Source organism: Populus nigra, chromosome 9 (genome assembly GCF_951802175.1).
Source record: "Populus nigra chromosome 9, ddPopNigr1.1, whole genome shotgun sequence".
NCBI lineage: Eukaryota > Viridiplantae > Streptophyta > Magnoliopsida > Malpighiales > Salicaceae > Populus > Populus nigra.
Window position 1 is genome coordinate 1,228,349 of NC_084860.1, and position 142,966 is coordinate 1,371,314.

Here is a 142,966-nt window from a genome sequence, read left to right on the forward strand (position 1 = left end):
TGCTATCAAGTACATCATTTTTTTTCTAAAGATCTTCATATTGATGCAAGTACCTTTTCTTCTCTTTTTTTTTCCCATACTACTGCCAGCAGCAAATCAATATTATTTTTTTAAAAAAAATATTAAAAATATCTGGTTGCTGTGTCATACCTGCATTTGGAATGACTCAAGTATCTAGGTTTAATAATCATATCAGACTTATATATTTTTTTTATATAAAAAAATATAAAAATTTACTTATAATTATTCTAAAAATATATTTATTTTATATTTTTATCTTTTTTTTAATTAAATATATTTTTATTCTAAAGACAACTTTTTTGTATTTTATGAGACTAAAAACATTATTTGCTTGTACTTGAAAATTTTAAAAAAAACTGAATACTTTTAAATTGCACCCTAGAAGATCATGTTATACAAAAATGAAGCCATAAAAAGGAAAGTTGATTTCTATAGAAGAATAAATAAAAAGGAAACGGCGGATAAAGAAGCAGGTCAAGATCCATAAAGGGAAGACATGTACATGAGATTTTCCAGTAACGTGTAAAGAGGAAATTGAAAAGCCAAACAAACAAAGCAACAATACATGGAGCTTTTAGACAAGAAATCATAAAAATAGTATATAATAATAATAATAATAATAATAATAATTAAAAAAAAGGCAAAGAAAATTTTCTGTTTGAAAGGAAAAGTTTCAAATCCTTTTTGGGATCCTTTCTTTTTGTTTGATAGACGAAAAAAAAAGTGCTTAAAATCCCTTTGGCTTGTATGAAAAAGATTCGCTTCCTATCTTTAAAGAACATACTTTTAAAATCATCCACAATACATACATGAATTGACTTCCACAGTAACCCTAACCATCTAATCCAAAAAGAAGAAAAGAAAAGTAAAAACCCTTTCTATGGACTCAAATTCATTACTATTGAAAAGAAAGAAACCAGCAGTTGGATACAAGTGGGACCAATATCATCTAAATAGAATTGCATTTCCTGTCAATTTCAGTTGATAAAGTACATCGAGTCATGGATGAAGATGAACATAACATTTGCATAAAATCAATCCTGCCACGATAAATGTTCTTGGAACATATGTTCATGTCAGCTTATCTTTTGCCACAATTGCAAGGACTTGATCTTAAATGTGCATGTATTTCTTCAATGACAACCGTGATCGTGAAGATGGGGGCCAAAAGATTCACTACTATTTTGGCGAAGCCAAAAAATTATTCACTTTTATGAAAGGAACCAGAAGGTTCAAACGTACAAGTTCAATTGATGGATGTAGAACTGAGTTTCCCAACCAAAAAAAAAAAGAAAAGAAGAGATCTCATGGCTGTCCCAAGAACTTTGCAGCTCTCTGAAGAGCATAAATTTGCACCTATCAATACACCTAAGCATCAGCTCCCAATTCCAATAGTAAAGTGTGGCTGATGGCATCTGATCCTGGGCCCATGAATTGGATGGGACCTGAGATTGAATCAATAGAGTCAAAACACAATGGATTAAAACACAATGGGTAATCTTGGAGTGCATGTTTTACAAAGAACTTGGTGTAATAGAACTGCTATCATATAAGCAAGCTAATTAAAGGCTACTGCTTGATAAATTTTTGACTTACCAGGACTGATGTACCGATTCTTAAGTGCCCACTCATCCCTCAGGGATGCAAATTTTTTGAAAGGTGCACCTGAAATTTCATCGAGATTGTCAAATTTGCTGAACATGCTTCTAGGTTATATCCAAATTAGTGATCAGTGCAAGCAACACATGCTATTACTTATTATACTTCTTCAGAACAAAGCAGAAGCTCTTTATAATGAATGAAACAGGGGCTACAGTTACTATCATTAGTGAGATGGAATTACACATTAAATAAAAAAGAGCAAAAGAGGATGCTTAAGAAAGAATTTATACCTTCAAGCTCTACCATTGCCTTCTTGATCACAGGCTTGAATTTACCTGGAAAAGAATAAAATACACTTGAATTTCAAAAACCTTTTTGTCGTGAGAGACAGGGAACTCAGGAAATGTCCCTAAACTGGTCCACAAAAAGTTCTCAGAACTTTTTGAAGCTTAAATTAGATCCATAATACAACATCCTGATGCAGCATGCTCTAACCCACAATATATTTTGTATCTTCAAACCAGGAAGTGAATGTATCTTGTCATCAATAAGGCTGTGCAAAACATGCTAAAGAAAGAGAGCATACCATGTCTCCTTTCCACATCCATCAAAGAAGTCAAAGCCGTCCCTCCAACTGTCCATTCTGCAACAGGAGCACCCAAATTCCCAACCTGGAGACATAACATTATCAAATTACGATACTAGATCAGTAGTGCCAAAACTTTGATGTTACAAGAAGTCAAGAATAGCACAACCTTTTAGTAGTCTTGTACCACTCAGAAAAAGGCAAATACAGCTAGAAGGATAGAATCACTCACTGATGATATCAACCCAGTTTTTCCGCTGTGAAGGAGAGCTCCTGCACCATAGCCCAAAGCATAGCAGTATGTAGAATCAAAGTTTGTAGGCAAACCACATCTTCCTTCATACCTGAGCAGTACAAACCATGTATCAGAAAACCTCAAATCATGCACTAATCTTTCCATTACACTCCAGGATAGGAACAATGTCAAATGTCTTTTCAAACAGATCATGTACTATTCAACAGAGGAAATAGTGACTCATAATAGACTGATTTTTAGTAAATAGTTATAATTACCCGAAGAAGTGGGACTGTCCTTTGAAATGGCCTTTGTATGAACCTTCTTGCTTCCTCTTCTCCAACTCAGTCTCAACCATTTGAATAAGCATTTTCTCAGTCTCAATTTTGGCAACCTGAAGGTAAAAGCAGAGTTATGAATAATGATGCCAGCTTAATTACAATGGTTGAAATCAGACATAAAATGGTATACATAATAAATACCTGGACATTTCCATGTGGATCTCTTTCAAGCATCAATTGTTCTTGAATTGCTGGTGGTAAAAATTCGAAAAGCTGCAGAGATTGATTTGTGAGTTTCTTTTTCCATTGCCCACCTTCATCTACGACATCATGGGCCAAAACCTCATTCAGTTCTGCTATAAGCTGCTGAACCTGAAAAGAAACATCCAATAAACATGATAAATTGAATGGGGATAGCTGTAGAATCAAAATGAACATTGCATTCAAATAAAGAGAAAAATTGACATTGCCACTATAGTGAGAAAAAGGTAAACATCCAATAAACATGATTAATTGAACGGGGATTGCAGTAGAATCAAAACGAACATTGCGTTCAAATAAAGGAAAAAATTGGCATTGCCACTAAAGTTACAGAAAGGTAACTTACCTCAGGAATGAAATCAATTAAACCTTCAGGAATAAGAATCACACCATAATTATATCCAAGACCAGAACGTTTACAGATTACATTTACTATGTAATCTGTAACATTTTTCAGCGTCAGTTTCTTAGCAGCAACCTGCAACAAGATGAAAGAGGGTAAGAGAACATATATGGGAAGCTTTTCTACAATGAACATAACTGAACAGTAGAAATTACAAAAATGATATGGCCCAAGAGCTTTCCTACACACAATGTCAACTTTCCCAGATCAGCTTGAGCATTAATTACAAAAGAGTTAAGCCAGGGAATTACTTTGGAAGAGTCAACTAACAAAAAATGGGGATCATAATTAGATGCAACAAAGGAGGAAAACAAGGTACTTCAAACTTGACAAAGTCCAAAGCAGTCACCAACAATGGAACCAAGTTTTTTTTCCACAGAGATGCACAACACATGATATACTGATAAATTACCAGTTAACAAACTCAACTGGTCAAATATTCAAAACTAAAGAAGCATATTACAAGAAGCACCTCTTCTCCAATGATGGTGATGTTTGGATGAGTTTGCAAGGCACACTCCAATGTAATGTGAGAAGCTGCACGTCCCATAAGCCGGACAACTGCAGGAAACACAGATTATGAGCAAGCATTGCTTGGATAATCAGTAATGTGTATAACATGCTTGAGCACATTTGAGCAAGTATAGAAAAAGCAAATTCCTGATAGCCCATTGCAATTAAGACAGGATCAGTTCTCAGTTGTGTAGTTGCAAAGAAAATAAAGATGTCTGGATAACAATTATAATGGAACTACAGGGAAAATAGAGAAGTTAGTGGCAGTTCATGTTCTAGTGCTTGTTGAGGGAAAATGATAGCATGATTTAAATAGCCATCTGCACAATTCAATATCTGAGGACACTCATCAAATGCAATTAGCTAATATTAGTATTTATCTTCACTATGGATTCATTAAACAGATAATAGGAATTTATTTGAAAAAGAAAATCAATGTACAAACTTACAGTGATAATATTTTCCAGTTGATCGAGCATCAACCATGACATTTCCAATCATTTCTGCATATATCTGCATGAACCACATATATTATTAACATTCTATTGTGTGAAGCTGGTAACAAAAAGGATATCAAACTATTAATGGAATTAGGATTAGTTGCAACCTCATCCCATTATAACAATATTGATAACACAGGCAAGATAAGGTGACAATACATGCTATAGAATCGTAAATGTCCAAAAATTGTTAAACAGAAATGCAAATTGCGTACAATGTTAAGAAAGAATCAATAAAATCTCATGTTTACGTAATGTATTAGGAAACATATGCTGTCAAAGATATGTATTCCTATTGTAACTCTTATTCCAGAATTAGCTTAGCACAATATAGGAAAATAATCTTGTATATAATGTAGCTGTGACAGACTCAATTGATAAGCAACAGGGTTGGCAATCTTTTTTTTTTCTCTGAAATTCACATGGTATCAGAGCTCGGTTTACCCTAGCTCTCCTTCTCTTTTTCTTTCTCTGCCTCTGCCTCAAACTTCTGCTTCAATTTTTTGCCGATTGTTCACTACCATGGAACGTGAGCAATTTTCTAAAGAAGGCAGGAATAATGCCTTTGATCCTTTTTTTCTCTACCATTCCGATCATCCGGGATTGGTGCTTGTTTCCAAACCTCTCAATGGTGATAACTACTCTACTTGGTGCAGATCTATGACAATCTCTTTAAATGCTAAAAATAAATTGGGATTTATAGATGGGACAGTACAAATACCATCAGCCACCAACCAACCGGACGATCATGCTTTATGGAAAAGATGCAATGACATGATTTTATCATGGATTCTCAACTCAATTACACCAGAACGTGTCGACAGTGTTATATATTCGACTACAGCACAAGAAGTTTGGGAGGATCTTCGAGATCGTTTTTCTCAAAGTAACGCTCCTCGTATTTTTCAGATTGAGAGAGACATAGCTTGTGTTTCTCAAGCTCAGATGACAGTTGCGACATACTATACAAAGCTGAAAGGATTGTGGGATGAATTGGGATCTTATAACGGAACTGTTTGCTCTTGTGGAGCAGATCATAAGCGACGACAATTGATGCAATTTCTCATGGGATTAAATGAATTTTACAAGGCAATTCGGGGGCAGATTCTACTGTTGAATCCTTTACCTGATGTTCGTCAGGCTTATGCTTCCATTGTTCAAGAAGAAAAGCAACGTAGCTTAGGTGATACACATGATGCAACAGAAACCGCAACCATGGTGGTTCAACGAAATGCACCCACAGCTCTGGCTTTTCGATCAGGTCAAGGGGTTTCCTCCCGCTCCAATTCTTTTAATCGTAAGCCACTACACTGCACATACTGTGACAATGATCATATGCGAGATACATGTTGGAAATTACATGGATATCCACCAGGTCACCCAAAGCACAAAGCCAGTAGATTCAACAAGTCTGGAAGTCGTCAACATTACAACAAACCTGCACAACCTTCAGCTAATTACATCAAGGAACGTCCCACGATGGAAGAGAAGCATTTAGTGATGAATGGACTCTCTGATTTACAGTTCCAGCAAATATTGTCTATCATGAACAATACCGGAAATGCTCAAACCACTGTTCCTCAAGCCAATGCTGCGGCCACCACTCCAGGTTTGTTACAAACACCAGTTATTATGCCAAGTCGATTGATTCTCGACAGTGGTGCCACTGACCATATCACTTCTTCTCCGAATCTGCTTGTCGATAATCGGCAGAACACTATTTTGCCACCAGTTATTATGCCGAGTGGAGAATAGGCTCCAATTACGTCTATTGGGACTTTACATTTGAATTCTGTTATTTCTCTAAAAAATGTGCTTGGTGTGCTATCTTTTAAGGTGGATTTGATGTCTATAAGTCGAATTACAAGAGGACTTAATTGTTCAGTAACCTTTTTTCCCTATTAGTGTGTTTTACAGGACTTGGCGACGAAGACGACGATTGGTTTGGGTAAACAACGAGGCAGACTTTATTACTTGGTTGCATTAGCATCAACACCACCAACACCACCAGCACCAAAATACCAACCCTCTGCATCTGCTGCCATTGCTACCCAATCATCTCGTTCTCATGTCATCTCCTCCACTGATTTGTGGCATCGCCGATTAGGGCATTTATCTTCCTCTAGATTACATTTTATGGCAAAAACTTTACTCAATTTTCCTTTTAAATTTCAAGATGCTTGTGATATTTGTGCAGTTTCAAAACAATGTCGTCTTCCTTTTTCTGCTAGTTCAATTTCCTCTATTCGACCATTTGAATTAATTCATTGCGATATTTGGGGGCCTTATAAAATTCCTTCTTTTTCTGGTGCTAAATATTTTTTGACAATTGTGGATGATTACTCTCGATTTACATGGGTATTTTTTATGCATCACAAATATGAAACACAAAATTTACTCATCAATTTCTTTTCCTTCGTCAAAACTCAATTTAATGCATCCATCGCAAATATTCGCGTCGATAATGGGGGGGAATTTTTTTCTATGCAGAATTTTTTCCGCCAACATGGCACAACTTATCAACACTCTTGCGTTTATACGCCCCAACAAAATGGGGTCGTCGAGCGTAAACATCGTCATATCCTTGAGTCTGCACGTGCTCTTCGTTTTCAAGCTCACCTCCCCTTGCATTTTTGGGCAGAATGCGTTCTTACTGCTGTCCATTTAATCAATCGTTTGCCCACACCACTTCTTTCCCATAAAACCCCTTTTGAAAAACTTTACAACAAGGTTCCAAATTACTCCCATCTCAAAGTTTTCGGTTGCCTTGCATATGCTATTGAAGTGCGCGCTACACATAAATTTGCTCCTCGAGCTGCACGTTGTGTTTTTCTCGAGTACCCAGTCGGCCAAAAATCTTATAAACTTTACAACCTTACCACCTATAAATTTCTCACCAGCCGTGACATTGTCTTTCATGAACACATTTTTCCCTATCAATTACCCTCTACCGTTCCTGCACCTCTCATACCATCAACTGAATCCACAACTGCCACACCAGTCATTCCCCTTTCCATCTCCGATCTTCCTTCAGCAGACTTCCCAGTCTCCTCTTCAGCGTCTTCCACTCCAGTCCCTTCGTCATCTCCCTCCAATGTGCCCCTGTCACCACCTATCCTTCCTGTGCAGCCTCTGCGTCGTTCCCAGCGGCATCATAGCCCTCCCCGTGCTCTGCGTGATTATGTTTGCAACCAAGTAACGTCTCCCAAACCAACGCTGCCTTCATCGTCCAGTCCCACCACAGGTACAAGGTATCCTCTTTGTAATTTTCTTTCTTATCACCGCTACTCACCGCAGCACAGGTCCTTTGTTGCCACCATTAGTCAGGACATTGAGCCTCGCTCATACACTGAAGCTGCCTCCCTTCCACAATGGCATAATGCCATGCAATCCGAGCTCACGGCATTGGAAGATAACCAGACTTGGTCCCTCACATCTCTCCCTCCTAGCAAGACTGCCATTGGATGTCGCTGGATATACAAAACCAAACGCCATTCAGATGGCACCATTGAGCGTCATAAAGCTCGGTTAGTGGCCAAGGGTTACACACAGCTGGAAGGTATTGATTTCCATGACACATTCTCTCCTACTGCCAAAATGATTACCGTCCGCTGTTTATTGGCTTTAGCAGCAGCACATAATTGGTCCCTCCATCAGCTAGATGTACACAATGCCTTCCTTCATGGTGATCTTTATGAAGAAATTTATATGTGTCTACCTCCTGGTCTTCAGCGACAGGGGGAGAACTTGGTATGTCGCCTCAACAAGTCGTTGTATGGATTAAAGCAAGCGTCTCGCCAATGGTTTGCTAAATTCTCTGCAGCTATTCAAGTTGCCGGATATGTTCAGTCTAAAGCAGATTATTCATTGTTCACATGTTGCAATGGTAAATCTTTTACCGCATTATTGATATATGTTGACGACATTCTCATCACAGGTAATGACCTTAAGGCTATATCCACTCTCAAGAACTTTTTGCATGGTCGTTTTCGCATTAAGGATTTGGGTGATTTGAAGTATTTTCTGGGCATTGAGGTCTCTCGATCAAAAAAGGTATTTCTATCTCACAATGGAAATACGCTTTGGAAATTCTGAAGGATAGTGGGGTTTTGAGTGCTAAACCCGTGAATTTTCCTATGGAACAAAACACAAAACTCTCTGATGCAGGTGACTTGCTTAAAGATCCATCTCAGTATAGAAGACTTGTGGGGCGCCTAATCTACTTGACTATTACACGACCGGATATCATGTATTCTGTACATGTGGTAAGTCGGTTTATGCATGCCCCACGCAAACCGCACATGGAGGCTGCCTTGCGTGTGTTGCGTTACCTAAAAGGTGCTCCAGGTCAGGGTTTGTTTTTCTCTTCTCAAAATGGTATGTCTCTGCGAGCTTTTTGTGATTCAGATTGGGCTGGTTGCCCAATGACTCGAAGATCAACTACAGGTTATTGTGTTTTTTTGGGTTCTTCGCTTGTTTCTTGGCCGACGAAAAGACAGAAAACAGTGTCACTCTCCTCAGCAGAAGCCGAATACAGAGCTATGACAGGTACATGCTGTGAGTTATCTTGGTTACGATCATTGTTGAAAGATCTACAGATATTGCACCCAAAACCAGCATTACTGCACTGCGATAACAAAGCAGCTTTACACATAGCAGCTAATCCAGTTTTCCATGAAAGAACCAGACATATAGAAATGGATTGTCACTTCATTCGGGAAAAAATACAGGATGGTTCGATCACGACTGAATTTGTTTCTTCAGCAGAACAACTTGCGGATGTCTTCACTAAACCATTGGGAAAAGAGAGCTTCTCCACCATGATTCGCAAGTTGGGAGTTCTTGACATCCACTCTCCAACTTGAGGGGGAGTGTTAAGAAAAAATCAATAAAATCTCATGTTTACGTAATGTATTAGGAAACATATGCTGTCAAAGATATGTATTCCTATTGTAACTCTTATTCTAGAATTAGCTTAGCACAATATAGAAAAATAATCTTGTATATAATGTAGCTGTGACAGACTCAATTGATAAGCAACAGAGTTGGCAATCCTTTTTTTTTCTCTGAAATTCACACGTACAAGCAATAATATGGCAACCAATTCAATAGGGTCCAGCATAATACTGTCAGTAGTATTGCCTGTCACAGTTAAATGTGCGGAAAAGATGTCAATGAAATGGGACAACTCAAGCATGGTGGGCAAGGCAGGTGTCAATGGAAAGTGCAAAGACACAGGCACATATTTGTGTGTAAATATGTATTGCACAAAAATGTGTGCATACTGTATGGTTACATACAATTTAAGACCATGAGTAGCAAAATTGAGATTCTACAAAATCCAGAATTAAAGGGTCAAGCTTTGGGAAATTTGCATTAGTTTAATGAAAGTTGTGATATATTAACATTTTTAAGAGAGTTAATTAAATGAAATAAATAAGGTTAAAAGTAACAAGTGTTGCTCAATCATATTCGTAATCTGTAAGGTTTTATATACAGAGATAAGATGCCATGCTTCGAACAAGGAATTTCCATCCAATCACATACAATTTTCAAGCAAATTTTAATGAAAGACTACAATCAAGTAATTCCAACAACTAGATTCGTAATGCACAACATAAGGAAAACGTGATATCGCAGCATTTTGATTCAAATAGGAAAGAATATTTATACTCACCTTGCAAGCAGTATCAAATCCAAAACTGGTAGGAACCTCCTTGCATTTCAAATCACCATCAAAAGAAGTAACAACCAAATCAGAAATCACGTTCCGCTTAAGAAACATATGCACATTCAATAACTAAAGAAAACAATGTTTAAGACAACTTTCACATAGTACACACCCTTCAAATTGCATTGATCATTTAATCTACCAAACATTACAACCTATTTAATAATTCAACATCTAAACCAACTACTCCTCTTCATAAAACAATTATCCATGCACACACCCAAAGAAATTCGACCACAAAAATCAACAACCTTACTTACTAACTCAAAACAATCCCACGTTCAAATAAAAACATAAAAAACCACAACTTTACCTGGTTTCTGTAAGGATAGATATAATCAGCATTCAATTCAACATATTTGCACTTCATGATCCCAGCCGGACCTCCCCTAAATCCATACAACACACTTCCTTTCGCCTGATCCTCCAAATAATCTACACCGCCACCACAACCAACCAATCACAAACCACAAACCATACACAACAATATCAACTCATAAAAACAACAATCAGAACCATCTAGGTGGTGGCTCAGTGGTAAGAGCTTGGGACCAAGAGATTTGCTCTCTCTGTGGTCTCAGGTTCGAGTCCTGTGGTTGCTCATATGATGGCCACTAGAGGCTTACATGATCGTTAACTTCAGGGCCCGTGGGATTAGTCGAGGTACGTGCAAGCTGGCCTGTACACCCAAGTTAAACTAAAAAAAAAACAATCAGACCCATTAACATGGCTTACCGTAGATTCCATAAATAACATTATAGCCACCAGGTATAGTATATATATTAGATAGATGACCCTTGCTATATCGTGGATGGCCTATTTTTTAAAAAAAGCTAAAAAAAAACCTTCATGCTAAACTTAGAATTTAAAAAATTTTAGAAAATTTGGTTATTCAGTCAACCGAGTTTAATAACTTTAGCTAATCTAATAATGCTTTTAAAAAAATGACAATAAATAAACTAAATTAATAAAAAATTAACATACATGATATAAAAAAAGTGATAATAGAAAAAGATTCGAATCAACTCCGGTTAACCTATTGAATCTGTAACTCTGGACATAAAATTGAGATAATCTCAAAGAAAGAAAAGTGAAAAAAATAATAGAGATTAATTCATAACCAACCAAATGTTAGAAAATGAAATTTAAAAAAAATACTCTAAAAAAATAAAAGTTTACTAAAGCTAACTTTCTAAATTCATGACCCCGGTTATGAGACTGACAACACATTATAGAAGACAAATCTATAATTAATTTGGAATCTGATGCAACAAGGATTCAACCCGTTGATCAAAACACGTTTCCCAATAATTAATTTGGGGGCTAAATTTGATAATTTAGGCTATTTGGTTTTGGACTGTATTTTTAGGTTTGGTTTAAGTATATATATATATAAAAACAATAACTAGGTTTATCAACATTTAAATTAATCTAAAAACTAAAATGCGTTGGTGAATATTGTGCAGCTGAAACTATTCACCCCTCATAAAAAACTGTGAATTTAGATTTTTTAAAATTCATTTTGGTCCTTAAAAATTTATTTTGGGAGATTTCATCTTGATTGAAGGCCAATTAATTTAGATTTCTTAGAAAATATTGGAATTGAAAGAATAGAAACCAAAATTAAAAACACACCAAACATGAGTAGTGTGCCAGAAGTTTCACGAAAGATATACTTTGGTTATCTAACTTTAAAAATAACATAAATTATATGATTTCGGTGCCTCAATTTTTTTTAAATTCAATTTTGATATAAAAAGTTTATTTTTATTATTTCTTAGTTCTTGGTTGAGAAAGGAGAGAGAAAAGTCATTATATTCCAGCAATAGTGAGAGAAAAATATCATTGACATAGATTTAGACCACTAAAATAATCGATGTTTGTGTCAAATGGTTTCATTTGATGAAAGAAGTTTATATTAGGTTTTTTTACCCTTAAAGTTCATGAAAAAAAAAACATCTAAGATTGGTTTGATTTTTGGTTTTGGGTTAATTTTGGTTTTTGGGATAAGTTTTTAGTTTTTTGAGGCCATAGATAAGTTTATCACGATTTCTAAGGTGTTTTGGGTTAAAAAACGAGTTTTGGGTCAAAAATATTTAAGCCTTGATTCTTTGGCCACTACAGTGTCTGAAATCTAGGAAAATTAGACGATGCATTGTTTGATTATTTTTCAAAAAAATTTGATGTTGTTTGCCCGGTTGCGCGGGCCCTGACGAAATGGGCCAGGCCCAACAATGCCTAACCTTTGTTTTTTTTTTCTAATTTTTTTAAATTAATGCTTTTTTATATGTTTTTTTTCCTCTATTTTTTATTTATATTTAGATTAATACCCATTATCTCATTCATTTTGTTTAAATAGCCTCTTTTAAATAATGATTATTTTTTTGTTATGCATTTAAATTTTAAAGAGTTTTTCTGATTCATATATAATTTTTAATCTATTGTATAGACAAAAATTATTTTTGAAGATGAAAAAAATTATTTTGAGATAATATTTATAATATGTGCAACATTACATAGTGTTTTTGTTTTCTATTTTATTTTATTCAATCAATTTAATTTGTGTCTCTATTTCTATTATCGTTTGCATGAATAAAAAATTATTTTAATAAATAAATTTAGCATACACAACTAGATAAATGTCTCGGCTTGCGAGATTAAATATTTTGATCCATATCTGTCTCTTAATTTTTCTATTTTTATTTTTAGTTATTGCTTTTTTTTTCAATTATTAACACACATAGTTCTTGATATATTTAATTACATGTATACATAAACTTTTTAATTTTCACTTAATTGTTTATAACTACAAAAATATGTTAAAAAAGGTTGTGTATATATATATTTTTTATTTGAAAAATAAATATCTAATCCATGACGAAGCACGAGTCAAATATCTAGAAATATCTAGTTATATGTAAAAACTTAAAAATAAGGATTTTGAACTTGATTTTTTTTAAAAAATATCTACATGTTAAAACCTATTCATCTAAATTTGGTTAGTGGTGGGTGTTTATCGGGTTCAAGTTGTAAGGCCCAAACTTTTGGCCCAAACCTAAACTCAAGTCAGCCCAAACCCAACCTAAGTTAACCTAGGTATTTAAGGAAGAGTTGCAAGAGAATTACTTTTCTCTCTTCTAATTCTTGTAACTGCCGTGACCCTCCTCTTCTCAAACCTAAGATTTTAGTTTTTGATCTTGAGTTTTCGGTTCATGAAAGGTGGAAGTAGCAAGTAAGTGGTTCTCTTTCATATTACTTTCGATTATAGTTTGTTTATGAAATGATTAAAGAAGAGATTAGGGTGTTCTGAGACTTAGCGTAGGTAGGGTGTCCTTTCGACACTACTCCTGTGTTGCCGGTCATAGACCCGGGATTCAGGTCGTGACACAAGTCAAGTCATCATCCTTGCTAGTATATAATTTAATTTATTTAGGTGGAATGATGAATTTTCGCTTTAGTTTTTTGATATTTATTTTTCACATAACATATCAAAATAATAAAAAAATACTAAAAAAATTTCATTCATAGCTAAAATTTCAAAATTGGAGGTTCAGTCTTACAAAGTAAGAGAATAGTGGTATGTTCATAAATTTATTGTAATGCTACAACCAACATTACTATCAAAATCTCAGTCAGAATAGTTAAAAAATAATTCAACATTGGAGGTTGAATTATTCAGTGCTAGGTGGTTTTTACAGATCCCACTCATGGAGTTGATGCTTGAACTATCATTACTATATATTTGAATAGAACTTGTAAACAAACTATTCACTTGGAAATGACTCTTGAAGTTTCAATGCACCAATGTTTTAGATGTTTAGGGTTCAGAATTGCTAGCCAAGTTTAGATAACTAGATTCATCATTTTGCATATTGAACGGACCAAGTTTCAAGAAAAATGTTCTGTCCCTCCTGAATAAGAGAAGAGGGGACCAGTGTCAAGAACTCTGTGGTTAAATTAACACCCATTTTACAAGAATTGCTGGCTTTCTTTGTTACTTATTGCACATATCAGAACATTGCATTATTTGGAATTCTTACAATGTACAAACCAAGAACTCATCACATCATTCTTATAGACATCATACTTTTTTTTTTTTTTTGATTATCGTGGGTGTCCGGGCCAGCTTGCACGCACCTCGACTAATCCCACGGGCCCTGAAGTTAACGACCATGTAAGCCTCCAGTGGCCATCATATGAGCAGCCACAGGGTTTGAACCTGAGACTTAAGAAGGAGCAAACGCCTTAGTCCCAAGCTCTTACCACTAGACTACCACCTAGATGGTGGTAGTTGCTTACAGATTGGACCAAATGACCAATACTTGTGCCCACCTTTACGTACACAGCCAGGCATCAGATTTCAGAAAATGGAAAGGATTTAGTGTAGGATAATTACGTGTCGGATATGTCATGGAAAGTGGGTATCAGTGGTTTCGACTCGACAACATTTGAAAGAGATCCAAGGTATAGCTGGAATATGTTTAATGAAGGGAATTTTCAGGAGCAAGTTGTAAGTTTTTGATAGTGATGGATAAAGAGGGAAATAAGATAGTGCAAAGATGCCAACTGGGATAAAAGAGACTGCATATAGAGTAATTTTTGTCCAGCTTTCCTTGCTGTAAATCATCAGAATGATTGTTGCTCCAAACGCTACCATCATCATTGCCACAGAGAGAAACAGAAATGTGAAGCCTACCATCAACTTATTAGGAAGTGTATGCTTGAAATCTTTAAATCGAAACGGGGATGTTAGGATAGAGAGGAAAGTAACAACTGATGTCAAAGCGAACGTAAGGGAGAGTACATCTGTCACGGTGAAAACCACAAAGAATGGTTTGTTGACGAGAACAGGAACACCAGTGCTCTGATTCGGACCTCCTGGAACCGTGTAGGCCGCAGCAAAGGCAACGGTGGCAATGAGAACTGCTACCACAGAACATCCTTCTGCTGTTGTCTTTAGCCATTCTTTGGCTAAATTGCGAAGTTCAGAATTTGCAGTAATGAAATACCCTTCTGCTGTGAGCTTCATATTGTTCTGGTGATTCAGGAAATGGGATGGAGTGACTTCTTTGACGCGCTGCGTTCTCACATGGATAACAAAGAGAACATGTCTATCAAGTTTTCTTAAAAGAAAAGAATTATAGAATTAGACCATTAATTTTTTTTATTTATTTCTTCTTATAAATCATACATAAATTACTTTTTAAGATGAATTATTATGTAAACTCACCCTGCCATATTCCTGTAATACGTCTACTCCAACCGCTTCAGGATTCAAGATTAGTATGACAATAAAAAAATATTGTGCTTCCCGTGAATTATGTGTATGATAGATATGCATAGCAGGAAGGTAAAAGTCTAAAAAGTGCACCTCAAACCAGAGTAATTCTTCCTGTAAGAGGAATGCAGGGCCTTCCATCTTCTCATCAGATATAAAATCCTTTCGTTTCCTTCCGACGGTGTGTAGAATGGAATTCCCATCACCATCAATCTTCCTTGTCAGCCTCTTCATAGGCACGTCCATTCCTTTCACAAGCTCGAAAATCTTCTTTTGGCGGTATTTGATTGCTACATGCAATACATTGCGCCCTTCGTCATCAATGTGTTCGACTGCCTGGGGATATAGCTTGAGTATTTCTTCAACAATCTCCACACAGCCTGCCTTTGTAGCCAAAATCAAAGGAGTTTCTCCAAGACTTTCCTCTTTGTCTAGAATTTTATTAAACAAATGTACTTCTTGCCGTTCTTGGCCGCCCTTTTCTCCGTACTTATGGATTTTAGGCTTGCTCTGGTCGATGCTAGAATACGTAAGCTCCCAGGAGGTATCTTTTCTGACTAAAAACTTGGCAAGCTCCACAGCTGATCTATGCAGTTGTTTTTGCTTTTGAACCTTTTCCCTCCATACTGAACTTCCATATGATTTTGCTTTCAAGGAAATAAGTTAGTCGCAAATGGTTAGTTGCATATAAATTCTGTGATGTAATGTAAGAATGAGTTTATTATGCAGAAACAAGGCAATTTACATCATGGTTGTTAAAAGGATTGACAGAAATATCTAAGAATGTTACATTTTTTTTATATGAGAAGTGCCATAATCACATTGGTTTCATTGATTCAGTGAAAACTGGAAGGGTAGTGATCATACTTCCATACCTAAATTAATGAATCCTTCTTCAGGCTCTAGTTTAAAAGCTGATGGGTTGCATGATAAAAGCTGAAGACCAGTCATACCATCGGCATCTTTTTGGCCCATTAAATGCGTGTAGTCCAACGCAATTCGGTATGCCAAATCTGTGGCCCAACGTAATTTGTATGAAAGAAAACATTTCAGCATCAGAATACCAACTTCATATGTTGAAACAAAATTGACTTGCAGATGGGGGGAAGAAATGAATTTATAATTGACAATGCTTTACCAAAATGCAGAGAAAGAATGGCCATGTGAAGGATAGTGGTTTTATCACTTCTCTGTACATAGAATTGCAAACCAGATTCATCATATCCAGAGACTTTAGCAGCTAGAAAGTTGAACATATCAGTTTTTCCATACCGGGCCGCACGAAAGAGAGCCGTCTCCCCATTGTGGTTGCGCATGCCTAACAATCCAGGGGCTCTCTTCAGAAGTTTATCTGCAATAGCAACAGTATGGTTGCTTGTGGCAGTCTCATGGAGGATTGTGTTTCCTACACCATTTTGGCGAGTCAACTTGTCGAGATTATGGCTAGGCAACTCATCTAGTAAATTTTCTACCAGAGATGCTTCTTTGGCATATGTAGCCATGTGAAGTACTGTATCGTCGTTTACTGTTATTACGTGCAATGCATGATCCTGAATTTTTTGGCAGAGTTCTGCAACTCTCTTCTTGTTTCCTTTCATGAGAGCATAGTACAAGTTTCCGTTTATTTTCTGTTTATGATCGATTTCAATGGTACCAGGAGACATCAAGGGTTCCATGTAGAAGGGAGGGGGTAATTTTTTCCTTGAAAAAAAATAAAATTAAAATCGCTATGCCAATCCTCAATAATAACCTTCTCCTTTATATCAGAATTCTACTATCATTCAACAGGATCCTGTTAATCTTGACGAGTACACTTACAAAGTATAATATTCTAGCTACCTCTCCTATTCTAAAGCTGTATCCAGAGCTTTTGACTTCATGACTGCATTTGGATTATCAATCATCTTTACTTGTGGTAGAGTTAGAATCTTGAACTTTTCCTTGATTTATTATTGCACAGTTATGATCACTAACTAGCTATATAGTTTTGCTTCATGTGCTAATTGGCACTTTATTGAAAATAAACCTTGCTTTATATATGCCTTTAGCTGGTGCTTCTCCATGTTTAGTGGAAGGAGGAATAACCTTTGTGTTGATTCATGGAATTAAATTCCTACTTTGTGTCATAAACATTCCCATGTTATGCACGCCAGGCTTACAACTCATAGTTAATTGGGAATAATCTTAGCTTTGCCTATAGTAGTATATTAGCATCTAATCCGAGGGACGAAGTCGAACTTTCTTCCCTCAGTGAAATGCTATCCCCAAGGCCCACATCCTGCAGTTTGATTGAATTGAGTGTAGATTTAAAGGAAACGTTTTGGAGAATTCGTTTTCTTAACGTTAGATGAATATTTCATAGTATGAATATTTTTGTAAATCTTGTCAAGTTAATTTAGAGAATTAAAGATAAAAAAAAATATTATTTTTTAAAATGAAACATCCTTTTAATATAAGTTATATCCCTCTATATATAAAATGATTATTTCTTTTAATAACTTCTCTAAATATTTAGATTAGGCCATTTTTAATGGGTGGACCAAATCTAACCCAATAATCAACATTAAGTATAATCTAATTAAACACATGTAGTCATGACACAAATTCAGTAGCAAGAGAGCCAAATGGTGCAGCAGATTGGCAACAGGTATAGCTGACTAAACATGATGATCAGGCATAAGTTGCTCACTGGAAATCAAAATTTTAGGCATAAGTCATCCTGTTTTAGTTTGCAAAAATAGAAAGAAGAACCAGATGCAGCACCAGGGCAGGATCAATTCAACTTAAAGGAGCGGCATTGATCAACAATATCACTCTGTTGGTTATTTAAATATTGGTGTTGATTTTTTTATATAATAATCGATTGATTTATTAATGAAATAACCATTCAGATAATAACAGAGAGAAACACAATGAATTTTAAGAAAACTAAAAAAAAAAAAAAAGATTGGAAACAAATCCAATTACAATATATTAGTAATAAATCTAAGCTTCATTCTTTGCAAGCGTGTTGCTTCCATCTACGTTTACCTGGATCACCAACAAGGATAGTCTTCACTCATCATAAATTAGTTTAAATATGATTATTGAAATCCTTACAATTATCAACAACTCAATAACGTGCTGCACAATGTTAACAATAATACATATTATCATCCATGTATGGTATTTCATGGAATGCGGGACTCTGAGGTTTGGACTTGACAACATTTTAAACATTTGGACATCATCATACAAGGTTTGGATAGAACAAGTTTAGTTAGAGGAAAGTTTTCGAGCAAATATTTGTAAGTTTTCGATAGTGAGGAATATAGAGGAAAATAAGATAGCGCGAAGATGCAAACTGGGATAAAAGAGACTGTGTATAGAGTAACTTTAGCCCAATTTTCCTTATTGTATATCGTCAGAAAGATTGTTGATCCAAATGCTACCATCATCATAGCCACGGAAAGGAACAGAAATGTGAAGCCTGCCATCAACTTATTGGGAAGGGTATGCTTGAAATCTTTAAATCGAAATGGCGATGAGAGGATGGAGAGAAATGTCACAACTGATGTCAAAGCAAAGGTAAGAGATAGTACGTCCGAGACAGTGAAAACCACAAAGAACGGTTTATTAACGAGGACAGGAACACCGGTGCTCTGATTTGGACCTCCTGGAACTGTGTAGGCTGCTGCAAAGGCGACTGTAGCAATCAGAACAGCCACAACCGAAGATCCTTCTGCGGTGCTCTTCATCCATTCTTTCGCTGAGCTGCGAAGTTCAGAGTTTGCAGTAATAAACAAACACTCTGCAGAGAGGTTCTGACTGTTATGGTGGCTTATGAAATGAGGTGGAGTGACCTTTTCGACTCGCTGTATTCTCGCACGCAATAAAAAACAGACATGTCAATCACTGAATTTTTCCAAAGAAAATAAGCATTAGACCATTAATATTTTCTTTCTTCTTTTCTACAGTATGTGGAAATGCAATGCAAATTCGTCAAGTTTGTTTCATTTGCTTAAAGATTCAAGAGTAGTGCAGCATTATAAAAAATATGTCTGTGTGTGAATCATATGTTGATGCTAAAAGTCTAAAAATGCACCTCAAACCATAGCAACTCTTCTTGTAATAGGAATGCAGGGCCTTCCATCTTCTCAGATACAAAATCCTTTCTCTTTATACCAACAGTGTGCAGAATAGAATTCCCCTCGTTATCAATCTTTCTTACCAGTCTCTTCATGGGCACTTCCATTTTCGTCACAAGCTCGAAAATCTTTAACTCTCTGTATTTGATTGCCACATGCAACACATTGCGACCTTCGTCGTCAACATGTTCAACTGCTTGAGGGTAAAGCCTGAGTATTTCTTCCACTATCTCCACAATGCCTGACTTGGTAGCCAAAATCAAAGGAGTTTCACCAACATCATCCATTCTCTCAGGAATTCTAGCAGCCAAAGACATCCCTTCTTGCCCACCTATCTCTCCATATCTGTGTATTTTAGGCTTGCTCTGGTCAATGCTAGAATAAGTAACTTCCCATGAGGTATCATTTCTAGATAAAAGCTTGGCAAGCTCTACAGCTGATTTATATTTATCCTTTTGATTTTGAACCTTCTCCTGCCAAGCTGTGCTGCAACAGGATTTAGCTATCCAAGGAATAAAGCAAGTCAGCAACATACATACCTAACTTTAGGCTCCTGAACACAATATAAATAAAAATTATCTAAAAGGATGAATTATTTTGCAGAGAGATGGAAAATACGTGACTGTAAGAAGATTAAGCTATGTACAACTGTACGATAATCTTATTATTTCAAGTGCGAAAAATTCAGAGAAAAAGAAGGAAATTTGCAGCACATTATTCCTATATGAAGATAAAGGAAGGATTGTTCAAGTGTCATAATCTTGACAAGAAAGAAGTGCACTATAGTATTAGCTGTTCTGAATGTGATTAGCAAAATGGAAGTGAGCTTGTATACATACCTAACTTAATGAATCCATCTTCAGGGTCTTGTTTAAAGGCTGACGGGTTGCATGAAAGAAGTTGAAGACTCGTCATCCCATCACCGTCTTTTTCGCTGATTAAATGTCTGTAGTCCAATGCAATTTGGTATGCCAAATCTGTTTTTTTCATTAAAATTGTACCAGAGAGAAGTTTTTGTTTTAGGGCAGCAAAATAAAAACTTCAGCATGCCTCAGAATTGAGATTTTATTTAATTCCACCAAACATAACATACAGAAGTGCCCAAGAAATGAACTTGTGATTTATAATGCTTACCGAAGTGTTCAGAAAGAATTGCAATGTGGAGGATAGTGGTTTTATCACTTCTCTGAACATAAAATTGCAGACCTGCTTCATCGTATCCAGAGACTTTAGCAGCTAGAAAGTTGAACATATCAGTTTTTCCGTACCGAGCTGCACGAAACAGAGCCGTCTCCCCATTGTGGTTGCGCATACCTAACAGTCCGGGGGCTCTCTTTAGCAGTTTATCTGCAACAGCAATCGCATGGTTGCTAGTGGCAGTCTCATGGAGAATTGTGTTTCCCACTCGATTTTGTCGGGTCAACTTGTCGACATGATGATCAGGCAACTCATCTAGTAATTTTTCCACCAAGGCTGCTTCTTTAGCATACGTAGCCATGTGGAGAACAGTATCATCATTCACTGTTATTACGTGCAATGCATGATCTGGAATTCTTTGGCAGAAATCTACAACATCCTTCTTGTTGCATGTCACTAGAGCCTTATACAGACGTCCATTGATTTTCTGTTTGGTATCAAGAACATCAGCATTGCAGGAACCCATCAGTGGCTGAAACATTCTGAATAGGGAGGTGGCTTCTCTCTTTTTTTGGCCTTATTATCCTTTGATTCTTTTGATTTTGAAGACAAAGTAATATTGTTGTTCTAGCCCTCAATAATGAATTGCTCTGCCCATTTTATGTCAAAATCCCGCTTTTTCTACGCCTAATCTTGTCCATATCGGCCAATACACAAAGTACCTAGCTTTTTATTACAATAAATGTAAATGCTGGGTCATACTTTTCAAAGAGTAATTGTCTTTGTGAAACATCACTTTGATGATAGAAATCTGCTTTATCCCTTAATCGAATACTTCTCTTTTCTTTTCTTTTTATATGGAAGTCTTTGATAGAATTTTAGCACTATCTTTGTCCATCCTTTTTTTCATTAGTGCAATCCCATCCAAAAGCAGCACGTTTTGCACGTCATGCTTTACAGCTAATTAGGAATAATATTTGCTTACATAGTACAAATTCTTTCTTTAATTTCATTACTGCAATGGCGCGTTCCACGCTTAGCTTTACATCTTGATTTAACTATATTCTATACTATATGCAACCCTTTTGTTCTTCAGAATAGGGCCAGCACGTATCAGGCTGCCAATGTAATTCCAGACGCATAGCACATAGCTGTGGTACCGCGGAGATATATGCATGCTCAAACGCAGAAAAATTCAACACCATTAGTAGTAACTGTTGAGCAGAAGTAAAAAGATTATTGACTTGATAATACGTGTACGGTTTGAATTTCATTCCACCTTTGATGGATTCTTTGCTCTTTTAAACAAATTCACACAGCATGCAACTTTATGCTCTGTGATGGATAACGCAGCCAAACTCAATCAGAATAAGAATTAAAGAATGAAGAAGATAGAGTTTCAGAAAAATGGTCCGCAACAAGAATCCTAACTATTCCTCATATCACTCAATAATTACAACATATCCACTTTTGACTATCCAAAACCCCTTACCTCTCCGCACACATATACTTCCCCCTTAGGCAATACTGATAATTAGGAATAATCTTTGCTTACACTGTACAAATTAGGAATAAGGGGTGTCTACAACATATCTTCTAAAGATAAAACTCAAAAACTAAAGCACTTACACAGCATGGTATAAATGGAAATCGAAACATGTACCAGTCAATAATAAGTTGCAAATTATTGCACTTTTTTTTTTTATTAATCATATATAGTTGTATAGTTGGCAATCCATAATGATTGGGCTAGTTATCATCTATAGTGTCAGCCAACAACGCTCACAGTGCTGGTCTTCAGGAATACTGATGCTGTATAGTTAGGACTCTATGCTGATCTTCAGGAATACTGATTCTGTTAGGACTCTAGTGTTTGAATTTGAATTAATCTTTTGTTATCATGTTGTTAGGAAAGCTTATCCTGTGTTCTTGTTCATTCTTCATGGCTGTGTGTGTGTGTATCCTCATTGAGTTAATAAGAAGACAACTTTACAAGGCATTCTATCGTTTATATGGTATCAGAGCATCTTTAATTTTTTTTTTTCCCATCATCTTTCTCATCATGACTAATCCCAACAACACCAGCCACTTTCACACCAGCCTGCCCAACCTAGTGACCATCAATGTCACGGCACAGGCTCCTCTCAAGCTCACCAGCTCAATTATTGGTCCTGGAAGCTGCAATTCTAAAATCTTTTTATAGGTTATGATCTCCAAGGGTTCGTTGATGGAACCAAACCTTGTCCACCATAATATCTCATCACTGACAACTCAAACACTCTTAATCCTGAATACCATGCATGGATACGTCAAGATCAACTAATATTAAATGCTCTCATTGGAGTTATTCACCACTCTATCATTTCATTTATTGCTGGTACGTGCTACTACATCTCAGCAAGCTTGGACAATTTTAGCATCAACATATGCCACCCCCTCCAGAGGCCGCATCAAGCAAGTCAAGGCTAGCTTCAAAGCCCTCACAAAGGGCTCTCTTTCCATCTCTGATTTCATTCATTCTGTTAAAGCACGGGCTGATGAATTAGCAATGTTAGGTGCCCTCATTGATGGTGAGGATGTCACATATAAAATTTTGGAAGAATTGGGCGATGAATACAAAGAACTTGTGCGTGTTGTACAAGCCAGAGACACGTCCATTGCCTTTGATGAACTTCATGAAAAACTACTCATGTTTGAAGCCTCTCTAAATACTTCACACAAAGCCTCCTTATAGTTCTCTCCTACGGCCAATGCAGCAGTTAATCATTATGGCTATCGATCTAAGACCTTTTTTGGTCGAATAAATTGGTATTTTTGATTAGGTCACCCATCGTTACCTATTCTCAATGTTATCCTTTCCAAAAATAAGCTAAACACTTGTTCAATAACAAAACAGTTTTCCTGCAATGCATGTCAATGTAATAAAAGTCACAAACTTCCATTCTTAGCTTCCACTTTAGAGTCTCATGCTCCTCTTGAAATAATTTTCTCTGATGAATGGACTGCTCCTATGTACTCCATTGATGGCTTTAAATATTATATTGTTTTTGTGGATCATTTTACACGTTATACATGGTTCTATCATTTGAAACGCAAATCTGATGTCAAGCCTACATTCATACGCTTTAAAGCCATTGTTGAAAATTATTTCAAGCATAAAATCATCACCTTCTATTCCGATAATAGAGGTGAATTTACAGCTCTCAAAGATTTTTTTTTCAAATAAATGGCATATCTCATCGTACTTCCCCACCACACACACCTGAACATAATGGTATCTCTGAACGCAAACACCAACACATAGTGGAAACTGGTATTTCACTTCTCCCTCATGCCTCATTACCTCAAAAATTTTGGTCATTTGTGTTTTTCACTGCCATTTATTTAATTAATCAGATGCCTTCACCTTCATTAAAATATTTTCTCCATTTGAACTTATCTTTAAAAAATATCCTAATTATGCTAAACTTTGCATTTTCGGGTGCTTGTCCATATTCGGCTCATAAACTAGATGTTTGGTTCAAATCGTGCATATTTCTTGGATACTCCAAAACTCAAAGTGCTTACAACTATTTTGATCCCCAATCCTCCAAATTGTTTTCTTCCCATCATGTTCAGTTTGTTGAGTTCACTTTTCCATATCCTAGTTTACTACAATCATAATCTGTATCAGACCCTTCCTCTCTACAAATATGGATACCTCATATTCTTTCTATAGTAACACCTGCGCTTGTGCCTCCCTCATTCACACCACCTGCAATTCCACCTTCTGTAGCACACCCTGTCAGCAACTCCATTACAACAGCCAACGACAGCTCTCCCACCATGCAACCCATACAACCTTCCTCTGTTCTGCCCACCTCACCGTCCCCCTTGATCATTCATCCTCCCCCTGCTCCACCTGTTGCACCTTCTCATTTCATGACCACCAGATTAAAAAATAATATTTACTCAACTAATATTCAGGAGCCCACATCTGTTACCAATGCTTTAAAGGAAGAAAAATAGCATCATGCCATGCAGGATGAGTTTAAAGCTCTCATCCAAAATGAAACCTGGGATTTGGTTTCTCCTTAATGTGCCTCTAACTTAGTCGGTTGTAAATGAATTTTCAGGGTAAAGCACAATTCTGATGGCAATGTTTCTCGCTATAAAGCACGCTTGGTGGCCAAAGGCTTTCACCAGTGACCGGGGCTTGACTATACTGAAACCTTTAGTCTGGTTGTCAAGCCAACCACAGTTCGTCTTGTTCTGTCCATTGCAGTAAGTAATGGGTGGAGGCTGCGACAATTGGATGTCAACAATACTTTTCTTCAGGGACATCTGCAGGAAGACGTATAGATGGTTCAGCCACCTGCCTTTGTAGACAAAGAACGACCACATTTCATCTGCAAATTGTGTAAAGCCATTTATGGGCTAAAGCAAGCACCACGTGCATGGTACCATGAACTCCGCTCCTTTCTGATTGATAATGGCTTCACAAATTTAGTGAATGATATGTCCTTGTTCATTCTTAAACATCATGGACATCTTCTATATTTATTGGTATATATGGATGACATTATCATCACCGGTGATGATGAGCATGCAGTCGACCTCCTTGTTCAAAACTTAGCCAAGCGGTTCTCACTAAAGGATCTGGGGTCTTTGACTTATTTCTTTGGTGTGGAAATTCAATCCCATCCTCACGGGTTGGTGCTTTCTCAGCACAGATATATTCAGGATCTCTTGCATCGTACCAACATGAGCAACTCACGGTCTGTGGCTACTCCACTACCACCAGGTCCTCCTCCCACTCTTGCAATGGGTGAGTTGCTCCTTGATCCATCTGCATATCATGCCACTGTTGGAAGTCTTCAATATCTGTCACTTACTCGACCGGATTTATCTTTTGTTACAGTTCATGCACAAAAAGACTGAAGAACATTGGAAACTTGTCAAACGACTACTGCGTTATCTCTCAGGCACCAGTAACGTAGGTCTTTTTCTGCATCATCAATCACATGCACACTAGTATGCTTTTTCAGATGCAGATGGGGGGAACAAGGATGACTTCTCCTCTATCAGTGCCTACATTCTATACCTTGGTCAGAATCCTGTCTCATGGTCATCCAAGAAACAACAAACCATTGCTCGATCATCAACGGAGGCTGAATATCGCTCTATGGCTGACATAGCCTCAGAAATCAGCTGGGTATGTTCATTATTGAATGAACTTCAATATTCAGTTAATCAAGTTCTTGTGATTTATTTGATAATATTGGTGCAACACAACTATGTTCAAATCCAATTTTTCATTCAAGGATGAAACATGTCTCCATTGATTTCCATTTTATTCGCGAAAGAGTTCAGTATGGAGTTCTTTGGGTTTGTCATGTCTCCTCTGATGATCAACTCGTTGATGCATTGACAAAATCTCTTCCCCGTTATCGGTTTGAATTACTCAAGGACAAGATTGGACTTACTCAAGGTCGTCCATCTTGAGGAGGGATGTCAGCTAGCAACGTTCACAGTGCTGGTCTTCAGGAATACTGATGCTGTATAGTTAGGACTTTATGTTGGTCTTTAGGAATACTGATGCTACTAGGACTCTAGTGTTTGAATTTGAATTAATCTTCTATTATCAGGTTGTTAGGAAAGCTTATCCTGTGTTCTTGTTCATTCTTCATGGTTTTATATATATCTTCATGGAGTTAATAAGAAGACAACTTTCCCAGGCATTTTAACGTTTATATATAGAGTCCACCAACAAATCATGTATAAGGTAAAAAAAAATAGTGCAAGGCATCACATTTTAATGGGCGAAAAATGGAAGCTTGTAAGGTAGCATTACATGTGGATTAATATTCTTGGAATGTTGGACTCGATGGCTTAGACCTGGCAACATTTGAAAACGATTTAGAGATCTTTAAGGGTATGGCTAGAAAACGTTTAGCAAGAGGAATATTCTCGAGCAAGCATTTGTAATTTTCTGTCAGTGATTAATAAAGAGTGAAATATTAAGAGAGTGCAAAGATGCCCAACTTTCCTAGTTATATATCATTATGAGTATTGTTGCTCCAAATGCTACTAACATGATGTAATAAGAAAATACAAAGCAAGAAAGAAAGAGATTGGACAAAATAGGGTTATCCCACTATAACTAAGTCATAGTTTTATTTATAAAAACAAAGGCTAATGAGTTATGCCTTACAAGTCTTTAAATAAACATGAGATCAACCTTAGTAAGAAAAGAAAATCATAATCCTTGAAAAAAAGAGAAAACCTATCAAAAAAAATTTTTAAAAAAACATAAAATCTAAAAAAATCTTAGAAAAATAATAAAATAGGCTCAACAACGTCTCCATGACCTAATTTTAAAGTCTTTTATAGTTCATCTAGTTATAACAAGTTAGGCTTCCTATAGAATCAACTCTCATAAATCTTTCAGAAATATTTAAACCGGATTTAATAGTTGGATAAAATATTATAGTTTTTTAATGTTATTTTTTTATCTAGTGTGATCAAACCTTTTCTTAAACCTAGCTATGTCCTACAGGTCCATATATATATATATATATATATATATATATATATATATATATATATATGCTAGACTATCTATATAATATGTTAGTCGTAGATCCCCATACAGTTATGGCAGATCTCCATTTGATTATTCAAAACCTTCACTTTTTTTAGTCCATGTTGAGGGATTTTAGATAAATATTGAGATTTTTTCAACAATATAAGCATTGCATATACAAGATTCAACATGCTTGTAATAACTCAATTTTGGATTCTCCAAATTTTCTTCAAATGTTATTTTATTTTTATTATTATTCATAAAAATCCAAAAAAAAGAAAAAACTTAAAATTCAAAAAAATATTTTTCTCAGGTAAACCACCCTTTTCCATGAAAAATGAGCCTATCGAGTGAAACCCGTCATTTTCAGTCAAAACCGAGTCAACTGGGTCAATACAGGTCAAACCATGTTGACCGGGGTGAAAATTGAGTTTCAGGTCGTTTCGGGTCAAATCCGTCATTTTCGATCAAAACCAAGTCCATATGGTCAATACGGGTCAAACCATGTTGACCACGGTAAAAATTGAGTTTCAAGCCATTCCAGGTCAAAACCATTATTTTCATCAAAACCGAGTACACCGGGTTTATAGAAGTCAAACTATGTTAACCGAGATAAAAATTGATTTTTAGACTATTTTAGGTCAAAACTATTATTTTCGATCAAAACCTGGTTCACCTTGTTGATTCCGGTCCAAATTTGTTTTGGTGTTTGAAATTAAATTTTTCATCATCAAATTTTTGAATTTTACCTATATATATATATATATATATATATATATATAACAAATCAATAATGCATAAATACTTATTATAGTCGTTGGTGCAGTTGAGGCAGGTGAAATTTTTTTCTTCGGACAGAGCCATGTCTCCCGGTTATATATAAATGCCCTATGTCCCCTAGTGAATGGCTAATTGGCTATAGAAAAAGGAGAGAGAAGAAAGGAGAGAAAGTGATGCGAATGCTATTAATGGTTTTTTAGTTTTTGACTTTTTCCTTTGCTCGAGTAAGATATTGATTTCTTTTCAAAACAATTAAAAAAATATAAAAAATATTCTCACCATTAGATGTAATAGTATTTAGTTCTGGAATCTTGATTTGATAAAATCTAATAGGGCTTATCACACTATATTAAAACCCAAATCTATCTCAGCTCTTAAAATAATCTGCTCTTTGATCTTGTTGTGCCATGCAACACGATGTACCAAGCTACTGGTACATATCACCACACTACAACAAAGATCAGTCCATTAGAACCGTCTGATCAACTTTGAGATCAAGCCAACTGCAGCTGAAGGATTAGTTCATCAGTAATTAGCGGTTCCCAAGTTTTAGGTTCACTGACTTACCATGCGTGCATCCGCATCATAGTATATCCTAGAAATTCTCTCTCCTCTTGCCAGCGATTCCCTCTCTCTACACAGAACTCCCAACTTCGGCCACCGTAAGACGCTGGCACATCATAGAAAGGTTCATGTCCTCCTCGCGAGCAAACCCCAGGCGTTCTTAGTTGCCTTTGACAGATTATCTTATCAAAAAAGGTCGCGACTTTTTCAGCCACCTGAAGTTTCAAACTGTCGATTCTCTCTCATTAGCCATCAACGACCATCAAAAACACTGTCATCAGAATACTCTCCCCAGATATACCAGAATCTACCCTTTTTGGCTCGGAATCTCGTTGAAGAATTTCACCCCTCCAACAGTGGTCGCGCGTGAGCAATGCGCCACCAGGGGTATTTTTGTAATTTTTTAAGAAGTTCAAGGGTATTTCAGTCTTTTACCTAATAGTAGCACTTAGGTAATTTTGGGGATTTGTAGTGGTATTTTATTTATTTTTTATACAAGTATTTGTAAAATTTTCTTTGTATTTTGTAAAATACCCGAAATAAATATATAAAAAAATAACGACACGGGTCCAACACCCGTTTTATATCATCATGGTGCGCGAGTCCAAAGCTTAATTCTCAAGTATAGTTATGCTCATTTTTTAGCAATACCAACATAGTCTTTCTTTTTAGGAATGTCCATTGTTTGTCGACGTCTCTTTTTTACAAAAAAAGGACCGATGTCAAAAGTTTAAAAACAAAATATGGATTATGTCTATTGTTTCTTTTTGCAACTCAAACATAACTCTCCTTTTAAGAGTTAATCGTCAACATTTCATATGAGTCTTCTATTTTTAGAGACTAATGTTATTTTTTGATGTATCTCCTAATTTTAGGGACCGACGTTAACCATTTTTAAAAACAAATTGCAACTAAGTTCAAAATATTATAGCATTTGAATAAAATTGTCATAACTCATTTTTGGGTCACTCCCGAATTTGTTTTCATTTTCTTCAAAAAAAAAGAAAGAAAACAACCCGAAACAGTGTCATTTTAGCACTGTTCTCCTTCTTCCCTGCGCATGCAGAGGTAGGGAAGAAGAAGATTTTAAATCTTTGTTTCCCATTGTTCTCCTTTTTCCCTGCACATGCAGAGGTAGGGAAGAAGAAGATTTTAAATCTTTGTTTCCCACTATTCTCCTTCTCTCTCTCTCTCCACCCCACTTGCCCAAAAAACCCGCATGACTCATACCCACGCAACCATACCCTGCAAGCATTATGGAAGAAAAAGGAGACGGAGACCCATGCCCTGCACTTGAACAAGGTATGGCGAACCTCTCCCCCGACTGCCTATAAATACAGGCAAGGAAGAACAGAATAGGAGGGGGAAACCAACGACAGCTTTTAGGGGGGGCAAAATTTTGGAGAAAGAGAGAAGGGCAGTGATAGAGAGGGAAGAAACATAACCGAATAGAGAAGAAAAACAAACCGAGGGTGGGGAAGAAGATTTTGAAGACAGATAAGAGGATCAGAGAAGGCCAGAAACAGAGGACAACGCTGAGAAGGGAAGGAGAAGCACCAGCCAAGCAGCTCCCCCAGTTCCCCTATCTTTACCAGCACCGTGAGCTGTCAGCAGCACAGCCACGGTAGAAAGAGGAGGACGTTGTTGATAGAGGCAACACACACGGACAAGAAGAACAGCAGCACCACCACCAACGTCATTGCCAAGTCTTAGAAGTGAAAACAAAGAAGGAGAGAAAGGAGGAAGAACCACTGGCTTCTGTCTGCATAGCCGCCACCAGCGCCACCCCAGAGCCACCGCCAGCTACCACCATCCTCCCCGTCATTGATAACAGACCTGCACCTTGAGAAACAGAAGAAGAAACACTGAAAAAATAGAAACAGAGGAGAACAGAGTAGAAGAAAAAAATGCAGAGAAGAAGAAAAAAGGCCGACCACCGTCCATGCCGTTCTCCGGTCAGCAACCGCTAGTAGCACAACCTCGAAGCCACCGCAGGTCCACCTCTCTTCCTTCTTCTTCTTCTTCGTTGTACCATCTCCACTGTTTTGCGTGAACAGTGGAGAGTGCTCCACTGTTCATTGGGCCAGACTTGTCTAGCCCAGCCCAAAATGAGTGGGCCGGGTCTGACCCGCTCCAAACAAAAATTTCAAAAAAAAATATATTTTCAAAAATCCATGATTCTTCCACATATTTTTCTACTAAATTTTGCTTAATATTGGTTTGTATTTTTACATCGTAAAAATACACATCCGGTATTAAAATACCTGGTTTTCATCAAAACATTAAAAAAAACATGTTTTTGTTTTCATGCATACGGCCAAATCTCTCAAAGCTAAAAAAACTCATATTCTATTTTCATATAACAAAGAAAACTTCAAAAAAAAATTGTTTTAACATGCATTTTGGCTTTAATAACTAGTTTATTAAAGTCACGAGAACTTGGCCAATATTTCAAAAAAAATTCAAAAAAATTATTTTGTTTTCTGTTAATATCCAGGATTACAAATTTATACGTAAAACGTATTTTTGATATTAAAAAGGTAGTTTTTTTTTATTTGATGCTAGAACGGTTAGGTTTTACCTCATTAAGATAAGAACCTCCTTATTGAGGAGGGCTTTTCTTGAATCTTAGACAGACAAGACCAATAATTAGAAAACACGACCAAACCTTAGATTTTGATCAGACAAATAAAACAATGTAGCTTACCTTAGGTAGGGCGTATTTGAGGTTCTAATACCTTCCATTTACGCAACCAGTCTTCGTACCTGATCTCTAAGACCAGTTAGGGTTCCTAGTAACCAGAATACTAGATGGCGACTCCCATTCTTTTTTTTTCCAATGATAAAAAGACAAGAACTCCTTGTCTCCCCATATTTGCCAGATACACATACATTGAGTGTGGAGGATGATCGTCGTGACGCCACACACGTGCGACAGAATGGCGACTCCATTGGGGACCTTATGAACTAAGCTTTGTTTTTGTCTGATAATTATATTTTAATGTTTGGTTTGGGTGTTATTGTTAATATGCATTTCCTCAGTTTCTCATACACTTTAATTTTGTACATATTTGTTCATGCATTGTATAAAATTATTTCATGCATCATTTACATTTGAGGGGAATTATACTGAAAAAAAAAACTTTAGGTTAAGTGGGGGACTAGCAGCTTACCTTACAATTTTTAGTTAAGGTTTAAGTTTGTGTAAAACTCAACTCTTCGCTGAGAGCTTAGACTGGTAATGATTGGTGTATATGTCATCCAATTACCTACTGAACCCCTATATTGTCTTCACGAGGGTGATCACTAGGACAGTAAGAGATCCTTTTGAGACCAGGTAGAAAGCCACTCATCATGTAATGGCCCAAACCTATGCTTGCTGGCGAGATTTCAGGTTCAGGGTCAGGTTAGGAGCTGGGGGGTTCGAGTTCGGTTGAGTCAGGATTAGGATTAGACAGGTGGTTGTTGTTGTTGTTGTTGTTGTTGTTGTTGTTGTTGTTGGGGTGGTGGAGGAGGTAGAGAGGGAGGAGGACACCATCAACAAAGAGTTCATCAGCTGTAACAAGATTTATTTTTTTTAGGTTAACGTGGGTGTCCAGATCATCTTGCATGCACCTCGACTAATCCCACGAGCCCTGAAGTTAACGACTATGTAAGCTTCCAGTGACCATCATATGAGCAACCACAGGGCTCGAACTTGAGACCACAAAGGGAGCAGACCTCTTAGTCCCAAGCTCTTACCACTGGGCCACTACCTAGATGGTTAGCTGTAACAAGATTTGGTTGAGAGAAAGATGGGTTTTGACCATCTAGAACTTGAATTCGGGTGGTGAGTTTGAATCACTGCTTGCTCTCCTTCTTCTACTGCTGCATGGAGAGAGGATAACTTGAGGTTCTTTAATGGATATTCTTTGTAGGCTATCCATATTGTTGGATAATGAAAGGCAGAGAGGGGAGGTTTGTTTTTGAAAGGAAAGGAAGTGTGAGGGAAGTTTCTCTGGTTTCTTGGGATTGAGCTTGGTTCAGAGTTCAGTTCAGCTTGACCCTACAAGAGCTATAAACAAAGGAGAATGAGTTAATAAAAATGAAGATAGGAGGGCTTGGAGGTTAGGTCCATTATATATGCAACCATGTAATAAGAAATTATATATGCAACCTTTAGTTTCTACAGGAACACCTGCATAGTATATTCTCAGTGTTATTAAACTTAGTTGGGAAGACTTAGGTAATGTTTGTTAGAGTGTTTATAAAGTATTTTTGAAAAAAATATTTTTTATTTTTTTGCTATTTTTATATCATTTTAATGTGTTGATGTTAAAAATAATTTTTTAAAAATAAAATATGTATTATTTTGATATATTTTCAAGCGAAAAACATTTTGAAAAGCAATCACTATCACATTTTCAAATATTTAAAAAATAAAAAATATATATTATTTTGATATATTTTTAAACAAAAAACACTTTGAAAAGTAATTTCTATCATATTTTTAAATATCTTATTAGTTGACTTGGGATTTGACCAAATTTGGATTTTGAATAACTAGATAAGAGTCGACACTGGTTAAATTTGAGAGACTCAGCGAATCAACCTACAATCCGATTCATCTGATAAAAATATAATCAAAATAAAGGTTAATTTAAAAAAAAAAGTTAAAAAAATTATCATTTCAAAGGTTTGTAGCAGCCAAACCTCCAAGCTGGCTTTCTATGGAGATTTGTAAGGGTCCCTGTTTTGGAAGTAATTACGTGATGATGATCATCAAGTGCTCTGTAGAAAGACAATTTAGCGGACACCGTGGCAGTAATGGGAGTCAGAATGGGACCCACTTTGTTTCAGAAAAATCTTGACCATCCAATCGACTGAAGTCTAAAGGGGAAGTATAAGACCTACGGCTCGAAACACCCATGGGGTTTGAATTCAAATCCTAAAGACCTGGCAGCTGATGATTCGGACATCCATCTTAGTTAAAGTTTTAAATTAAATTTAGTGGCATTAACGTTAAAATATAATTTAACTTACAGAAAATAATATTATTTATTAAAAAAAATTCTTCAAATAATATTTTTTTATCGATTCGAGTTAATTTAGCTGCTTGGAGTATGATTGTAGTTGCTTTTTAAAGTGTTTTTCATATCGAAATGTATTAAAATGATGTTTTTAATTTTTAAAAAATTATTTTTGAAATCAGCGAATCAAAACGATGCAAAATATTAAAAAAATTAATTTTTAATAAAAAACAAAAATTTAATTCTTTTAAAAACACGGTATAATCACATTTTCAAATGCTCTCTTATATTTTCTTATTCAATGAGTTGCGCAATACTTGAATAAACCTTGATACTAACCTGACTTTTTTATAATTTTAGTGCCTATTGGGGAAAAAAAATTGATACTATTAATCCCTCATCCATATGAACTAACCGATCATAATTTAATAACATGGGAAGGCTCTTAAAGTTAGAAAAACATATAATATTTCTCATAAATACATTGATAAATCATCTTAAATTTTGTGCGATCAAAGATGAATTCATTCTTAATATAAAAGTTTGAGGAATGTTGTTCTTGATAGTTAAATAAATAACACTTGGATAATGATTAAATATTTAAAAAATTTTATTCAATGAATAGAATATTAATACAATAGAAACTTGATGATATGTAAATACTCTCTGGGTACTACAATACAACCCAAGTGGCATGCAATGCATTATTTCCCAATAAAACAAAAATATAACTCCGTTGTTCTTTTGATGGATATTAAAATAATGCTGGGAAGTTTGGTTCGTTATTTTTTAAAATATTTTTAATTTATTTAGAAATGTTTTAAAATGATATTTGTTTCAATTTTTTTAATTATTTTTTATATTAGTGCATTAAAATAATTTAAAAACATAAAAAAATATTAATTTAAAATAAAATAAAAATAAAAAAAATTAAATTTTTTTAAAAATATTTTTAATACACAAAAATAAACGAGAACCGTACCTTATTTCTAATAATCTCGGATAGGCCTTGGCCATACAATTAAGTTGACACCACTCCCTCAACTTCACTTCTTCCCAGGAAAAAGAATCTAAAAGTCTTAGCTTCAAGATTACGCATCAATTAAATACACTACGTCAAGATGCTTGCCACCCACCAACGTACAGTAGTCCTTCATGAAGTTCTCTATTGGTTTAGATAATTGCATGAGCCATTGTCTCATATTATTCATCTTTGTTCGCATAGAAACCACCACCATACTACATGTGATGCATTGCGAAATGGACAAATTCTTACAATCTTGATTTCTCCCACAAGAACATCAACTATATATGCATCAAGATAGTTTTGAAAGTGAGTGAAGCCTTCATGTCAAATGCTCAAGTGCACATATTATAGCTGATTATATCATATGATCTCTTATCTTTACAATAATGCACATCGATCTAGCTAACGACTAGAGAGCATGACAGCGATTCATGGCAAGATGGGTTCCACAAGATATCAACTAAGGATTTGAACCATGTGATGGAGATATATAAAATTAAGTCAAATGTATAAAAATATAATCCTTCACACGGTTGCCATCATGAAAATATTGCTAAAAATCGAAGAAAGAAAGAAAGAAAGAAAAGGGGTGTGTAAGGTGACAACGTGAGTGGACCCCTAGGGATGATGGGCTAAGTGGTTGGCTTGTGAGCTTGTAGGAGTGACGGTGAGCTGGTGGGACACTTGGAATCTAACAAGCAAGGATGATCAGAGAAGAGAAGAGATGTTTGCATGGTAGATACGGGCTTAATTTTTATGTGTTGTTAATGAAGTTTGTTTGTAGGGAAAATGATCAGTCATGTGCATGCAAAAACAAACATTATTTCATCAACCCTTTTGGGTCCCATTCACACTCGCACAGCATACCCCTTCACTCATTCTTCCATCTTGACAGCAACTGCCCCCTGGCTTTTTGAAGGTAGCTGTTGTTTTAGCCTGTAAACTGTAATGCCTTATTGGCCTAATCAATGATCATCTGCTCACTGGTTTCCATTCAAGTTTTAGTTATGACTACCAATCAATTAATTACTGTTATCACCAATAGTTCCCGGTTTAAGTTTGGCAAGTTAATTCCAGTTAATAAATTAAAGGATGTTATTTTCAAAATCAAGTTTTCACCGAGTTTATCAGCAGCTACCGTCTGTTTTCTTGAAACACAACCTGGACTAGGTTCCAAATCAAATCAACTTGTCTAGTAAGATTAAGTTTGATAACAATGATGGTTAAATTATACTTATGTGACTGTTGGATCGGATGTGATCTAGATAAACAGTGCAGAAATCACTGTATCTGTTTCTGAACGGGCAGTGCCGGAAGCATTGAGGAAGATGCTGTGTGGAAAATGCCAAAGGGATGCGTAAGATCAAGAATGTACTTAATGTTGGAAAAACAAGAAAGGGTTATTGGAGATGACTTTCCAAATATTGGCAGTGAGTGAGTCTGTCTTGGTCTTTGTATTATTGTATGTTTATTATTGAGGAGGACGCAGTCAGTGCCTAATCACTGCCTCCCAAAAGTGGATTTCAAAAACCTACAAAAAGAGAGACTGCACCATGTGGGCTTGTGGCCTTTTGGTACGAAATTTCTTGACACTCTGTTCAACCATCAAGAACTTGGAAAAGAAAAAAAGGATATTGTTTCTCTTTTTTATTTTAATGTCAAGTCTAATATCTGCCAGCTTGATAGCATCAATACCAATCTCTTTTTCAGGGTGGGTTTATTTCGCATAAATATTTCTAAAACAAAATCACATATATGAAGTTTTTTTTAAAACGTTTGGTTAGTAACAAAGTAAAAAATACAATAGATTAGGTTGGAAAAACCTTAAACCGACTTAGGATTTTTCAAAGGTGGCCTTGTGTGTTTTCGAGAAGTTTTTATTAAAATTTTGTTTAGTATTGTGATGTGATACCCAACAATAAATTTAAAAATATTTAATTAATCAACACGCATATAATTTTGTATAGATCCATTAAAAACTTTCTTTTAAAACTTTGGTAGAGAAAAACTACAATTTTAATCAACACACACTTAGTTAGGTTGGGCTAGTTCTCGAACTACGGCAAAACAAGTTCTCTATCATAATATAAAATTATCTGATGCTTAAGTTAGTCAATCATAAAAGAAAGACAATGTATAGCAAAGGTATGTTGTGATTATTATGTAGAGTTATGTTTGATATGGCCTTATGTGTTGTTTCTTGTTAGCTCGAGATATTTATACACTTCGTCACATTAAATTACCTTGTAGAACATGGATTTTTCACTTGTGGTAGCCTTTGGTGAGACAAGTAGACGTGAGATAGCTATTGGTGAGAAAAATAGGTATCACACTAATAATTCCTACCTAAGAGGTTGCGGCACTGCATTGACAAGACATAGCTCTACGCGTTACGAGGTTGTAGTGCCATGCTGACACCTTGGAGGTCGTAACAGTGCAGGCATAAGCATTTGTTTAACGTGCCATCTATTCGGTCAGGCTCAGTTTGGCTTCCAAAAAGCTATCTTGTCTTGGTGTGGCCCACCTAGAAAGGGGTTGGGCCTGAATTCCAAACAACATGCTAAGCCATGGCCAACAACCAACAACTTAGTTGTCCACTATTTATTGTCCGACAACGACACAAACAATATAGTGAACAACAAAGTTGCTCGTTGTTTGGTATTGTGGTGCGGTTTGTGTTTTATTCAATTATAGATTTTAAAGTTTTTAGTTAATCAACACACATCATAGTTTTGTATGGATTCCACTAAAATCTCTTTTTTGAAACCTTGATATAATTTGTAGCTTTTCTAAAATTTATTTTTTGAAATCACAATCGTAAAAACTACAACAATGCTAAACACACACTAATTTGGGTTGGGCTACTTCATAAACTCCTACAAAACAAGTTTTCTATGAGAATAAAAGACCCTTCAATGTTTAGGTTAATCAATCATAAATGAAAAATAATTTATAACAAACGTATATTGTGATTATTGTGTGTAGTTATGTTTGTTATGACTTTATGTGTTTTTACCTGATAACTTAAGATATTTATACACCTCGTCATATTAAATTTTTTATTTGCGGTAACTATAAGGGTGGCGGTAAAAGTTGTGACGGGGAAATAGTGTTTATTAAAATTGTTAAATGATATTATAAATAAATTATTATTTATAAAATTTTACTAGTTGAAAATATTTTTAATATATAAATTAAATTTAAAAAGTAATGATAAAACATTTAGGTTAATAAGTTTTCTAATAGAATATTTTTTAAAAAAAAAACAAACATATGAAAAATCAGAAAAATACTTGTCTATATAATATTTTATACAAATCAAATCTCTTATTAATTTGGTAACATGTCATCTTCATCGATGTACTCTGAAAAGCTTTCTTTGATTGTTGTGAAGTCATAGACTTAACGTGACAAGTTGATGAAAGATACAACACATACATACTTATATAGGTCATTAGGCAATAGGTAGGCCAAAAAAGCTTGTAGATGTTGAAATGGCCTCCAATCCCCCGTCTATGGTAAAAAGAAGAAGAAGCAGAAAAGTCGATAAGATAGAACCTTAAAAGGCTGGAATGGAAGGAAATATTTCGTATTTTATATAGCATCAGGAACAAAAAAAACTTTTACCTTATTTAGCACATTCTCAATCTAACTTTTCTTGATAACAATTTGTTCAATCACCTACTTTGTGTTGTGTAATTCTTGTCAAGAATCCTCTTGTTCATGGAGGTTTTTTTTTTAATCTTTTAAAAAAGTGGAATGTTATTAAACTTGTTTTAACTCATAATCTTGTTTATAGTCTAATTTACAAGTTAACTTTAATTAATTTAAAATGATATCATATTATGATTTTTTTAAAATAAATTAAAATATTATTATTTTAATTTTATTTTTTAAAAAAGTTAAATTGAGTTTTGATTCAATCTACTGGTTCATATTGATCTATTAAATCAACTAGTTTTAATTATGTTAACTTTTACTTAATTTAATTTTAAATTTGATCTAGATTAGATTCATATAGGTGTTTCCAATCATAATCTTGTTTATAGTCTACATTATAAGCTACACAAGTTAACTTTAATTAATTTAAAATGATATTATTTTAAATAGATTAAAATATTATTATTTTAATTTTTTAAAAAGTTAAATTGAGTTTTGATTGAATCTATTAATTTAGATTAATTTATTAAATTAATTAATTTTTATTATGTTAATTTTTATTTAATTTAATTTTAAATTCGATCTAGATTAAATTTAGGTAGGTGGTTCCCTCAACTAATTTAATAACAATGTTTTTTTTATGAAAAAAAAAATGTCGTTGATGATTGTTAATTAAAAATCAACAATTTACTGTGTTGTGAAGAAATACCTTGATTTCACTCAAATCAAGGGAGCTACTATTGTGAAGTCAACTAATAAACGAAAGAAACGACCGTATTTTTTGTTTATGCCGTCTCAAAACATGACCCAACTCAACGCAATAATGCAAGATGTACAAAAGGAAAAATAATAATAATAATAATAATAATAATAATAATAATAATAATAATAATTGTGGCATTGGAAAACCTCATGGCAGGCAGAGAGTCAGAGACAGCATGATCCTTGATTCTATAATGACAAAAAACACTTTGACATCTGAATAATGATGTACTAGAAAAGCATGAGAGGGTCTGTTTGCCTTGAATTATTGTATGTGGCCCTTTATAAATCCTCGAACATTTGTAATATAACCTTAACAAGTAGATCCCATGTTTCCTCCCTTCTCACCTTATATTCAAGTTCTAAGATCAATACTAAAAAAATATGTATATGTTTTTTAATTCACTAAACAGATATAAAAGTGTGTTATTGAGTTTATTTGAAAATACAATTAGCTTCATTGATAGACAAAATAGCCTCATTGATGGACAAAATGATATAGAAATTTAAGAAAATACATTTTTACTTTATAAATTTATTTATTTTTAAATAAGGTAAATAATAGTCAAGAAGTATACTTTCTTTGTAGTCTGTAGTTTGACTCTCTGCTCACCAATAATGATGAACACAGACTATTTTTAAATCATAAAATTTTATTTTGATTTTTTGATCTTTCCGAGAAGAAATCATTTCAAGCTATAATTTATGATATGCAATCTTTCATGATTTAATATAGATGTGCTTCTTTTCGTTGGCCACACCATATTTATAATTGATTTCATAGATTCAATCATAATTTCCAGGTGTTTAAACAATGATAACAATACTTTAAATTTGTAATTACAAAAAAAAAAGAGGATGGTGAATTTTATATGTTTTTTTTAGATTAATATGGGCGTCCGAACTAGTTTGTGAGTATATTAACTAATTTTATAGGCCCTGAAGTTAACGATTATATAAGCCTTCAATAACTTCGAAGTTTGTGAAACTCAAACTAGTACTCTCTAGGAAGCAAATCCATAACCAAACCAGTCCAACTATACTCCTAAAAAGTTGTGAATTTCATATGTTGTTTTGCTTATCATGCCACTTTTGATTCTTTATATATATATCTTTGATAAAATAGCAATAGGGATCTTGAAGCTCTAAAATATTAAAATCTTCTTGAAGCCCTAAAATATTAAAATCTTTATAAAACTATGCCTGGACAATTTTGTTAATTAAATTTTGGTCTAATCTAATTATTAGATAAAACATTATAATTATTTTTGTCAGAATAATTATTTAATCCTCATTCTTAAATTTTTGAGTTTGAACTTTATGACAAGTATACAATATAATTTACTTTTTTAGGCCAATATCATTTATACAAAAACTAATCTGAATTAATACACAAACCCACTTAAATAATACATATACATACAATAAGAAAAACATTAGAGTCAATATTTAATGTTAAAGTGTGTTTATTATTGTGATAATTTTTGTAATTATAATTTTAAAAAAAACCAAGTCTAAAAAAATTACAAATTATAATTTTTTTTAACCAACATCTAAGAATTTTTAGTGGATCAATGCAAATAAGAGATTAAACTTGTTCTTGGTAAAAAACATAACCCTAATCACAATACAAAATAGAACCTTAATGACTTTTCCAAAAAAAAACAAAAAAAGTACTAAAAAAAATTCCATCATTTAAAGAGACAATAGTGGATATGTTTTGCATTTAAATGGTTACTACAACTGGAGAAATTATTGCTGTTACAGCCATAACTGAAACGCGTTTCCCAAAAACAATTGTTTTTTTTTCTTAATCTAATTTATGGAGGTTGGAAGAACAATAACTCAGGCAGGTAAGAAGGTGGTGTTGGAGAAGGTAAAATCATACCACCATTAATAACCTCTGGCTCCGATGCCCGGAGCATGGAGTCACCATCACGACTGGAATTTGGGTGGACCCATGCACCAGTGTCATGGCTTTATGCCTCGAGCTCACGGTGGCCATTGACGAAGGTGAAGCTAAAACAAAAGCCATGATTATTGGACATCGGTAATGGTGATGACTATGTGGTTGGACCATGTGGCTCATAGCACTAGACCTTGGGTTCCTCTTCACCACTTTTCTCTCTCTCTCTCGATTTTCACACTCTTTGACTTTGGTTTTGCTTATGGTTCTTGTCATTGTTTAAAAAAGAAGTTCTTTTACTCCTATTATGAACGTGTATATTCTTCCCTGAACCCATGAGCTTTTATGTACTTCCTTTTTTATGGAGTATTTTTGTACTCCAGCCCAATAAAATAATTTAAAAATAATATAGTTTAGAAAATATTTTAAAAAGTAGCATATAAATAAGAAAAGTTGGACGAAGGTATTACGAGTGACTTTCTCGTATTATAGAATGGTTTCACATAATTTATAATTAAAAAAAACGATAAAAAAGAAAGGAAAAAAAAATTAAAAACTAATCTTAGAAATATATTGAAACTCCAATGACGATACTACATGCTAAAAGAACTTTAATGAGATAAATTTAACAACACCAAAAATATTATCTACACTAAATGAAGTAGGTCACATAAATTGTTCAAAGATGACAGATTCACTTGTTTTTAAACGATTCATGTGATTCATTCTAATTATCTTTGATGATATTTCTTGATATTATTAAATTTATCTTGTCGAAATATTCTTGATAATATTAGTATTGTTATCATTGAAGTTTTGATGTGTTTTCAAAATCTTTCATTCTTTCTTTCTTTTTCTTTTTCTTTTTTTTCTTTGTAAATTATGTCAACTCATTTTACAATTTGAAACCTGCAATTCTTTAAATATTATTTTTAAAAATATTTTCTGTACAAGGTTATTTTTTAATATGCTTAATTAAAAGAAAAAAAAACTCTCCTTTTTGGGTGGTTATGATGTGATGCTTGTCCAGCACTATTGATATTCTATTACTGTATGGCCTTTCACAATGATGCAAAGAAAACCGAAATGGTGACTATTCTCACATGCAAAAGAACGTTTCTTGCACCTTCTGAAGTGAATTCCCTCAATTATTGCTCGAGACAAGGCTGGTGGTATGTATGAGCTATGGTGCTTGACTGCTTGGTGTGTACGTACGTATTAGAGCAGAGAAGAGATAGTGCTCTTCTATTAAGCTAAGTCTATAAACTAAGATCCTTTGCATCATATGTGTGCTATCAAGTACATCATTGTTTTTCTAAAGATCTTCATATTGATGAAAGTACCTTTTCTTCTCTTTTTTTCCCCATACTACTGCCAGCAGCAAATCAATATTATTTTTTTAAAAAAAATATTAAAAATATCTGGCTGCTGTGTCATACTTGCATCTGGCATGACTCAAGTATCTAGGTTTAATAACCATATCAGACTCATATATTTTTTATATAAAAATATATAAAAATTTACTTATAATTATTCTAAGAATATATTTATTTTATATATTTATCTTTTTTTTAATTAAATATATTTTTATTCTAAAGACAACTTTTTTGTATTTTATGAGACTAAAAACATTATTTGCTTGTACTTGAAAATTTTTAAAAAAACTGAATACTCTTGTGAAAAAAAGTCAAAGAAACATTTATCTGCTCAAAAAAAAAAAAAAACTCCTATTACAAGACGTTGAAACTGAATTAGAAAATATCAAATTGCACCCTAGAAGATCATGTTATACAAAAATGAAGCCATAAAAAGGAAAGTTGATTTCTATAGAAGAATAAATAAAAAGGAAACGGCGGATAAAGAAGCAGGTCAAGATCCATAAAGGGAAGACATGTACATGAGATTTTCCAGTAACGTGTAAAGAGGAAATTGAAAAGCCAAACAAACAAAGCAACAATTCTTTTTGAGCTTTTAGACAAGAAATCATAAAAATAGTATATAATAATAATAATAATAATAATAATAATTAAAAAAAAGGCAAAGAAAATTTTCTGTTTGAAAGGAAAAGTTTCAAATCCTTTTTGGGATCCTTTCTTTTTGTTTGATAGACGAAAAAAAAAGTGCTTAAAATCCCTTTGGCTTGTATGAAAAAGATTCGCTTCCTATCTTTAAAGAACATACTTTTAAAATCATCCACAATACATACATGAATTGACTTCCACAGTAACCCTAACCATCTAATCCAAAAAGAAAAAAAGAAAAGTAAAAACCCTTTCTATGGACTCAATTTCATTACTATTGAAAAGAAAGAAACCAGCAGTTGGATACAACTGGGACCAATATCATCTAAATAGAATTGCATTTCCTGTCAATTTCAGTTGATAAAGTACATCGAGTCATGGATGAAGATGAACTTGCATAAAATCAATCCTGCCATGATAAATGTTCTTGGAACATATGTTCATGTCAGCTTATCTTTTGCCACAATTGCAAGGACTTGATTTAAATGTGCATGTATTTCTTCAATGACAACCGTGATCGTGAAGATGGGGGCCAAAAGATTCACTACTATTTTGGCGAAGCCAAAAAATTATTCACTTTTATGAAAGGAACCAGAAGGTTCAAACGTACAAGTTCAATTGATGGATGTAGAACTGAGTTTCCCAACCAAAAAAAAAAAGAAAAGAAGAGATCTCATGCCTGTCCCAAGAACTTTGCAGCTCTCTGAAGAGCATAAATTTGCACCTATCAATACACCTAAGCATCAGCTCCCAATTCCAATAGTAAAGTGTGGCTGATGGCATCTGATCCTGGGCCCATGAATTGGATGGGACCTGAGATTGAATCAATAGAGTCAAAACACAATGGATTAAAACACAATGGATAATCTTGGAGTGCATGTTTTACAAAGAACTTGGTGTAATAGAACTGCTATCATATAAGCAAGCTAATTAAAGGCTACTGCTTGATAAATTTTTGACTTACCAGGACTGATGTACCGATTCTTAAGTGCCCACTCATCCCTCAGGGATGCAAATTTTTTGAAAGGTGCACCTGAAATTTCATCGAGATTGTCAAATTTGCTGAACATGCTTCTAGGTTATATCCAAATTAGTGATCAGTGCAAGCAACACATGCTATTACTTATTATACTTCTTCAGAACAAAGCAGAAGCTCTTTATAATGAATGAAACAGGGGCTACAGTTACTATCATTAGTGAGATGGAATTACACATTAAATAAAAAAGAGCAAAAGAGGATGCTTAAGAAAGAATTTATACCTTCAAGCTCTACCATTGCCTTCTTGATCACAGGCTTGAATTTACCTGGAAAAGAATAAAATACACTTGAATTTCAAAAACCTTTTTGTCGTGAGAGACAGGGAACTCAGGAAATGTCCCTAAACTGGTCCACAAAAAGTTCTCAGAACTTTTTGAAGCTTAAATTAGATCCATAATACAACATCCTGATGCAGCATGCTCTAACCCACAATATATTTTGTATCTTCAAACCAGGAAGTGAATGTATCTTGTCATCAATAAGGCTGTGCAAAACATGCTAAAGAAAGAGAGCATACCATGTCTCCTTTCCACATCCATCAAAGAAGTCAAAGCCGTCCCTCCAACTGTCCATTCTGCAACAGGAGCACCCAAATTCCCAACCTGGAGACATAACATTATCAAATTACGATACTAGATCAGTAGTGCCAAAACTTTGATGTTACAAGAAGTCAAGAATAGCACAACCTTTTAGTAGTCTTGTACCACTCAGAAAAAGGCAAATACAGCTAGAAGGATAGAATCACTCACTGATGATATCAACCCAGTTTTTCCGCTGTGAAGGAGAGCTCCTGCACCATAGCCCAAAGCATAGCAGTATGTAGAATCAAAGTTTGTAGGCAAACCACATCTTCCTTCATACCTGAGCAGTACAAACCATGTATCAGAAAACCTCAAATCATGCACTAATCTTTCCATTACACTCCAGGATAGGAACAATGTCAAATGTCTTTTCAAACAGATCATGTACTATTCAACAGAGGAAATAGTGACTCATAATAGACTGATTTTTAGTAAATAGTTATAATTACCCGAAGAAGTGGGACTGTCCTTTGAAATGGCCTTTGTATGAACCTTCTTGCTTCCTCTTCTCCAACTCAGTCTCAACCATTTGAATAAGCATTTTCTCAGTCTCAATTTTGGCAACCTGAAGGTAAAAGCAGAGTTATGAATAATGATGCCAGCTTAATTACAATGGTTGAAATCAGACATAAAATGGTATACATAATAAATACCTGGACATTTCCATGTGGATCTCTTTCAAGCATCAATTGTTCTTGAATTGCTGGTGGTAAAAATTCGAAAAGCTGCAGAGATTGATTTGTGAGTTTCTTTTTCCATTGCCCACCTTCATCTACGACATCATGGGCCAAAACCTCATTCAGTTCTGCTATAAGCTGCTGAACCTGAAAAGAAACATCCAATAAACATGATAAATTGAATGGGGATAGCTGTAGAATCAAAATGAACATTGCATTCAAATAAAGAGAAAAATTGACATTGCCACTATAGTTAGAAAAAGGTAAACATCCAATAAACATGATTAATTGAACGGGGATTGCAGTAGAATCAAAACGAACATTGCGTTCAAATAAAGGAAAAAATTGACTTTGCCACTAAAGTTACAGAAAGGTAACTTACCTCAGGAATGAAATCAATTAAACCTTCAGGAATAAGAATCACACCATAATTATATCCAAGACCAGAACGTTTACAGATTACATTTACTATGTAATCTGTAACATTTTTCAGAGTCAGTTTCTTAGCAGCAACCTGCAACAAGATGAAAGAGGGTAAGAGAACATATATGGGAAGCTTTTCTACAATGAACATAACTGAACAGTAGAAATTACAAAAATGATATGGCCCAAGAGCTTTCCTACACACAATGTCAACTTTCCCAGATCAGCTTGAGCATTAATTACAAAAGAGTTAAGCCAGGGAATTACTTTGGAAGAGTCAACTAACAAAAAATGGGGATCATAATTAGATGCAACAAAGGAGGAAAACAAGGTACTTCAAACTTGACAAAGTCCAAAGCAGTCACCAACAATGGAACCAAGTTTTTTTTCCACAGAGATGCACAACACATGATATACTGATAAATTACCAGTTAACAAACTCAACTGGTCAAATATTCAAAACTAAAGAAGCATATTAAAAGAAGCACCTCTTCTCCAATGATGGTGATGTTTGGATGAGTTTGCAAGGCACACTCCAATGTAATGTGAGAAGCTGCACGTCCCATAAGCCGGACAACTGCAGGAAACACAGATTATGAGCAAGCATTGCTTGGATAATCAGTAATGTGTATAACATGCTTGAGCACATTTGAGCAAGTATGGAAAAAGCAAATTCCTGATAGCCCATTGCAATTAAGACAGGATCAGTTCTCAGTTGTGTAATTGCAAAGAAAATAAAGATATCTGGATAACAATTATAATGGAACTACAGGGAAAATAGAGAAGTTAGTGGCAGTTCATGTTCTAGTGCTTGTTGAGGGAAAATGATAGCATGATTTAAATAGCCATCTGCACAATTCAATATCTGAGGACACTCATCAAATGCAATTAGCTAATATTAGTATTTATCTTCACTATGGATTCATTAAACAGATAATAGGAATTTATTTGAAAACGAAAATCAATGTACAAACTTACAGTGATAATATTTTCCAGTTGATCGAGCATCAACCATGACATTTCCAATCATTTCTGCATATATCTGCATGAACCACATATATTATTAACATTCTATTGTGTGAAGCTGGTAACAAAAAGGATATCAAACTATTAATGGAATTAGGATTAGTTGCAACCTCATCCCATTATAACAATATTGATAACACAGGCAAGATAAGGTGACAATACATGCTATATAATCGTAAATGTCCAAAAATTGTTAAACAGAAATGCAAATTGCATACAAGCAATAATATGGCAACCAATTCAGTAGGGTCCAGCATAATACTGTCAGTAGTATTGCCTTTCACAATTAAATGCGCAGAAAAGATGTCAATGAAATGGGACAACTCAAGCATGGCGGGCAAGGCAGGTGTCAATGGAAAGTGCAAAGACTATCCCTGCACACACACACACACACAGAGGCACATACTTGTGTGTAAATATATATTGCACAAACATGTGTGCATAATGTATGGTTACATACAATTTAAGACCATGAGTAGCAAAATTGAGATTCTACAAAATCCAGAATTAAAGGGTCAAGCTTTGGGAAATTTGCATTAGTGTAATGAAAGTTGTGATATATTAACATTTTTACGAGAGTTAATTAAATGAAATAAATAATGTTAAAAGTAACAAGTTTTCATGAAACGTTGAACTAGTGTTGCTCAATCATATTCGTAATCTGTAAGGTTTTATATACAGAGATAAGATGCCATGCTTCGAACAAGGAATTTCCATCCAACCACATACAATTTTCAAGCAAATTTTAATGAAAGACTACAATCAAGTAATTCCAACAACTAGATTCATAATGCACAACATAAGGAAAATGTGATATCTCAGCATTTTGATTCAAATAGGAAAGAATATTTATACTCACCTTGCAAGCAGTATCAAATCCAAAACTGGTAGGAACCTCCTTGCATTTCAAATCACCATCAATGGTTTTTGGGCATCCAATCACCCGAGTTTTCAAATTTTTACCCCTGATTTGAACATTAAAGGAAACAAAAGCGATATCAATAAGGCTAATGGTAGTTGAAAAAAAAGTTTTCTTCTCATCCAGCAGCATTCCTACCCCTATTTGAAAAATAGTACAATAAGAAACTTCCATCAAGGCATACCTGAAGTTTTCAGCAAGGAGGCAAGCATTGGTGTTTGAGTCATCCCCACCAATAACAACAAGCCCATCCAAGTCAAGTTTCTTAGCTGTTTCTTCAGCTTGTTTAAACTGCAATTCATTCCCATTTATCCTATCAAGTCTTACAAAAAAAGAAGAAAAAAGACTAGGAAAATATACAAAAAAAAAAGTCACCACTACAAACAAGTTCAGAAAGAGTTGCACCTGCTCAGGTGATTCAATCTTGTCTCTTCCACTGGCAATCATATCGAAACCACCCTAACAAAAAGAAGTAACAACCAAACCAGAAATCAGGTTCCGCTTAAGAAACATATGCACATTCAATAACTAAAGAAAACAATGTTTAAGATAACTTTCACATAGTACACCCTTCAAATTGCATTGATCATTTAATATACCAAACATTACAACCTAGTTAAGAATTCAACATCTAAACCAACTACTCCTCTTAATATAACAATTATCCATGCACACACCCAAAGAAATTCGACCACAAAAATCAACAACCTTACTTACTAACTCAAAACAATCCCACATTCAAATAAAAACATAAAAAACCACAACTTTACCTGATTTCTGTAAGGATAGATATAATCAGCATTCAATTCAACATATTTGCACTTCATGATCCCAGCCGGACCTCCCCTAAATCCATACAACACACTTCCTTTCGCCCGATCCTGCAAATAATCTACACCGCCACCACAACAACCAATCACAAACCACAAACCATACACAACAATATCAACTCATAAAAACAACAATCAGACCCATTAACATGGCTTACCGTAGATTCCAGAAATAACATTATGGCCACCAGGTGCTTGTCCACCGGACAAAACGACACCAATCCTCAACTTCTGATCCGAGCTCAAAGTATCCACATTGTTTGGCACCAGCATTGCTGATGGCTGCCCAAACATATTCGGAAACAGCTTCGCTATCTCATCTGCCAAACACACCACAACAAAACCAAACAAAATCAAAACTTTAGAGATTAATTGATTAACCAAGAGTTTAGTTACGATAATATTGATTGATCTAGGAGACTAGAGATAAAACAGACCAGGATTGCCGGCAGCGGAGCTAGGAGGACCGTCGACGATTTGGAAAGGGTTCTGGAGGACAGAAGGGAGAGGGAGAGCGTGATCAATGCGGCTAGATTGAACTTCGCTGTAAACGGAAGCGACGCGTCCAGTGGCTGGAGCGGAGTTACCGGAAGAGGCGGCGACGGCGCCATTGATTACAGAAGGGGGAGCCATCTTTGGTAGTTACACCTAACTACACTCCGTTTAGGTTCCTTTTGTTTTTACGTTGTAAGAGGGAGTGAGTGAGAGTGTGTTAAAAGGACCCTATACTTGTGTTTCGGTCCCGAATCATTGGAATCTCCGTCCCCAACATAGTCCTTGGATGTTTTATATGTTGTCAATCAGCCCTTTTACTTTTTTTATGGTCGGTGTCTATAAATATTTTGTAAGTAAATAGGTTGAAGTAAAAGTGTAAAAGGCGAAATAGAAGCCTTAATTTGATAGAAATTAAAACATAGTAATTGGTTTGAACAATGTTTCCTAATTAAGGGACCATGTGCGTGGGGGGACCCGGAGAGGTAGTTGCTGCCTGGCCCACAGATCTGAGGGTATTTTGGGCGATATGAAAATATTGCAGGTTTATGTTGGTGGACACGTGGCGAGGTGCAGGGTTTGGTTGGGGGTAAATGGACGGTCTGGATTCTCTTGTTGAGTTTGTTGTGAGTAAGTCACCTAACCACTGCTGTCGTTGGTGGGAGAAAAACCACCGGATATTCCAAGGATTTTTATGGGATTATGCTCCAAGCGATCCAGAGCAGCTTCGGGATTTTAGTGAACGTAACACCTCCTCTATGATTCGGAGTGTATTGTTAATATTGTTTGGAAAATGAGATTTAATCAATGTTATTATAATTAATTTAATGACTTCAATCAAACCGTTGAATTTGCCACTCGATTGTTGGGTTGTGTAGTATATATTAGATAGATGACCCTTCCTATATCGTGGATGGTCTTTTTTTTTAAGTTAAAAAAAAAACTTCATGCGAAAACTTAGGATTTTAAAAAAAAAAATAGAGTATTTGGTTATTCAGTCTAATAACCTTAGCTAATATAATAATGCTTTTTTTTATATAAAAAAAATAACAATAAATAAATCAAATTAATAAAAAATTGACATATAGGATATAAAAAAAGTGAGAATAGAAAAAGATTTGAATCAATTCAGGTCAACCTATCGAATCTGTAACTCGGGACATGAAATTGAGATAATTTAAAAAAAAATAAAAAAAATAATGACGACTAATTCATAACCTATCAAATATTGAAGAATAAAATTTTAAAAAATTAAGCTAAAAAAACAGAAGTTCACTAAAGCTAACTTTCTAAATTCATGACCTCGGTTATGAGACTGACAACATATTATAGAAGATAAATTTAAAAAAATCATGAAGCAAAATCCTTGATAAAATAAATGCAATAAATTTAATTAAAAACCACAATCAAATAAATGAGTACTAAATTTTTTTGCTATATTTTTTCAAAACTCGTTAATTTTATTTGTTAAATCTTTATAAAAAAAATAATTTTGACATTCTTTTAGAATAAAAAAAATCGGTTTATTTAGGTAACCCTAGTCAACTTACTTGACTTGTGGCCTAGGAGCTACTTGGAGTCAACCCCTGAGTCGGGTTTAAAAAACATAATAAAAAAATAAAGACCCAATTTCTTCGTTAAATTCTTTTTAGTTTTTTTTTAAACCCGTCTTAAAACTCATGGAATTTTTTTTGTAAAATTTTTACTAAAATAATGTTATTTTTACATATTTGTAAAATAAAAAATTTAGTTGCCCAAGTAATCTTGACCAACCTACTCGACTTGTGACCATGGATGTGCTCGGGGGTTGACTAGGCTAGGTTTAAAAACCATGATTAAAAAAATGAGAACATGACTTCTTTGTGAAAATTTTTAAAAACTTGTTGAATAAATTTTTTTAGACCAAGTTATTATGAGGTAACCTTAGCCAACTCACTTGATTTATGATCTAGTACTTGCTGACAGTTGACTCTTGGGTAGAATTTGAAAACTAGGATTGAAAAAATGAGAATAAAATTTTAGTCCTAATGGATGATTGGTTTATATTCTTAATTCTATTAGAATTCCATTCCTAGACAAAACAATCCTATCCCTATAAAGTTTCCATTGTTTAATGCAAAGATCTTATATAGCAAGGATTTTTAATTCATGCCACACATCTTAACATCTTCAAATTCACGACTGATTCCCAGCCTTTGGCACAATCCTTGAAAACGCAGCAAGCACACCAGAAGTGATTCCTACTAGGCAGGAGACACCAACCAAAAATTCTGTTGAGTTATTACATGTCAACGAACTTTGAAGAGTATGATCATCGAATTATACTTGAAGTTTTCCATGATGTTAATTTGCACCAATTTGTTTTTATGCTGTAAATTCCAATGATGGACAATATTGATAAATTTTTTAGATGTTAGCGTTGCTAGTCAGCATTCTTGGTGGATGGTTACCAGCTCGGAAGGTTCAGTCCTACCAAGTATGTTGTAATGCTACCTCAAACAGTACCATACAAACCTCAATCAGAATAGTTAAAAGGTTATTCATCATCTTGATTCACTACTTTACAACATTTAATTTCTACGTTGGGGGTTGAATTATTCAGTGCTAGGTGGTTTCTGCAGATCCCAGTCATGGAGTTAATGCTTGAACTGTCATTACTTTATAGAATATATAGAACTTGTAAACAAACTTTTCACTTGGAAATTATGACTCTTGAAGTTTCAATGCACCAAAGTTTTTGATGTTAAGGGTTTAGAATTGCTAGCCAAGTTTAGATAACTAGATTCATGATCATTTTGCATATTGAACTTACCAGGTTTCAAGCAAAATGTGCTGTCACTGATCTTGAATGGAAGAAGAGGGGACCGGTATCAAGAACTCAGTAGTTAAATAAACGCCCATGTTACAAGAATTGCTGGCTTTCTTGTCCTTTGGATTATGAAGTTTATGATGTGTGTGATGTGTAAAGTACTAGAAACAGCTAATTTGCCTTTATGATGCATTAGGGCAAATAACACAATCAAGTTGTCTACTTTCCTACACTCCCCTGCCATACGTAAACCCGCGCACACACTGTTCTGCTGCTAAAAATAATGCAGTCCCAAACACTTGAAAGTAAAGATTGTTAACACTCGGTGACTTATTGCACGCATCAGAATATTATATTTTTTGAATCCTTAAAATTCACAAACCAATAACTAATCACATAATTATGATCATACTTGTAATCATCCATGGGTAGCTGTTTACAGACAGAAACCAATACTTGTGCTAACACGTACGTAACCAGGCATCACATTTCAGAAAATGGAAAGGATTTAGTGTAGGATAATTGCATGTGGGCATGGGATGTGGGTATCAGTGGTTTCGACTCAACAACATTTCAAAGATTTGGAGATCTTCCAAGGTATAGCTAGAATCTGTTTAATGAGGGGAATCTTCTTGAGCAAGTAATTGTAGGTTTTTGATAGTGATGAATAAAGAGGGAAATAAACTAGTGCAGAGATGCTAACTGGGATAAAGGAGACTGCATATAGAGTAATTTTTTCCCAACTTTCCTTACTGTATATCATCAGAAGGATTGTTGCTCCAAATGCTACCATCATCATAGCCACGGAAAAGAACAGAAATGTGAAGCCTATCATCAACTTATTAGGAAGTATATGCTTGAAATCTTTAAATCGAAACGGCGATGATAGGATAGAGAGGAAGGTAACGACTGCTGTCAAAGCAAAGGTAAGGGAGAGTACATCTGCCACAGTGAAAACCACAAAGAATGGTTTGTTGACGAGGACAGGAACACCAGTGCTCTGATTCGGACCTCCTGGAACCGTGTAGGCTGCAGCAAAGGCAACGGTGGCAATGAGAACTGCTACCACAGAACATCCTTCTGCTGTTGTCTTTAGCCATTCTTTGGCTAAATTGCGGAGTTCAGAGTTTGCAGTAAAGAAAAACCCTTCTGCAGTGAGCATCTTATTGTTCCGATGACCCTGGAAATGGGATGGAGTGACTTTTTCGACGCGCTGCGTTCTCACATGGATAACAAAGAGAACATATCTTTCAAAAAACTTTTAAAAGAAAAAATATATACCATTAGACCATTAATTTTTTTAGATCTTTCTTCTTATAAAACAGTCACAAATTATTTTCTTAAGATGGATTGTTATGTAAACTCATGCTACCATATCGCTATAAAGTGTGTAAATGGAATGTAATATTTCCACACGTCTAGTCAAACTGCTTCAGGATTCAAGATTAGTATGACAGTCAAAAAATATTTTGCTTGCCTGTGAATTATGTGAATGATAGGTATGCATACCAGGAAGGTAAAAGTGAAAAGTCTAAAAAGTGCACCTCAAACCAGAGTAACTCTTCCTGTAATAGGAATGCAGGACCTTCCATCTTCTCATCAGATACAACATCCTTCGATTTCTTTCCGACGTTGTGTAGAATGGAATTCCCATCCTTATCAATCTTCCTTCCCAGCCTCTTCATAGGCACTTCCATTCGTGTCACAAGCTTAAAAATATTCAGTTGGCGGTATTTGATTGCTACATGCAGTACATTTCTCCCATCATCATCAATGTGTTCAACTGCCTGGGGATATGCTTTGAGTATTTCCTCAACAATCTCCACACAGCCTGACTTTGTAGCCAAAATCAAAGGAGTTTCTGCACGACTCTCCATTTGGTCTGGAATTGTATTATACAAATGTACTTCTTGCCGTTCTTGCCCTCCCTTTTCTCCATACTTATGAATTTTAGGCTTCATCACGTCGATGCCAGAAGAAATACACTCCCAGGAGGTATCTTTTCTGACTAAAAACTTGGCAAGCTTCACAGCTGATTTATACATTTTTTTTTGCTTTTGAACCTTTTTCCTCCATGCTGAACTTCCACAAGATTTAGCTTTCAAGGAAATGAGTTAATTGGAAATTGTTTATTGCATATAAATTCTGTCATGTGAGGACGAGTTTATTATGCAGAAACAAGGCAAGTTACATGATTGTTAAGAGGACTGACAGAAAAAGAAAGGAAGCTATAATACAAAATCCAAGAATTTATAGATGAGAAGTGCAATAATCATACTTCCATACCTAACTTAATGAATCCATCTTCAGGCTCTTGTTTAAAAACTGATGGGTTGCATGATAAAATCTGAAGACCAGTCATACCATCATCATCTCTTTGACCAATTAAATGTTCGTACTTCGATGCAATTTGGTATGCCAAATCTATAGTCCAACGTAAGTAAAACGATTCAGCATCAGAATATCAACTTCATATGTTGAAACAAAATTGACTTGCAGATGGGGGGAAGAAATGAATTTATAATTGACAATGCTTACCAAAATGCAGAGAAAGAATGGCCATGTGAAGGATAGTGGTTTTATCACTTCTCTGTACATAGAATTGCAAACCAGATTCATCATATCCAGAGACTTTAGCAGCTAGAAAGTCGAACATATCAGTTTTTCCATACCGGGCCGCACGAAAGAGAGCCGTCTCCCCATTGTGGTTGCGCATGCCTAACAATCCAGGGGCTTTCTTCAGAAGTTTACGTGCAACAGCTACAGTATGGTTGCTTGTGGCAGTCTCATGGAGGATTGTGTTTCCTACACCATTTTGGCGAGTCAACTTGTCGAGATGATGATCAGGCAACTCATCTAGTAATTGTTCTACCAAGGATGCTTCTTTGGCATATGTAGCCATGTGAAGTACTGTATCGTCGGTTACTGTTATTACGTGCAATGCATGATCCTGAAGCCTCAGGCAGAGATCTGCAACGCTCTTCGTGTTTCCTTCCATGAGAGCACAGTACAAGTCTCCGTTTATTTTCTGTTTAGGATCGATTTCAGTAGTACGGGAAGACATCAAGGGCAGCATGAAGAAGAGAGTGGTTAATGTTTTCCTTGAAACCAAAAAAAAAAAAAAAACGAAGAAAATCTGCTTTTCCAATCCTCAACAACAACCTTCTCCTTTATATCAGAATTCTGCTATCTTGAAGATTACGCAGATATGCCCTATTGGAGTACCTGCAGACGAATGGAGAGCAAGGTATAATATCCTCAGTACTCATGAAAAATGTGAAAGCTATCTCCCCTTTTCCAAAACTGTAGACAGAAGCTATTGATTTCATGACTGCATCTGGATTATCCATCATCTTTACTTGTGGTAGAGTTAGAATCTTGAACTTGTCCTTAATTTATTGGAGAGTTATGATCACTAACTAGCTATATAGTTTTCCACCCATCTTACCTTTTTATTTCTTTAATTTCAAAAAATTAAATAATACTTTGTATTGATCTCTTAAAATACACTATTCTTTTCTGGTGAATTCTTGCTGATGAGCTCCCCTTTTGTGGGGATATTTTTGAATTAATCCGTTTTTAGAAGCATATATTATTAATTACTCTGTTTTTTTATAGCTCAGGAACTTAATGATCATTATAAAAATGTATTGCATTTGTTAAACCATAATATTGAAGCTTGAAATCGAGATTCACATTCTTGCTTCTAAAATGAACAAGCAAAAAAGAAGAAAGTAAATTATTCGTTGCTTTGCCTTTTCCTTTTGGAATAATCCTACTTTAAAGAAGCTAGCATAGAAAATCAATATTTGTGTTTCACGTTCATGACAAATTGTCCTTGAAATCTATTTCCAACTAGCCATGGGGACATCATTTACTTCTGCTTGGAGTATATATAGAGTGCAATGGAAGTGATCCACCAACCAGCTACGGCGTCGTTTAGTTCTGTTTAAAATTTCAGTCAAGGAACTATATACTTGAACACGGCAGGCCGGGAATAGGATCGCAGGCCATGGGTTGTTCTTGAAACATCAGTCTCCTGGTAGGACAGGGGATATTCCGATGAATAATTCAGTAAATGTAAGAGAAGAAAGTAATGAACATAAAGAGAAAAATATAATTATATGCATGAAAAATTTGTATATAATTCTTGAAAACCTCATAAAAGTACGTGCTGGGGGGTGTTTTGTACAGGGATTGCATGAGTTCTTCTTGATTTTTTTTAATGTTTCTACAAGAGAGAGTAGAGTTTAATTATTTTTGTTATAATCTAATTTTGACCCTTTAATTTTTTATATTTTAGTTAATTAAAAGAATTCAAAAAATATATCTTTTCATTAAATTTAATTAATTTTAATCATGTCATTATTTTTTCTTTTTTTATTTAATTTTTGTACGTTAAAAAATAATAAAAATACATAACTGAGATTGAAATTGAACCAATAATTGAGTATCATAGCAAAAATTAAGTTTGAGAATTTTTGGGCTACAATTGAGGGCTTAATTGAAAAAGAAATTGATAAAAAAGGCTTAATTTGATTTAGTTTGGCTAAGATTAAAAGAAAATGAAATTCAAGGATGAGTTTGAAATGAATTGCCAATTTAGAAGATCAATTATGGGTCAAATCGAAGAAGAAAATTGAAATTGAGAGTTAATTTGATTTAAAAATGAAAAATTGAAGAACCAAAACAGAAATGAAAAAGAGGGAGAAATCATAGGACATATTGTAATTTGGTTAAGGGTGAAATTGAAAGAAATTAAGAAGAAAGAGGTGAAATTGACCTGCATTAGGAAAATCCAAAGGCCAAGGACCGAAGTACAAATGACGCTAAAACGCAGGGACAAATAAGAAGTTCAATTTGATTTTAATTAGAAAAACCTAATTATAATTAAGGCTGAAAACGACGCTGTTTCAGATTAAGTGAATGCGTTTTGATAGAAAGAGGGAAGAACATATGATGAATATTTGAAAGAAACGACGCCGTTTTGTTCTAAATTCTGCAGAAATTCAGGGCATTAAAAGACGTTGGAACAGCTGACTCTCATGCAACATTAGAGTTTGATCTTGATCCTAATTGAATCTCTTGGTGGCACAAAAACAAAAGAAACGTGTCCTCTACAATCGTAGCCCAAGAAATCAGGTTTTAATTCTGAGGATCTACTACAGATTTTGAGTCAAACATACCCTCTCAGACAGCTTTTCATCAAGAACTATAGCCCAGCCTTTCCATTCTTATGCAAGATCCATTTTTCAAAATTTGATACTCTCTCGAGGAATCAAGCTAAGAGGAATCAATGGCCAATACCTAAGCTGATTTCCGGGGCTATCATCAAGGATTTGATACTAACAAAGGCAGTGATTTTTTTTCCCCTTTCTTGAAAGGATTAACACCCGCCTATAAAAGGAACACAAAAATGAAAAAAAAGGAGGATCACCAGAGGGAAAAACAGAGAGGGCAAGAAACCACAGTAGAAAAGTTGATTCGGTGGGTGCAACGGGACAGACGACATCTTCATCCCTCTAGTGGCAGATCGTTAATTCTTCTCCCTTTTGGTGTAGATTTTTGGTTCCATAAGACCACCTTGGTCTACAGCAAAACAGGTATGGTCTCTTATGATTATTCAGTTTTCACATGAAGAATATCATTACGTATTCGTCATTCCATGCCTCTTCGTGTATAAACATGTACGAGTAGAGCTCAAGACCATATATTTGTGAGATCAAGACTTTATTCTATTTTTGCTTGTGAAGTTTGGATAGAGTTGCAAGTTGTTCACCCTTGAGCATGCATGTTCATTTAGGGAATGGAATCCCAGGAAGTTAATCTTTCATGATCATTAGATAAATGAAAAGAATGTACAGAATTGAGAGGTGTAGTTTTTTTTCTTCTTCCCCTGAATGGCTTGGAAAGTGTTTGTCTTTGCTCCCCTCCTAAGCAGCATCTGTGCTCCCTTCCAGTAGGAAGCTTAACAAAGTCTTTCCTTTCTTTAAACTGCCAAGTCCCTCACGCTGATTCGTTTCTTTTTCAATAAATAATCGTGGGCCGTTTTTCTGGACTTCAATGTATGCTGGGCCTAGTTTAAATCTTAAATGTTAATGGGTAATAGGTTTGGGGGTTAAATTCGATAATTAAGGCTATTTGGTTTTGGACTGTATTTTAGGTTTGGTTTAAGTGTGTGTAATAAGTAGGTTTATCAACATTTAAATTAACTTAAAAATTAAAATACGTGGGGTGAATATTGTGCAGCTGAAACTATTCACTCTTTACGAAACACTATGGATAACCCTGTTTATTTTTTTTAAATTCATTTTGGTCCTTCAAAATTTATTTTGGATGATTTAATCCTGATTGAAGGCCAATTAATTTAGATTTTATAAAAAATTATGGAATTGAAAGAATAAAAACCGAAATTAAAAACACAACAAACTTGAGTAGTGTGCTAGAAGTTTCAAGAAAGATATACTTTGGTTATCCAACTTTAAAAATAACACAAATTATATGATTTCGGTGTCTCAATGTTTTTCAAATTCAATTTTGATATAAAGTTCATTTTTATTATTTCTTAGTCATTGGTTTAGAAAGGAGAAAGAAAAGTTATTGGATTCTAGTAGTAGAGAGAGAAAAATATTGTTGACACAGATTAAGACCATCAAAATGATTAATTATTTTTTTGTTATGCATTTAAATTTTGAAGAGCATTTCTTATTCATCTATATTTTTTTTAATCTATTGTATAGATGAAATTTATTTTTGAAGATAAAATAATTTATTTTGAGATAATATTTCTAATATGTGCAACCTTACATAATGCTTTTTTTCTATTTTATTTTATTCAATCAATTTAATTTGTGTCTCTATTTCTATTATCGTTTACAAGAATAAAAAAATTATTTTAAGAAATAAATTTAGTACATGCAACTGGACAAATGTCCAGGTTTGTGAGATTAAATATTTTGATCTATATTTATCTTTTATTTTTTTCATTTTTATTTTTAGTTATTTTTTTCTTTAATTATTCACACGCATAGTTCTCGATATATTTAATTATATGTATGTATAAATTTTTTGATTTTCACTTAATTTTTTATAACTACAAAAATATGTTAAAAAAGCTTGTGTATATAATTTTTTTTTTTAAATCTGACCCATAACAAATTACACATCAAATATCTAGTTATATGTATAAACTTAAAGATAAGGATTTTGAACTTGATTTAAAACAATATCTATACCTGAAAACCTATTCATCTAAAGATGGTTAGTGGTGGGTGTTTATAAGGTTCGAGTTATGTCATCATCCTTACTGGTATATGATTTAATTTATTTAGGTGCAATGATGAATTTTAATTTTAGTTTTTTAATATTTATTTTTCACATAGCATATCAAGATGATAAATAAATAAAAACACTAAAAAAATTTAATTCAAAGCTAAAATTTCAACGCTGGAGGTTCAATCTTACAAAGTAAGAGAATATTCGTTCGTTCATAAATTTATTATAATGCTACAACTAACAGTACTATCCAAATCTCAATCAGAATAGTTAAAAAATAATTCATCTTGATTCACTTTAAAAGATCTCAACATTGGAGGTTGAATTATTCAGTGCTAGGTGGTTTTTACAGATCCCATTCATGGAGTTAATGCTTGAACTATCATTACTTTGTAGTGCTATATATTTGAATAGAACTCGTAAACAAACCATTCACTTGGAAATGACTCTTGAAGTTTCAATGAACCGCAGTTTAGGTGTTTAGGGTTCATCATTTTGCAAATTGAACTGACCAAGTTTCAAGCAAAATGTTCTGTCAAGAACTCTCTGGTTAAATTAACACCTATGTTACAAGAATTGCTGGCTTTCGTTGTTACTTATTGCACATATCAGAACATTATATTATTTGGAATCCTTACAATGTACAAACCAATAACTCATCACATCATTCTCATAGACATCATACTTATAATTATCCATGGCGGTAGTTGCTTACAGATAGGACCAATACTTGTGCCAACCTTTACGTACATAGGCAGGCATCAGATTTCAGAAAATGGAAAGGATTTAGTGTAGGATAATTACATGTCGGATATGTTATGGAAAGTGGGTATCAGTGGTTTCGACTCGACAACATTTGAAAGAGTTCCAAGGTATAGCTGGAATATGTTTAATGAAGGGAATTTTCAGGAGCAAGTTGTAAGTTTTTGATAGTGATGGGTAAAGAGGGAAATAAGATAGTGCAAAGATGCCAACTGGGATAAAGGAGACTGCATATAGAGTAATTTTTGTCCAGCTTTCCTTGCTGTAAATCATCAGAATGATTGTTGCTCCAAACGCTACCATCATCATTGCCACAGAGAGAAACAGAAATGTGAAGCCTACCATCAACTTATTAGGAAGTGTATGCTTGAAATCTTTAAATCGAAACGGGGATGTTAGGATAGAGAGGAAAGTAACAACTGATGTCAAAGCGAACGTAAGGGAGAGTACATCAGTCACGGTGAAAACCACAAAGAATGGTTTGTTGACGAGAACAGGAACACCAGTGCTCTGATTCGGACCTCCTGGAACCGTGTAGGCTGCAGCAAAGGCAACGGTGGCAATGAGAACTGCTACCACAGAACATCCTTCTGCTGTTGTCTTTAGCCATTCTTTGGCTAAATTGCGGAGTTCAGAATTTGCAGTAATGAAATACCCTTCTGCCGTGAGCTTCATATTGTTCTGGTGATTCAGGAAATGGGATGGAGTGACTTCTTTGACGCGCTGCGTTCTCACATGGATAACAAAGAGAACATGTCTATCAAGTTTTCTTAAAAGAAAAGAATTATACAATTAGACCATTAATTTTATTTATTTATTTCTTCTTATAAATCATACTTAAATTACTTTTTAAGATGAATTATTATGTAAACTCACCCTGCCATATTCCTGTAATACGTCTACTCCAACCGCTTCAGGATTCAAGATTAGTATGACAATAAAAAAATATTGTGCTTCCCGTGAATTATGTGTATGATAGATATGCAAGCAGGAAGGTAAAAGTCTAAAAAGTGCACCTCAAACCAGAGTAATTCTTCCTGTAAGAGGAATGCAGGGCCTTCCATCTTCTCATCAGATATAAAATCCTTTCGTTTCCTTCCGACGGTGTGTAGAATGGAATTCCCATCACCATCAATCTTCCTTGTCAGCCTCTTCATAGGCACGTCCATTCCTTTCACAAGCTCGAAAATCTTCTTTTGGCGGTATTTGATTGCTACATGCAATACATTGCGCCCTTCGTCATCAATGTGTTCGACTGCCTGGGGATATAGCTTGAGTATTTCTTCAACAATCTCCACACAGCCTGACTTTGTAGCCAAAATCAAAGGAGTTTCTCCAAGACTCTCCTCTTTGTCTAGAATTTTATTAAACAAATGTACTTCTTGCCGTTCTTGGCCGCCCTTTTCTCCGTACTTATGGATTTTAGGCTTGCTCTGGTCGATGCTAGAATACGTAAGCTCCCAGGAGGTATCTTTTCTGACTAAAAACTTGGCAAGCTCCACAGCTGATCTATGCAGTTGTTTTTGCTTTTGAACCTTTTCCCTCCATACTGAACTTCCATATGATTTTGCTTTCAAGGAAATAAGTTAGTCGCAAATGGTTAGTTGCATATAAATTCTGTGATGTAATGTAAGAATGAGTTTATTATGCAGAAACAAGGCAAGTTACATCATGGTTGTTAAAAGGATTGACAGAAAAAGAAGGGAAACTATAATAAAAAAATCTAAGAATGTTACATTTTTTTTTATATGAGAAGTGCCATAATCACATTGGTTTCACTGATTCAGTGAAAACTGGAAGGGTAGTGATCATACTTCCATACCTAAATTAATGAATCCTTCTTCAGGCTCTAGTTTAAAAGCTGATGGGTTGCATGATAAAAGCTGAAGACCAGTCATACCATCGGCATCTTTTTGGCCAATTAAATGCGTGTAGTCCAACGCAATTCGGTATGCCAAATCTGTGGCCCAACGTAATTTGTATGAAAGAAAACATTTCAGCATCAGAATACCAACTTCATATGTTGAAACAAAATTGACTTGCAGATGGGGGGAAGAAATGAATTTATAATTGACAATGCTTACCAAAATGCAGAGAAAGAATGGCCATGTGAAGGATAGTGGTTTTATCACTTCTCTGTACATAGAATTGCAAACCAGATTCATCATATCCAGAGACTTTAGCAGCTAGAAAGTCGAACATATCAGTTTTTCCATACCGGGCCGCACGAAAGAGAGCCGTCTCCCCATTGTGGTTGCGCATGCCTAACAATCCAGGGGCTCTCTTCAGAAGTTTATCTGCAATAGCAACAGTATGGTTGCTTGTGGCAGTCTCATGGAGGATTGTGTTTCCTACACCATTTTGGCGAGTCAACTTGTCGAGATGATGGCTAGGCAACTCATCTAGTAAATTTTCTACCAGGGATGCTTCTTTGGCATATGTAGCCATGTGAAGTACTGTATCGTCGTTTACTGTTATTACGTGCAATGCATGATCCCGAATTTTTTGGCAGAGTTCTGCAACTCTCTTCTTGTCTCCTTTCATGAGAGCATAGTACAAGTTTCCGTTTATTTTCTGTTTACGATCGATTTCAATGGTACCAGGAGACATCAAGGGTTCCATGTAGAAGGGAGAGGGTAATTTTTTCCTTGAAAAAAAAAAAACAAATCGCTATGCCAATCCTCAATAATAACCTTCTCCTTTATATCAGAATTCTACTATCATTCAACAGGATCCTGTTAATCTTGACGAGTACACTTACAAAGTATAATATTCTAGCTATCTCTCCTATTCTAAAGCTGTATCCAGAGCTTTTGACTTCATGACTGCATTTGGATTATCAATCATCTTTACTTGTGGTAGAGTTAGAATCTTGAACTTTTCCTTGATTATTATTGCACAGTTATGATCACTAACTAGTATATAGCTTTGCTTCATGTGCTAATTGGCGCTTTATTGAAAATGAACCTTGCTTTATATATGCCTTTAGCTGGTGCTTCTCCATGTTTAGTGGAATGAGGAATAACCTTTGTGTTGATTCATGGAATTAAATTCCTACTTTGTCACTAATTCTGTTTCATTAGTGCAGTGTCATAAACATTCCCATGTTATGCACGCCAGGCTTACAGCTCATAGTTAATTAGGAATAATCTTAGCTTTGCCTATAGTAGTATATTAGCATCTAATCTGAGGGACGAAGTCGAACTTTCTTCCCTCAGTGAAATGCTATCCCCAAGGCCCACATCCTGCAGTTTGATTGAATTGAGTGTAGATTTAAAGGAAACGTTTTGGAGAATTCGTTTTCTTAACGTTAGATGAATATTTAATAGTATGAATATTTTTGTAAATCTTGTCAAGTTAATTTAGAAAATTAAAGATAAAAAAAGAAAAAAAGAAATATTATTTTTTAAAATGAAACATCCTTTTAATATAAGTTATATCCCTCTATATATAAAATGATTATTTCTTTTAATAACTTCTCTAAATATTTAGATTAGGCCATTTTTAATGGGTGGACCAAATCTAACCCAATAATCAACATTAAGTATAATCTAATAAACACATGTAGTCATGACACAAATTCAGTAGCAAGAGAGCCAAATGGTGCAGCAGATTGGCAACAGGTATAGCTGACTAAACATGATGATCAGGCATAAGTTGCTCACTGGAAATCAAAATTTTAGGCATAAGTCATCCTGTTTTAGTTTGCAAAAATAGAAAGAAGAACCAGATGCAGCACCAGGCCAGGATCAATTCAACTTAAAGGAGCGGCATTGATCAACAATATCACTCTCTGTTGGTTATTTAATTATTGGTGTTGATTTTTTTTTTTATAATAATCGATTGATTTATTAATGAAACAACCATTCAGATAATAACAGAGAGAAACACAATGAATTTTAAGAAAACTAAAAAAGAAGAAGATTGGAAACAAATCCAATTACAATATATTAGTAATAAATCTAAGCTTCATTCTTTGCAAGCGTGTTGCTTCCATCTACGTTTACCTGGATCACCAACAAGGATAGTCTTCATTCATCATAAATTGGTTTAAATATGATTATTGAAATCCTTGCAATTATCAACAACTCAATAACGTGCTGCACAATGTTAACAATAATACATATTATCATCCATGTATGGTATTTCATGGAATGCGGGACTCTGAGGTTTGGACTTGACAACATTTTAAACATTTGGACATCATCATACAAGGTTTGGATAGAACAAGTTTAGTTAGAGGAAAGTTTTCGAGCAAATATTTGTAAGTTTTTGATAGTGAGGAATAGAGAGGAAAATAAGATAGCGCGAAGATGCAAACTGGGATAAAAGAGACTGTGTATAGAGTAACTTTTGCCCAATTTTCTTTATTGTATATCGTCAGAAAGATTGTTGATCCAAATGCTACCATCATCATAGCCACGGAAAGGAACAGAAATGTGAAGCCTGCCATCAACTTATTGGGAAGGGTATGCTTGAAATCTTTAAATCGAAATGGCGATGAGAGGATGGAGAGAAATGTCACAACTGATGTCAAAGCAAAGGTAAGAGATAGTACGTCCGAGACAGTGAAAACCACAAAGAACGGTTTATTAACGAGGACAGGAACACCGGTGCTCTGATTTGGACCTCCTGGAACTGTGTAGGCTGCTGCAAAGGCGACTGTAGCAATCAGAACAGCCACGACCGAAGATCCTTCTGCAGTGCTCTTCATCCATTCTTTCGCTGAGCTGCGAAGTTCAGAGTTTGCAGTAATAAACAAACACTCTGCAGAGAGGTTCTGACTGTTATGGTGGCTTATGAAATGAGGTGGAGTGACCTTTTCGACTCGCTGTATTCTCGCACGCAATAAAAAACAGACATGTCAATCACTGAATTTTTCCAAAGAAAATAAGCATTAGACCATTAATATTTTCTTTCTTCTTTTCTACAGTATGTGGAAATGCAATGCAAATTCGTCAAGTTTGTTTCATTTGCTTAAAGATTCAAGATTAGTGCAGCATTATAAAAAATATGTCTGTGTGTGAATCATATGTTGATGCTAAAAGTCTAAAAATGCACCTCAAACCATAGCAACTCTTCTTGTAATAGGAATGCAGGGCCTTCCATCTTCTCAGATACAAAATCCTTTCTCTTTATACCAACAGTGTGCAGAATAGAATTCCCCTCGTTATCAATCTTTCTTACCAGTCTCTTCATGGGCACTTCCATTTTCGTCACAAGCTCGAAAATCTTTAACTCTCTGTATTTGATTGCCACATGCAACACATTGCGACCTTCGTCGTCAACATGTTCAACTGCTTGAGGGTAAAGCCTGAGTATTTCTTCCACTATCTCCACAATGCCTGACTTGGTAGCCAAAATCAAAGGAGTTTCACCAACATCATCCATTCTCTCAGGAATTCTAGCAGACAAAGACATCCCTTCTTGCCCACCTATCTCTCCATATCTGTGTATTTTAGGCTTGCTCTGGTCAATGCTAGAATAAGTAACTTCCCATGAGGTATCATTTCTAGATAAAAGCTTGGCAAGCTCTACAGCTGATTTATATTTATCCTTTTGATTTTGAACCTTCTCCTGCCAAGCTGTGCTGCAACAGGATTTAGCTATCCAAGGAATAAAGCAAGTCAGCAACATACATACCTAACTTTAGGCTCCTGAACACAATATAAATAAAAATTATCCAAAAGGATGAATTATTTTGCAGAGAGATGGAAAATACATGACTGTAAGAAGATTAACCCATGTACAAGAATCTTATTAATTCAAGTACGAAAAATTCAGAGAAAAAGAAGGAAATTTGCAGCACATTATTTCTATATGAAGATAAAGGAAGGATTGTTCAAGTGTCATAATCTTGACAAGAAAGAAGTGCACTATAGTATTAGCTGTTCTGAATGTGATTAGCAAAATGGAAGTGAGCTTGTATGCATACCTAACTTAATGAATCCATCTTCAGGCTCTTGTTTAAAAGCTGACTGGTTGCATGAAAGAAGTTGAAGACTCGTCATCCCATCACCGTCTTTTTCACTGATTAAATGTCTGTAGTCCAATGCAATTTGGTATGCCAAATCTGTTTTTTTCATTAAAATTGTACCAGAGAGAAAAGTTTTTGTTTTAGAGCAGCAAAATAAAAACTTCAGCATGCCTCAGAATTGAGATTTTATTTAATTCCACCAAACAACATACAGAAGTGCCCAAGAAATGAACTTGTGATTTATAATGCTTACCGAAGTGCTCAGAAAGAATTGCAATGTGGAGGATAGTGGTTTTATCACTTCTCTGAACATAAAATTGCAGACCTGCTTCGTCATATCCATAGACTTTAGCAGCTAGAAAGTTGAACATATCAGTTTTTCCGTACCGAGCTGCACGAAACAGAGCCGTTTCCCCATTGTGATTGCGCATACCTAACAGTCCGGGGGCTCTCTTTAGCAGTTTATCTGCAACAGCAATCGCATGGTTGCTTGTGGCAGTCTCATGGAGAATTGTGTTTCCCACTCGATTTTGTCGGGTCAACTTGTCGACATGATGATCAGGCAACTCATCTAGTAATCTTTCCACCAAGGCTGCTTCTTTAGCATACGTAGCCATGTGGAGAACAGTATCATCATTCACTGTTATTACGTGCAATGCATGGTCTGAAATTCTTTGGCAGAGATCTACAACATCCTTCTTGTTACATGTCACTAGAGCCTTATACAGACGTCCATTGATTTTCTGTTTGGTATCAAGAACATCAGCATTGCAGGAACCCATCAGTGGCTGAAACATCCTGAATAGGGAGGTGGCTTCTCTCTTTTTTTGGCCTTATTATCCTTTGATTCTTTTGATTTTGAAGACAAAGTAATATTGTTGTTCTAGCCCTCAATAATGAATGGCTCTGCCCATTTTATGTCAAAATCCCGCTTTTTCTACACCTAATCTTGTCAAAATCCAGCTTTTTCTACACATAATCTTGTCTATATCGGCCAATACACAAAGTACCTAGCTTTTTATCACAATAAATGTAAATGCTGGGCCATACTTTTCAAAGAGTAATTGTCTTTGTGAAACATCACTTTGATGATAGAAACCTGCTTTATCCCTCAATTGAATATATATATATATATATATATATATATATATATATATATATATATATATATATATATATATATGGAAGTCTGATGGAATTGTAGCACTATTTTTGTCATCCTTTTTTCATTAGTGCAATCCCATCTAAAAGCAGCACGTTTTGCACGTCATGCTTTACAGCTAATTAGGAATAATCTTTGCTTACATAGTACAAATTAGGAATAAGGTGTGTCTACAGCATATCTTCTCAAGGTAAAACTCAAAAACTAAAGCACTTACACAACATGGTATTAATGGAAATCGAAACATGTACCAGTCAATAATAACTTGCAAAATATTGCATTTTTTATATATTAATAATATATAGTTGTATGGTTAGCAATCCAAAATGATTGGGCTAGTTATCATCTATAGAGTCCACCAACAAATAATGTACATAGTAAAAAAAACAAAAAAAGAAACAGTAAATTGCAAGGCATCACATTTTAATGGGCGAAAAATAGAAGTTTGTAAGGTAGCATTACATGAGGATTGATATCCTGGGAATGTTGGACTCGATGGCTCAGACCTGGCAACATTTGAAAAAGATTTAGAGATCTTCAAGCGTATGGCTAGAAAACGTTTAGCGAGAGGAATATTCTCGAGCAAGCACTTGTAATTTTCTGTCAGTGATGAATAAAGAGTGAAATAAGAGAGTGCAAATTAAGATGCCAATTGGGATAAAGGAGTATTGTTGCTCCAAATGCTACTGATGTAGACAGAAACTCAAATAAGAAAATAAAAAGCAAGAAAGAAAGAGATTGGTCAAAATAGAGTTATCCCTAAGTCATAGTTTTATTCATGAAAATAAAGGCTAATGAGCTATGCCTTACAAGTCTTTAAATAAACATGAGACCGACCTTAGTAAGAAAAGAAAATCATAATCCCTAAAAAAAAAGAAAACCTATCAAAAAATTAAAAAAAAACATAAAATCTAAAAAATTCATTAAAAAATAATAAAATAGGCTCAACAACGTCTCCATGACCTAATTTTAAAGTCTTTTATAGTTCATCTAGTTATAACAAGTTAGGCTTCCTATATAATAGAATCTCATAAATCTTCTAGAAATATTTAAACCTGATTTAATAGTTGGATAAAACATTATAACATTTTAATTTTATTTTTTTATTTAGTATGATCAAACCTTTTCTTGAACCTAACTATGTTCTACTGATATATATATATATATATATATATATATATATATATATATATATATATATATATATATATATGCTACGCTATCTATGTAATATGTTAGCCGTAGATCCCCATATAATTATGGTAGATCTTTATTTGACTATTTAAAACCTTCACTTTTTTTTAGTCTGTGCTGAGGGATTTTAGATAAATATTGAGATATTTTCAACAATATAAATCTTGCATATCAAAGATTCAACATACTTGTAATAACCCAATTTTGGATTCTCCAAATTTTCTTCAAAAGTTATTTTATTTTTATTATTATTCATAAAAATCCAAAAAAAGAGAAAAAAGCTTAAAATCCAAAAATATATTTCTCTCAGGTCAACCGCCATTTTCCATGAAAAATAAGTCCATCGGATCAATACGAGTCAAACTATGTCGACCAGGGTAAAAATTGAGTTTTAGGTCATTTCAGGTCAAATCTGTTATTTTCGATTAAAATCGAGTCTACCGGGTCAATACAGGTCAAACCATGTTGACCATCGTAAAATTTGAGTTTCGGGTCGTTTCGGGTCAAACCGGTCATTTTTGGTCAAAACCGAGTCCACCGGGTCAATACATGTCAAACCATGTTGACCGAGGTAAAAATTGAGTTTCAGGCCGTTTCGAGCCAAACCGGTCATTTTCAGTCAAAACCGAGTCTATTGGGTCAATACGTGTCAAACCATGTTGACCGGGGTAAAAATTAAGTTTGAGGCTGTTTCGAGTTAAAACTGAATCCACTGGGTTTATATGGGTCAAACTATATTGACAGAGATAAAAATTGAGTTTCAGGGGTCAAACTGCTATTTTTGATTAAAACCCGGTTCACTTAGTTGATACCAGCCGAAAATTCTTTTGGTGTTTGATATTAACTTTTTAATAAACAAAATTAATTTTTAGTTGTTGAAATATTTTTTTAATAGTAATTTGATTTTTTAATTTTATCTATATATATTTATTATTATAAAACAAATCGCAGAAATATTTATTATAATCGTTGGTGCAGTTGAGGCAGGTTAAATTTTTTTCTTCGAACAAAGCCGTGTCTCCTGGTTATAAATGCCCTATGGCTATGGCTATAAAAGCCAGTAAAAATTTGCAAAAAACAGAGGAGAGAAAAAGGAAAGGAAAAAAAAAAAGAAGAGAAAGTGATGCTACTACTATTCAAAATTGTTATTTTCAATTAAAATCCGTTTTGGTTGATACCAGTCGAAAATCTTTTTGGTATTTAAAATTAAATTTTTAATAATTAAAATTGATTTTTAACTCTTAAAATGGGTTTTTTTAATATTAATTTGAAGTTTTAATTTTACTCATATATATATATATTTATTATTATATATAATAAAACAAATTAATAATGCATAAATATTTATTATAGTCTTGGTGCAGTTGAGGCAGGTGAAATTTTTTTTCTCCGGACAGACCCGTGTCTCCTGCTTATAAATGACCTGTGTCCCCTAGTCAATGGCTATAGAAAAAAGTGAGGAAAAAACAAAAGAAAAAACAGTGATGCTAATACTATTCATGTGTTTTTAGTTTTTCTTCATGTTATTTCAAAACAATTTAAAGATATTAAAAATATATTTATTATTATATATAATAAAACAAATTAATAATGCATAAATATTTATTATAGTCTTGGTGCAGTTGAGGCAGGTGAAATTTTTTTTCTCCGGACAGACCCGTGTCTCCTGCTTATAAATGACCTGTGTCCCCTAGTCAATGGCTATAGAAAAAGGTAAGGAAAAAACAAAAGAAAAAAAAGTGATGCTAATACTATTCATGTGTTTTTAGTTTTTCTTCGCGCTAGTTTCAAAACAATTTAAAAAATATTAAAAATATTTTTATCATTAAATTTAATAATATTTAATTCTGTACCCTTGATTTGATAAAATCTAATAGGCTTACCATATTAAAATTTAAATTTATCTCAGCTCTTAAAACAATCTTTTTAACCCGGTATACCAAGCTGCTAGTATATATTACCCACACTATAACAAAGATCAGTCTATTAGAACCGTCCGATCAATATTGAGATCAAGCCAACTGCAGCCTAGTAGTGCCGTGGAAGATAATAAATAGTCCCCCTCAAGCTGATTGAGAAAACGAACTTGTAGGTGATTGAGAAAATCGAAGAGAGATATCCATTAATAATAATAACCATAAACTTACACCCAATTTTACTACAAGTAACCGATTGAAGCAACATTTTAGTCCTAACTTCATACCAGAACCTATTACACACTATATATAACACATCCTGACTTCTAAGGCCATCATTGAGGATAGCGCAACCTCATAAATATCACGAAATTGAACAATCAAACATTCTGTAACACTCAATATATAGTGATCAATAGTAGAGGTGCAAACCAACAATAAAAAGGAAAAACCTCTGTGCCCCTTTAGCTCCAATATTAATCAAGTCGAGCTTTTTTCCTTCTTCTTGGGACCGAGCTTTTCCCTCCATTGTAGGCAAGGGCCAAGAAAAGATAGATGAGCTATCCAGTTTTTCTTGAGAATGTTGAATGTAGAGCCCATAAAGGAGACGTACAGACGGAATTGCAATATTCCAAATATTAAGACAGGAAGGAATGAAGCAATGGAAAGGAGTAATGTTGTCAACTTCCTCTCTGTCTGAATGAGTATCAAAATTGTTGCCCCAAAGGATAGCATGGTCGTTAACACAGAAAAGAAGAGGAAGGAGAAGCCAACAACAAGTTTCCGAGGAAGAGAGATGTGGAATTCTTGTAGCTCAAATGGAGAGGTCAGCAAAGAGAGAAACACCACAAGCGAAGTCAAGGAGCTTGCTAAGGAGACAACATCAGAGACAGTGAAAATCAGAAAATAGGGAGAGTTGATGAAGTTGGGCTTGCCTTTTTCATCAGAACCTCCGGGCACAGTATAGGCAGCAGCAAAGACAACAGTAGCAACAAGTGCAGCTACAGTTGAACAAGACTGAGCTGTTTCCTTGATCCATTTTTGTGCTTGTTTCAGTTGCATCTCGTGCGAATTTTCGAAGCACTCTCTTGCAGTCATTCCATCTTTGTTCAGAAGCAGGACATAATGAGGAGGAATTTCCTCTTTCACTCGCTGCAATAATTGGGAGATAAATATGATTGTTAGTGCTAAACAAAACTGCGAATTACAGAAATGTTATTACTAGAGCGCAGATAGTTTTTTTTTTTTTTTTGAATAATATTAAAGTTTTTCCCCAAGTAATTGGTTAGGAGAACTAGTTCAGCCTGATGTCTTAATTAAGTTTGAGTTTTATTACTCGCGTCTTGGAGAGGAATCCTTTTACCGTTTAACGGTTTCTGTAAAGCTTGTATCAAGTAAAGACAAAGGGATGAAAAGGGCTCACCTCAAACCATTTCAACTCCTCCTGAAGTTGGAGTGCAGGCCCAGGCTTGGTTACTCCACTGTTTTTCTTCATATCTGCAACATGGTGCAACAATGTGTTTCCGCTTTTATCAACAACTCGACGCATTCTAGCCAATGGTATTTTCTTTCCCTTCACAATATCGAAGATCTTTTGCTGGCGATACATGACGGCCACATCCAAAATGCTCCAATTCATTTCATCGCGCTGGTCAATTGCATGAGGATGTAGCCTTATTATCAGCTGCACCATCTTTTCTATTCCCCTTCTAGTTGCAGTAAACAATGGGATCTCCTTTTTAGTAGTTAATGATGACAATACAGGAGTTTTTGCTTCGCTAGTGTTTTGAGAAGGTTGCGCACACATTTCTTGCTCTACTTCTTTTTTATTTTGGTCTTCCTCTGTTCTGGTGACTCCTTTAAAAGAACTATCTTCCTTTATTAGGCTTTCGGCGAATTGCAAAGCAAATACATGCTCTCTTTTCCGGTTCCAGATTCTTTCTAGCCAACATCCTACATCATGATCGTGCGAAAGGGAACGAAATTAAACATGGGTGAGAGCTAGACATTATTATGAAATGGAAAGAAATGTTAATAATGATAGTAAAAGGTGAAAACTAAATTTAGTGGAAGCACAAGGATTATTTGCGTAAGCATCTAAAAATAGGATGTGAACAAAAACCTCTTTGTAACATCGAATCACATTTGTTTCAAGCATAAGGTTTGTGTTTGTAAATAAATCATCTCAATGTAAATGTTTAAATTATTATCTTAAAAAGTAAATTTATATTAATTCACTAATACACCTTTTTAAGTGACAATGAGATGCAAGCTCATTTGGTGTCAAAAATTGGGAAGAACTACTCTGCTTGTGTAGCCCGTGTCCACTAAAAAAGGAAACTGCGACTCAGTTATATAAGAACTAATATTGCCTACAGGATTCAAATTTCGGGTCAAGCCATGAAATTTAAAATTCTTATGATTCCTTAATGTTGACATGAATGAAATGTGTTTCATTGCATTGGAGAACTTGATCTAATCTCGATTTATAAAGGTAGCTCAATAATACCTTCAGGGATCTTTAAATAGTTGAGTAGGCCGCCTCTTTGATTCCTATCCGAGACACTCCTCAGATCTCCTGAGTTTCTCCCCCGACCGCTCTCAAGATCTCTCTTCTTTGCCAGGCACGTTTGTACCTGTGATTTTACCTCGTGGTGACGTTTAACAGGAAGGCCTGCAACATAATTTAGAGTTCAAATTATATACATATAAATATGTATGTGTATGTCCATGGTATTCAAACAAGAATATGTAAGCCAAATTGTAAAGTCTAATAATGTGGTTGGAGTAGGCATACAACAGGAGATGAGTCTTTCAAATATGCCCATGGGAAATTCACTCTCAAAAGCAGCTGGCATTTCGGCTAGAAGTTGAAGAGTAGATATTTGATTTTTGTCCTTCAAGCTGGCGAGCGATTTATCCAGTTCTAGCAACAGTAAAGCTGTTTCTGCATTCATGAAATTAGGAAGACAAAAATTATACAATATCTTATATATGTGTACTTTTTAAATTTGAGAATTCAATAAAGAGAGGAATTTTTACCAAATTTTTGCCCTATGATAGCAGCGCTAAGGATGGGCAGGTCATCTAATTCCGTTCTCTGGCGGTGAATTAGTAATAGGCGGCCATCATCATCCACGCATTGTTCTGGTTTTTGTCTGATTAAAAACTCTAATATTTCTGTCTTAGCAAATCCGGCAGCTAGAAACAATGGGGTTTCACCGTAGTTATTTTTTTCCTTAAGGAGGTCTGGACAACGTTCTACCAAGAGTCTTACAGCCTCATAATTGCCATAGATGGTTGCCTCGTGAAGAGCCGTATTTCCAAATTCGTTTGTTTTCTTGAGAAATTCTGTCTCAGTTATTAAAGGTAATTCTCTTTTCTTCATGATTTCAAGTAAATCTTTAAGTGGTTTCTCTTCGTTGCTGTGTATAGCTAGATGAAGTACAGTATCCAAAGTGTTCGTAACTGGAGAGGAAAAATATTCGAAATGTTCCTGATCATAGTAGTTAACCATTTTTTTCCAGTTTCCTTCCATGGCTGCTCCATAAGTTGCTTCCACATCTCCCTGTTTTATCTCAAATGCTCTCTACATATAATTTGTTAGAATTCATGAGAGTTTGCCTCTGAAGTTTGAAACAATCTTAGTTAGACTTAGTCTTTGTTATTGTTTCATATCAGATTCATGCTCCTTAATTTTCTGTTTTCAGTTGGTACGTAGAAGTAGTGCTAATAAAATCTGATAGTAGTTAAGACTTTTAAGTAATTTCAGTTTGGTTGTAAGCCTATAAATAGGCCTTCTCATTTGTGACATGTATTCTGCTCTTCTTCAACTATTAAGTCTCAAATTATCTATCTCTCCCTGCAAGTTTTAGTCTTTTATTTTCTGCAGTTTTAACAAAATTATGCAAGTAACTATTGTTAATGAACAATCTCAACTCAAAGCTAGTCAAACTGTTATGTGAAATTCTAAGAAAAATTATATTAACTCACAATACCGATCATTAATATAATGGAAAACAAAATTCGGAAGTAAAGACTCAAAGAGAACTGCAAGTATGTCATGCACGTACATACCTTTTAGTAATGGAAATGTGTTAGAGGATGATGGTAGTTTAGGAGGTAGTTTAGAGGTTTTAGTGATCAGAGATTTTAGTAAAGGTAGTTTGATAGTTAAGGTTTTTAGTTGTAGTAGTTTGGTAAAAGAAAGACTTAGTTTGTAGTTAAGAAATGGTTGAAGGATGTAGGATACACAAAGCAAAAACTTCGTTGATAGTAGATACAATACAAGGATAAGAATTAAAAAAAAAAAGGTTTTTAAGCTTAGCATAGTTTTTGGCTTACGTTACAAGTGATGGTTGCATGACTATTTATAGCCCTCTTAACCAACCTAAATGGAACAACTTAGACAAAATTTTCACCCATAGAACTTGCAAGAATCTTAGGCAATTACTAGAAAATTTTAGAGTTCTTGAACTGTGGATGGGAATTCTTTCTTTCATATAACGTTCCTAGTGTTTGTATGATTTCTCTATAACTTTCCTAACTTAACTTAGCACTAACTTGTAGTATTTTTTAGAATTGACCTCTATAATCTTCTTTAAATGCATAAATAATTTAACACTCATTTTTAATGCACTTACCTGATACTCTAAGTTGATCTCGTAGTGCCTCAAACTTAATTCACGAAAGCGCTTTCGTGAAGATATCTGCTAATTGTTCTCAAAGAAATCGTTAACTTATTATTACATAATATCGTTGTATATCCATTAATTTCTCAATATTATGTTTAGATTTATAAGACCTTACATTAAGCTTAGACTGAAAAGCACTCTTAATAGAGTCTTCTTCATAGTACTGAGTCTTTTCTTATATGGTTCTAAAGAACTTATTAGTTCAGCTAGTAACAAGATTGTTAAATCTTTTGATTGTTCTATAGTAGTAACTATATATAGAGTCATTTTCTTGTAAGATTGACTAGAAAGTTTTCAACAACCCTTTGATCAATAATATTTTCTCCTACAGATCTCATTTGATTTACAACTACTTTAATTCTTCCATGATAATTTTAACAGTCTCAGAATCTTTCATTTTAATATTTTCCAACTCTCTTCGTAGTATTTGGAGTCTAGTGGTGCATACCTTAGAATCGCCGAGAAACTCGTTCTGCAATATATCCCATGCTTGCTTTGCTGTTGAAGCTTCAGTAATCCTAGGAAAAATTGTATCAGCCAGTGATTGTTGAATCAAATAAAGGGCACTAGCATCCTTCTGCTTTTTCACCTCTAACTCCTTCCGTTGTGCTTCTTCTAGAGTAGAGATATTTTCTAGCTCCTCATATCCATTCTTAACAATGTCCCAAAGATTTTGAGACCTGAAGAGTGTTTTCATTTTTCCCCCCCACAAATCATAGTTGCTACCATTAAAAATGGGAAGTGGCATAGAGATAGATTGTAATGAATTTGTGGTGGCCATATAGACTCTAATGCCCACTTACAATCAATTGGGCTCTGACCACTGTTAGAGGATGATGGTAGTTTAGGAGATTTTAGTGATTAGGGGTTGAAATGAAAGTAGTTTGATAGTTAAGATTTTTAGTTGTAATTTGGAAATTGTTGAAGGATGTGTAAAAAGCAAAAACTTTGTTGATATGAGAGATAATACAAGGAGGAGAGTTTTAGGACAAAAGTTTTAAGCTTAACATAGTTTTTAGCTTACCTTACAAGTGATGATTGCATGGCTATTTATAGCCTTCTTAACCAATCTAAATGAAACAATCTAAACGAACTTCCAGCCATAGAACTTGCTGAAATCTTAGCTAATACACTAGAAAATTCCAAAGTTCTTTGAACTGTGGACAAGCATTCTTTCATTTCTAGAATATTCCTTGTGTTTGTTTGATTTTTCTAAAACTTTCCTAACTTTAACTTAGCACTAAGTTGTAGTTTGTAGTGTTTTCTTGAATTGATCTCTAAAATCTTTTTTAGGTGTATTCATAATTTAACAAAATTATTGGAATGCTGCTATAGCTAGCTCTTGGTAAAATCAACGTCGTCAACAAGAAAACTTGTTTCCAAGAGATGACTACAAAGAAACAACCTAGCTTGTAGTTTTTCTTCATTAAGCCGTTTGAGAACCCTATAAAGAACTATTCCTTGTTAAAAATAAAAGTAAACTAGAATCCGTGTTTTGCTTGTTTAGTTTATAGAGTGAAACTATTATAAGAATATATATATATAATAAAGGTGAAGTCTTATTTATTTCTTTTATAAGAATAAAATAAAGATTTGATTATTCTCCTATAGAATAAAACGTCTGATCATGCTTTGCAAATCAACGTCAACAAGATGTGTTTCAGATGTTGTATTATGTTCAACCTAAAAGAAAAGTCGACAAGGAAACCTTTTTGTTTTTACAATGAAAACAACTAAGAATCCCATTTATTACTGTTTGAGCAACACGTCCGTCGTTATTTCATCTAGCCTAAAGTTGAATTCAGATGAAAATCATGGAATTAATATGTTAGATGAGGTGGATATCAAACAACTATTTTAATTTGAAAATTTTAATTGTTTTAAAAAAAAAATTTAATCAACTTTCTAACATTCCATACCATCTTCACCCTCTCACATTTTTGTTTATTTTTAAAGAATTAAATAATACTCGGTATTGATCATTTAAAATACACTTTTCCTTTTCATTGAATTCTTGCTGATGAGCTCCTTCTTTGATATTTTCTTCAACATTAATAGTTGAATTAACCCGATTTCAGAAGTATATATTATTACTTTGTTTTTTTTTATACATTAAGAACTTGATTAATTGATCATTACAGAAATAAATATAATTAGATTAGATTTATGTCAATTTGTTTTTCTTAGTTCAGTGTAAAAAATGTACTCCATTTGTTAAACCATAATATTGCAGCTTGAAATCGAGATTCACCTTCGTGCTTCTAAAATAAACAAATCAAAAAAGAAGAAAGTAAATTATTCTTTGTTTTCCCTTTTCCTTTTGCAATAATCGTACTTAATTGTTCTCATACATGAGAACAATTATCACACTACAACTTTAAATAAGCATAGAATATAAAATTGTGTTCCACGTTCATGACAAATTGTCCTTTAATTCTATTTCCAACAAGCCAAAGGGACATCATTTCCTTCTGCTAAGACTATAGCTAGAGTGCAATGGAAATGATCACCAACCAGCTACGAGGCTAGCTAAAGGGTAACTACCCTGTCGTGAAACATGAGATCAAATTCTTTGTTCTTTTATGTTGATAGAGAGGTAATATAATATATTTCTTGGATCTCTATAAGAGTTTAAATTTTGGGGGTTAAAATAATTTTTTAACATTATATTAAAATTTAATGAGCAAGAGATGACGATAAGGGTTCGAATTATAAGTGTAATAAATAAATGATTTTTCAATCGGTTTGTAAGAAAATTGGTAAAGTATTTTGGTCTTCATTTTAATAGAACAAGTGTCCATGTTATAAAAAAAGAGCAATAAAGCTAGTGCTTCGTACACCCTTCGCTGCTTTGCTGACTTCCAACTGACTAACTTTCGCCCCTAAGTAGATTTCCTGTTATCCAAGCTACTGCTCAATTCGCATCCGAGAACCCTTGAATAGTAAAAGCATAGTACGAGTCTCAAAAAAAAAAAAAAATCGTTCTTTTCTGGTTGCAGAATCTTTCTAGCCTTGCTGGCCAGTATCCCTTGAATAGTAAAAGCAATAAGTTGCCTTTTCTTTTGTATTTTAGACTATATGTTTTTTCTTTTGCTAGTACACCATCAAATTGTTTGAGACCAATAGATCACTCTTCATGGATTAGAATCTAACGAAATAATTTATACTAATAAGATGGTACACAAAATAATGATGAACATGTGCAAATCTTCAAATTCAAAGGGTTTTTCATGTATTAGAAAGTTAATTTCAAATCATTTATTTAATGTAATTTAATAATTTAAGATGATTGATGTGACAAGTCATACGGGGTAAATTGTGAGTCTACTAAACAAATGATTGGTTTAAAATGAAAAAAGAGCGATTAAAGCTATCCCTTGCTGTGCAGATGCGGCCTTATGTAAGTGGTGAATTTAGCTATCCCTTGCTGTGCAGATGCGGCCTTATGTAAGTTCTGATGCAGTCAAACCTAAAGAATGGGAATCAAATAAGAAGGAAGAAGATTTTTTTAAAAAAAAAACAAATTAAAAAAATCACATAAAAATTATAATTTAAAAATTATTATTGAATTTTTTTTCTAATAGGTTGCTCTTGAAATAGAGATCACAACCTTTTAAATTGACTTTTAAAAATAAAAATAATCTGAATTCTAATTCAAATAAAAAATAGCATGAACATCAAATATTATGCTAAAAATTTAAAATTAACTAGAAAAATATAAAAAATTGAATAATGTAGCAACTTTGAGCCTAGTTTAGAGGGCAATTTGAGCTTTGTTGGCTATAACTAGCTGACACTTTATACAAATGATCTTGGAAAGGTTTTTTAAAATAGATTCTGAAAAACAACTCAGCTAATTTAAAATCCCAATTCTAGTGATCCTCTTAATTTTTAACAATATAAATTCACCCAAAAAATAAAATTAATGAAGAAAAATTGAAATTTAGGTCAAGACAACACAAATTGAAAGTCTTAATGATTTAATCAGGGTGGAATTATATGTTTGAGAGCTAATTTTGATAGAAAATGGAAAATTTAATAAGATTAGGGACTTAATTAAATTTTAAATTAGTTTAATTAATGAAATTTTATAATTGTATAGGATTTAGTTTTCTTACTACTTGGTTAATATATATTATATCAAAAAACTATTTTAATTTAAAATTTTGAATTATTTCAAAAAACCATTTTTAAAATTATGTATGTAAACTCTTACAGGTGTAGCCCCTGGTGCATATTCACTGTAGATTTGTTTTATTTTCTTATCATATATATAAGTTTATTGGTTCGTGATTCACCACGGGTCAAACAATTTATTTTTTAAAAATATATATAAAAAAGATTAAGAGCACAAATAATTTTTTTGCAATATTATTAAACCTGGTCAAACTAGTTAATCTTGAAACCTCAGAACTTAACTCTTTGTTTAACTCAAGTTTCCAAATAAACCATGCCAAAGCTAGCTCAAATTAAATGGATCAATTTCATGGGTCAAAATACAATATTAATAATTGGTAAAAACATGGTTTAACTTTTGAAAAAACTTTAAATGACAACTTTTTTTAAAAAAATATTGAGATAATGACAGATTGGATTGATCTCAGTCTCTCAGCAACACATGTCATGGACTATATTAAGTTTAATAATTTTTTTATAAAATATTTTTTTAATTATATGATAAATATATGCTCATAAAATTCAACATCAATATAAAAATAGACACTTATTTGAGACAATGATAACTCTATAGAAAGCAATAAAAAATAAATTTTGCAGTTTATTTCCCAACCAATTTAATATTGAAGGAAAAAATTGAGGAGAAAAAATTAGAAAATTCAAAGGACCAAAAATAAAATAATCATATCCATTCAGGGGGTAAACTCACTAAACCTGTGAACTAGGTTACTCGGGCTAGCACGTCAAACCTGTTAACCGGGTTATAGACTCTAATGAGATTATAATTCATTTTGTTTTTCAAAATATCTTTTTATGTAACTATATGATAAAAAAAATAAACAATATCTAAATCGAATACCAACTCAATACTCAGATGTTGAAAAAAAAAACGTTAAACTTGCCAGATCTGTGAACCAAGTCAACCAACCAAACTTGTGAACATGTCTATGGATTTTATAAAGTTTAATAAAATGACTTTTCTATGAAACTATTTTTTTATAGTACGAGGAAGAAATTGAAGAAAAAAAAGTCATGTTTAATTAGAAGAAAAAAGACAGCTCACCAAACCCGTAAATCAAGGGAACCTAAGTTATCCTAGCAAACACGCAAGACACACTAACCCTATATAAAGAAAAAATAAAAAGAAGGTTGGCGTTATCATTATCGTGATCACTTTCACTATCATTATTACCATTGTTGTTATTATTACTGTTAATACTATTGTTGTTGTTGTTGTTGTTGTTGTTGTTGTTATTATTATTATTATTCTTATTATTAGCCTTGTTAGCATTATTACTATTCATTATCATAACTATTATGATTACTATTATAAATATAATTATTATTACTATTGTTATTATCACTATTACTATTACTATCAATAATATTAATACTATTATTATTGTTGTTATTATTATCTTTACAATTATCGATAAGATTATTATCACTATTATTTATATTATCATCATAATTACAAATACCACAACCACAACCACCTTAATAAACTATTACTATTATTATTATTATCACTATCACAATTATTAATATCATCATTACCACTATTATCTTAATAAACTATTATCATTATCATCATTATCACTACAATTCTATTAATATTATCATTAGTTATTATTATTGCTATCAACATTACTTTTACAGCTACCATTACTATTACTATTACTATTTTTTTGTGTGGATAATCTCATTACTATTACCATTAATATTTTAATTATCATCATCATCATTACTATTATTAATATTATTATCACAATTATCATCATCATCATCATTATTACTATTATAATAAACTATTATTATTTCCAATATTATTAATATTATTATCACTATTATTAATATTGCTAGCATCATTATTACTATTACTATTGTTATTACAACTACTATAATTACCATTATTATTATTATTATTATTGAAATAATAAAAATTATAAACTTGATTTGAAGGATAAAATTAAAAACTGTAACTTGGATAAAAAGGAAAAGGAAACAAATAAGAAATGAAAAGAAGAAGGACCAAACTAAAACAAATATTATCACTATTGAAAAACAATCAAAAACTTAATTTAATTGATAAAATTAAAAACTATAAAAACTTTGAAAAAAAAGCCAAGGAAAAAAATTTATTATTATTATTAAAAGTAGAAGGACCGAATCGAAAAACATTATATATACAAATTAGAATTGAAATATTAAATTGAAAACAAATAAAAGTTTAACAAAAGGGAAGAGGACTAAATTAAATTATCAAAACTAGAACGATGGACTCTAAACCAACAAAAATGAGGGATGAATTTAGTTTTTTACCGGTAGGAGAGAAATGAAGGACAAAAATAGAAAGGGCCACCAGCGATAAATCGACCATTTTTGGGTGACACGCGCCACCTATATAGGAAGAGAACATGAAGACGAACAAAACGACACAACGGAATCATATTATTAACCACTTGGAGGCGCTGCACGCACCACTCCAAAAGCACGGGGCCTCCTACATGCTGGCGCGTGCAATGCATTATTTAAATGGTAAATTATATTATCACCCTTGACCAACCAAATAATCACCAAAAAAACCATAAGTGAAAAGACTCAATTACCCTTGTGTCAATGGCTTAATGTTTTTCATGCAAAGGGTAAATTTGTAATTTAACCATAAATCAAAAGGTTGAATACCCGTAAAGCCCTTTGTTATGAGATGAATGATTTTTTGCTTTCAACAAGTCATTTTTCTTGCAATTAAACCCTTAATAAATTCAATTAAGCCTTAAAAGTTTTTTAACTGAGTCCTTAAACATCCAAATTTGAATTTTCTTTGTCAATAGGGTCTTTTTTAGTCGAAAATATATTGTCAAATCCCATTTTAATTTTCCTCAAATAGTCTTTGGCAATTTCTTGAGCGTTATGGTGTATGTGTGTGTATTCTTTTTTCTTCCAACATTTCATTCAAAAATTTTGTATTTTCTCTATTTTATTTTGTTTATTTTGGGCCCTAAAAATAGATAACAACAAATATCTTCTCTTTACAATACTTATGGAGCAAATACTTGTTAAGTGCTTTGCGTAGTAAGTTTTAAGACAAACAAATTGTTCTTCCAAAACTTATCTTCTTGAAGCTTCTAGTTCAGTTGACCTGAACTTTGCTTTCGTAACGATCTTTTCAATTAGAACTATGATTAAACCTTTTACAATTGGTTAACTTGAAATTCTAATATGGTGATTCCTTGAACTATAACTAAAAGCTCAGTCAACTTGAGATTCTAACTTGGTGATTCTTTTTAACTAGAATTAAAATATGAAAAAAAGCTCGGCTAACCAAAAATCCCAATTCTAGTGATCCTCTTTGTCATAAATCAATTTTTGACAACATAAATTAACCCAAAAAAATGAAATAAATGAAGAAATATTGAGATTTGGGCCAAGACAACAAAAATTGGACGTCTTGAGGATTTAATCAGGGTGGAATTATAAGTTTAGGAGCCAATTTTGATAGAAAATGGAAGATTTGATAAGATTGGGGACTTAATTAAATTTTGAATCAATTTAATTAATAAAATTATGAATTAATTGAAAGGATTTTCAAGTTTAAGGACTCAATTAAACTTTGATTTGGTTTAATTAATGATGTCAAGAGTTTAATTGAAGAATTGATAAGTTCGGGGATTAAATTGAGCTTAGAATTAGTTTAATTAAAGAGATCAAGGACTTAATTGAAGAAATATTAAAATCAGGGCTGATTTAGGTCCAAATTGCAGGAAATTAAAGTCCAAGGACCGTTGTGTACAAGGAGCCGCAATTCAGGGGTCTAATTACAATTTCTCCCAGGGGACCGTGTAAACAATGTTAAAATCAGGGGACCAGATTGAAAAATAGCCGCCCCAGCCCCTAAACGGCGTCGTTTCATGCCCAGTCATCGTCTTGCTACCAGTGAAGAAAAAACAAACGCAATGCTGCCCGCTGCCAAGATAGGCAGCCCAACACAGATCGAGTTTTGTTTGCGAAGGTTCCCCATCCCATCAAACTTCCCTTCCGGACACGCCGCTGGAGTCCGGGTCGAAGTTCACCACCAACAGTTCAGCAATGGCTGGACTGTTGGTGTCCCAATCCAACCAAAATACAGAGTCTCAAATTCTATCTCCACATGAAGATTAGCGCCCGGGGAAGATAAGGATCAGCATTGCGCGAGGAAAGCCTATAAAAGGCAGAGGAGAACAGACAAAAGAAAAAGACAGAAAAGCAGGGGAACGAATCCAGAAGAGAGACCGAGAGAAAACAGAGAGAGAGAGAGAGAAGACTGAAACGAAAAAAAAGGGAACCCGAAACAAGCAAAGGAAGGAGCGAAGAAGAAGAACGAAGGGAAAAGCAGCCGCCTAGAAGGGCAATCCAGTCTTCAAATCTTCAGCCTTCGAACAGCAGTAAGGTGAGTCCCTGTTCTTCCTTCCCCCGCTTGCAAAGTCAAACCCCCGGCGCACGCTGCACGTGTGCTTCTGATAGCGGGCCGGCCTGGGCCGCTGGGTCTAGCTCAGCCCATATAGCTAGGCTAGACCCAACTTAAAAAAAAATAAAAAAAATAGGCTGAGTTTGGACTTTAGACCTAAACGGTCCAAATTATGTTTGCTAAGCATTTTTAGGTTTTTTTCATGTATTTTATCCCATTTATATTTTGATATCTGATCAAATGAATTTATTTTTGATATTAGAAAATCTAAAAATATTTAGGGATATTTGAGAATGCATTGTTTCATTTTTTTCTTTGTGTTTTATATTTTTTCTACCATGTGTTTAATTTGTGGATTATCACTGTTAAATGCAAAATCTATTGTGCAATGTTTTTTTTTTTTATTCTTGTCTAAAAAGAATAAATAATACAAAAGGGTAAACAAAAAAAAAAAGACATAAAAAAATTGTTTTTTCATTAAAAATTCAAAATTTTACAAACTTATTCAGGAATATCGTATTTTCTTTTAACCAAAACAACTCGGTCAATCTAAGATCCTAATCTAGCGATCACTTTTAACAAGAACCAAAATCTTGCATTTAGTTCAATTAATCAAAAATCTCAATCTAGAGATCTCATTTAACAAGAACCTTAGTCTTTATCTTCAGCTCAGTTAAACTTAGATCCTAATTTGACGATTTTCTTTAATCAAAATCAAAATGTTTTGTCTTCTTTTTTATCTCAGTTGACTTAAAATCTTAAAATTTAATGAGTCCCTTCAATTAGAGTTTTCCAATGACTCCTTTTTTATCTGTATTTTTAACTCGTCTAAGTTTGATTTCAAGAATTTTTGTAAAATAAAAAACTTGTGTAATGTTTTGGTGTTAAATGTATGTATTCTTCCCTGGTTTGAAAATATAAATGTCACCCTTTTTTTAGTTTCCTATAAACTCTTGTTTTGTTGTGAGCCATGTGTTCAAAATTATATGCTTCAGTTAGGATTCGTTTCTTCTTTTTCCTCTCTTACCCACCATATTCTTGGGAAGGCTTTTGTGTCCAACATTCTTCTTTTGCCTCTCTTACCCATTATATTCTTGGGAAGGCTTTTGTTTCTTGTTGGACCCTGTTTTACTCCATTGAATATATGATTTAACATTGCTTTCTATCATGATTTTGTAAATGCTTTAATTGCTTTTTTTATTTTAAGGGCTTGTTTTTTTATTTTGATTCATCACATAAATCTTTTTTAAGAACAAAAACAAAGACTTGGTTTTGTTTATCAAAACTGAAACTTTGAATGTATACATTAAAACAGTTCCTAAAATAATTCCTCCCGAGGGTTTTATTGAATCTCAAAATATGGTTCGTCTTTACTCATCACCTCAGTTTCTATGAGTTAAATTGTCCTCTTTAATTATGAGTTTTAGATTTCTAACCACTTAATTATTAAAATTGTGATATTATACTAAAAAATTTAAGTTGTTAAATAAAAATTTATATCAACTTTTAAATATTCCATACTATTTATATCAACTTCTACATAATTAAATAATACTTTATATTGATCTTTTAAAATACACCTTTTCTTTTCGGTGACTTCTTGCTCGGATGAGCTTCTCCTCTATAGGGATATTTTCTTAAAAGATATTCCCCATCAGGGATGATTGCTTCAAATAAGAATTCATTTCTAGTATGCCAGATAATCTACACTATTCTATAAAAGAGATCCTTGCCATACCTTTTGCTAGAACTTTTCTTTAATCAATCATTTCCACTAATGAAACAAATCATCCAATGAATGAGGTATGCACCATGAAAGTCCTCACTAGCTAATTATTCTGTTCCAGAATTTCCAAGACACCAGAAAATGATAAACTTAATTCTTAGTAGCTGAATTAATCCGTTTTCAGAGGTATATATTATTACTCTGCTTTTTATAGCTTAAGAACTTGATTGATTGATCACTATAAAAATAAATATATTAAGATTAGATTTATGTCAGATTTTTTTTTCTATAAGCTGCTGAACCTGAAAAGAAACATAATCAAAATGAACATTGCGTTCAAATAAAGGAAAAAAAATTGACATTGCCACTAAAGTTACGAAAAGGTAACTTTTCATAATTATATCCAAGATCAGAACGTTTACAGATTACATTTACTATGTAATCTGTAACATTTTTCAGCGTCAGTTTCTTAGCAGCAACCTGCAACAAGATAAAAGAGGGTAAGAGAATGTATATGGGAAGCTTAATTTTCTACAATGAACATAAACTGAACTGCAGAAATTACAAAAATGATTTGGCCCAAGAGCTCCCACACACAATGTCAACTTTCCCAGATCAGCTTGAGCATTAATTACTAAAGGGATAAATTTGGAAGAGTCAACTAACAAATTAAAAATGGGGATCATAATTAGATGCAACAAAGAAGGAAAACAAGGTACTTCAAACTTGACAAAGTACAAAGCAGTGACCAACAATGGAACCAAGTTTTTTCCACAGAGATGCATAACACATGATATACTGATAAATTACCAGCTAAGAAACTCAACCTGTCAAATATTCAAAACTAAAGAAGCAAATTAATAGAAGCACCTCTTCTCCAATGACGGTGATGTTTGGATGAGTTTGCAAGGCACACTCCAATGTAATGTGAGAAGCTGCACGTCCCGTAAGCTGGACTACTGCTGCAAACACAGATTATGAGCAAGCATTACTTTAATAATCAGTAATGTGTATAACATGCTTGAGCACATTTGAGCAAGTACGGAAAAAGCAAATTCCTCATAGCCCAATGCAATTAAGACAGGATCAGTTGTCAGCTGTGTAGTTGCAAAGAAAATAAAGATATCAGAACAATGATTAGAAAGTAAGTGCAGGGGAAATGGAGAAGTTAGTGGCAGTTCATGTTCAGTGCTTGTTGAGGGAAAATGACAGCATAATTTAAATAGCCATATGCACAATTCTATATCCGAAGACACTCATCAAATGCAATTAGCTAATTTTAGCATTCATCTTCTTTACGGATTCATGAACAGATAATAGGAATTTATTTGAAAAAAAATAAATTTCAATGTACAAACTTACAGTGATAATATTTTCCAGTTGATCGAGCATCAACCATGACATTTCCAATCATTTCTGCATATATCTGCATGAACCACATATATTATCAATGTTCTATTGTGTGAAGTTGGTAACAAAAATGATATCAAACTACTAATGGCATTAGGATTAGTTGCAACCTCATCGATCCCATTATAACAACATTGATAACACAGGCACCAATACATGCTATTAGAATCACAAACGTCCGAAAATTGTTAAGCAGAAATGCAAATTGCATACAAGCAATAATATGGCAACCTATTAAAAGGGTCAAGCTTCTGGAAATTTGCATTAGTGCAATGAAAGTTGTGATATATTTACATTTTTAGGAGAGTTAATTATTGAAATAAATAAGTTTTCAAGAATCGTTGAACTAGTGTTGCTCAATCATATTGGTAATCTGTAATGTTTATATACGGAGATAAAATCCCGTGCTTCAAACAAGGAATTCCCATCGAACCACATCCAATTTTCAAGCAGATTTTCATGAAAGACTTCAATCAAGTAATTCCAACAACTAAATTCATAATGCATAACATAGGGAAAATCTGATATCTTAACATTTAGATTAAAATGGGAAAGAATATTTGATACTCACCTTGCAAGCAGTATCAAATCCAAAACTGGTAGGAACCTCGTTGCATTTCAAATCGCCATCAATGGTTTTCGAAAGACAAGGATTCAAAACATTAATTATACGTAAAAACCTATCCATCTAAAGTCGGTTAGTGGTGGCTGTCTGTAGAGTTAAAGTCAAATAATCATCAATGACGAATTTCAGCTTCAACTTTGATGGGGATGGAGGACATACGGTGATTTTGGTAGAATTTGACTTGTTATTGTATTCGAGAATGATATGTTATTTTAGCTGCCTGGCCCACAGATCTGAGGGTATTTTGGGCAATATGAAAAGATTGCTGGCTTATGTTGGACACGTGGCGAGGTGATTTGGTTGGGTATAAATGGACGGTTTGGATTCTCTTGTTGAGTTTGTTGTCGTTGGTGGGAGAAAAACCATCGGATATTCCAAGGATTCTTGTGGGATTATGCTCCAATCATAGAGTGTATTGTTAACATAATTAATTTAATGACTTCAACCAAACCGTTGAATTGCGATTTGATTGGTCACCAGTTCTGTGGAGATTCCAATCATGTCTTCATCCTGTGGAGGATCTTTGAAATAATTAAGTAGTGTGAAGAATTCTTCATCCTGTTGAAGTGGCAGATGACTGAAAGAAAATGACATAGCAACAAGCTTTTTGATGACTGAAATAGTAATGGTTGCATGGAGGAGCAGCAGCCTTTGTGTGTGTGTGTGTGTGTATAAAAGCTCAGGGTTGTGTAAAATAGTAATGGTGGAAAACACTACACTTGATAATTACACTATGTATATGATAAGTCCTCTGTAATACTCATGAAGCTCATCTAGTAATTTCTCTACAAAGGCACCTTCTGCAGAGTATATAGCAATGTGAATTAAGCACAATATCATCATTTATTGCTGTTATGTGCAATGCATGTTCTGGAAGTCTCTGGCAGAGTTGCTCAACCTTAATTGCCTGTCATTAGAGCATGTGCTTTCATTCTGTGTTTCGTATCTAGCTACATCTGCAACATCTTAAGATGAAAGTAGTTATCTTTACTCCTTGTCTTTGCTTTTGATATTCAAAACCGAAGAAATTTTGATGTTCCCATACCTCTAAATCATAACTCTGCATCTCTAATTTCTAATAACATGATCATCATGTTGTTAATCTTGGAAATTTACGCAGACGAAGTACCTAGCTTTATATAATGAAAAAAAAGAGAGAAGAGAATGGTGAAAAGTTTATCTGCCTTTTGAAGCTATAAAGATGCATCTGACGTACTCTTTAATTAGTTTGCAAGAGTAAAATCTTGAACTTGTCTTTCAATGTACATTTATGATCAGTAACAAGCTAATTTGAAACTTCTTCAAAAGTGAAATTAGGAACATTGCTTATCCTTGTTATATATGTGGTGGAATAGCATGTTGTGTGATGCATGGAATTAATTCTTGACTGCTTTTTCTTGTTTCATTAATGCAATGCTATCCAATAGTCTATCTTATGCAAATACAATTTTACAGCTTCAAAAACAAAATCATTCAAAACCTTCGGAGCAACCAAAGAATCACAAAATATTTAATTCCATAAGTAACCCTGTCCAAATCACATGCACAGTACCATATCACATTTGAGTAACTTGTTCATATATAAACATCAAGTGAAATTCTATAGGGGTTAAAAATGAGAAAAATAATTAGCTTCTACTTATCATTCATGGACATGAACTCTCGTGTGCGCAGATCCATGCATGTAGAGGTCTATAAAATCCCAGGTGAATATCTCCACATCCCCAACAAGTAGGGGCAGCACGCCACCCATAATGTCAAACAATCCCTTGGCATCATAACCATAAACTTACACCCAATTTTGTAACAAGTAACCAATTGAAGCAAGCTTGACATAATATTAGTCAAATACTTATTGTGCATACTGGACCAAAAACAAACATAAATAAAATACAAAACAAGCAGATTTATATAGTTCTTCAAAACTAGGTACGTTCACGGAGACAGCAGATTGTATATTATTGGAAGAATAATACAAACACTCAACTCAACTCAGTACAATCCCACAAAACTCAGTGTTTCACTCTTACACTCGGTATTTCTCTCTTATTTGTTTTTTTTTACTATCACAATTGCACTTGCACTCACTGCACACTTGCTGTTTCCCTACTCTCTCTTTGTCTTTATTTATAGGAGAAATGAAAGCTTTGGCAGCAACTAATAAATACCAACTAACTACTAACTACTACAATAAATATTGCAGCTAATTTTAGTGTATTTGTCATAAGTGATGGTGGTTGAAAAATGTTGACAAATTTGCTACAATACCAACCCATGACACACTATACATAATACAAACTGGCTTCAAGGCCATCATTGGAGGGAGCAAAACCACATAAATATCACGAAACTGGATAAACAACCATACATGCTCTATATATATATTACACGCAATATATAATGATCAATGCTAGAGATTCAAACGAACATGGAGGAAAAACATCCATGCCAGTTAAATATCCCGTGTCAATCTTCTCGAGGGAGCTTTTTTCCCCATGGTAGGCAAGGGACAAGAGACGATGAATGAGCTTTCCAGGTTATCTTGAGAATGTTTAATGTAGAGCCCATAAATGAGACGTACAGACGGAATTGCATTATTCCAAATACTGAGACAGGAAGGAATGAAGCAATGGAAAGGAGTAATGTTGTCAACTTCCTCTCTGATTGAATGAGTATCAAAATTGTTGCCCCAAAGGATAGCATGGTCGTTATCACAGAAAAGAAGAGGAAGGTGAAGCCAACAATAAGTTTTCGAGGAAGAGAGATGTGGAAATCTTGTAGCTCAATCGGAGAGGTCAACAAAGAGAGAAACACCACAAGCGAAGTCAAAGAGCTTGCTAAGGAGACAACATCGGAGACAGTGAAAATCAGAAAATAGGGAGAGTTGATGAAGTTGGGCTTGCCATTTTCATCGGAACCTCCGGGCACAGTATAGGCAGCAGCAAAGACAACAGTAGCAACAAGTGCAGCTACAGTTGAACAAGACTGAGATGTTTCCTTGATCCATTTTTGTGCCTTTTTCAGTTGCTCCTTGTGCGAAATTTCGAAGCACTCTCTTGCAGTTTTTCCATCGTCGTTCAGAAGCGGGACATAATGATCAGGAATTACCTCTTTTACTCGCTGCAATAATTGGGAGATAAATATGAATGTTATTGCTAAATAAAACTACGAATTACAGAAAAGTTATTAGTAGAGCGCAGATAATTTTTAATTGTGAATAATATTTAAGTTTTTCCCTAAGTAGTTGGTTAGGAGAACTAGTTCAGCCTGATGTCTTAATTAAGTTCGAGTTTTAATCGGTACTCTTATACAAGATGGATTAAAAGGGCTCACCTCAAACCATTGCAACTCCTCCTGAAGTTGTAGTGCAGGCCCAGGCTTGGTTACTCCACTGTTTTGGTTTACTTCTGCAACATGGTGCAACAATGAGCTGTTGCTATTATCAACAACTCGACGTAGTCTAGCAAACGGTATTTCCTGTTGCTTCACAAAATCGAAGATCTTTTTCTGGCGGTACATGACGGCCACATCCAAAATGCTCCGATTCATTTCATCACGCTGGTCAATAGCATGAGGATATAGTTTTATTATCTGCTGCACAATCTTTTCTATTCCCCTTCTAGTTGCAGTAAACAATGGGATCTCCTTTTTTGTAGTCAATGACGACATCGTTACAGAAGTTTGTGGTGGTAGAATTTGGGTTTCAGACGTTTGCACTCCTTTCAATGACTTATCTTCTTTTATTAGGCTTTCGGAGAATCTCAAAGCAAAGACATGCTTTCTTTTCTGGTCCCAGATTCCTTTTAGCCAACATACTACATCAAAGGGAATGAAATTAAACATGGATGAGAGCTAGACATTATTATGAAATGGAAAGAAATGTTAATAATGATAGTAAAAGGTGAAAACTAAATTTAGTGGAAGCATCTAAAATATAGGATGTGAACCAAAACCACTTTATAACATCGAATCACATTATCTTAAAAATAATTTTATATTAATTCACTAATACACCTTTTTAAGAGACAATTGGTGTTAAAAATTGGGGAGAACTACTCTGCTTGTGTAGCCCGTGACCACTGAAAAAAGAAACTGCGACTCAGTTATATTCGAACTAATATTGGCTACAGGATTCAAATATAGGGTCAAGCCATGAAATTTAAAATTCTTATGATTCCTTGATGTTGACATGAATAAAATGTGTTTCATTGCATTGGAGAACTGGATCTAATCTCGATTTATAAAGGTAGCTCAATAATACCTTTAGGGATCTTTAAATAGTTGAGTAGGCCGCCTCTTTGATTCCTATCCGAGACACTCCCCAGATCTCCTGAGTTCCTCCCCCGACCGCTCTCAAGATCTCTCTTCTTTGCCAGGCACCAACTTTTAACCTTTGATTTTACCTCGTGGTGACGTTTAACAGGAAGGCCTGCAACATAATTTAGAGTTCAAATTATATACATATATATGTATGTGTCTGTCCATGGTATTCAAACAAGAATATGTAGGCAATATTGTAAGGTCTAATAATGTGGTTGGAGTAGGCATACAACAGTAGATGAGTCTTTCAAATATTCCCATGGGAAATTCACTCTCAAAAGCAGCTGGCATTTCGGCTAGAAGTTGAAGAGTAGATATTTGATTTTTGTCCTTCAAGCTGGCGAGCGATTTATCCAGTTCTAGCAACAGTAAAGCTGTTTCTGCATTCATGAAATTAGGAAGACAAAAATTATACAATATCTTATATATGTATACCTTTTAAATTTGAGAATTCAATAAAGAGAGGAATTGTTACCAAATTTTTGCCCTATGATAGCAGCGCTAAGGATGGACAGGTTATCTTCCGTTCTCTGGCGGTGAATTGTTAATAGGAGGCCATCATCATCCACGCATTGTCCTGGTTTGGATGTGATTAAAAACTCCACTATTTCTGTCTCAGCAAATTCAGCAGCTGTAAACAATGGGGTTTCACCGAACTCATTTGGAACCGAAAGCAGCTCTGGACAACGTTCTACCAAGAATATTACAGCTTCATAATTCCCATAGAAGGTTGCCTCGTGAAGAACCGTATTTCCAAATTTGTTTTTTGTCTTGAGAAATTCTTCCTCAGTTACAGAAAATGCTCTTTTCTTCATGATTTCAAGTAAAACTTTAAGTTGTTTCTCTGTTTTGCTGTACACAGCTAGATGAAGTACAGTATCCTTAGAGGGCGTAACTGGACAGTCGATTATTTCGAAATGTTCCTGATAGTAGTCAATCATGCTTTGCCAGTCTCCATTCATGGCTGCTCCATAAGGTGCTTCTTTCATTTCTATCTCAGATGCTATCTACATAAAATTATGTAAGTAACTATTGTTAATGAACAATCTCAACTCAAAGCTAATTATACTGTTAGGTGAAATCCTAAGCAATTTTATATTAACTCACAATACCGATCATTAATATAATGGAAAACAAATTTATCACTCAAAGAGAACTGCAAGTATATCATGCACGTACATACCTTTTAGTAATGGAAATGTGTTGGCAGATGATGGTAGTTTAGGAGGTAGTTTAGAGGTTTTAGTGATTAGAGATTGAAATGAAAGTAGTTTGATAGTTAAGGTTTTTAGTTTATAATTTGGAAATGGTTGAAGGACAAAGCAAAGATTTTGTTGATATGAGATATAATACAAGGAGGACAGTTTCAAGACAAAGGTTTTAAGCTTAACATAGTTTTTGGCTTACCTTACAAGTAATGATTGCATATCTATTTATAGCCTTTTTAAACAACCTAAATAGAATAATTTTGACAAACTTTCCAGCCATAGAACTTGCAGGAATCTTAGTCAATACACTACAAAATTGTAGAGTTCTTTGAATTGTGGATGAACATTCTTTCTTTCCTAGAACACTCCTAGTGTTTGTTTGATTTTTCTAGAACTTTCCTAACTTAACTTAACACTAACTTGTAGTTTATAGTATTTTCTAGAATTGATCTCTAGAATCTTCTTTAAGTGCATTAATAATTTAACACTCCTTCTTAATGCATTTTACTCATATTCTAAGTTGATCTCGTAATGCCTCAAATTTGACTTCTGGAAATGCTTTCATGAAGATATTTGCTAATTGTTTCACAATCTTGCAATATTTGAACTCAATTTCTTTATTGCTAATTGCTTCTCGTAGAAAGTGATATTTGATTGATATGTACCTAGTACTTCTATGAAATATAAGAATTTTTTTCATAGCAATTGTTGACTTATTATCATATAATATCATTTTAGATCCATTAATTTCTCGATATTATATCTAGATTTTTTAGACATTTTATTATTTTATTAAGCTTAGATTGAAAAGTATTCTCATAAAGTCTTTTTCGTAGCTACTAGGTCTTTTCTCATGTACTTTTAAAGAACCCATTAGTTTAGCCACTAACAAGGTTGTTAAATCTTTTGATTGTTTAATGGCAGTAACTATAAAGTCATTTTCTTGTAAGATTGACTAGAAACTTTTCAACAACCTTTTGATAAGTAATATTTTCTCCTAAAGATCTCATTTGATTTATCACTACTTTAATTAGTCCATGATAATCTTTAACAGTCTGATAATCTTTCATCTTAATATTTTTCAACTCTTTTCGTAGTGTTTGGAGTCTAATTGTGCATACCTTAGAATCGCCGAGAAACTTTTTCTGCAATATACCCCATGCGTCATTTGCTGTTGAAGCTCCAACAATCCTTGAAAAAAATTTTATTAGCCAGTGATTGTTGAATCAAATAAAGGGCACTAGCATCCTTCTGCTTTTTCACCTCTAACTCCTTCCGCTGTGCTTCTTCTAGAGTAGAGATATTTTTTGGCTCCTCAACTCTATTCTCAACAATGTCCCAAAGATTTTGAGACCTGAAGAGTGTTTCCATTTTTATTTTCCACAAATCATAGTCTCCACCATCAAAAATAGGAAGTGACACAAAGATAGATTGTGATGAATTTATGGTGGCCATAAAGACTCTAATGCTCACTTACGATCAATTGGGCTCTAATACTATTTTTAGAAGATGGTGATAGTTTAAGAGTTAGTTTAGAGGTTTTAGTGATTAGGGATTGAAATGAAAGTAGTTTGGTGGTTAAGATTTTTAGTTGTAGTAGTTTAGTAAAAGAAGAACTTAGTTTATAGAATGGAAATGGTTGAAGTAGAAGAGTTTTAGGACAAAGGTTCTAAGCTTAACATAGTTTTTGGCTTACCTTACAAGTGATGATTGTTGGGAATTTCAGGACAACTAACCGGATCAATTCAGCGGAATACAATTCACAATTCACAAGTCCCAATCCTTTTTTTTTTTCTCTTTGTGCAGTAAAAAACAGATTCAAACAATGATCAAATATAATGCAAATAATCACACAAATTAACACCAAGATTTTTACGTGGAAAACCCGATGCGGGAAAAACCACGGGACCGGAGTCCACCTAAAAACTTCCACTATCACAAATAATGGGTTCACAACTGTTCTTCCTCATATTCAACTAAGGGATACAACATATATATCATCAAGAACTACTTATTCTCGGATTACAACAAGATTAAAGGAGATTATTTGAGAAAAACTCACAAAACTGACAGCCCCATTTTCTGTCAAAACGGCCAGCTTCCACACCACCAATCTTCGATCCAACCGTCCAGAATGAAGAGGAATGTGTCTAGAAGCTGCTGTCAAAATCTCAGCCCGATCCAACGGTGAACGAGCCGGAAATCGAAGAAAGAACACAGGCTGCTCTGCTGCCTCTTCTTCTCTTTTCTCTTGTTTTTCTCCCGTTTTTGCTACTGCCATCTACAGTGGCAGCTCCTATATTAATTCAAAGAGACAGCCTTGCCTTGCTGTCTCTTACTAATTAATGTGGTGGTCCCACCATCACATGGTGCGGGACCACACACAACAAATCTCCCCCTCACGCACCATGTGAGGAATTCGCCATACTGGCGATCAACATGTAAGCTTCAATTTATGAGGCTCTGATAAGCCTGCTTCCCTTCTGCAAAACTCAAACTTCTCTCTCGGTAAAGGTTTGGTCATCATGTCTGACACGTTGTCATCGGTATGGATCTTCTCGACAACAAATGACTTCATCTCCATAGCATCTCGAATCCATTGATATCTAACCTCAATGTGCTTTGACCGAGAGTGAAAAGTAGGATGCTTACTGAGATGGATTGCACTTTGACTATCACAGTGCAACACAAAGTTCTCTTGAACTAGGCCAAGTTCATGTAAGAACTTCTTCATCCATAACAACTCTTTGCCTCCTTCAGTAAGAGCAATATATTCAGCCTCTGTAGTGGATAATGCCACACATTTTTGCAACCTTGATTGCCATGAGACTGCTCCCCCTGCAAACTTCATCAAGTATCCTGATGTGGACTTTCTAGAATCAATATCACCAGCCATATCTGCATCTGTGTATCCATCCAACACAGGTTTATCATTACCAAAACATAAGCTGAAACTAGAAGTACCTTTGAGATACCTGAGTATCCATTTCACTGCTGACCAGTGTTCTTTACCAGGATTGGAGAGGAACCGACTAACCATACCAACTGCATGAGCTATATCCGGCCTTGTGCAAACCATGACATACATCAAGCTACCAACTGCGGATGCATAAGGAACCTTTTTCATCTCATCTCTTTCTTCATCACTTGAAGGACACTGCTTAGAACTTAGTTTAAAGTGGCTTGCAAGTGGAGAACAAACTGGTTTGGAGTTGCTCATGTTGAATCTCTCAAGTACCTTTTGGACATATCTCTCTTGAGATAGCCAAAGTTTCTCCTTCTTCCTGTCACGTGTGATCTTTATGCCAAGAATCTGTTTTGTCGGTCCTAAGTCTTTCATTGCAAAAGACTTGCTTAACTCTTCCTTCAAAATCTGAATCTTCTTAGCATCATGGCCAACAATCAACATATCATCCACATACAACAGGAGAATAATAAAGTTTCCATCTGGAAACCTTTTCATAAATACACAATGATCAGAAGTGGTCCTGTCATAACCATGATCCACCATGAAAGAATCAAACTTCTTGTACCATTGTCTTGGAGCTTGCTTTAACCCATATAAGCTCTTTTTCAACTTGCAAACTAGCTGCTCTTTACCTTTTGCTTCAAACCCTTCAGGTTGTTCCATGTAGATCTCCTCATCTAAATCACCATGGAGAAACGCAGTTTTCACATCAAGTTGCTCAACTTCAAGATTCAAACTAGCAGCTAAGCCAAGCACAACTCGGATTGAAGACATCTTGACCACTGGTGAAAAGATTTCTTCAAAATCAATACCCTTCTTCTGACCGAAACCTTTCACAACCAATCTTGCCTTGTACCTTGGTTGTGAGCAATGTTCATCAATTTTCAACCTGAACACCCATTTGTTCTTGAGTGCTCTCTTACCTTTAGGAAGCTTCACTAACTCAAAGGTATGGTTTTCATGCAAGGATTTCATCTCTTCTTGCATTGCTTTCAACCACTCACTTTTCTTCTCATGTGACATGGCTTCATCAAAGCATTCTGGCTCTCCCCCGTCAGTAACCAACACATACTCATGAGGAGAGTATTTGGTGGAAGGTTGGCGAGGTCTAGTTGACCTCCTCAATTGTGGCTCATCTGGAGCTTCCTGCATAACCTGTTCAGGAATAACATCAATATCATCATTAGCTGATTCAGGATCACCAACTAATGGCTCATTAAGAAAACCACCATTTTCATCATTTTGCAAGTCTCCCCCATGATTAGCAGGCATCAAAGATAACTGTGGAGTAGGTGCTGGATTTGAATTAGATGGAATAAAAGTAGTAGACTCTGTTTTCTCCTTCAGTTCAAAGTCTTCAATGGTTTGATCTTCAAAGAAGATAACATCTCTGCTTCTCACAATTTTCTTCTCCTTTGGATCCCATAACCTATAACCAAACTCATCATCTTCAGAGCCCAAGAAAATACACTGCTTTGTCTTGCTATCAAGCTTAGACCTTTCATCCCTTGGAACATGTACAAATGCTCTGCATCCAAACACTCTCAAGTGTGCATAGGAAACATCCTTTCCTTTCCAAACTCTATCTGGAACATCAAACTCAAGAGGAACTGATGGAGAAAGGTTGATCATGGCAACTGCAGTCTTCATTGCCTCACCCCAAAAGGACTTAGGCAGCTTTGCATGAGAGAGCATACATCTAATTCTTTCAACAATTGTTCTGTTCATTCTCTCAGCCACTCCATTCTGCTGTGGAGTCTTAGGAACTGTCTTCTCCAACTTGATACCATGTTCCCTGCAGTACTTCTCAAAAGGACCCCTGTATTCACCACCATTGTCTGCTCGAACACATTTCAGCTTTCTACCAGTTTCTCTTTCAACTCTGGCATGGAAATCCTTAAAGACATCAAGCACCTGATCTTTGGATTTCAAACAAATGGCCCAAATCTTCCTGGAGTGATCATCAATAAAACTAACAAAGTACAATGCACCTCCAAGAGACTTATCAATCATTGAGCAAACATCAATATGAACTAAATCAAGAACATGTGATCTTCTATGTGGAGGTGATCTTTGAAATGCAACTCTATGTTGTTTACCAACTAAACAATGAGTACATGTGTTCAAGTTCATACCTTTTAAAGGAAGGTAGTTCTTCTTGGCAAGGATGCCAAGGCCTTTCTCACTCAAATGTCCAAGCCGCTTATGCCATAGATCAGTAGAGCAATCTTCAATTGCATTCACCTCCCCTTTGATCACCTTGGCTTGTGACATGTAGAGACCCATCTTCTTCCCTTTAGCAATAATTAGGGAATTTCTGGAGAGCTTCCATTTACCATCTCCAAAGTAACTGTGATAGCCTTCTTCATCAAGAGTACCAGTAGAGATCAAATGTAGGCGCATATCAGGCACATGCCTAACATCTTTGAGTAGCAACTTGCACCCAGTATTAGTTTCCAACCAAATATCTCCAATGCCCACAACACTAGCCATCCCTTGATTTCCCATCCTAACTTGACCAAAGTCACCAGCAGTGTAGGATGTGTAAAAATCACGCCGGGGTGTAACATGGTAAGAAGCTGCTGAATCTGCAACCCAGGTGGTATCTTGACATGCAAGATTAACACAGCCATCATCACACACAATGGCAACATCACCATCAGACACAACTGCAGCTGTCCCGTTCTCTTCATTCTTGTCTTCATCTCTACCCTTTTTATCTCTCTTATACTTTCTGCAATCTTTTTGCATATGCCCAGGCTTGTCACAATAATAACATTTAAAACCCTTCCTTGACTGAGATCTTCCTCTTGGCTTCCATTTGCCTTTTCTATTGCTGGATTCTCCATCTTGCTTGCCGTGAGAGAACCTGCTTTGACTTCTCCCTCGACTTTCTGTAACAAGTGCATGAGACTCGGAAGTGCTTGTTCCTTTCCTCCTCTTCTCTTCATTGAGGATACAATCCTTCACTGTTTTCAAAGTGAGCTTTCCATTCGGAGTAGAATTGCTAAGTGACACTACCAAAGTCTCCCAACTATCCGGCAATGAACTCAATAGGATTAATGCTTGCATTTCATCGGCTAACTCAAGGTTCATCAATGACAGCTGATTCAAGAACCCTTGGAATACATTTATATGCACTGAAGCATCTTCACCATCTCTATACTTTAAATTCACAAGGTCTCTAATTACAAAAACCTTGTTTTGTGCACTCTCCTTGGCAAATGTTTCTTCCAACATCTTCCAAACTTTATAACAATCATGTTCTTGAGAAATATGATTAATGGACTTAGAAGATACCCATTTTCTAACATTAGTTGTAGCCTTTCTATTTAGTCCATTCCATTTTGCATCATCCATGTCATCAGGCTTTATTCCTTTACATTCAATCGGTAAAGCCAAATCATTGCAATATAAGTGATCCTCCATCATTGTTTTCCATAGGAAATAATTTGAGGAAGTGAGCTTTATCATACCCGAATCTTCCTTTTCCATTTTAACTGCACAAGAATTCAATCTACACAACCAAATGCTCTGATACCACTTTGTTGGGAATTTCAGGATAACTAACCGGATCAATTCAGCGGAATACAATTCACAATTCACAAGTCCCAATCCTTTTTTTTTTTCTCTTTGTGCAGTAAAAAACAGATTCAAACAATGATCAAATATAATGCAAATAATCACACAAATTAACACCAAGATTTTTACGTGGAAAACCCGATGCGGGAAAAACCACGGGACCGGAGTCCACCTAAAAACTTCCACTATCACAAATAATGGGTTCACAACTGTTCTTCCTCAGATTCAACTAAGGGATACAACATATATATCATCAAGAACTACTTATTCTCGGATTACAACAAGATTAAAGGAGAATTATTTGAGAAAAACTCACAAAACTGACAGCCCCGTTTTCTGTCAAAACGGCCAGCTTCCACACCACCAATCTTCGATCCAACCGTCCAGAATGAAGAGGAATGTGTCTAGAAGCGGCTGTCAAAATCTCAGCCCGATCCAACGGTGAACGAGCCGGAAATCGAAGAAAGAACACAGGCTGCTCTGCTGCCTCTTCTTCTCTTTTCTCTTGTTTTTCTCCCGTTTTTGCTACTGCCATCTACAGTGGCAGCTCCTATATTAATTCAAAGAGACAGCCTTGCCTTGCTGTCTCTTACTAATTAATGTGGTGGTCCCACCATCACATGGTGCGGGACCACACACAACAATGATTACATGGCTATTTATAGCCTTCTTAACAAATCTAAATACAACAAACTAAATTTCTAGCCATAGAACTTGCTGGAATCTTATAAAATTCTAAAGTTCTTTTAATTGTGGACAAGCATTCTTCCTAGAATATTCCTAGTGTTTGTTAGATTTCTCTAATACTTTCCTAACTTAACTTAGCACTAACTTGTAGTTTGTAGTGTGATCTTGAATTGATCTCTAAAATCTTCTTTAGGTGCATTCATAATTTAACAAAATGATTGGAACGCTGCTATAGCTAGCTCTTGGTAAAATCAATGTCAACAAGAAAACTTGTTCCAGAGAGATGACTACAAAGAAACAAACTAGCTTGCAGTTTTTCTTAATTAAGCCGTTTGAGAACCTTATAAAGAACTATTCCTTGTTAAAAATAAAAGTAAATTAGTATCTGTGTTTTGCTAGTTTAGTTTATAGAGTGAAACTATTATAAGAATATATAATAAAGGTGAAGTCTTATTTATTTCTTTTATAAGAATAAAATAAAGTTATGTTGATAGAATAAAACGTCTTTGTAAAAGAGACGTATTGGAGAGGATAGCAACGTCCATTCAGCTCACATGAGGCTGCTTTAGTTAGTTTTCTCATATTATTACGTTATGTCCACATCGATATACATGAGTCCAAATGGACGGTCACAAAATATATTAAGATAAACTCATTGTAACATTGTTTTTATATGTATATATTAAGGGCAGTTGCCGCCAGTCATCATCTACTGTGTTGTGTAAAAAACTGTAAAAATTCTAAATACAAAAAATAATTTAATTCAATTTCAAGTATTTCAAACAATTTGTAAGTTTTATAATATGTAATGCATTCAACATCTTTTATGTTAGTTTATATCTTTATATTTTTTTAATATGAAATATGTAAGAGGCTCTAAGAATAATATGATTTGATAAGATTCAGTTTTTGGTGAATATATACTATATCAAATAACTATTTTAATTTGAAAACTTAAATTATTAGGTGGTGTTTCAAAAATAAAAAAATTAAATCAACTTTCTAACAGTCCATACTATCTTCACCCATCTTACCTTTTTGTTTATTTTTAAATAATTAAATAATACTAGGTATTGATCATTTAAAATACACCTTTTCTTTTCATTGAATTCTTGCTGAAGAGCTCCAACTTTGATATTTTCTTCAACATTAATAGTTGAATTAACCCGATTTCAGAAGTATATATTATTACTTTGTTTTTTTCTATATTAAGAACTTGATTAATTGATCATTACAGAAATAAATATAACTAGATTAGATTTATGTCAATTTTTTTTCTTAGTTCAGTAAAAAAAATGTACTCCATTTGTTAAACCATAATATTGCAGCTTGAAATGGAGATTTGCCTTCGTGCTTCTAAAATAAACAAAGCAAAAAAGAAGAAAATAAATTATTCTTTGTTTTCCCTTTTCCTTTTGCAATAATCCTACTTTAATTGTTCTCATACATAAGAACAATTATCACACTACAACTTTAAAGATGCATAGAATATAAAATTGTGTTTCACGTTCATGACAAATTGTCCCTTTAATTCTATTTCTAATATATATATATATATTCTTTGTTATTTTATGTTGATAGAGAGCTAATATAAAACTATTTCTTGGATCTCTTTAAGAGTTTAAATTTTGGGGGTTTAAATTTTGGGAGTTAAAATAATTTTTTAACATTATATCAGAAATTTAATGAGCAGAGATCACGATAAGGGTTAAAATTATAAGTGTAATAAATAAATGATTTGTTAAAATGAAAGTGTAATTTTTCCATCGGTTTGTAAGAAAATTGGTACAATATTTTGGTCTACATTTTGATTGAACAAGTGTCCATGTTAGAAACAAAGAGCAATAAAGCTAGCTCCATTAGATGATAGAGATATGTGCTTCGTACTCATTAATTTAGCTAGCCCAGCTCTGCCGATGCCTTGTGCAAGATCCTAGCAATACCTAGCAGTGGCGTGGAATTGTGTGCGTATTTACAACTTGGCTGACAAAACAAGTAAAGATATACTGTATTGAGGTATCAGTCAAAATTCTGATTTTATTAAGGAATATGCACATACGAGTTGTGCAAAAATATGCAAAAATGAGTGGCTTACACATGGAATGAACCATAATCTATCACTTAGATTTTTAAATTAGAAATGGTGTTCATCCACGTATCTAAATTCACACTCGTGCAGACCCCTTTTCACCTACAGATTTGCTTTATTCAAGTTTTAACTTATCCATATATCAGTAATGAGTAGTAAGGATTACAGCCAGGTAATTTCAGTACCAGAGTCTGCTATTGCTTTGTACTCGGACTCGTAGAGGGCAGAGCAACAATTCGCTGCTTTGCTGACTTCCAACTGATTAACTTTCGCCCCAAGAATATAAGAAAACCCTTAGTAGATTTCCTGTTATCCAAGCTGCTGCTCAATTCGCCTCCGAGAACCCTTGAATAGTAAGAGCATAGTGCGAGTCTTAAAGAGCATCAGAGAAAGGGAATGGAATTAAACATTGATGAGGGAACCCCCGATCTGTCTATATCTAGTAGCATCAGAGAAAAAAAGATGACAGAGGAAGAGAACAATGCAGCAGAGGATGGTGGTGAATTAATTCTCTTCTTATTGGAATAAAGAAATAAAACGTGAGCACAATACAACTAACTTGTGCAGGATGTAACTATATATAAAAAAGGATTAACTATTGACTTTTCATAGTTGTATTTGTTTCTATAGTTACGGGATTTCTTGATTATGGAGGTTGATTTGTCTCCGATTTGCATCCAGCTATCGTATTCATGTATGATGGGTTGCTATTTTGGAGTGTAGTAGTCGTTGGAGTATTTTCCCTACAATTTTGGATGTTGACGTGACAGGAGTTAATCAAGATTTGGTCAGGGATGTTGTGATGCTGCTGCTCCTGTTATTTTGTTGCGGCAGACCTGTGATGCTGTTGTTGCTCCTATGATATTGCTACAGCAGAACATTGATTTATGAAGCTGCACAGAGATGAAGGAGACGGGATATAGTGTTGCTTGCTACTGCACAGATCCCCTGTATTTAACAGGAGAAACACACCAGGATCATCACCAACACTATCATCATCATCCTCATCAGAAGTATCAAGAAGGATGAGAAATCTAGAAGAGTTGTACGATGCCACTCAAGTTGTTGCTACCCAATTTTTGACCTATATTTTGATAAATTTACAGAAAAAATCAAAAATAACAAAAAACAACGAAAAACCCAAAAAAAATTGCATTTTGATATATTTGCATTTTTTTTAGCAATATCAAAATTTGTTGAGTCGACGTTGAACCCACTCAAGTCATTGTTGAGTCGACGTTGATATTGCTAAAAAAAATGCAAATATATCAAAATGCAATTTTTTTGGGGTTTTTCGTTGTTTTTTGCTATTTTTGATTTTTCTGTAAATTTATCAAAATATAGGTCAAAAATTAGGTAGCAACACAAGTCATTGAAGATACAACTCTATTTTGTTTCTTTACAGATAGTGACCCACTTAGTTTCAATGAAGTTGTCACAAAAGAGAAATGGATAGAAACAATGGATGAAGAAATACATGTCATTGAAAAGAATGATACTTGGAAGCTGACTAATCTACCAGACAACAATAAAGCAATAGGTGTCAAATGGATCTATAAGACGAAGAAGAATGCAAAAGGTGAAGTACACAGATACAAAGCAAGATTGGTGGCAAAAGACTACAAACAGAGAGAAGGCATTGACTATGGAGAAGTATTTGCTCCCGTAGCTCGGCTAGAGACAATCAGACTAATGATCTCACTAGCTGCACAACATAGATGGAAGATCTATCAACTCGATGTGAAGTCAGCATTTCTAAATGGCTTCCTAGAAAAAGAGATCTATATTCAACAACTATTTGGTTACGTTGAAATAAAAAATGAAGGCAAAGTATACAAGTTGAAGAAAGCCCTCTATGGTTTGAAGCAAGCTCTACGTGCTTGGAATACCAGAATTGATAGGTATTTTCAAGAAAATGGATTTGAGAAATGTCCATATGAACACACAATTTATGGGAAGAAAGAAGATGATGGAAGCACACTATTTGCGTGCCTATATGTTGATGACTTGATATTCGCTAACAACAATCCTGCCATGTTTGAAGATTTTAAGAAAAGCATGGTACATGAGTTTAAGATGACAGACATTGGTCTAATGACACATTTTCTTTGTTTAAAAGTGACGCAAAAAGAATAAGGGATTTTTATATCTCAAAACGGTTACGCCAAAGATATTCTTGAAAGGTTCAAGATGGAAAGCTGTAATCCGGTATCAACTCCAATTGCGAATGGAGTGGAATTGAGGAAGAGTAAAGTAGGTAATGTTGATCCAACCTACTTTAAAAGCTTAGTAGGAAGCTTGAGGTACTTGACATGTACTAGACCGGATATACTCTATGGAGTAGGACTTATCAACAGATATATGGAGATACCAGATCAGTCTCACTTGAATGCAGCGAAGAGAATTATCCGCTACATCAAAAGAACGATAAATGAAGGTATGTTCTATACTTCAAGTAAAAACTTCAATCTTGTTGGCCTCTCGGATAGTGATTGACGTAGAGATCTGGATGAAAGGAAAAGCACAACAAGATTTGTCTTTTTCATGGGAGATACATCTTTCACATGGTCATCCAAGAAGCAATCGATAGTAACGTTATCAAGCTATAAAGCTGAGTATGTTGCTGCCAACTCAGTTGTATGCCACTTAATATGGTTAAGGAATATGTTGAAGCATATGGGATCTTCTCAAGAAAATACTACAGAGATTCATATTGAAAATTAATCAGTGATTGCATTAACCAAAAAACTCAGTGTATCATGAAAGAACTAAACACATTGATACATGTCATCACTTAATTTATCTGAGAGCATGTGAAGAACAAAGAAGTTGAACTGATATCCTGCAAAATAAATGATCAAGTTGCAGATATCTTCACAAAGCCATTGAAGGGAGAAACATTTATCAGATTGAAGTTCATGCTTGGCATCACATCCCTCGATTGAGTTTAAATGGGGAATTTGTTGCATTAAACTCAATCCAAAAAAAGTCAAAGACGACAACCACCGCTAGCCGCCTTCACACCACCGCCAACTATATATGTTCACACTTGAACTTTGATTTTTTCTTACTTTCAATTTGTGTATAAATAGGCAGCTAAATTTATGTTATTGTGTGTGGAAAATATAAGAGAGAAACACTAGAGAGAAAGAGAGGATGTGTTTAAGAGCTTTTAGTTATTGTAAGCTTTTTGTTGTTGAAATAAAACAGTATGTTTTATTCTCTTTGAGTGTTTCAAAGCCATCACCAATGGTCTCTCCCACCAACAATATCTACTCTATGACACGGAGTGTATTTTTAATATAATTAATTTAATGACTTCGACCAAACCGTTGAATTTGCGATTTGGTTGGTCACCATTTCTGTGGAGATGCCAATCATGTCTTAATCCTGTGGAGGATCTTTGAAATAATTAAGTAATGTGAAGAATTCTTCATCCTGTTGAAGTGGCAGATGACTGAAAGAAAATGACATAGCAACAAGCTTTTTGATGATATTCCTCATGGAGTCTGAATCATATTCCCCCAAACAACTGTCAGTTTTTGTATTTTTCTTGTCACGAGAAAGGCGTAGAATCGAATGGATCCCGCCATTTTTTAAATTAATTTAGTTTGATTCCTGAACTCGAATGATTTACAAGACCATCTATACTGATTTGTCTTTCAGAAACATCACTTTAATGATAAAATCCTGCTTTATTCCTTAATCGAATACTTTTCTTTTCTTTTTATATGGAAGTCTTTGATGGAATTTTAGCACTATCTTTGTCCATCCTTTTTTTCATCAGTGCAATTTCATCCAAAAGCAGCACGTTTTGCACGTCATGCTTTACAGCTAATTAGGAATAATCTTTGCTTTACAAATTTCTTCTTTAATTTCATTACTGCAATGGCGCGTTCCACGCTTACCTTTAGATCTTAATTTAACTAAATTCTATACTATATGCAACCCTTTTGTTCTTCAGAATAGGGCCAGCACGTATCAGGCTTTATAGCACAGAGCTGTGGTACCACGGAGATATATGCATGCTCAAACGCAGAAAAATTCAACACCATTAGTACTAACTGTTTAGCAGAAGTAAAAAGATTATTGACTTGATAATACGTGTACGGATTGAAATTCATTCCACGTTTGATGGATTCGTTGTCCTTTTCAACAAATGCACACAGCATGCAACTTCATGCTGTGTGATGGATGACGTAGCTTGAATAACAGGATAATGATGCATTATAAAGCAGCTAAACTTAATCAGAAGAGTTTCAGGAATATAGAGTTTAGCGAGAGGAATATTCTTGAGCAAGCACTTGTAATTTTCTGTCAGTGATGAAGAAAGAGTGGAATAAGAGAGTGCAAATTAAGATGCCAATTGGGATAAAGGAGTATTATTGCTCCAAATGCTACTGATGTAGACAGAAACTCAAATAAGAAAATAAAAAGCAAGAAAGAAAGAGATTGGTTAAAATAGAGTTATCCCACTAGAACTCTAAGTCATAGTTTTATTCATGAAAATAAAGGCTAATGAGTTATGCCTTACAAGTCTTTAAATAAACATGAGACCGACCTTAGTAAGAAAAGAAAATCATAATCCCTAAATAAAAAGAAAAACCTATCAAAAACTTTTATAAAACATAAAATCTAGAAAAATCAAGGAAAAATAATAAAATAAGCTCAAACAACATCTTCGAGGCCTAATTTTAGAGTCTTTTAAAGTTCAGCTAGTTATAGCAAGTTAGGCCTCCTATGGAACCGAGCCTCATAAATCTCCCAAAAATATTTAAACGTAATCCAATAATTGGATAAAAATTTATAATCTTTTAATGCTATTTTTTTTTTTAGTGCAACCAAACCTTCTCTTGAAACTAGCTATGTTCTACTGGTTTATAAATATGTCTGTTATGCTATCTACATAATATTTTAGTGGTAGATCCCCATATAATTATGATAGATCTTTATTTGATTGCTCAAAACCTTCACTTTTTTTAGTCCGTGTTGAGGGATTTTAGGCAAATGTTAAGATCTTTTCAACAATATATGCTTTACATATTGAAGTTTCAACATGCACCTTGTTATATACTTTTTTTTAAAAGGTTGAACAAGTATTTGCATTGAATTAAATAGAAATTGAATAAATGAATGTTTTAAATTTTTTAAAAATAAAAGACAATAGAAATTTATGTAGGATGCATATGTAATTCATAACCTCTCTAATGGATATATCCATGTATAATGGATATGACCTCTAACATTTGCCTCAAACAGAAAATGTATGGGTAGATATTCCATTGAATCACAAAAGAATTGAGGTAAAATCATCTCAAATCTATGGATTTTCTAGACGATATTCATTTCAAGTTTTTGTATGTGTTGGGTATGCAACTCACTAAAGCATATATCTCTAAAAAAGTGATTGATTTCTGCGAGTGCATTTCATATTTTTTTTTTTTGCAATAAATCACTGTACACAAGTGAAATGATTTTTTTTGCATAAACACATGGCAATCATGACTTTTTATTTCATACAATTTGCAATCTTTCAAATTCACCAATCTAGATATGTTCAAAGCATATCCATTAGAAAAACACATGCTTTTTTTTTTTTATAATCATCGAGAGTATATTGAGAAGGCCATAAAGCGAATAGCCAAAGAGAAATACAAGAGATATAAAAAAAGAAAAAAAGAAAAAAGAAAAAAACTGATCTACTACAGCAAACAACAAGAAGACTACCTAAGATTTCTTATTACACCATAATTTGATGCTATCAGAAGATCTTAAGAGGTTATTTCCTGTATAATTGAAGTTTGAATCTTGAGTATGCAATCAAATAGCAACCCGATGAAGGATGGTGAATACACAATTATTTTTCTAGCAATAACTAAAAACACATGCTTTTTAGTTATTGCTAGAAAAATAATTGTGTATTCTTGTTTAAAACAAAATTGGTTTTGGGCTTTGTGACTCGTAGCCCGTTATGCACAAACTCTATATTTTTACGGTAATAAAACAAAGTTATATCCATTCTATCTTTTTTGTTGTCATTTGTCTTCCCTTTCACGTTTATTATTATGTTAAAAAGATTTTCAAATATGTTTTTTTTTATGTATGACATCTAAATTATACAAGAGGAAATTAGTTTTTTTTAATAAGCAAGCTTTCCAAAAATACTTATTCTTATAAACATCAAGTGAAATTCTATAGGGGTTAAAAATAAGAAAAATAACTAGCTTATACTTGTACTTTTAGATTGAAAGTTGTGCTCATTCATGTACATGAACTCTCGTGTGCGCAGATCCATGCATGTAGAGTCTATAAAATCCCAGGTGAATATCTTCACATCCCCAACAAGTAGGGGAGCAGGACTGATGGTTCGACTGCTGAAAAATACTTAAAAACATCAATTTAGTACTTTCCTTTCGAAAAACAATATAAATTAAATAGCACGCCAACCATAATATCAAGCAATCCCTTGGCCTTATGACCAGCTAGCATCATGTAGCGTATGTACCCTACCCTTTTTGTACTTATTTCACTTGAATCAACTCAACAATATTTAATCATAGCCATAAACTTACACCCAATTTTGTAACAAGTAACCGATTGAAGCAAGCTTGACATCATATTAGTCAAATACCACCCCATGACACACTATATATATTACATACTGGCTTCAAGGCCATCATTGAAGGGAGCAAAACCACATAGATATCACGAAACTGGATAACAACCATACATGCTATTACACTCAATATATAATGATCAATGGTAGAGATTCAAACAAACAAGAAAGTGGAAGAACATCCATGCCAGTTATATATCCCGTGTCAATCTCCTCGACGGAACTTTTTTCCCCATGGTAGGCAAGGAACAAGAGACGATGAATGAGCTTTCCAGGCTATCTTGAGAATGTTTAATGTAGAGCCCATAAATGAGACGTACAGACGGAATTGCATTATTCCAAATACTAAGACAGGAAGGAATGAAGCAATGGAAAGGAGTAATGTTGTCAACTTCCTCTCTGATTGAATGAGTATCAAAATTGTTGCCCCAAAGGATAGCATGGTCGTTATCACAGAAAAGAAGAGGAAGGTGAAGCCAACAATAAGTTTTCGAGGAAGAGAGATGTGAAAATCTTGTAGCTCAATCGGAGAGGTCAACAAAGAGAGAAACACCACAAGCGAAGTCAAAGAGCTTGCTAAGGAAACAACATCAGAGACAGTGAAAATCAGAAAATAGGGAGAGTTGATGAAGTTGGGCTTGCCATTTTCATCGGAACCTCCGGGCACAGTATAGGCAGCGGCAAAGACAACAGTAGCAACAAGTGCAGCTATAGTTGAACAGGACTGAGATGTTTCCTTGATCCATTTTTGTGCTTTTTTCAGTTGCTCCGTGTGCTCTATTTCGAAGCACTCTCTTGCAGTCCTTCCATCATTGTTCAGAAGCGGGACATAATTAGAAGGAATTACCTTTCGCACTTGCTGCAAAATTGGGAGATAAATATGATTGCTATTGCTAAATAAAACTACGAACTACAGAAATGCTATTACTAGTGCAGATAATTTTTAATTGTGAATAATATTTAAATTTTTCCCTAAGTAGTCTTGGATTGGATAATTTAGTTGAAACAAATGTTTTAATAGGATTGGTGCTCTTATAACTTGTATCAAGTAAAGACAAAGGGATGAACAGGGCTCACCTCAAACCATTGCAACTCCTCCTGAAGTTGTAGTGCAGGCCCGGGCTTGGTTACTCCACTGTTTTTCCCCTTCTCTGCAACATGGTGCAACAATGTGTTGCCCTTACTATCAACAACTCGACGCATTCTAGCCAATGGTATTTTCTGTTGCTTCAGAAAATCGAAGATCTTTTTCTGGCGATAGATGACGGCCATATCCAAAATGCTCTGACCCTCCTTATTGAGCTTCTCAATAGCATGAGGATGTACATTTATTATCATCTCTACAATCTTTTCTATTCCCCTTCTAGTTGCAGTAAACAATGGGCTCTCCATCTTAATAGTTAATGATGACTTTATTAAAGAAGTGTGTGCTGTTGGACATTGGTCTTTTTCTATTTCTTTTGCTTCGCTAGTGATTTTAGAAGTTTGCCCTTCTTCTTCTTTATTTTGGTCTCCTGTTATGATTTGTGATGGGAGCAGAACGGTTTGTTTTCCATCTCGTCCTTCCTCTCCCTCTAACTCATATGAGTCATCTTTCTCTACTAGGCTTTTGGCGAATCTCAAAGCAAATACACGCTTTTTTTTCTGGTTCCAGATTCCTTCTAGCCAACATCCTACATCATGCTCATGCGAAAGGGAATGAAATTAAACATGGATGAGAGCTAGCCATTTTTATGAAATGGAAAGAAATGTTAATGATGACAGAAAAAAAGTCAATGATAGAAAAAGGTGAAAAAATAGAGATAAGCTAAATCAATTATCATATATGAAATAAAACAACACCAAAATAATTAAAAGAAGAAATGCATCTATAAAAGTGAGCCACATTTGTGTCCAATACCTTTAGGGACCTTTAAATATTTGAGTATGCCGCCTCTTTGATTCCTCTTCGAGACACTCCCCAGATCTCCTGAGTTCCTCCCCAGACCGCTCTCAAGATCTCCCACCCCCTTCCCTGCACGGCTCCCACTTTTTTCCTTTGATTTTACCTTGCGGTGACGTGGAACAGGAAGGCCTGCAACTTTTTTTTTTTTGGTAATAATCAAAAGTTTTATTAAGAAAAAAGCTACAAAGATAATAGCCTAATTTACATTAGGTGAACGAGCAGAGGAAGGCCTGCAACATAATTTAGAGTTCAAATTATATACATATATATATGTATGTGTATGTCCATGGTATTCAAACAAGAATATATAGGCAATATTGTAAGGTCTAATAATGTGGTTGGAGTAGGCATACAGTAGTAGATGAGTCTTCCAAATACGCCCATGGGAAATTCACTCTCAAAAGCACCTGGCATTTCGGCTAGAAGTTGAAGAGTAGATATTTGATTTTTGTCCTTCAAGCTGGCGAGCGATTTATCCAGTTCTAGCAACAGTAAAGCTGTTTCTGCATTCATGAAATTAGGAAGACAAAAATTATACAATATCTTATATATGCATAGTTTTAAATTTGAAAATTCAATATAGAGAGAAATTGTTACCAAAGTTTTGCCCTATGATAGCAGCGCTAAGGATGGACAGGTTATCTACCGTTCTCTGGCGGTGAATTGGTAATAGGAGGGCATCATCATCCACGCATTGTCCTGGTTTGGATCTGATTAAAAACTTCACTATTTCTGTCTCTGCAAATCCGGCAGCTGTAAACAATGGGGTTTCACCGAACTCATTTGGAACCGAAAGCAGCTCGGGACAACGGTCTACCAAGAGTTTTACAGCCTTATTATTGCCATAGATGGTTGCTTCGTGAAGAACCGTATTTCCAAATTGGTTTGTTTTCTTGAGAAATTCTGTCTCAGTTAAAGGCAATTCGCTTTTCGTCATGATTTCAAGTAAATCTTTAAGTGGTTGCTCTTGTTTGCTGCACACAGCTATATGAAGTGCAGTCTCCTTAGAGGCCGTAAGTGGAGAGTGCAAATATTTGGAATGTTTCTGATAGTAGTCAATCATGAGATCCCATTTTCCTTTCATGGCTGCTCTATAGGGTGCCTTCAGTATTGCCTCAGAACCCATAATTGCTCTCTACCTGAAATTATGCAAGTAACTATTGTTAATGAGCAATCTCAACTCAAAGCTAATTAAACTGTTACGTGAAATCCTAAGCAGGTTTGTATATATTTACTCATAATACCGATCATTAATATAATGGGAAACAAGATTCGGAAGAAAACACTCAAAGATAACTGTAAGTATATCATGCTCTTACATACCTTTTAGTAATGGAAATGATTGGAATGCTGCAATAGCTAGCTCTTGGTAAAATCAATGTCAACAAGAAAACTTGTTTTCTGAGAGATGACTACAAAGAAACAACTTAGCTTGCAGTTTTTCATAATTAAGCCGTTTGAGAACCCTATATATACAATCTTTTAAAGAACTATTCCTCGTTAAAAAATAAATGTAAATTAGTATATGTGTTTTGCTTGTTTAATATATGTTAGAGAATAATATAAATTATATCTTAGTATATGTTAGAGAATAATATAAATTATATTTTACTACCTCACCTAACAGTTTAAGTTTTTAGGTTGAATTGGTTCTTTGACATGATATCAAAGTTTTGATAACCAAGTGGTTATGAGTTTGAATCTCACCATCCTTATTTATTTGATAAAAATCAAGTACAAGGTAATGTAGGTCTGTGCAAGTTTCAAGCCCACAGGTCTTCACTTGAGAGGGTATATTAGAGAATAATATAAATAATATCTTAATATTTAATATTTAATTTAATAGCTTAAACTTTTGGGTTGAGTTGATTCTTTTAGAATATATAAAATGAAACTATTATAAGAATATATAATAAAGATGAATTCTTATTTATTACTTTTATAAGAATAAAATAAAGTTATGTTGATTCTTCTATATATATAGAATAAAACGTCTTTGTAAAAGTTAAATGTTGGAGAGCATCAACTATTTGTCAAGTCCTTGTCCTTGTCCTTGTAAAAGAGACATATTGGAGAGGCTAACAACGGCAGGTCCATTCAGCCCACTATAATAGAATGACGGCTGCCTTAGTTCTCTCATGTGTTAAGTTATGTCCAAATTAATACACATTAGTCCAAATGTATTCAGATAAACTCATTGTAACATTGTTTTTACGTGTCAGTATATGTATATTTTAGCCGGCTGGAACATTAAGGGCAACTGCCTCCAGTCATCTATCCTCTTATTAGCCAAAAGTCAATAAAATCTCGACTGTGTTTTTTCTTTTGCTAGTTCACGATCAACTTGCTGGCACTAGCTATTATAGTATATCCTCCCGGTTTTTTTTTAGATAATAGTCGAGATTTTATTAATTTTTGGGAAGATAGCCAAAGAAGTCGGAAAAAGACAACGACAGAAAGAAGAACAAAAGAAGCCATAAAAGAACGGCTGCTGCAACGAAAGAAAGGGAAAAGAGACCAAACAAAGGAAAAAATGGTAAAAGTCAGCTGTGAGTTATTCTGTTATTCCAGAATTTGATCCCATCAGAGCTGATCCCTAGATTCATTCCGGTGTAAGAAAAGGTGTTTCTATCAATCTTCAACCATAAGGAAAGCCTGTGAAGAATCAAGTAGAAGCAACCCTGAAGATTTGGAGTGGCATCATTAAAGATTACATCATTCTGATGAAGCCACAGACTTCAAACAATACGTGAATAGAGGATTGTAGATTAAGATTGAGGCTGTGCTCTGCATGCATTTTCTCAATGTTTATCTACAGTACAGTTACATTCATTCTGTTATATTTGTACTTCTTATAATACTATGATCATTAAACAAATGTTTTTGAGTTTGAGTTGAAAAATATATTCAAGTTCTCCGGAAAAAATACAAGAAAAGCTTGTCAACGCATGCAAAAATTTAAGCTCAAAATTCACTTTACTTAAATTTTTTTTCTTTTAGAAACATGATTGTTTTTGAACTCAGTCTTATCTTTTCCGCTATCTATTATAATGTGAGATAATATTCTTTAAACGGTTTTGATTTTATCAAAACATATCAATTTAGAATTCATGATGATTAATTTCTCATTTATTCATAACTTATTTAAATTAAGTTAATATTTATATTAAAAAGTATATGCTCGAGATTAAATCACATCAAAGTTTTAACTCTAAAAATAAATAGACTCACTTTTAATTTGACTTTACATTTACCAATTATTAACTATGTTATTTGAATAAATTTCAAACAAAATCTTGATTAGTGACTCTCGAAGGATAATTGCTCTTAATTAAAAAATCTATTGAAACTTGTCACATGAGAATTTTATTTATTCCGTCAAAACTTGAATATATTTTATTGATGTAGTTATCGCGATACAACCTGGCTACATTGCCAAATAAATGCATGAAGTTAAAGCAAATCACGCTGAAACAAGAAATCATGACTGCACACTTTATCAAAGGATCTAGTTTTGCCACATGTCAAGAGATTAGAGGATCAAGCGGTTAAAATGTTGTTAGTATTGTTATACAGTTAAGAGAGTTTGTTAGCATTGAGGTTAGAAGTCTGTTCACGTTAGCTTGATATAAAGGTATGCAACAATGTGAAAGAATTCATTAACAAAAGAAAATAATTTTTCTCTCTTCACTTATCAGAAATTTTTTCTCTCTTTATTTTTCTGCTTTACTTTTATGTAATTCTGCTATCTTTACAGAAGGTAGGTCACCACCACAAAACACAAAAAATTCTAATTCTAATTCAAACACGCACACATTAAACATTTATAATTTATAAAATACACCTTCTGAAATTCATAAATTAATCTAGAAAAATTGTTGAAAACCAAGGAACAATGCTCAAAACTTCTGAATGTGCTGAAATAATGGCGGCGCGTGGGTACCCTACTCCACCACCAATTGTCCCACAAAGTCCGACTTCTCCGCAACGCCCCAAGCTTCAGTGATTTGTTGAGCTCACCATTCACTAGTCCCCCAGTAAAATGCCCACCCTTTATCAATCACGTGATTCATTGCCCTCACTGTCTCTTCAATAGGAGTGGGCGATGACAAGAGATGACATCAACATAGTCCATATCCAATCTCTTAAGAGAAACCTAGCTTAGTACCCTCAAGAATATGTTTCCTAGACAAGCCTTTATCATTAGGACCAGGACCTCCCCAAAAGTGTTAGGATACTGGCATGCAAACCCGACAAGATAAAAGGCAAAGAATAGGATAAAACGAGAAATCAGACACACAAGAATTTACGTGGTTCACCCAATTTGGCTACGTCCACGGGCAAGTATAGAAGGATTTTACTAAGTAATGTGGGAATTACAACCTCTCTCTACTAATAGGAGAACAACTGAAATCTCTCTATTAATAGGAGAAAACACCTCACTTACTCTCTCACAAATACCTCACAATTTTGTGGGATTTCTTTCCCTCTCTCACTCTTCTCTTCCTCTCTTGTTTCTCTCTTGTGGTGTGTTTACAATGCTTGGATGCATTGTCTATTTATAGGCAAGCATCCATGTAAATACAAGGGGCAAGGCAAGTGGCACAAGTTTGGTGCCTACAATTTATGACTAAGGAAGGATGGCTTCACCACCATTGTTGACTCCCACCATTGTTGACTCCTTAGGTGGCTGGTTTCACATTCTCTAATTCAATCTTGGTGGCTGGTGGTGGCTGACTTCACATTCTCCCACTTGAAGACTTTGATGATTTAATCAAGTCTTCACACATGATCTTCTGTGATTCTTCTATCCTTTCTATACTTGCCATTTTCATGCTGCTTACGTTTCTGTTAGGCCATAAGAGGATCTGTACCATATATACTTGTCAGTGTTGACTGGTTTGGTCAAAGCATCTGCTGGGTTTTCCTTTGTGTGAACCTTTTGAAAATCTACACTTCCATCTTCCACCACTTCGCGAACAAAGTGATACTGAACATCTATGTGTTTTGTTCTTGAATGAAACGCTAGATTCCTTGCAATATGCAAGGCACTCTGACTATCACAATACTAAAGAATGTTCTTTTGTTTGTGCCCGAGCTCCTCCATAAGTTTCTTTATCCATATTGCTTCTTTACAAGCTTGTGTAGCTGCCATGTACTCAGCTTCTGTTGTGGATAACGCTACAACAGTCTGAAGTTTAGAGACCCAGCTCACAGCTCCTCCTGCAATTATGAACACATAGCCTGTCGTGGATTTTCTTTTCTCAAGGTCGCCAGCAAAATCTGAATCAACATAACCCTTGACAGTAAATTCTGATCCTCCATAACATAAGGCAGCATCTGAGGTACCCTTGATGTATCTCAAGATCCTCTTAATAGTATTCCAATGCTCTCTACTAGGATTTGCCATGTATCGACTAACTGCTCCCACTGCTTGTGCAATGTCTGGTCTTGTACATATCATGGCAAACATTAAACTTCCCACTGCTGATGCATACGGTACTCGAGACATCTCCATCCTCTCTGCTTCATTGCTAGGAGACATACTTGAGGATAATTTGAAGTTAACAGGAAGTGGGGTGGAAATTGGCTTACAATCTTGCATGTTGAAGCGTCGCAAGATCTTCTTCAAATAATTCTTCTGAGAAAGCCAAATCTTCCTCTTACTTCTATCTCGGTGAATTTGCATCCCTAGAATCTTGTTTGCTGGTCCCAAGTCCTTCATATCAAACTCCCTAGCCAACTGTGCCTTCAATTCTTGGACTCGATCTTTGTTGGGGCCTATTACCAACATGTCATCCACGTACAACAACAAAATGATGAAAACATCATCTTCTTCAAACCTCTTGTAATACGTACAATGGTCTGAACTGAGTCTGTTGTACCCAAGGCTAATTATGAAGGAATCAAATCTCTTGTACCAACACCTCGGCGCCTGTTTGAGACCGTATAGAGATTTGTTCAACCTGCAAACCAAGTTCTCTTTGCCTGTTTCAGCAAAACCCTCTGGTTGGAGCATATAAATTTCTTCTTCAAGTTCTCCATGAAGAAATGCAGTTTTCACATCTAACTGCTCTAAGTGAAGATCAAATATAGCACACATCGCCAAGACTACTCTGATTGTAGTAAGTCGTACCACCGGAGAAAATATCTCATTGAAGTCTATCCCTTCTTTCTGAGCATACCCTTTCACCACCAATCTTGCACGATACCGCTCCACTTGATCATTGCCATCACGCTTTATCTTGTAAACCCATTTGTTGCCAATGGCATTTCTTCCTTGTGGTAGCGGAACAAGATCCCAAGTGTTATTCTTGTGCAAAGCTTCAATCTCCTCTTGCATTGCTGTCATCCACATAGATACATCTGTGCTTTTGATAGCCTCATGGAAAGTTGATGGCTCTCCATCCTCTGTTAGAAGACAGTATGCAATATTGCTCTCAGTAACATATTCTGAGTGCCAAGCCGGTGGTCTTCTTTCACGAGTCGACCGCCGAACTTCAGGAGTTTCAGACTCTATTTGTTCTTGCTCTTCATGCTCTGGTGCAGCTTCAGAAGAAGTACGATTCTGAGTATTTTCCATCTGGACTTCTGTAGTCTCCTTTAAAATGCTATTATTTTCTTCCATTTGCATTTTATCTTCTGCAAATATAACATCTCTGCTGATGACTACCTTGTGGGCAGTGGGATCCCACAAGCGATACCCCTTCACTCCATCAGCATATCCCAAAAATATACATTTTCTGGATTTTGAATCCAGCTTGCTGACTTCTTGAGTATTGTACATCACGTACACAGGACTTCCAAATATATACAATCGAGAATAATCAGTTGGCTTTCCAGTCCACATCTCCATCGGTGTCTTCAGCTCAATTGCAGTTGATGGAGATCGATTTATCACATAACAGGCGGTATTGACTGCTTCTGCCCAGAATGACTTTCCTAGACCTGCAGCCTTCAACATTGCTCTTGTTCTTTCTAATAGAGTTCTGTTCATCCGCTCTGCCACTCCATTTTGCTGTGGAGTGTATGCCGTTGTGAACTGCCTTTTGATACCTTCATGTTGACAGAAGTTATCAAATTCATCACTGGTATATTCTCCTCTATTATCAGTACTCAAACACTTGATCTTCTTTTCAGATTCAAGTTCCACCCGCGCTTTGAAAATTTTAAAGACTGCGAACACATCTGTCTTTCTTCTAATTGGATACACCCAACATCTCCTGGAGAAGTCATCTATGAATGATACAACGTATCTTGCTCCTCCCAAGGATACAACCGGTGCTTGCCAAACATCAGAGTGAATCAGGTCTAAGATGCATTTGCTCTTAGTTGTTGATGTGCCAAACTTCAACCTGTGCTGTTTGCTTGTAACACAATGCTCACAAAAGGGTAAAGTAACCTTTGTAAGCCCAGGGAGTAACTTCTGATCAGAGAGAACTTTCAAACCTTTCTCTGACATGTGGCCTAGTTTTTGATGCCACATCATCGTCTTCTCTTCTACAGGACTAGCTGATGCAATTGACGCTTCTGCCCCATGATGTGTTTCTCCCATTAATACAAACATGTTTGCAACTGTCTTTCTCGCCTTTAAAACCACCAGCGCTCCTTTGACAATTTTCATTATTCCATTGTCTGTTCGGATCTTACAGCCAAGACTATCAAATTGTCCCACGGACAAAAGATTCTTCTTTAAGTCTTTCACATGTCGCACTCCTGAAATAGTGCGAATTAAGCCATCATACATCTTCAATTTGATGGTGCCAATGCCAGCAATCTCTACAGCATGATTATCACCCATGAACACTTTGCCTCCAGAGATGGGTTCATATGTTTGGAACCAATCTCGATTAGGAGTCATATGCCATGTTGCTCCTGAATCCATTAGCCAGACCTCAGTAAGCTCTTCTCTATCTGTAGAGATTGTCGCTGCTTCACTATATAAAACCTCCCCATCTTCTGAGGTGCTCGCAACACATCCTTGAGGTTTTGATGACTCTGCAGTGTTCTCTATACCCTTTTTAAACCAACAATCCTTTTTGAAGTGCCCTTTTCTGCCACAGTTGTAGCATTTCACAGTCTTCTTACTTCTTGATTTGGACCTCCCGTGCCTTTGACTCCCACTAGAGCCACGCTCCGTTGATCTCCCTCTTGACACCAACAATGCCTCTGCTTGGTTTGAACTATTTCTGTCTCCTTTATTTTTGCGCCTATTTTCTTCTTCCAAGATGGCGGCTGCAACATCATCAAAGACTAAATAGTCTGTGAGGATATTATTGGTCAAGTTGATAATAAGCTGATCATACGAATCTGGAAGACTTTGAAGTAGAAGCTCTGCACGTTCACTTTCCTCTATTTGTTGACCCAACATAGTGAGTTGTGAAAATAGAGTTCTTATTGTGTTGATGTGGTCAGTCACCGCCGTGGTTTCTGCCATTCGAAGGGTATAAAGTCTCCGCTTTAAGAAAATCTTATTGTGCAAAGACTTGGACTCATATAGCTTTGTTAGAGTCTCCCATATCTCCTTAGCTGTTTTCTTTTCCGCCACACTTGATAATACTTCATCGGCTAATGCTAAATGTATGTTAGCAATAGCATTGCCATCCATCTCATTCCATTTTGCATTATCAGTGATCTCCGCGGGTCGATCCCCAATTGCTGCCAAGCAATTGTCTTTCCTTAAGATTGCCTTGATTCTCATTTTCCAGAGTGAGAAATTGCTCCCATTGAACCTTTCAATCTCGTACTTTGCTGCCATTGTATTCACCGAGATCTATTCAGCTATCACCGTTTCACAGATCTGTAACGTATTTAGAAATAGTATCGTGTGAATAATACTTCACTAAGTAAGTTCCCAGGAAAGATTGGAGGGGTCACAAACGGTCCCGCTTAAAACCCAATCTCCTTAGACAGAACTTCCTAGACTGTATTTAATCACCGCACTGACTTTCTATATACGCCAACAGTAGCGTATGTGAACAGTACCGTATGGATGAATAGTGTCGTAGACGTGAATAGTACCGTATACACGAATAACTTTTGTGTATTAACAACACCAACCAGGCTCTGATACCACTGTTAGGATACTGGCATGCAAACCCGACAAGATAAAAGGCAAAGAATAGGATAAAACGAGAAATCAGACACACAAGAATTTACGTGGTTCACCCAATTTGGCTACGTCCACAGGCAAGTATAGAAGGATTTTACTAAGTAATGTGGGAATTACAACCTCTCTCTACTAATAGGAGAACAACTGAAATCTCTCTATTAATAGGAGAAAACACCTCACTTACTCTCTCACAAATACCTCACAATTTTGTGGGATTTCTTTCCCTCTCTCACTCTTCTCTTCCTCTCTTGTTTCTCTCTTGTGGTGTGTTTACAATGCTTGGATGCATTGTCTATTTATAGGCAAGCATCCATGTAAATACAAGGGGCAAGGCAAGTGGCACAAGTTTGGTGCCTACAATTTATGACTAAGGAAGGATGGCTTCACCACCATTGTTGACTCCCACCATTGTTGACTCCTTAGGTGGCTGGTTTCACATTCTCTAATTCAATCTTGGTGGCTGGTGGTGGCTGACTTCACAAAAAGATCTTACTAAACACAGATTGCTTGACCCATGATTTCTTCGGCTCTTCCATTAGCATAAGCCTCTGCGTTATCAAAGAAATTGACACCATGGTCTCTGCAACATTGCAACAGTGATCTCGCTTCTTTGACATTTATAAATTTCTCTAAAAATTCTAAAATTTTAATTCAAATTAAAATATTATATTACAAGGCTCCATATAAATTTTCAGAATTTTTAATAATTCAATTAAAAATTATGAATTTTTTTAATATAAAACTAGTAAAAAATATTGATAAAATCTTGACCTGAACTAAAGCTCACCCTAGCCCTTAGCATGCTTTCACCCTTGTGTGTGTGTGTGTGTGTGTGTGTGTGTGTGTGTGTGTAGACACACACATGTATTTGTATATGTCCATGGTAGTCGATCAAGAAATATGCATGCAGGCAATATTGCAAGGCCTAATAAAGTGGTTGGTGCAGGCATACAACTGTAGATGAGTCTTTCAAATATGCCCATGGGAAATCCACTCTCAAAACCAGTTGGCATTTCGGCTAGAAGTTGCAGAGCCGTTCTGTCCTTATTGTCCTTCAAGCTGTGGAGCGATTCATCCAGTTCTAGCAACAGTAAAGCTGTTTCTGCATTCATGAAATTAGGAATAGAAAAATTATACAATGTCTTATATATGTGTGTACACTTTTTAAAATTGAGAATTATATAAAGAGAGGAATAATTATTACCAAAGTGTTGCCCTATGATAGCAGCGCCGAGGATGGACAGGCCATCCTTCGATCGCTGGCGGAGGATGGACCGGCCATCCTTCGATCGCTGGTGAATTGATAATATGCGGCCATTACAATCCACGCATTTTTCTGAATATTATGCTAAAAACTTTAAAATTAATTAGAAAAATAACAAAACTGAATAAATAGCAACTTTAAGCCTAATTTGGAGGGAAATTTGAGCTTCGTTGGTTATAACCATGAAGTGACAAAGGACGGGTAATGTGCAAACGAGAAGAAGTTGCATCTTCTAGATATCTTAATATGTGTTTAATTGCAGCTCAGTGGTCCTTGCTAGGGGTATGTATGCATAAAAAACACTCAGAATTATAATATCAAACAATTTCTTAGTAGTGTACTCAATGTTTTTTATACTTATTTCTCATGAATCAACTCAACAATTAATTGTCACCATAAACTTACTCTAGATTTTATTACTATGAAGTTCTGAGAAAACTTTACACAGTAAAATTTGCTTGGTTGATGAGGTTTGGGCCTGTGGATCCAAAACTTTACACAAATAATCAGAAAAGATGAAGAGAGCCTTTTGTGCCAGTGTAGTCCAGTGTCCAGTCACTTAACGTAATTGGATTGAAGTTCCTTTTAAAGAAGCGGAAAGAAAAATGGTCCGTCAATTACACGTAGTGGATGGTGTAGCACTAGCACATTGGTGTGGGTTATGTTGTCTCGGTGATGGTGACATGTACCATGTACGTGGTGCGATGCACGTGGCACTTAGCACGTAGGTAGTGGTGGTGAGCTGGCATACTTAAAAATTATTGTTCCGCGCGCACACATTAATAAAATGAAAAAAAGAAATTAAGGTGGAGAAAAATGTATGGATGAGTGACCTGGGTGGAGCCAGGGTCCGGGGCAACCTCGCCTGAGCAAGGTGACTTTTCAGCTCGCCTTTTGACGAGCTGGACAATAGCTCGCCCATGCATGGGTGAGCTAAACCTCGCCTGGCAAGTCCAGGCGAGGTGATGACCGTCACATGGGGTGTTGGGCTGGGTTATTTTTTTTTTTTTTTAGCATCAATAATTACCAAGTAACCGATTGAAGCACGCTTGAAGCCCAGCTGTTTACTGTTGTCAAAATCATATATTAATTTTTAATATATATTGTAAAATCAAATTAAAAACCCATAAATTATAAAAATTAAATTTGAACAGTACAAAATTGATAAAATTTAACTGAGTTTATGAGTTTACTGAATGTGACGTTTAGAATTAGCTTTGTCTCAAAAGTTACAAGAATTAAAAAATATTTTTTATATAAACTTTTTACAATAGTTAGAAATATTAAAAAAAAAATGACTCATGTAAATAAAAAAAATTATACCATTTCTATTATTTCCTATAGTTTTATTTTTATTTTTTCATTCTACATATAATTTTATTTCTAAAATAACAAATTCAATTAAAATTTATAATATTATTAAATTGGATCTTAGTATTTTTTTTTTAAAGGGACATTTAGCCATAGTCTTATCTTATATTTGACATCATTAGATTAAGTTTTTTTTTTTTTAAGAAACTCTTCCTATTAAAAAAACCTGTCAAAGATAGCATAAATTTTTTTATATGTGTCTATATTTTTTATATTTTCCATACATTTATTAAAAAAAACTCTTTAAAATTTGTAGCATATTTAATAAAAATATATAATTATGTTACAATTCACATCAATTATAAGCATCAAACTAGATTTGTGAAATATTTGAAGATGTTAAAAAAAAAATTGAGTTTTAATTGTGAAATTGTATGCTTTTACTGGAATTTGGGTTTCATTTAACCTGGAGCTTTACTGATTGGGAAGGAACTTGTTACGATTGAAAAAATCAAATTGTCACTAGATTTATATATATATTATACCATTTAATGATTACTTCCTTGTATTGAAAAGTTTTGTTTTGAGATATTTTATTTTTTAATATTATTAATTTATGAATCTATATTATCTCTCACTTATTTTATTTAGATCATTCATTGATTATAATATTATTAAAAAAATTAATTTTTATATTAGATTATTAATATATAATTAGTTAAAAATTTACTTTACAATATGATTTGAAAAAAAATATTTTAACAACCTTCACATCATAACATTCAAATACCAACCTATGACAAACTATATATAATACATACATTGAAAAGAGCTTCAAGACCGTCATTGAAGAGAGCTCAACCACATAAATTTCACGAAACTGGATAACAACCATACATGCAATAAAACATAATATATAATGATCTATGGTAGAGGTTCAAACCATCAAGAAAATGGAATAACCTCTATGACAGTTAAATCTCTCATATTAATGAACTCGACGGAGCTTTTTCTCCCGTGGTAGGCAAGGGACACGAAACGGTGGCAGAGCTTTCCCGGTTATCCTGAGAATGTTTGTCTTGAGAATGTCGTAGGTAGAGTCCAGAAATGAGACGTAAAGACGTAATTGCATTATTGTAAATACCAAGACAGGAAGAAATGAAGCAACGGAAAGGAGTAATGTTGTTAATTTTGTCCCTGATTGAACGAGTATTAAAATTGTTGACCCAAAGGATAGCATGCTCGTCATCATTGATAAAAAGAGGAAGGTGAAGCCAACGGTAAGTTTTCGAGGAAGAGCGATGTGGAAATCTTGCAGCTCAAATCGAGAGGTCAACAAAGAGAGAAACACCGTAAGTGAAGTCAAGGAGAATGCTAGGGAGACAACATCCGCGACAGCGAAAGTCAGAAAATAAGGAGATTTGATGAGATTGGGCTTGCCATTCTCATCAGAACCGCCAGGCACAGTATAGGCAGCAGCAAAGACAAAAGTAGCAACAAGTGCAGCTACTGTGGAACAAGACTGAGTTGTTTCCTTGATCCACGTTCGTGCACTGTTCAGTTGCTCCTTGTGCTGCTCGTAGAAGAGTTCTCTTGCAGTCATGCCATCATCGTTCCGAAGCGTGACATAATGAGAAGGAATTACCTTGCTTACTTGCTGCAATAATTGGGAGATAAACATGATCATTATAAGGAGTTCTAAATCAATCTAAATATTAGAGAAATGTAATTACTAGAGTGCAGAAAATATTTTAATTGTGAACAATAGTTAAGTTTTCCTCAAACTAGTTGGTTCATGTAGTAAGGAGAACTCGTTCAGCCTGATGTCTTAATGAGGTTCGACTTATACGTTAATTGGATTGGATAATATGGTTGAAACAAATAATTTGATAGGGTGGTGTTCTTGTTAGGATACTGGCATGCAAACCCGACAAGATAAAAGGCAAAGAATAGGATAAAATGAAAAATCAGACACACAAGAATTTACGTGGTTCACCCAATTTGGCTACATCCACGGGCAAGTATAGAAGGATTTTACTAAGTAATGTGGGAATTACAACCTCTCTCTACTAATAGGAGAACAACTAAAATCTCTCTATTATTAGGAGAAAACACCTCACTTACTATATCACAAAATACCTCACAATTATGTGGGATTACTTTCCCTCTCTTACTCTCCTCTTTTCTCTCTTATTTCTCTCTTGGTGCATTTTTATATGGCAAGGATGCACTGCCTATTTATAGGCAAGCATCCTTGCCTTTGTCTTGCAAAAGACAAAGTAAGGAAAGTGGCACCAATTGGTGCTGCAAGTGGCACCGAATTGGTGCCTACTTTGTTGACTTAGCTTGCACCAATTGGTGCCAGCTAACTTCACATTCTCCCACTTGAAGACTTTGATGATTTAATCAAGTCTTCACATTTGATCATTTATGATTCTTCTATCCTTTCTATACTTGCCATCTTCATGCTGCTTACGTTTCTGCTAGGCCATAAGAGGATCTGCACCATATATACTTGTCAGTGTTGACTGGTTTGGTCAAAGCATCTGCTGGGTTTTCCTTTGTGTGAACCTTCTGAAAATCCACACTTCCATCTTCCACCACTTCGCGAACAAAGTGATATTGAACATCTATGTGTTTTGTTCTTGAATGAAATGCTGGATTCCTTGCAATATGCAAGGCACTTTGACTATCACAATACAAAAGAATATTCTCTTGTTTGTGCCCGAGCTCCTCCATAAGTTTCTTCATCCATATTGCTTCTTTACAAGCTTGTGTAGCTGCCATGTACTCAGCTTCTGTGGTGGACAATGCTACAACAGTCTGAAGTTTAGAGACCCAGCTCACAGCTCCTCCTGCAATTATGAACACATAGCCTGTAGTGGATTTTCTTTTCTCAAGGTCACCAACAAAATCTGAGTCAACATAACCTCTGACAGTAAATTCTGATCCTCCATAACATAATACAGCATCTGAGGTACCCTTGATGTATCTCAAGATCCTCTTAATAGTATTCCAATGCTCTCTACCAGGATTTGCCATGTATCGACTAGCTACTCCCACTGCTTGTGCAATGTCTGGTCTTGTACATATCATGGCAAACATTAAACTTCCCACTGCTGATGCATACGGTACTCGAGACATCTCCATCCTCTCTGCTTCATTGCTAGGAGACATACTTGAGGATAATTTGAAGTTAACAGGAAGTGGGGTGGAAATTGGCTTACAATCTTGCATGTTGAAGCGTCGCAAGATCTTCTTCAAATAATTCTTTTGAGAAAGCCAAATCTTCCTCTTACTTCTGTCTCGGTGAATTTGCATCCCTAGAATCTTGTTTGCTGGTCCCAAGTCCTTCATATCAAACTCCCTAGCCAACTGTGCCTTCAATTCTTGGACTCGATCTTTGTTGGGGCCTATCACCAACATGTCATCCACGTACAACAACAAAATGATGAAATCTTCTTCAAACCTCTTGTAATACGTACAATGGTCTGAACTGAGTCTGTTGTACCCAAGGCTAATTATGAAGGAATCAAATCTCTTGTACCAACACCTCGGCGCCTGTTTGAGACCGTATAGAGATTTGTTCAACCTGCAAACCAAGTTCTCCTTGCTTGTTTCAGCAAAACCCTCTGGTTGGAGCATATAAATTTCTTCTTCAAGTTCTCCATGAAGAAATGCAGTTTTCACATCTAACTGCTCTAAGTGAAGATCAAATATAGCACACATTGCCAAGACTACTCTGATTGTAGTAAGTCGTACCACCGGAGAAAATATCTCATTGAAGTCTATTCCTTCTTTCTGAGCATATCCTTTCACCACCAATCTTGCACGATACCGCTCCACTTGATCATTGCCATCACGCTTTATCTTGTAAACCCATTTGTTGCCAATGGCCTTTCTCCCTTGTGGTAATGGAACAAGATCCCAAGTGTTATTCTTGTGCAGAGCTTCAATCTCCTCTTGCATTGCTGTCATCCACATAGATACATCTGTGCTTTTGATAGCCTCATGGAAAGTTGATGGCTCTCCATCCTCTGTTAGAAGACAGTATGCAATATTGCTCTCAGTAACATATTCTAAGTGCCAAGCCGGTGGTCTTCTTTCACGAGTCGACCGTCGAACTTCAGGAGTTTCAGACTCTATTTGTTCTTGCTCTTCATGCTCTGGTGCAGCTTCAGAAGAAGTATGATTCTGAGTATTTTCAATCTGGACTGCTGTAGTCTCCTTTAGAATGCTATTATGTTCTTCCATTTGCATTTTACCTTCTGCAAATATGACATCCCTGCTGATGACTACTTTGTGGGTAGTGGGATCCCACAAGCGATACCCCTTCACTCCATCAGCATATCCCAAGAATATACATTTTCTGGATTTTGAATCCAGCTTGCTGACTTCTTGAGTATTGTACATCACGTACACAGGACTTCCAAATATATGCAATCGAGAATAATCCGCTGGTTTTCCAGTCCACATCTCCATCGGTGTCTTCAGCTCAATTGCAGTTGATGGAGATCGATTTATCACATAACAGGCGGTATTGACTGCTTCTGCCCAAAATGAATTTTCTAGACCTGCAGCCTTCAACATTGCTCTTGTTCTTTCTAATAGAGTTCTGTTCATCCGCTCTGCCACTCCATTTTGTTGTGGAGTGTATGCCGTTGTGAACTGCCTTTTGATACCTTCATGTTGACAGAAGTTATCAAAATCATCACTGGTATATTCTCCTCCATTGTCAGTCCTCAAACACTTGATCTTCTTTTCAGATTCAAGTTCCACCCGCGCTTTGAAAGTTTTAAAGACTGCGAACACATCTGCCTTCCTTCTAATTGGATACACCCAACATCTCCTGGAGAAGTCATCTATGAATGATACAAAGTATCTTGCTCCTCCTAAGGATACAACCGGTGCTTGCCAAACATCAGAGTGAATCAGGTCTAAGATGCATTTGCTCTTAGTTGTTGATGTGCCAAACTTCAACCTGTGCTGTTTACTTGTAACACAGTGCTCACAAAAAGGTAAAGTAACCTTTGTAAGCCCAGGGAGTAACTTCTGATCAGAGAGAACCTTTAAACCTTTCTCTGACATGTGGCCTAGTTTTTGATGCCACATCATCGTCTTCTCTTCTGTAGGACTGGCTGATGCGATTGACGCTTCTGCCCCATGATGTGTTTCTCCCATTAATACAAACATGTTAGCAACTGTTTTTCTCGCCTTTAAAACCACCAGCGCTCCTTTGACAATTTTCATTATTCCATTGTCTGTTCGGATCTTACAGCCAAGACTATCAAATTGTCCTACAGACAAAAGATTCTTCTTCAAGTCTTTCACATGCCGCACTCCTGAAATAGTACGAATTAAGCCATCATACATCTTCAATTTGATGGTGCCAATGCCAGCAATCTCCAAAGCATGATTATCACCCATGAACACTTTGCCTCCAGAGATGGGTTCATATGTATGGAACCAATCTCGATTAGGAGTCATATGCCATGTTGCTCCTGAATCCATTAGCCAGACCTCAGTGAGCTCTTCTCTATCTGTAGAGACTGTCGCTGCTTCACTATATAAAACCTCTCCATCTTCTGAGGTGCTTGCAACACATCCTTGAGGTTTTGATGACTCTGCAGTATTCTCTATACCCTTTTTAAACCAACAATCCTTTTTGAAGTGCCATTTTCTGCCACAGTTGTAGCATTTCACAGTCTTCTTACTTCTTGATTTGGACCTCCCTTGCCTTTGACTCCCACTGGAGCCACGCTCCGTTGATCTCCCTCTTGACACCAACAATGCCTCTGCTTGGTTTGAACTATTTCTGTCTCCTTTATTTTTGCGCCTATTTTCTTCTTCCAAGATGGCGGCTGCAACATCATCAAAGACTAAATAGTCTGTGAGGATATTATTGGTTAAGTTGATAATGAGCTGATCATACGAATCTGGAAGACTTTGAAGTAGAAGCTCTGCACGTTCACTTTCCTCTATTTGTTGACCCAATGTAGTGAGTTGTGAAAATAGAGTTCTTATTGTGTTGATGTGGTCAGTCACCGCTGTGGTTTCTGCCATTCGAAGGGTATAAAGTCTCCGCTTTAAGAAAATCTTATTGTGCAAAGACTTGGACTCATATAGCTTTGTTAGAGTTTCCCATATCTCCTTAGCTGTTTTCTTCTCCGCCACACTTGATAATACTTCATCGGCTAATGCTAAATGTATGTTAGCAATAGCATTGCCATCCATCTCATTCCATTTTGCATTATCAGTGATCTCCGCGGGTCGATCCCCAATTGCTGCTAAGCAATTGTCTTTCCTTAAGATTGCCTTGATTCTCATTTTCCAGAGTGAGAAATTGCTCCCATTGAACCTTTCAATCTCGTACTTTGCTGCCATTTTATTCACCGTGATCTATTCAGCTATCACCGTTTCACAGAACTGTAACGTATACAGAAATAGTATCGTGTGAATAATACTTCACTAAGTAAGTTCCCAGGAAAGATTGGAGGGGTCACAAACGGTCCCGCTTAAAACCCAATCTCCTTAGACAGAACTTCCTAGACTGTATTTAATCACCGCACTGACTTTCTATATACGCCAACAGTAACTTATGTGAACAGTATCGTATGGGTGAATAGTGTCGTATAGGTGAATAGTGCCGTAGACGTGAATAGTAACCGTATACACGAATAACTTTTGTGTATTAACAACACCAACCAAGAAGGCTCTGATACCACTGTTAGGATACTGGCATGCAAACCCGACAAGATAAAAGGCAAAGAATAGGATAAAATGAAAAATCAGACACACAAGAATTTACGTGGTTCACCCAATTTGGCTACATCCACGGGCAAGTATAGAAGGATTTTACTAAGTAATGTGGGAATTACAACCTCTCTCTACTAATAGGAGAACAACTAAAATCTCTCTATTATTAGGAGAAAACACCTCACTTACTATATCACAAAATACCTCACAATTATGTGGGATTACTTTCCCTCTCTTACTCTCCTCTTTTCTCTCTTATTTCTCTCTTGGTGCATTTTTATATGGCAAGGATGCACTGCCTATTTATAGGCAAGCATCCTTGCCTTTGTCTTGCAAAAGACAAAGTAAGGAAAGTGGCACCAATTGGTGCTGCAAGTGGCACCGAATTGGTGCCTACTTTGTTGACTTAGCTTGCACCAATTGGTGCCAGCTAACTTCACAGTTCTTATACACAAGATGTATAAGATGGTACAAAGTTCATGAATAATTTTTATCAGGAGGTAAAGACAAGGGATGAAAAGGTCTCACCTCAAACCATTGCAACTCATCCTGAAGTTGATGTGCAGGCCCAGGCTTGGTTCCTCCTCTGTAATGTTCCATATCTGCAACATGGTGCAGCATTGTGTTGCCCTTCTTATCAACAACTCGATGCAGTCTAGCCAATGGTATTTTCTGACGCTTCACAAGACTGAAGATGTTTTTCTGGCGATGCTTGACGGCCACATCCAAAATGCTCTGCCCCTCCTCATTGAGAAGCTCAACAGCGTGGGGATATTGATTTATTATCTCCCACACAATCTCTTCTATTCCATTTATAGTTGCAATAAACAATGGGATATGCTCCTTCCTAGCACCGGGATATTTTTTCATTATCTCCAACACAATTTCTTCTTTTCCATTTTTGGTTGCAATAAACATTGGGATCTTCTCCTTCAATGATGAGTTCGTTTCAGAAATTTCTCCTGTATCTTTTCCTTTGCTAGTGAATTCAGAGAACTGGTTTTCTCCCTTTCTATATTGTTTCTCACCCAGTCCTTCCTTTGGTAGGCTGACTTTATTCAATGACTCATCTTTCTCTATTAGGTTTTTGGCGAGTCTCAAAGCAAATACATGCTTTCTTTTCTGGTTCCAGAATCCATCTAGCCAACATCTTACTTCATGTTCATGCGAAGGGGAATGAAATTAAACATGGATGAGAGCTAGCTATTTTTAAGAAACAGAAAGAAATGTTAACAACGATAGTAGAAGGATGAACAAAAAAATATCATGATTGTATAAGGTGAAAAAATAGATAATGATTGTCTGGTTTTTAACCTTTATATCAGCAATTCTCTTTACTTTCATGCCTTATACTTTATATTAGGTAGTAAGAAACTATATGGCTAACTTTCCGTTATTAACAACAGTCTCTCTCGTTTATAAAAAAATTATCGAAAAAAAAATTTTATCGAAAGCAAAACAACACCAACATAATTAAAAGAAGAAATCGTAGCTAGAAGAAATGAATCTAAATCGTGCAACCATAAAAATGCAACCATTTTTGATATAAAAAAAAAATTGTTGTTTGATAGTTACAGAGAGTTTATCTAGTTCTTTAGGAAGAGGCTCTATATCTGATGACACCCATGAATTATTTGCATAAGCATCTAATAATAGGATGTGAACCAAAAGCTCTTGGTAAGTTAATCAAAATGTAAGCTTTGTTAGGTAACACGTTCAAACTGTGTTTTTTTAAATTTTAAATTTTTTTATCAAAATTTTTTATATTTATATTTTTAGATTGTTTTGATTTACTGATATAAAAAAATTAAAAATTAAAAAAATATTATTTTTATATATTTCTAAACAAAAAAATATTTTAAACTATAATCACTATCAAAATTTTAAATAGGCCCATAACATCGAATCATATTTTTTTCAAGTTCAAGCATAAGGTTTATTCAAGTAAAAAAAACATTTCAATGTAAAAATTTAAATGCAAGAATAGTTTTTTTTTATTATCTCACTAATACATCTTTTTAAATAACAATGAGATGTTAGAACCACCAGTCCCAAGTAAATAACGTGAGTGATGCATAAAGTTGAGAAATAACCACCACTAATATTGGAAGCTAGAATTCAAATTCATGATTGTTTATTATTAAGAGAACAATTGTATCTCTACTCACGTCATCATATTAAAATCTGCAACGTGATAGATTATTACTTATCATTTTTTACGCCGCAAACTGGAAATACAACACTTGTAAAATTTGGAGGAAGGAACATAACAAGTCCATTAAATCTTCCTTTGAAAAAAAAAATGAGAGAGAGAGAGAGAGACTCAATATATAATACCGGATTCAAATATTTGTTCGAGCCATGAAATTTTAATATCGATATACAAAGGTAGCTCAATATATATATAATACCACCTAGCCTTGAAACCAAAAGAACAGGCCTCAATTGTGTCCAATACCTTTAGGGACCTTTAAATATTTGAGTATGCCGCCTCTTGGTTTCCTCTCCAGCATCTTGCTTTCCTTCAACCAAGTTTCTAGTACCTGTGATTTTACCTTGTGGTGACGTTTAACAGGAAGGCCTGCAACATAATATAGAGTTCAATTTGTATGTGTGTGTGCATACACATATATACATATAAGAGTGTGTGTGTGTGTGTGTCCATGGTATACAGACAAGAAATATGTAGGCAATATTGTAAGGTCTAATAACGTGGTTAGTTTAGGCATACAGCAGTAGATGAGTCTTCCACATATGCCCATGGGAAATCCACTCTCAAAAGCGGTTGGCATTTGGGCTAGAAGTTGAAGAGCAGTTACGCCGTCTTTGTCCTTCAACTTGTGGAGCGAGTCATCCAGTTCTAGCAACAGTAAAGCTGTTTCTGCATTCATGAAATTAGGCATGGAAGAATTATACGATATCTTATACATGTATACTTTTAAATTCGATAATTAGACAAAGAGAGAAATTGTTACCAAAGTGTTGCCCTCTGATAGCATTGCTAAGGATGGACAGGTCATCTATCGTTCGCTTGATGTGAATTGATAACAGGCGGCCATTATCATCCACGCATTGTTGTGGTTTGGAACGGATTAAAAACTCCACTATTTCTGCCTCAGCATATCCAGCAGCTGTAAACAATGGGGTTTCACCGTGGTTATTTGTTTCCTTAAGGAGGTCTGCACACCAATCTACCAAGAGTCTTACAGCCTCATAATTCCCGTAGATGGTTGCCTCGTGAAGAGACGTATTTCCAAATTTGTTTTTTCTCTTGAGAAATTCAATCTCAGGGGACTCTGTCTCATGAGGTACAAGGAATTCTGCCTCATCAGGTCCAAGGATTTTTATATCCTTCGCGATTTCAAGTAAATCTTTAAGTGGTTGCTCTTGTTTTCTGTACACAGCTAAATGAAGTGCAGTATCCGCAGAGAGCGTAACTGGCAAGGGCATATCTAGGACACGTCCCTGATAATGGTCAAGCATGCTTTTCCAATCTCCACTCATGGCTGCTCTATAAGGTATCTCCAATATAGAAAGAGAACCCATGTTTTCTCTCTACAAAGAATTACGTAAGTGACCATAGTTAATAAACAATCTCAACTCAAAGCTAAATGAGGTGAAATCCTAAAAATAAATTTATATTATATAACTCATAATACGGATCATTAATATAATGGAAAACAAAAATAGGAAGTGAGCACTCAAGGAGAACTGTAAATATGTCATACCTTTTAGTAATGGAAATGATCGAAATGCTCCTCCACCTACTTCTTGGTAAAATCAATGTCAACAAGAAAACTTGTTTCCGGAGAGATGACTACAAAGAAACAACCTAGCTTGTAGTTTTTTTCTGAATTAAGTCGTTTGAGAACCCTATATATACAATCCCTTAATTCCTTTTCAGAAAAAAAAAAAAAAGTAAGTTAGGATCTTTGTGTGATATGTTGATTCTCCTTTTGCTTAAAATAATTTTAAATTTAAATTTTGTAAATAATTTTATATCTAACTTTCTAACATTCCATACTATCAGCACCCATCTAAGCTTATTATTTATTTTAAATAATTAAATAATGCTTTGTATCGATCTCTTAAAATACACCTTTTCTTTATGGTGAATTCTTGCTGATGAGCTCCTCCTTTGTAGGGATATTTTCTTCCATATTAATAATTTCATTAATCCGTTTCCAGAAGTATATATTAGCTTAAGAACTTGTTTAAATGATCATTATAAAAATAAATATATTAAGATTAGATTTAGGTCAGATTTTTTTTCTTATTTCATTAAATATAAAAAAATGTATTGCATTTGTTAAACCATAATATTGCAGCTTGAAATCGATTAGATTCACATTCTTGCTTCTAAAATAGGCAAGCAAAAAAGAAGAAAGTAAATTATTACTTGTTTTCCCTTTTCCTTTTAGAATAATCCTACTTTAATTGTTGTCATTTGCTTTTTCGTACATAGTTACAATGATTACACTACAACTTTAGAAGCATGGAATACACAATTGTGTTTCACGTTCATGATAAATATATTTCCAACAAGCCAAAGGGACATCATTTCCTTCTGCTTGGAGAGTAGACTGCAATGGAAATGATCACCGACCAAATATGTTTGTTTTTGCATTATAGTTTATTTTTCAAAATACATTTCTAATTGTTTTTTTTTTAACACATTAATATATATTTTTATATGATTTTGATAATCTAATATTAAAAATAAAAAAACAAAAAGAAACATCATATTAATATATTTTCAATTGAAAAATACTTATTTTAAAAATTATATTGCAACACAATAACAACACCGCGGTTATAGATCTATAAAGAGAGAAATAGTTACCAAAGTGTTGCCCTATGAATGGACAGCCCATCTTCCGATCGCTTGCTGTGAATTGACAAAAGGCGGTTTTTATCATCCACGCATTGTTTTGGTTTGGAACGGATTAAAAACTCCACTATTTCAGCCTCACCAAATCCAGCAGCTGTAAACAATGGGGTTTCACCGTAGTTATTTTTTTCCTTAAGGAGGTCTGGACAACGTTCTACCAAGAGTCTTACAGCCTCATAATTCCCATAGATGGTTGCCTCGTGAAGAACAGTATTTCCAAATTTGTTTTTTATCTTGAGAAAATCTTCCTCAGTTAAAGGTGATTCTTTTTCCTTCACGATTTCAAGTAAATCTTTAAGTGGTTTCTTTTTGTTGCTGTGCACAGCTAGATGAAGTACAGTATCCAAAGAGTGCGAAACTGGAGAGAAAAAATATTCGAACTGTTCAATCATGCTTTCCCAATCTCCACTCATGGCTGCTCCATAAGGTTTTTCAAGTATTACCGGAGAACCCATATTTGCTCTCTACATAAGATTATGTAACTATTGTTAATGTACAATCTAATTAAACCGTTAGGTGAAATTCGAAGCAAATTTATATTAACTCAGAATACCGATCATTAATATAATGGAAAACAAAATTAGGAAGTAAACACTCAAAGGGAACTGTACGTATATCATGCATGTTCATACCTTTTAGTACTCGAAATGCTCCTCTGCAGCTAGCTCTTTGTAAAATCAATTTCAACAAGAAAACTTGTTTTCGGAGAGGTACAAAGAAACAATCTAGCTTCAACTTTTTCTTAATTAAACCGTTTGAGAACCCCATATATACAATCATTCAAAGAATGGTTCCTTGTAAAAAAAAAAGTTAATTAGTATCGGTGCTTTGCTTGTTCAGTTTATAAAGTGAAACTATGACGTCGAGAATATAGTAAAGCTAAGGTTTTATTTATTTATTTTATAAGAATATAATAAAAATATGTTGATTTTTTTTATGAATATTGAAGAATTATATAGAGTTGGTCATCTAATGGATGGAAATCCAGCATGGTAGCATATTACAGGTATTTATTACTCCAATCTGCTACACACTCTCTATTTTTTAATAGATCCATACAATTATGTATAAAACTAGGTTTAAAGAAATGAATCCAAGATGCTGTGAAATAAAAAACAAAAAATCAGGGATATTGCATAAAAGATTTCTTGCCATACCTTTCACTTGAACTTTCCTTTGATCAATCCTTTCCACTAATGAAACAAATCATCCAATAAATGAGTTATGATCAATGAAAGTCCCCACCAATAAACTATTTGTTCCAGATTTTTCAGGACTTTTAATAATGAAAACTGATGTGATCTTTAGTTTCTGACCTGGAAATACAAAATGAATATAAATATTCCTGCATTATGATAAAATATTTTTAATTAAAAAGATTAGGTGCATTGCATTTTTTAAACCATATTAATATTGCAGCTTGAAATCGAGATTCACATTCTTGCTTCTGAACTAAACAAGCAGAAAGTAAATTCTTCATCCTTTTCCCTTTTCCTTTTGGAATAATCCAAGTTTAACTGTTCTCATACATAGGTACAATTATTACGCTACATAAGAGTTTAAATTGTCCTTTAAAGAAGCATATATAGAATATAAAATTGCGTTTCACGTTCATGACAAATGATACTTGAAATCTATTTTTCCAACAAGCCAACGGGTTTTATTATTAAAAAATAATATAAATTATATTTTAAAATTTTATTTAATAGTGTAAGAAAGTTTTTTTTGACATGATATCTAATCTTTAATAACCAAACAGTCACGAGTTCGAATCTTATTATTTTTATTTATTTGATAAAAATTAAACACAAAATAATATGGGCTTATATAAATTTCAAACTTAAAGAGTTTTTACTTAAAGGGTGTATTAAAAAATAATATAAATTATATTTTAAAACTTTATCTAATAACTTAAATTATTACATTAAAATAGTTTTTTAACATTTATTTTCTTCTGCTTGGAGTATAGATCCGTTTCAAAAGTATATATTATTACTCAGTTTTTTTTTATAGTCTATGAACTTGCTTAATTGATCATTATAAAAATAAATATATATATGAAAAAATGTATTGCATTTGTTAAACCATAATATTAATTGCAGCCTGAAATCGAGATTCACATTCTTGCTTCTAAAATAGGAAAGCAAAAAAGAAGAAGTAAATTATTACTGGTTTCCCCTTTTGCTATTGGAATAGTCCTACTTTAATTGTTCTCATTTGCTTTCTCGTACATAGTTACAATTAATAAGAACTTTAAAACGGCGTATGTTTTTTTACTGTAGCAGCAGTTTTTTTTTCAGTTTTTTTTTATATGTTTTTTTTTTTACCCAAAATCGGGTTTTTCACTGTAGTAGCAGTTTTTTTTTTTTTTGCTTTTGTTTTTTTACATGTTTTTTTATGCTTTTTTTTACCCAAAATTGATTTCTTCTTCTTTTTTTTGTTTTGTTTGTTTTTTAATTTTTTTTGTTTCAAAATTATCTTTGCTAAATTTTTTTAAATATTGAGCTGGTTGAAAATTTAACTATGTAGTTTTTTTCTTTAAAACATTGTAGATTACTATAATATTATCATATATTGTTTTTTTTAATGATTTTTTTATTCTTTTTTTTTTCAAAATAGTCTTTGTAGATTTTATTTTTTTTATACTAAGTTGGTTGAGAATTTAGTTTTGTAGTTTTTTTAAAAAAAAAAATTCCCAATATATTTTTTTAAAAAATATCTTTATCGAATTTATTTCTTCAATATTGAGCTGGCTGATAATCTAGCTTTGTAGTTTTTTTTTCCAAAATTGTCATTTTTTACATATTTTATTATTATTATTATTTTCAGAATTATTTTTATTGATTTTATTTTTTTACTATTAAGCTGGTTGAAAATTTAGTTTTTTTGTCTTTTTTTTTAAAACACTGTAGCTTTCCCCACGTGTTTTTTTTCGCTTTTGTTTCCTTTTTTGTACATTTTTTTTTCATTTCTTTTACCCAAAATTGACTTCTTCGTTTTTTTATAGATAGCTTTTGTCGGTTTTTTTTATATATTAAGCTGATGGAGAGATTAGCTTTGTAGCTTTTTTAAAAAAAAAAAAACTATGGATTACTACAATGTTTCCCTTACATGGTTTTTGTTTGGCTATAGTGTTTTCCCCACATGTTTTTTTTTTAAAAAATTATCTTTGTTAAATTTATTTTTTCAATGTTGAGTTGGTTGAGAATTTAGCTTTAGCTTTAGCTTTCCCCACTTTTTTTTTTTCATTTTTTGAAATTTTCCCCAGGTTTTTTCATTATAATAATAATAATAATAATAATAATAATAATAATATTGTATTATATTATATAATTGTTTTTTCCTTTTGTTTTTTGTTTTTAATTTTTTTTATGAATTTTTTTTTATTTAGTTTGTTAATGTTAATTTTTTTTTATTTAGTTATCATGTTTTCATGATACGAATCTCGGGTTTGATGGATTAACCTGATTTGACGAGTTATTTTTTTCATTTAGTTTAGTTTAGTTTGTTAAAGTTAATTTTCTTTCTATTTAATTATCAGACTTTCATACTTTCATGACACGTATCCTGGGCTTGACAGGTTAACTTGGTTTGATAGGTTAACCCAGTTAATTCTAGGTAAACCCGTCATTTTTTTTCTATTTAAACTTTCATGACGCAAATCCCAAGTTTTACGGGATAACCTGGTTTAAAAGGTTGACCCAATTAATTCAATTTTTTTTCTTTTTCTTCATTAGTTTTTTCCTTCCTGTTAATTTTTGTTCTTTGTCTTTTTTAATTAATCTATTTAATTATCACACTTTTATGACACGACCTTATAGCCAGACCCACATCCAATATTCTTGGGTCTGGTGTTATAGTCAGACTCACTTAAACTTGGGTCATACAAGTTTAATTTTATTATTAATATTATAAATATTACTCTTAGATCAGGTGTTGCAGCCAAATCCAAGATTCTTGGGTATAACTTTGCAGAAAAATCTAATATTTTTAAATTTTTATTTTTTTTAATATTTTTTATGAAAAAAAAAAAAGACTCGCGCGATCAAAGCTAGTTATTACACTATAATATGAGATGTTCCCATTTGCTTTTTCGTACATAGTTACAATGATTACACTACAACTTTAAAGAAGCATAGAATATAAAATTGTCTTTCACGTGCATGACAAATTGTCCTTGAAATCTATTTCCAACAAGCCATAGCGAGTTAGCGACATCATTTCCTTCTGCTTGGAGTATAGACTATAGAGTGCAGTGGAAATGATCACCGCCCCGCTTTTAGGCGAAGATGATACAGAGACGCCGCTATTAGGCGAAGATGATACATAGGGTAATATTAGTTATTTTTTGAAATAATTTTTATTTAAAAATATATTAAAATAATATTTTTTTAATTTTTAAAAATTAATTTTAATATTAAAATAATTTGGAAATATCAAAAAAATATTAATTTCAATTAAAAAAATAAAAAAAATTAAATTTTTTTAAAATTACTTTAAAACATAAAAATAAATAAGTTATTAAAAGATAATCCCCCGCCTTGAAACATGGCATCAAAAGCATTAAAGTTTCAGAGAAGAAACTACGTACTTGAACAAGGCAGGCCGGGAATAATATTTGCAGTCTAAGTGTATTTTTAAAACCCAATCTTTGAACTTTTTTCGTGGAAAAGAACATGTATTATTAGTGGTGTAGTTATAAAATTTGACCCGGTAATTAAACTAGTAAAATGATCGGGTTATGAGTTTAGTAGGTCAACTCTGATAAAAAACCAAGACACACGTTAATATGATTGTTTTAATATAAAATATCACATTAACATATACATAAGTATAATTAACAAGAAAATATCAAATTAAGATTAATATTCGTATTTATTCGGATTAATATCTAAACTAGTAAGTCAGGATAGTTATGTTTATCATTATCAAGACTACAGAGCTTAGAATTTGCTCTGTTATTTTTTTTTCCTGTGAACGCATATGATTCAAATTCCAAGTTATATTAATGATAATCAATTATAATAAATAAACAAGCTAATTCTAACCATTATTGTCATAACCCAATTTTTGACCGTTTTATTTTAATTGTTATTTACTGAAAAGGATTAAAAAAATGATGATAATGATGAAAAAAAAAGAGTAAAATGAAATAAATGAAGAATGAATTAAAATTTGGGTTAAGGACAACATGATTGGAAGTTTTGGGGTTTAATTAAACTTTGGAATTAATCTAATTAATCCAATCAAGGGTTTAATTGGAGAATTAATAAAGTTTTGAGACTTAATTGAGCTTAGAATTAATTTAATTAATCTAATTAAGGGTTTAATTGGAGAATTGATAAGTTTTCAGACTTAATTGAGCTTGGAATTAATTTAATTAATCCAATTAAGGGTTTAATTGGAGAATTGATAAGTTTTGAGACTTAATTGGACTTGGATTTAATTAAATTAATGAAATCAGGGACTTAATTGAAGAAATAGCAAAGTTTGGGGTTTAATTGGGGTCCAAATTGCAAAAATTAAAATCCAAGGACCAACTTGAAAATCACGCAGAAATGTAAGGATCCAATTATATTTTAAGCAGGGGTTTGATTGCAAAATTAGAAGAATCACAAGGACCAAATTCGTAGCCAGCAAAACGGGGTCGTTTTGCAACGACTGTTCACCGTCTCTCTACTCTGCAACGGCTCTGCCATTAAAGGCAGAGGCTCTTCGTCCGTTGGCAATGATGGCAGACGTTTTCTTCATTCAAATGCGTCGGTTACGGATCATTTAGGAGGGGGGCAGCCGTTACCACCGAGGCTGCCGCTGGTTCTATAAAAACGGAGCAAAGGCGACCTCGCGAAGGGGACTGACAGAACCGGGGGAGAAGAAAAAACTGGGAGGAGAAAAACAGAGCAAGACAGAGGGAAGAAACCAAGCAAAACAGAGAGAAAGAAAATACACAAAAAAACAGAGAAAACGCAAACAAAAAAAACCCAGAAAAACCAACATTAACATCACCGTCTCCTCAATTCCCCCTGCAAATCAGAAAAAGGAAGAACCCAAGCAGCAAGCCGTGACCTTCATCATCACCAAAACAAAAGAAAAACAGAAGGGGCAGGTGTACACAGACGAGAACGAGATCACCGTGCTACAAGCCTCCTCGCGACCTCCAGAAGCAGGTAAGCCGTTCTCATTCTCTCTTCATTCTTGTTTTGAATTGTGCAAGTGTAAGAACTGTGCGAAGGTAATTTAATTACCTTCGCACAGTTGCTGCACGCGTGAAATTGCTTCACGCGTGCAGTTTAATTAACTCTGCCGGGCCACTGGTTTGGGCCAGTGGCCGGGCAGGCTGGGCTTAGCCCAGCCCATGTGGGCTGAGCTGGGCCCAGCCCCAAAAAAAATAAAAAAATAAAAAAATAGAAAGTGTAGAAATAAAAATTTTGCATGTCTTAGAAAAAATATATTTTTATCAATTTATTCACTGATATCAGAATCAAGAATAAAAAGGGAAAGAAAAGAAAATATACTGTTTTTTTGGTAGCTATGAATTTTTACCAACGCCAGAGTTGGAATTATTCGCGATCGAATATTCACTGGCGCCAGAGTCAGGAATATTATAAACAAATCATCATAGCATAAGCGAATAAATGTTTAGCAATTTAAGACAAAATCAGCAATGCAGTCTGCCTCAGGCAGAACGTTTAAGGGGTGATAATATCTTTCCTTTTACGTAACCAATCCCGAGCCATAGAATCTCTGTTGACCAGTTAGGGTTCCTAGTGACCATAATACTAGGTGGCGACTCCTTAAACAAGACATTTTTTTTTCTAAAAGAACAAGATGCCAGAAATCTGTTCTTTTTCCACAATCGAGAATTATTTTGTGGGCCGCCGCGATGTTTTCTTATTGTTAAATATGTTTTTTTTTGTGTTGTTGGTGTTTATCAAGTTTTTTTTTTGTTTTATTTATTTATTATTATTTATTATGTATTCTTGTGTATTTTATTTTATTTTATTTTATTTTTATTATTATTATTTTTGTTCTTTTTACTGTTTTAGCATGCATAATTATTCATATTTATCACGCATATATGTTAATATGAACATCATTCAAGTTTGTTTTTTATATATATACATGTGGTATCAACTTTAAGATAAGTGGAGGAGTAACAGCACCCCAATGGCTTTAGCCTGGGTAAAGCTCGCGAAACTATCCAACTCTCGCATGATTTGTTTGCTCGATAGTGGTTGATATGCCAAACTGATTTTACTCAGGGCCTCTATCTTCACGCTGCTTGTAAACCTCATATCAACCTTTCAAGGGCGATCACTGAGCATGCGAAAGACCTTTGAGACTAGATAGCCAAACTACCCAGATACATTTAATGACTAGAACATATTCTTTAGGTTGGTCCCTGTATAATTTCACTAAGATAAGCATAACATTTAAAGCATTTTCATTACAGGACTTTCGGGTGACATAATGACCGTTATTCGAGAGGTAACCACTGTTGAGTATGGACTCGAATCTGAATCCTTGCAAATGACCGAGGGAGACTGCCCTAGACCAAATACCAGTGGGACACCGCTACTCAAAGATGTCAGGTGCATAATAAATGACACTAGCAGATTGTTTTCACTCACTAAGTATCAGATAGATGAAGCAGAATTTGCTATGAAGTATGGGAGGATTTTGCACCTTTTGAAGGTGCCAGTTTTGCCATCAGTTGTAAAAGCAATGATACATTTTTGGGATCCTGATTACCGTTGTTTTACTTTCCGAAATGTCGACATGACACCTACCATTGAAGAGTATAGTGTGTTGACTGAATTCCCTGAATATGCCTACAAAGTGTACTTCCGCCAGAGAATTGACGATACCATGGATGAGCTTGCCAAACTGCTAGGGATTCCTCAGCTAATACCATATAGAGAGAAAGATAACTCAGGGGGTCTTAGATGGAAACGACTAGAGGAGTTGCTGATTGTTAAAAAAGCTAGCCCGAGTGCTAAATTAGAAAAACATAGAATATTGGCTTTGGGAATATTTGGTTTAGTTCTATGTCCCTCTACCACGGGAATTATCAGTTTAGAAGCTGCCAATTTGTTTGTGGAGTATGAAAAGACAAAGATCAACCCATGTGCTGCGATTTTGGCTGAAACCTTCCTATCTCTTAGTCATTGCAAGAAAACGGGTAAAGGTTCCATGAGGTGCTGTGTCCCTTTACTATTCATCTGGTTGGTAAGCCATATAGAAACGGAGACGCCAATATTTAATAATTTCTGGTGGTTTGACCAAAAGCCACTCGAATTGTTTGTATCAAAAGAATGGGAGAGCTTTTCAGAGGATGATTGGAGAGTAAAGTTGCAAAGGCTTCCATTAAGCATTTTTAATTGGAAAGCTCCTTGGAAGAGGAATATGACAAGCTTGATGAGTTGTGGAGAAAAACCTTGGGTACCATTAATTGGAGTAACAGGATACGTCAGTTACGCACCTGCTTTAGTTGCAAGGCAGCTTGAGGGCATACAAAGTGTTCCTAGGACAATTGACATAGCTCAATTTACTGGGGTCTATAAAGGGGCCGCCATGGAAATGTTAGAAAGCATTAAGCAAGATTGGAACTCTTTGTTGTTGATAAAGAAGGAGAATGGATCAAGGAATCCCACAGTTAGTGAAAAGTATCCCGAATGGCGTGACAGAAGAGTCTCCGACATGGTAGAAATTTCAGAATCCGTGGGCACCCGAAGAAAGAGGGTGAGTTGTGAAGAAGAACTAAGAGAGCAAGTAAAACGATTGCAAGCCGAGCTTAAAACGAAGGAAGATTTGAGATTATCATCGAAGCATAAATTAGCCGAAGAAAAAGCTATGAGGAAATTGGTTGAGGAAGAAAGGGACTCGTTGGGCCGAGATTGGATGAAAGCAATGAACGACTTGGAATCCCAAAAAGTCATCAATGAGGAGAAGAAGCTTCAGGTGGAGAAGGCCCATTATTGGGAGGAATTGGCCATCAAAACTCAAGCGGTGTCAAGCAAGCGTTTAACAGATATAAAAGAACTCAAGAGCTAGTTAAAAGATGTTGAATTGGAGTTGGTTAAAACTA

General features: G+C 34.6%; 12 protein-coding genes and 1 long non-coding RNA gene across 17 annotated transcripts; all 13 read right to left on the reverse strand.

Moving 5' to 3' along the window:
• Positions 1-966: 966 nt before the first annotated feature.
• Positions 967-12,467, reverse strand: LOC133703589 (pyrophosphate--fructose 6-phosphate 1-phosphotransferase subunit beta-like). Its single transcript, XM_062128204.1, has 13 exons — positions 12,464-12,467; positions 10,447-10,568; positions 10,080-10,175; positions 4,352-4,415; positions 3,862-3,950; positions 3,333-3,464; positions 2,927-3,097; positions 2,723-2,838; positions 2,442-2,553; positions 2,210-2,294; positions 1,914-1,958; positions 1,618-1,686; positions 967-1,466 (listed from the first exon to the last, which is right to left on the reverse strand). The coding sequence occupies exons 1-13, from the start codon at positions 12,465-12,467 to the stop codon at positions 1,390-1,392; spliced, it is 1,182 nt and encodes a 393-aa protein (XP_061984188.1). The 3' UTR covers positions 967-1,389.
• A 1,633-nt stretch (positions 12,468-14,100) lies between these two features.
• Positions 14,101-17,142, reverse strand: LOC133703353 (ankyrin repeat-containing protein At5g02620-like). 2 transcript variants are annotated; one of them, XM_062127828.1, is made up of 4 exons: positions 16,550-17,142; positions 16,287-16,424; positions 15,364-16,058; positions 14,101-15,210 (listed from the first exon to the last, which is right to left on the reverse strand). In XM_062127828.1, exons 1-4 carry the CDS (start codon positions 17,085-17,087, stop codon positions 14,542-14,544), a joined length of 2,040 nt encoding a protein of 679 aa, XP_061983812.1. In that variant the 5' UTR covers positions 17,088-17,142; the 3' UTR covers positions 14,101-14,541. The 2 variants fall into 2 exon arrangements, with proteins under 2 accessions (XP_061983812.1, XP_061983813.1); XM_062127829.1 differs by having other exon boundaries at positions 15,505-16,058; positions 16,550-17,141.
• Positions 17,143-18,472: 1,330 nt separating this feature from the next.
• On the reverse strand, positions 18,473-21,432 carry LOC133703163 (ankyrin repeat-containing protein At5g02620-like). Its single transcript, XM_062127608.1, has 4 exons — positions 20,673-21,432; positions 20,378-20,515; positions 19,496-20,040; positions 18,473-19,265 (listed from the first exon to the last, which is right to left on the reverse strand). The coding sequence occupies exons 1-4, from the start codon at positions 21,214-21,216 to the stop codon at positions 18,582-18,584; spliced, it is 1,911 nt and encodes a 636-aa protein (XP_061983592.1). The 5' UTR covers positions 21,217-21,432; the 3' UTR covers positions 18,473-18,581.
• Positions 21,433-43,495: 22,063 nt separating this feature from the next.
• Positions 43,496-49,168, reverse strand: LOC133703771 (pyrophosphate--fructose 6-phosphate 1-phosphotransferase subunit beta). The gene is made up of 16 exons (XM_062128427.1): positions 48,902-49,168; positions 48,623-48,784; positions 48,405-48,526; positions 48,040-48,093; positions 47,819-47,925; positions 47,575-47,680; positions 46,668-46,731; positions 46,178-46,266; positions 45,649-45,780; positions 45,243-45,413; positions 45,039-45,154; positions 44,758-44,869; positions 44,526-44,610; positions 44,230-44,274; positions 43,934-44,002; positions 43,496-43,782 (listed from the first exon to the last, which is right to left on the reverse strand). Exons 1-16 carry the CDS (start codon positions 49,095-49,097, stop codon positions 43,706-43,708), a joined length of 1,707 nt encoding a protein of 568 aa, XP_061984411.1. The 5' UTR covers positions 49,098-49,168; the 3' UTR covers positions 43,496-43,705.
• Positions 49,169-52,095: 2,927 nt separating this feature from the next.
• LOC133703067 (ankyrin repeat-containing protein At5g02620-like) lies at positions 52,096-66,843 on the reverse strand. 3 transcript variants are annotated; one of them, XM_062127472.1, is made up of 4 exons: positions 66,033-66,843; positions 54,052-54,189; positions 53,310-53,863; positions 52,096-52,978 (listed from the first exon to the last, which is right to left on the reverse strand). In XM_062127472.1, exons 1-4 carry the CDS (start codon positions 66,574-66,576, stop codon positions 52,328-52,330), a joined length of 1,887 nt encoding a protein of 628 aa, XP_061983456.1. In that variant the 5' UTR covers positions 66,577-66,843; the 3' UTR covers positions 52,096-52,327. The 3 variants fall into 3 exon arrangements, with proteins under 3 accessions (XP_061983456.1, XP_061983457.1, XP_061983455.1); XM_062127473.1 differs by lacking the exon at positions 66,033-66,843 and adding an exon at positions 54,304-55,137; XM_062127471.1 differs by lacking the exons at positions 52,096-52,978; positions 53,310-53,863; positions 54,052-54,189 and adding exons at positions 63,811-64,633; positions 64,864-65,408; positions 65,738-65,875 and having other exon boundaries at positions 66,033-66,668.
• LOC133703285 (ankyrin repeat-containing protein At5g02620-like) lies at positions 59,647-62,463 on the reverse strand. Its single transcript, XM_062127747.1, has 4 exons — positions 61,887-62,463; positions 61,625-61,762; positions 60,819-61,372; positions 59,647-60,525 (listed from the first exon to the last, which is right to left on the reverse strand). Exons 1-4 carry the CDS (start codon positions 62,422-62,424, stop codon positions 59,857-59,859), a joined length of 1,899 nt encoding a protein of 632 aa, XP_061983731.1. The 5' UTR covers positions 62,425-62,463; the 3' UTR covers positions 59,647-59,856.
• A 3,388-nt stretch (positions 66,844-70,231) lies between the features above and the next one.
• LOC133703199 (uncharacterized) lies at positions 70,232-75,754 on the reverse strand. Its single transcript, XM_062127656.1, has 6 exons — positions 75,194-75,754; positions 73,094-73,640; positions 72,849-72,998; positions 72,561-72,725; positions 71,475-72,004; positions 70,232-71,203 (listed from the first exon to the last, which is right to left on the reverse strand). The coding sequence occupies exons 1-6, from the start codon at positions 75,524-75,526 to the stop codon at positions 70,532-70,534; spliced, it is 2,397 nt and encodes a 798-aa protein (XP_061983640.1). The 5' UTR covers positions 75,527-75,754; the 3' UTR covers positions 70,232-70,531.
• A 9,571-nt stretch (positions 75,755-85,325) lies between these two features.
• Positions 85,326-86,062, reverse strand: LOC133702965 (uncharacterized). Its single transcript, XR_009843810.1, has 2 exons — positions 85,965-86,062; positions 85,326-85,574 (listed from the first exon to the last, which is right to left on the reverse strand). It is a non-coding gene; the product is annotated as an uncharacterized LOC133702965 (long non-coding RNA).
• A 3,256-nt stretch (positions 86,063-89,318) lies between these two features.
• On the reverse strand, positions 89,319-94,335 carry LOC133702828 (uncharacterized). Its single transcript, XM_062127139.1, has 6 exons — positions 93,779-94,335; positions 91,925-92,456; positions 91,680-91,829; positions 91,391-91,558; positions 90,463-90,944; positions 89,319-90,249 (listed from the first exon to the last, which is right to left on the reverse strand). Exons 2-6 carry the CDS (start codon positions 92,436-92,438, stop codon positions 89,596-89,598), a joined length of 1,968 nt encoding a protein of 655 aa, XP_061983123.1. The 5' UTR covers positions 92,439-92,456; positions 93,779-94,335; the 3' UTR covers positions 89,319-89,595.
• A 14,245-nt stretch (positions 94,336-108,580) lies between these two features.
• LOC133702923 (uncharacterized) lies at positions 108,581-112,006 on the reverse strand. 2 transcript variants are annotated; one of them, XM_062127255.1, is made up of 6 exons: positions 111,868-112,006; positions 111,142-111,683; positions 110,898-111,047; positions 110,500-110,673; positions 109,677-110,272; positions 108,581-109,458 (listed from the first exon to the last, which is right to left on the reverse strand). In XM_062127255.1, the coding sequence occupies exons 2-6, from the start codon at positions 111,668-111,670 to the stop codon at positions 108,805-108,807; spliced, it is 2,103 nt and encodes a 700-aa protein (XP_061983239.1). In that variant the 5' UTR covers positions 111,671-111,683; positions 111,868-112,006; the 3' UTR covers positions 108,581-108,804. The 2 variants fall into 2 exon arrangements, with proteins under 2 accessions (XP_061983239.1, XP_061983238.1); XM_062127254.1 differs by having other exon boundaries at positions 110,500-110,679.
• Positions 112,007-120,132: 8,126 nt separating this feature from the next.
• LOC133703590 (uncharacterized) lies at positions 120,133-121,846 on the reverse strand. The gene is made up of 5 exons (XM_062128205.1): positions 121,754-121,846; positions 121,341-121,398; positions 120,861-120,992; positions 120,517-120,758; positions 120,133-120,204 (listed from the first exon to the last, which is right to left on the reverse strand). The coding sequence occupies exons 1-5, from the start codon at positions 121,844-121,846 to the stop codon at positions 120,133-120,135; spliced, it is 597 nt and encodes a 198-aa protein (XP_061984189.1).
• A 1,127-nt stretch (positions 121,847-122,973) lies between these two features.
• On the reverse strand, positions 122,974-134,609 carry LOC133702827 (uncharacterized). Its single transcript, XM_062127138.1, has 8 exons — positions 134,511-134,609; positions 133,831-134,342; positions 132,716-132,883; positions 131,963-132,542; positions 131,719-131,868; positions 131,446-131,568; positions 129,516-130,141; positions 122,974-123,888 (listed from the first exon to the last, which is right to left on the reverse strand). The coding sequence occupies exons 4-8, from the start codon at positions 132,531-132,533 to the stop codon at positions 123,220-123,222; spliced, it is 2,139 nt and encodes a 712-aa protein (XP_061983122.1). The 5' UTR covers positions 132,534-132,542; positions 132,716-132,883; positions 133,831-134,342; positions 134,511-134,609; the 3' UTR covers positions 122,974-123,219.
• Positions 133,827-134,333, reverse strand: LOC133703591 (ankyrin repeat-containing protein YAR1-like). The gene has a single exon (XM_062128206.1). It carries the CDS (start codon positions 134,331-134,333, stop codon positions 133,827-133,829), a length of 507 nt encoding a protein of 168 aa, XP_061984190.1.
• Positions 134,610-142,966: the final 8,357 nt, after the last annotated feature.

Excerpts from the sequence above, each read along its gene's own strand:
- LOC133703589 (XM_062128204.1), bottom strand. Across the intron at positions 2,839-2,926 it reads ATCCACATGGAAATGTCCAG|GTTGCCAAAATTGAGACTGA; the intron begins GTATTTATTATG and ends TTTTACCTTCAG. Across the intron at positions 1,687-1,913 it reads GGCAATGGTAGAGCTTGAAG|GTGCACCTTTCAAAAAATTT; the intron begins GTATAAATTCTT and ends ATGAAATTTCAG.
- LOC133703353 (XM_062127828.1), bottom strand. The coding sequence starts at position 17,087 with ATGGAACCCTTGATGTCTCCTGGTACCATTGAAATCGATCATAAACAG. Across the intron at positions 16,059-16,286 it reads AGAAGGATTCATTAATTTAG|CAAAATCATATGGAAGTTCA; the intron begins GTATGGAAGTAT and ends TTTCCTTGAAAG. Across the intron at positions 15,211-15,363 it reads TATTACAGGAATATGGCAGG|CGCGTCAAAGAAGTCACTCC; the intron begins GTGAGTTTACAT and ends GTGAGAACGCAG.
- LOC133703163 (XM_062127608.1), bottom strand. The coding sequence starts at position 21,216 with ATGTTTCAGCCACTGATGGGTTCCTGCAATGCTGATGTTCTTGATACC. Across the intron at positions 20,516-20,672 it reads AATTCTTTCTGAACACTTCG|ATTTGGCATACCAAATTGCA; the intron begins GTAAGCATTATA and ends TGAAAAAAACAG. Across the intron at positions 19,266-19,495 it reads AAGAGTTGCTATGGTTTGAG|CGAGTCGAAAAGGTCACTCC; the intron begins GTGCATTTTTAG and ends GCGAGAATACAG.
- LOC133703771 (XM_062128427.1), bottom strand. The coding sequence starts at position 49,097 with ATGGCTCCCCCTTCTGTAATCAATGGCGCCGTCGCCGCCTCTTCCGGT. Across the intron at positions 47,681-47,818 it reads CTCCTTGCTGAAAACTTCAG|GGGTAAAAATTTGAAAACTC; the intron begins GTATGCCTTGAT and ends TGTTCAAATCAG. Across the intron at positions 45,155-45,242 it reads ATCCACATGGAAATGTCCAG|GTTGCCAAAATTGAGACTGA; the intron begins GTATTTATTATG and ends TTTTACCTTCAG.
- LOC133703285 (XM_062127747.1), bottom strand. The coding sequence starts at position 62,424 with ATGGAACCCTTGATGTCTCCTGGTACCATTGAAATCGATCGTAAACAG. Across the intron at positions 61,373-61,624 it reads AGAAGGATTCATTAATTTAG|CAAAATCATATGGAAGTTCA; the intron begins GTATGGAAGTAT and ends TTTCCTTGAAAG. Across the intron at positions 60,526-60,818 it reads AAGAATTACTCTGGTTTGAG|CGCGTCAAAGAAGTCACTCC; the intron begins GTGCACTTTTTA and ends GTGAGAACGCAG.
- LOC133703067 (XM_062127471.1), bottom strand. The coding sequence starts at position 66,576 with ATGTTTCAGCCACTGATGGGTTCCTGCAATGCTGATGTTCTTGATACC. Across the intron at positions 65,876-66,032 it reads AATTCTTTCTGAGCACTTCG|ATTTGGCATACCAAATTGCA; the intron begins GTAAGCATTATA and ends TGAAAAAAACAG. Across the intron at positions 64,634-64,863 it reads AAGAGTTGCTATGGTTTGAG|CGAGTCGAAAAGGTCACTCC; the intron begins GTGCATTTTTAG and ends GCGAGAATACAG.
- LOC133703199 (XM_062127656.1), bottom strand. The coding sequence starts at position 75,526 with ATGGCCACCACAAATTCATTACAATCTATCTCTATGCCACTTCCCATT. Across the intron at positions 72,005-72,560 it reads CTATTTAAAGATCCCTGAAG|GATGTTGGCTAGAAAGAATC; the intron begins GTATTATTGAGC and ends ATCATGATGTAG. Across the intron at positions 71,204-71,474 it reads AGGAGTTGAAATGGTTTGAG|CGAGTGAAAGAGGAAATTCC; the intron begins GTGAGCCCTTTT and ends CAATTATTGCAG.
- LOC133702828 (XM_062127139.1), bottom strand. The coding sequence starts at position 92,438 with ATGAAAGAAGCACCTTATGGAGCAGCCATGAATGGAGACTGGCAAAGC. Across the intron at positions 91,830-91,924 it reads TATCATAGGGCAAAAATTTG|AAACAGCTTTACTGTTGCTA; the intron begins GTAACAATTCCT and ends TCATGAATGCAG. Across the intron at positions 90,945-91,390 it reads CTATTTAAAGATCCCTAAAG|TATGTTGGCTAAAAGGAATC; the intron begins GTATTATTGAGC and ends CCTTTGATGTAG.
- LOC133702923 (XM_062127254.1), bottom strand. The coding sequence starts at position 111,670 with ATGGGTTCTGAGGCAATACTGAAGGCACCCTATAGAGCAGCCATGAAA. Across the intron at positions 111,048-111,141 it reads TATCATAGGGCAAAACTTTG|AAACAGCTTTACTGTTGCTA; the intron begins GTAACAATTTCT and ends TCATGAATGCAG. Across the intron at positions 110,680-110,897 it reads TGGAAGACTCATCTACTACT|TTGCAGGCCTTCCTGTTCCA; the intron begins GTATGCCTACTC and ends AAAAAAAAAAAG.
- LOC133703590 (XM_062128205.1), bottom strand. The coding sequence starts at position 121,846 with ATGCATGGGCGAGCTATTGTCCAGCTCGTCAAAAGGCGAGCTGAAAAG. Across the intron at positions 121,399-121,753 it reads CGGACCCTGGCTCCACCCAG|GCCCAAACCTCATCAACCAA; the intron begins GTCACTCATCCA and ends TTGGATCCACAG. Across the intron at positions 120,205-120,516 it reads GGACATATACAAATACATGT|AGGCTTATGCTAATGGAAGA; the intron begins GTGTGTCTACAC and ends TTGATAACGCAG.
- LOC133702827 (XM_062127138.1), bottom strand. The coding sequence starts at position 132,533 with ATGGGTTCTCTTTCTATATTGGAGATACCTTATAGAGCAGCCATGAGT. Across the intron at positions 131,569-131,718 it reads TGGAAGACTCATCTACTGCT|GCCTTCCTGTTAAACGTCAC; the intron begins GTATGCCTAAAC and ends ATTATGTTGCAG. Across the intron at positions 130,142-131,445 it reads ATATTTAAAGGTCCCTAAAG|TAAGATGTTGGCTAGATGGA; the intron begins GTATTGGACACA and ends ATGAACATGAAG.
- LOC133703591 (XM_062128206.1), bottom strand. The coding sequence starts at position 134,333 with ATGGGTTCTCCGGTAATACTTGAAAAACCTTATGGAGCAGCCATGAGT.